This window comes from Somniosus microcephalus, chromosome 26 (assembly GCF_052327205.1).
Source record: "Somniosus microcephalus isolate GS21.2 chromosome 26, FLI_Smic_1.0, whole genome shotgun sequence".
Lineage (NCBI taxonomy): Eukaryota > Metazoa > Chordata > Chondrichthyes > Squaliformes > Somniosidae > Somniosus > Somniosus microcephalus.
Genome location: NC_141012.1, coordinates 32,902,975 through 33,047,153, shown reverse-complemented (window position 1 = coordinate 33,047,153; position 144,179 = coordinate 32,902,975). Strand labels below are relative to the sequence as shown.

Here is a 144,179-nt window from a genome sequence, read left to right as displayed (position 1 = left end):
GGCGGGACATTACGAAAGGAGCTAAATTAGTTGAAAAACTGGAAAATGTCAAGACAGCCAGTTGGTTGTCAAAGTCCGCACTGCTGGTTCAACAGGACGAAAGTTCAAGCCGCTACGTCAAGACAAAGGCTATGGAGGAGTCACGCTAGCCAGGTGAACCGGCTACCCCAAAGAAATGTTGTTCGGAACGAGTCAAGATCAGAGACTGAATCTATGAACTGTTTCCGCAGAGACGGAACCTGTGAACTGTTCCACCGAGATTATAGCTGTAATTTGTTTTATAGGAAGTTGAAGATATGTATGTTTAATGGGGACTCTGTAAGTAATAAGCTAAAAAGGGAGGATTGTAGTGTATGTACCCGTCTACCTTTAAGGGAACTACTTTAGGTGTGGCACTATTTGTTTGGCTTCTGTATACTGTAATACCGATAGTGACCACACCAGTATATAAGTGTTGTGACAGGATAACTGGGGCAGATTCGCCCGGACCTTCGAATAGTAAAGACCTGTTTGTTGTTATTTCTGAAGTCTGTGTATTTATTAACTGCACAACCCACAGACTTTACAAGAATGACAGTGTTCGTCCTCCCACCCTTGCCACTCCGCCAGTGCCCTTGCTGTTGCCTGTCAACCAGCCAGCCCAGACTGCTGCCACCCATGCTGAGATAGTGAAGTCTACAGCCAGGCCTTCTAGGCCCAGAGCTGCTTGAGGTCGTCCTCCAAGGCCATCCACTGAAAGTCAGCAGCCTCCCACCAGCCATACTGCAGCCAGTGGGGTAGTTCTGCATAGGAGTACGAGGACAGGCAAAGGCACACGGAAGACAGGCAGTAAGGGAATTCACAAGGGTGATTCGTTTACATTTGTATGCAATATGGCATGATTTCATTTATACATTTGGTTTGGAATGTTTATTTTGTGGTGGCTTTTATTTTTGCATTGTGGCCAAGTGGACGTTGTGATGGTCATTGACAGAGTGAAGGTAAGATGTGGGACTGTTGGTGAATGGGGAATTGGGGCTGTGGTTACTGGTATTGCACTCAAATTAGTTCTTCATGGATAGCCCGGACAGAAAAGGACTGTCTTGCTTTCCTCCTCCCTTCCTCTTCCTCCACTTGTTCCTCCTCCTGCTCCTGCTCCTCAGCTGGTCACCGTATATCTGGTGGCAGGGCTGTCCCCTCATGATGGCGAGAATGTGCAGCGTGCAGCAGACCACCAGGAATATTGACACCCACTCTGCTGAGTACTGCAGGGCTCCTCCAGAGTGGTCCAGGCAGCAGAAGTGTTGTTTCAGCACGCCAATGGTCTGCTCTATCACATTTCCTGTGGCAGCATGGCTTTCATTGTTTGCATGCTGCTCACGTGTGCATGGGTCGCACACCGGAGTTATGAGACGTGTTGTCAGCCGATAGCCCTTGTTGCCCAGTAGCTACCCTTTGGTTTGCCGTGGTGGCTCAAATGTAGCTGGCAGAGTGGATTGCCGCAGAATGAAGGCATCATGACTGCTGCCAGGATGCCGGGCATTGACCCGCATCATGCGCTGCCTATGCTCACACACCAGCTGGACGTTGAGAGAGTGGAATCACTTTCGGTTCTGGTACATGGCAGAGTTGACATGCGGCCCCCGCAAAGTGATGTGCGCGCAGTCAATGGCACACTACTGTAAGATCTTAATGATCTCTGAGTTCTTGGACAAGACACCAATAGGCAGCAACCAGTAGGTTTGAGCAATAGATCAAGATTTATTAAGCATACAGCATAATATACTTAATATTAGGCGATAGTTTCAACGAGTAGTTCGCAACCCTTGGTCTCTGGAACCTCTCAGACACAGATGACGTCGTCTTAAGTCTGTTCCTTTGTTCTCGCAGTACGTCTGTGTAAAGTTGTTCTTTGAGTATTGAGGTTTTAACCCTTTTCTTATCAAAAGTTGGTTTGGCCAGTGTCTGTATATGGTCTTGAACAAAATCACCTTTTTTAATTGGTTCTAATAGTCAAAATACCATTGTCACTCAGACTAATGTTGCATCCCGCCTTTCCGTAATTTTTCCACCAACTTTGCCATGTTTAGTGTTATCTTGTTTTTCACCCCATTGGAATTTACTTTATCTCTTTCATTTCTAGCTTCCCTGGTACAAGGCCTTTATACCAAGGGCCCATATCATCGCTGTTTCACTAGTCTTGAGGTATCCAAACTATCTCAATTTAACCTACCAGATAAATACCTTATCTCCACGATCTCTCTCATTTTATGTTCTTATACTAATTATTTTTTAAATATCATTGCAATTAGTTTTGGTAAGCGAATTCTAATTTCTACTTAGCGTCATAATATTTTCTTTTTAGCAATTTAACCTTCACTCGTAGTCTGTGGCTGTTTGTTATCAACACTTAATCAAAATTGCTTCTGACTGTCCTTCACAGCTGCATTTTGAACAAGTCTTAGGCCTAGAAATTCAGTAGCGCCCCGTTTGGGGCGCCAGCCTCGCCAGGGCGCCAAAAGTAGCGCCCCGGAAGTAGTCGCGGCCGCCCGCTGGAAATTCACTTTGCGCGTCCCAGAGGGAAGCGCGGCGCTACTGGAGGTGCCCCACATCCCTCTTGGGGCGCTGCAGCTGAATATCACTGCACAACACGCTGCAGCGCCACACGCTGTGGCACGGTGTGCTGTGGTACTGCAGGCCTTCCTCCCCTTCAAAGGGGAGGGGCCTTGTGCAGCGCGATTGAGAATCAAGAGTGCCGGCAAAAGAGCCCAGCACTGAGAAGTGCTGGGCTCTTGGAACACAGTCGGCACTCTGCGGGGGGGTCGGGGGGGGGGGTGCTCAGGAGGCCGGGGACGGCAGGGCGGAGAGGTGCTGGCAGGTGGCCAGCAAAAAAAATGGCCGCCCCGCACCTCTCCTTTAATTAGCGCCTCTACCACCGCAGGTAGGCCCCCCTGAACTGTGCGCAAATAGTGTCCAGCGTTAAAGCAGGGGGCGCAACTAAATATCTCGATCGGGGCGGTAGCGGGGTGCTGCGCACACCGATGACGTCATCGGTAGCGGCGCAGCGCTAACAGCTAGCGCCGCCATTAGCGTCCTGCTAAATTTAGCGGGAGGCGTGGCCAGTGGCTTCCGACCCACTTAGCGCCCTCTTAAGGCGCTAACGGGTGCCGCAGCCCACTGAATTTCTAGGCCTTGGCTTTTTAGTTACCCAGGAGCAATTAAGGGTAATATTATTTGGTCAATGGCTACACTTGAAGTATTACATATATGATTCTCATCTACTAAATATCTCTAAATATCAGCCTTTCGTACACTACAAAGCCACTTGCTCTCTCCGCCTGCTGCTCTCTGGCAAGTGAGAATGAAATGTAATTACTCTCTTTGAATAGAGAACTTCAGTGACCTCCCTTACGCAACAGTGGACAGCAAACTGTGAGATGTTGCAAATATCTCCAGCTCCAGCCTGGAAGGAGCCAGACACATAAAGTTCATCGCCATGGTCACCTTCACAGCCACTGGCAATGTCCTTGCTCTGCTCTGAGGTTGCAGTTGTGGCTGCAGCAGGTGGCAGATTTCAGTGAGGACGTCCTTAATGAAGCGCAGACTCTCACACATTAGAGTCATGGAGTCATCGAGTTATACAACACAGAAAGAGGCCCTTCGGCCCATCGTGTCCGCGCCGGCCATCAAGCCCTGTCTATTCTAATCCCATTTTCCAGCACTTGGTCCGTAGCCTTGTATGCTATGGCGTTTCAAGTGCTCATCCAAATACTTCTTGAATGTTGTGAGGGTTCCTGCCTCTACCACCCTTTCAGGCATTGAGTTCCAGATTCCAACCACCCTCTGGGTGAAAAAGTTTTTCCACAAATCCCCTCTAAACCTCCTGCTCCTTACCTTGAAACTATGCCCCCTGGCTATTGACCCCTCTAAGGGGAAATGTTCCTTTCTATCTACCCTATCTATGCCCCTCATAATTTTGTACACCTCAATCAGGTCCCCCCACCTCAGCCTTCTCTGCTCTAAGGAAAACAACCCCAGCCTCTCCAGTCTCTCTTCATAGCTGAAACACTCCAGCCCAGGTAACATCCTGGTGAATCTCCTCTGCACCCTCGCCAATGCAATCACATCCCTCCTATAGTGTGGCGACCAGAACTGCACACAGTATTCCAGCTGTGGCCTAACTAGCGTTTTGTACAGCTCCATCATAACCCCCCTGCTCTTATATTCTGTGCCTCAGCCAATGAAGACAAATATCCCATATGCCTTTTTAGCCACCTTATCTACCTGTCCTGCTGCCTTCAGGGACCTATGTACATGCACACCAAGGTCCCTCTGATCCTCTGTCCTTCCGAGGGTCCTACCATTCATTGTGTATTCCCTTGCATTGTTAGTCCTCCCAAAATGCATCACCTCACACTTTTCAGGGTTCAATTCCATTTGCCACTGTTCTGCCCATCTGACCAACCCGTCTATATCGTCCTGTAGCCTAAGGCTTCCCTCCTCGCTATTTACCACTCCACCAATTTTTGTGTCATCTGCAAACTTACTGATCATACCTCCTACATTTGTATCTAAATCCTTAATGTACACTACAAACAGCAAGGACCCAGCACCGATCCCTGCGGTACACCGCTGGACACAGGCTTCCAGTCACAAAAACAACCTTCGACCATCACCCTCTGCCTCCTTTGTTCCTCGCTGAAGCTCAGGCAGGAGATTTGCTCCCTGAACACCGTGGGCCTCCTGCTGTGAGCTCCTCTCCCCCTCCTCTTCTAGCAGCTTGTCCTGCTCTGCGTAGCCTCTGCTCATTCTCCAAGTCATGCTGCAATCCAAGGGGAATGCCAATGAGTGCACCCATGTCTGGGATCAACTAGTTTGTGCAGAAGCCTTGAAGTCAACAAAAATTCCTTCAGCACCTGTCACACCACTCCCTGTAGACTTTTGCAACTTGAAACAACTATGGAAAGCACCAAACACTTGTAGAATCATAGCAACAGCCAGAAGAAATCAATCAGAAACTAACCTATAAGTGGTTGATGATCCCTTTAAATAGCACTGGTGGGGTGTCCTTCCTGCTGCTTAATGCGTGTTCAGCTGTGCGAGGTAAAGAGAGGGCGCAGCCTGGAGCGTTGAGCACTAACATGGCAGCGCTGGTGTCAAATCAGCATTGTACGCTGATTGATGTCACGATCTGCCTGGTCTGCATACTTCCACTGGACGTTAGCTGAGCGCGCGCGTACGCCCCCACCAATATGGCATCCAGCGTGATTCATCCAGAAGTGTGCATGCATGCAGCGGACGCCATTTTGGTCCCTGAACGGCACCCGTGGTGCCCAAACAACAGGCGTTACAGAGCCCAATTTTGCACCCAATATCTTTTTACAGCCACTTCCCAAAACAGGATATTTCATCTTTTGACGACGCTGAAGGAGTTTCTTTCATATATACAGATCTTTAGTTGGTCTCCCTCTTCTATCTGTGTCTGATGAGCTGCAGTCCAGTGGTGGGGGGGATGATATTACACATATTATAGAAGACGAAGATTGAGTGGTCGATTCGTCTGTTGTTTACACTGTCTCATTGATCATAATCTTCTTGAAGGGGAAGTTGATGTCAATGCTACATAGTTATTATATCTAAGCCTGTCTGCATTGCTATTATTTCACCAGACCTCAAACTGATTGGAGGAATTGGAGGAAATTGTTGGAAAGCACTCCCATGTTTGCTGGGCAGGGTAGAACAGCACTGGTTCATGTTTACTATAGAGAGTAAAACCAAATTAGCTACACATGATCCAGAAACGGAGTAACGCACCTTGGGACTATCTGCAAAGAGTCCTCTGGGGCCTATGTGAGAACATTGATTGATTTTGTTATGACTGTGCTCTACATTGGGCCTTCGATCATTTTTTAAAGCGGGTTATCTACCAAAGCCTTTGGATCCAGGTGATCCAGGACAGCAAACATACCTGATACCAGAGTGCTGTGATGTTCCTCATGATCATATAGAGATCAATCATATTGCCATTCCTTCATCATCGCTGGGTCAAAATCCTGGAACTCCCTACCTAACAACTCTGTGGGAGTACCTTCACCACGTGGATTGTAGCGGTTCAAGATGACTCACCACCACCTTCCCAAGGGCAACTGTGGATGGGCAATAAATGCTGGCCTTGCTAGAGATGCTCACATCCTAAGAATGAATTAAAAAAAAAAAATCTATAGAGACAAAGGGAAAAAGAACCCTTAGAATGTCTTTGAGGCTTCATGATGATTCATTCATGTCATAACATGCAACACAAAATTTCCACACAGTGCAAATTAGACAAATTAAATCTGCACTCGGCTTTCTGCTGATCATATGTTGACATGTGAACTCTGACAGATGAGTCAACTTCAAGAAACACTAATTCATTTATATGAAGCTAAACTGCCACTTTAATATTTACCTTAAGATCACAAGTTTCCTATTAAGAAGAATCGATCTACATTTAGAACAGAAACTAATAAGATGTACAAGAAAGCTTGAAGTCATCTCTCCTAATCTTGTATCTGTACTTAATTAACAGAATTTCTTGAACATGCAGCTGAAATATTAGTAATAGTTATTAAAGGGTCATTATTGAAAAGTTCCACTTTTGGAGCTTGGCACTTTTGATATCCTAATGGATGATGGATTCTTCCCACTCGGCTTAAGTAACCTTGTAAGACAATCGTCAAATGAGCAGATGGTCCCAGCTCAGCTATTTTTTTTTATTTGTTCCTGGGATGTGGGCATTGCTGACAAGGCCAGCATTTATTGCCCATCCCTAATTGCCCTTGAGAAGGTGGTGGTGAGCCACCTTGTTGAACTGCTGCAGTCTGTATGGTGAAGGTATCCCATAGTGCTGTTAGGGAGGGAGTTCCAGGATTTTGATCCAGCAATGATGAAGGAACGGTGATTTATTTCAAAGTCAGAATGGTGTGTAACTCGGAGGGGAACTTGCAGGCGGTGGTGTTCCCATGCGCCTGCTGCTCTTGTCCTTCTAGGTGGAAGAGGTCGCGGGTTTGGGAGGGGCTGTCGAAGAAGCCTTGGTGAGTTGCAGTGCATCTTGTAGATAGTACACACTGCAGCCATGGTACGCCGGCGGTGGAGGGAGTGAATATTTAAGATGGTTGATAGGGAATTCGGCGATGGTAATGCCGTTGAATGGCAAGGGGCGGTGGTTAGACTCTTGCTTTTTGGAGATAATCATTGCCTGGCACTTGTGTGGTGCAAATGTTACTTGCCACTTATCAGTCCAAGCCTGAATGTTGACCAGGTTTGCTGCATGCGGGCGCAGACTGCTTCATTATCTGAGGAGTTGTGAATGGAACTGAACACTGGGCAATCATCAGCGAACATCCCCATTTCTGACCTGATGACGGAGGGAAGGTCATTGATGAATTAGCTGAAGATGGTTGGGCCTAGGACGCTGTCCTGAAGAACTCCTGCAGTAATGTCCTGGGGCTGAGGTGATTGGCCTCAAACAACCACAACCGTCTTTCTTTGTGCTAGGTATGACTCCAGCCAGTGGAGAGATTTCCCCCGATTCCCATTGACCTTACTAGGGCTCCTTCATGTCACACTCGGTCAAATGGTACCTTGATGTCCACGGCAGTCACTCACCTCACCTTGGAATTCGGCTCTTTTGTCCATGTTTGGACCAAGGCTGTAATGGGGTCTGGAGCCGAGTGGTCCTGGTGGAACCCAAACTGAGCATCAGTGAGCTGGTTATTGGTGAGTAGGTGCCGCTTGAAAGCACTGTCGACGACACCTTCCATCACCTTACTGATGATTGAGAGTAGACTGATGGGGCGGTAATTGGCCGGATTGGATATGTCCTGCTTTTTGTGGACAGGACCTATCTGGGCAGTTTTCCACATTGTCAAGTAGATGCCAGTGTTGTAGCTGTACTGGAACAGCTTGGCTATAGGCACGGCTAGTTCTGGAACACAAATCTTTAGCACAACAGCCGGGATATTGTCGGGGCCCATAACCTTTGCTGTATCCAGTGCGCTCAGCCATTTCTTGATATGAATGGAGTGAATCGAATTGGCTGAAGACTGGATTCTGTCATGCTGGGGGCCTCAGGAGGAGGCCAATATGGATCATCCACTCGGCACTTCTGGCTGAAGATGGTGGCATACACTTCAGTCTTGTCTTTTGCACTCACGTGGTGGGCTCCTCCATCATTGAGAATAAGGATATTCATGGAGCCTCCTCCTCCCGTTAGTTGTTTAATTGTCCAAATGGAAGAAGTCACACAACACCAGGTTATAGTCCAACAGCTTTATTTGAAATCACAAGCTTTCGGAGCACTGCTCCTTCATCAGGTGAAGTGGAGAAATGCATAAAGACACAGCTTATATAGTCAGAGAATAATGTCAGATGTTTACAGGTAATCTTTCTAACTGCCATTTATCACACCTCGGCAGAGAATTGTCCACCACCATTCACGACTGGATGTAGCAGAACTGCAGAGCTTTGATCTGATCCGTTGATTGCGGGTTTTCAATAGGAAGCATTCCTGTCATCCCTACAGGTAAGTTGTTCAGTTGGTATAAATTCCAGTCATACCCCTGAAAGTCAAGAAAGAAAGATTTGCATTTATATAGCTCCTTTCACAATCTCAAGATGTCCCAAAGCGCTTTACAGCCAAAGAAGTACTGCCCACATTTGACGGTTCTTAAGCCTTTGCTCTGCACACTGGGCAGCTGTGTACATTAGTGGACTTTTCAGTAACTTGGTTTGGAGATTCCAAAACAGTGAAGATTTCTGCACATGTCAGATGCCTGGCTGATTTACAAAAATAAAACTGTCTGAATGCTTGTCCAAAAGAGTGTGGATTAAACAAAAATATCAACAGAAATATGCATAAGTGGAAGGAAACATTTGGTGGAAAATCTTCAACCAATTGGGGTCATTTTATTGGGTTTATTGGCACCAAAACCATGCTGTCAAAGTTGTGGTTTGTTTTCAGGTTAACAACTCACATAAATGTCATTTACAGTCTGTCAAACCCAAAATGTGTCGGTGTATCTGTAGCCCCCTGTTTTCAATGATAAGACCAGTAACCAAAATCAAAATGACAGAAAGTGTCACATTACATCAAAAGCACCTTCTAGTTCAGTGTAGAAATGCCAGGGAGGTCTTGCCGTATTGTACGCTTGAGTTCTGCAATCTCTCTATGTATTTATTTCTCTTGTATAATCAAAAGTGCATGTGCATATATTTGCTGTGCATCACACGTTTTGTCATACTTAAGCATAGGTAAATTTAATCAAATTTATTCTAAGTACATTTCTTGCTGCTGATTAACTCTTATGCAAACGTATTTGTAAGAAAGAGAAAAAAAGGCAGTCAATTGGAAAGTATGTACTGAAATTCCCCAACCAACACAAAGCACTTACTGACCCAGGAGTCAGAGGCCTAGAAATTCGATCAAATGGGCACGCAGTGGGCACGTGCCTGTTGGTGTTGTCCCCGACTGTGTGCAATATTTGTGCTGCCTGCTCATTACCAGGACTCAGGCATGCAGCCGGCGTTATCTGCGCTATTCATTGGCTGCACGGCTGTTTGGGGGACGGATATCGGGTGTCTCTGACGCCACTGAAAGGCAGCCAGCGCCTCTTAAAGGGGAGGTACATTTCGAACAGTAAATAAACAGTGCATCCTCGCCTCTGAGTCAGCAGGTTGTGGGTTCAAGTCCCACTCCAGAGACCTGAGCACAAAAATCTAGGCTGACACTCCCAGTGCAGTACCGAGGGGGTGCTGCACTGTCGGAGGTGCCGTCTTTCGGATGAGACGTTAAACCGAGGCCTGGTCTGCTCTCTCAGGTGGATGTAAAAGATCCCATGGCACTATTTCAAAGACGAGCAGGGAAGTTATCCCTGGTGTCCTGGCCAATACTTTTCACTCCACCAACAACACTAAAACCTATTAGCTGGTCATTATAACATTGCTGTTTGTGGGAGCTTGCTGTGCGCAAGTTGGCTGTCACAATTCCTACAACAGTGACTCCACTCTAGAAGTAAAGCACTTTGAGATGTCCAGTGGTCATGAAAGGCGCTATATAAATGCAAGTCTTTCTTTTTTTACAAGGATCGATACATATACCAAGAGATTAAATACATGGCCACAATAGAACTTTCTGTTACTCGGCTTCAATTACTTTTCAGTAAACTTTCAATAAATGTATTGCAAGTACTAATTCTTTGTCATCTACTGCTGATGGCAAAAGCTGAATAAAGTAGCCTTAAAGTTCATGGTATATAATAAAACAGTGATCTCAAGGCAATGGTCTAATCCTGATGTTCAAATCCCTGTTATAAATGACTTGAATTCCTTTCAGAACTTTTACATCTAAAAATCCAATATTTTAATCAGTCCTTTCTATCCATTATTTTCTGTATTAATAATCTTCACTGCTTTGATTGAATCAGAGTATTTTTTCATAGGTTTTACCAAAAAATAAAGAGGGGTGGATTAGGCTGAGGATGCTGGTCTCAGGATCAGTTAGACTCCAGAGTTACATCGACACTTGTAGGGTGTTTTTGCGTGCCCCGTGTTTCTATAACTTTCCCTCGAGTCGACCCGTACCTCAAAAACTCCCCGGTTTGGGTTGTTTCCCTTGGATGGCAGGACCTTTTGCCAAATGTCCCTGCCTAGCCCGTCGATTAGCGGGTAATCCACAGCGCCAGAGACCCGGGTTCGAATCTGACCTCGGGCGACTGTCTGTGTGGAGTTTGCACATTCTCCCCGTGTTTGCGTGGGTTTTCTCCGGGTGCTCCGGTTTCCTCCCACAGTCCAAAGATGTGCGGGTTAGGTTGATTGGCTATGATAAATTGACCCTTAGTGTTAGGGGGATTAAATACATGGGGTTACAGGGATAGGGTGGGATATGTGTTGGTGTGGGGGTTACGGGGATCGGGTGGGATATGTGTCGGTGCAGGCTCGATGGGCCAAAATGGCCTCTATCTGCACTGTGGGGTTTCTGTGATTCTGTGAATCCCACACACAGAGAGAGACCAAGGCCAGATAGGTCTTCTCCTGTGCCCAATGTAATGTATGTACCTTTAAGGGGGAACTACTTTCTACAGCTCATGTATACTGTAGTACCGGCAGTGACCACACCTGCATATAACGCTGAGTAGTAATCTGTTGTTTCAGTTGCAGTTTGAACCACATTGAGTAAAAACCTGTTGTACCGTTCTCTGCAGTCCTTTTCTTATTATTACACGGACATAACAGTGGCGACGAGCAAGTTCGAACCTACCTGCAACTCTGCATCACCTCCCAGGGATTCGCTCCTGGAGAACAGTGGAAGAAGGTCGAGTCCAGAAGCATGGGCATCGACCACGGGCAACCGCCCAGTCATCCAGCGGAGATTTGAGCATCGCAGGGGAGGCTGTTGAGAGCCAGGCTTGGCTTTCCAGTCACGGTGGTCCAGCGAAACGGGCTGGCAACAGGTACTGCGCAGACCCTTCCCGGACAGCGACGGGCTAGAGCCCGACCGAGCGGCACAGAAAAAGGCCGAGCAGCATCGACGGGGGAGAGAGAGAGGGCAGAGCGCACAGGGCGCAGCCAGTGTTCAGGACCGAGCGGAGTCAACGGGGGAGAGAGGCGAGAGAGGGCCGAGCAGCGCCAACGGGGGAGAGAGGCGCGCAGGAAAAGGCGAGGTGCTGCCATTGCCAGGAGGACCACAGAGAGCGGCGTTGGCAGCAGTGCAGGAGCAGCGCGTGAAACCCACAGGGTGCTGCCATTTGCCACGAGGACCGCCGAGAGCGGCGTTGGCAGCAGCACGGGAGATGCCATTTTAAGCCGCAGCGGGGAAGAAAGGAAAGCGCGGGAGACGCCATTTTAAGCCAGTCTAACCACACCCAAAAGTGCCGAAGAGTGGCAGTATCACAGCGTTCGACAATGAAGTCGAAGATTGGACGACATATGTCGAACGCATAGAAGTATACTGCAAGGCGAATGAAGTGCCAGATGACAAGAAAGTGCTGGTATTGTTGAATTCAATGTGTGCAAAAATGTATGGCTTACTACGAAACCTAGTAACCCCAGAGAAGCCAGTAGAAAAGGATTTTGAAAACATAGTGTCAATCCTACAGGACCACTTCTGCCGATAGCAGAAAGATTTAATTTTCCAAAGGGAACCAGCATAAAGATGAAAGTAATGCTGAGTATTTAACAGAACTGCGCAAGCTATCGAAACACTGCCAGTTTGGAACGGGACTAGCAGATACTTTAAGGGACAAGTTTGTGTGTGGGCTTCAAAGTGAAGGAACCCAGAACCCAGAAACGGCTTCTATCAGAAAAGGATCTTACGCTGGACAAGGCTTTCAGCATTGCAGTATCACACGAAGCAGCAGCACAGGGCGCTGCAGAGATACAATGGAGACCGCAAGAATATGGGACAAATGAAATGTCATACGGAACAGTGAAGTGCTATCGCTGCGGCAGAACAACACACGACCATAATGATTGCTGGTTCAAGGACAAAGTGTGCAGACAGTGTGGAAAAGTAGGACACATAGCACGAGTCTGCAGGTCGGGAAAGAAAACCAGCAATAAGAAACCGACCAAAGGGAAGTACAAGAAGGTACATAAGATAATGGAGAATAGTTCAGACGAACAAAAGAGTGTTAACGACTCCGAAAGCAGGGAACTGAGTTGTCTGAAACTACATAATGTGATCACAATGGAGGATCACCGAACCATTTGGGTCACTCTCAAGATAGCAGGAGTCCAGGTAAAGATGGAATTGGACACAGGATCAGCTCTAACAGTCATAAACCGACGGGACTACGAGCGGCTAGTCTCACACATACCCTTGAGAGACACAAAAATTATTTTGAAGACGTACACAGGGCAAAAAGTCTACCCCAAAGGAAAAATAAGGGTGACCGTTATATATAACGGTAAGGAAACACCAAAACTAGACCTGTATGTATTGTAAGATGGAGGACCACCATTACTGGGACGTGAATGGATCCGGAAAATACAACTGGATTGGCATTCCATACAGGCACTGACTGTGGCTGACAAAAACGATGACGATGTCACACCTGGGCGACTGTCAAAGATCCTAACTGACGCGAAAGAAGTGTTCCAGCAAGGACTCGGAACACTAAAAGGCATGACAGCGACGATTAAAATTGAAGAAAACGCAAGCCCAAAATTTTTTAAGGCCAGACCGGTACCTTATGCGAGCCACCCAGCCGTCGAAGCAGAGCTGGAGAGGCTGGAACATTCAGGTGTACTGTCCAAGGTAGACTGGAGCGAGTGGGCTACACTCATCGTCCCTGTGATGAAAAAGTCGTTGAGCAGCACGCCTGGGGAACCAAGGAAGGTTCGCATCTGTGGGGACTTTAAGGTAACAGTGAACCCGGTCCTTCACACCGTACAATATCCACTTCCGCGGATTGAAGATGTTTTCGCCTCGCAATCTGGAGGGAAACGCTTCACTAAGATTGATCTGGCCCAGGCGTATCTGCAAATGGAGGTAGAAGAAGCATCAAAAAAATACCTCACAATCAACACCCATAAAGGTCTCTACCAATACAACTGGCTGGTATTCGGGGTAGCATCAGCTCCGGCTATTTGGCAGAGGGCAATGGAACAAGTCCTGCAAGGGATCCCAGGGACCCAGTGTTATTTGGACGACATCCTGGTCACGGGCGAAAATGACAATGATCACCTTGCCAACCTGAAGCAGGTGCTCACTAGATTGCAGGAATATGGGCTCCGAGCTAACCGCCCCAAATGCGAGTTTTTTAGAAAGCAGATCTCGTATTGTGGCCACGGTATTGATAAAGAGGGGTTACATAAGTCCCCAGAAAAGATTGAGGCAGTAGTCAAGGCTCCAGCAGTGGAAAATGTGTCACAACTGAGGTCGTTCCTCGGGCTGGTAAACTACTACCATAAGTTCTTGCCAAATTTGTCTACAATACTACACCCACTGAACACGCTACTGCAAACTAGGGTGCCATGGAAGTGGAGTGACGAATGTAGACGAGCTTTCCAGAAGAGCAAAACACTAATCACATCGAAAGAGGTATTGGCCCATTTCAACCCAGCGTTACGAATTCGGTTGGCGTGTGATGCGTCACCCTACGGCATTGGAGCGGTGCTGTCGCACAAATGCTCGGACGGCTCAGAGAGGCCAATAGCCTTTGCGTCACGATCACTAACCTCAGCCGAGCGTAACTATGCCCAGATTGACAGGGAGGCACTCAGCCTAGTGCGGGGAGTGAAAAATTTCAATCACTATCTGCACGGACAGAAATTCACCTTGCTGACTGATCACCAGCCTCTTGTCTCCATTTTTAATCTGAAGAAGGGCGTTCCGGTGATGACTGCACAACGACTACAAAGATGGTCACTTTTTCTAGGGGCGCACCACTATGAGATTGAATATAAGGGCACGAAACAGCATGGAAATGCTGATGGGCTATCACGCCTGCCACTGCCTACTGCGGAGGAAGCACCAGCAGTGGATCCTGTCGAAATATTCCATTCGACTATAGTTGAATTCCTACCGGTAACTAACGCTTGTATCCAAAAGGAAACCCGAAATGACCCGACCCTGTCTCGGGTATACGATTTGACAGTGAAGGGATGGTCAGCACACGGTGACTCACTGTTGCCAGCATTCTCGACAAGAAGAGAACAGCTGTCAGTGTGCCGGGGGGACCTTGATGTGTGGATCACGAGTGGAAATTCCACCCAAGTTAAGGGATAGAGTGCTCAATGAGCTTCATGAGGGTCATCTGGGAGGGGTAAAAATGAAAAGCCTAGCCAGGGCGTATGTGTGGTGGCCGGGAATCGATAAAGAAATCGAGGACCTGACCAAGAGCTGCTCAGGATGCCAGAAAGTCCAAAATGCATGACCACAGGCCCCTCTACACCCATGGGAGAGGCCCTCATCTCCATGGCAACGGGTGCATATTGATTTTGCTGGTCCATTCATGGACTCAATGTTTTTAATAGCCGTGGATGCGCACTCGAAATGGCCTGAGGTCATCAAAATGTCCTCCACCACCACGGAGAAAACTATTGCAGTCCTACGGACCATTTTTGCCAGGAATGGCTTGCCAGAACAGATTTGCTCTGACAATGGACCACAGTTTGTGTCCGAAGAGTTCCGGAGGTTCTTGAAAAAGAATGGGGTAAGGCATTACACATCCGCCCCGTATCATCCAGCCACAAATGGATTGGCTGAGAGGTTTGTACAAACCTTTAAGAAGGCAATAAAGGCTATGTACAATGACAACATTCCGCTGCAGCACAAGGTGGACAATTTCCTGTTCGCCTACCGGAATGCGACGCATGCAGTCACCAACCAGGCCCCAGCCATGACGTTCTTTAACCGAAGGTTAAGATCTCGCCTGGATTTGCTCAGACCAAACGTACGAAGAGATGTTGAGAGTAAGCAATTCCAGCACATCCATGAGAAGCCAACAAGGAGCTTCAATGTAGGGCAACCAGTCTTGGCCCGCGACTACCGAACAGAAAAATGGCAGCCAGGAACGATATGCACACGGCAGGGCCCACTAATGTACACAGTGGACGTTGGGGAGGGCATCATGAGACGCCATGCTGACCAGATCCTAGAGTCACAGGAACAAGTCAACCCCATGCCTCGCCCATACGTACCTGGTGATGAACCCGACGTACAGGTAGCATCTACCCCAGAAACAGTAGCATCGGAAGCTGATGAACCAACCGATGACAGGGGGCCAGAATCGCCTCCACGCCAAGAGCAAGACACTCGGGAAAGGCGCTATCCAGAAAGGATCAGGAAGCCTCCCCAAAGACTGAATTTATAAATAGACTATTTTCAGCTGATGTTGCATGTTAAAAGTGTTAATTTTAATTAGTTTGATATTTAATTGTTAAATAAGTGTTATGGTACTGTTAATCTAAAAGGGGAGGAATTGTAATGTATGTACCTTTAAGGGGAGAACTACTTTCTACAGCTCCTGTATACTGTAGTACCGCAGTGACCACACCTGTATATAACGCTGAGTAGTAATCTGTTGTTTCAGTTGCAGTTTGAACCACGTTGAGTAAACACCTGTTGTACCGTTCTCTGCAGTCCTTTTCTTATTATTACACGGACGTAACACCTGATGCGCAGCGTCCCCAGCGGGATTACTGTGTAACCCGGCCATGACCGGATGCCACCCGGTTGGTCTTCCGAATTATACTGCGAACCACAAGCCCCACAACCCCCAAGTTCGGACCCAAGGAGTTACTATGGATAGATTATAAATTGACTCAGACAAAACGAAACGGTTCAGGTTGGTCAAAGATCGATTTCTTTTATTACACTCACACGAAATGACAATCCCTACTCCTCTCGCTTACAGCATAATGAGTAGGTGACCGTGGACACTAGCTTATAACCTTAGACTAAAATACCCACCCTGTTGGTTACGCTGAACCAACCCCTTCCCAGAATCTAAGCCTAGATAATGAAAAAAACCCTTCTAACTAAACCCCTCTCCTGGTTTGGTCAGAACCCACACTTGGAAGCCTCCTCACACACACACGTGCTAGCCTGCGTCTTGGACACTTGCAGTTCTTCAGCAGTCAAACACGTGGGCAGTCCTGCGGATTTCTAGAGGTGTATGCTGGATATAATTACCAGCCCTTGTCGTTGATTCATGCGGTCCCGGCTCCGTTCAACTCCAGAGTCAAAACCGTGCCTAACAGAGGCATGCGGTGAGGCCGAGAGAGTTACATTCAGTTGGTATGGCAAGGCACTCACTTTGGGCGTTCCTGGAGAGTTGACGGACGCGTAGTTACGCGGAGAACCCCATTTCAGATGTTAGAAAAAAGCAAGCACTGAATCCCCAAAGTTCAGCATGTTTATACCCCGTATAATACACAAAACTTGCTGGGTGATTCCTGGTCGCAGAGATGCTAGTTGGCCTTCCTGGTGATGTCTTTGTCCTGGATTGGGCATCTTGAAGAAAACAATGGTAGGCCATTACTGTAGATGAGCAGTTCTCGAATTGCTAACTCTTTGTTAAGTTCTTGACTGCTCCTTCATTGAAAGAGTCCAGAGGTGTTACATTTGGCCTCCAAACCTCATTGTCCATCCAGACATCCTGGCTCCATGGACAAAAGATGGTTTTCCCCAAATCACACAATTTCGAATATGAAAAGGCTCCTGCCTTTCATGACATCAGCGTTGAAACAGGTCCCATGGCAACCCAAAAGACAGACAGTTCCTGCTATCTTCACAGAAACCAACAGGCAGTCCCTTTTAAAGTCCAAACGTCCGAACTCCAAAACGCAGCCCAAGTGCGTCTCCATTTTAAAAGGGTACATATCCATTTTAAAAGTCCAAAAATCCTTGAGGCACATGCACCTACTGATGTTGGCACCGGCCAAACCCTACACACTTTCACATTGATGAGCACCCAAAATCACCAAAGTGAAAGTAAATCTGCAGCCAGACTCACTAGCCCCAAAGTGCATGGTGTCATTTTCTAAATGAAGTGTAGGGAGACAACAGAAATATGATTTTGCTCACTGCACAATCTGATTGTGTTAGTCAGCTGTATCTGTGCTTTTTTTTAATGTATTTCTTACTTCATCTCTTTATGAGTCACTTCAGAGGATATGGACCTCACTAACCTCACTCAATCACCAGCACTGGGTGGTGTGTGAGAGGTGGCCAGATGGCACTTCCTCGAATCTAACATTTCTTCCTGTGACTCTCCCTTTCACTTGGCAGTTCTCCAAGGCAGGGTGAAAAAATCTTCATGTGGTATATTACAGGCACTGACTGACATCAGTAGCACAGAACATTGGAACTCCAACCAGCTGCACCAGCAATCGGCCCTGGCCAATCTTAAACACATCAAGTAAAATACAAAATGCTGAAAATACACAGCGGGGGAAAAAAAAGTACCGTTTAAATACAAGTTGGGCAGAAACTCTTCATCCAAAATGAACAAGCATTGCTTTTCCAACCTTTCTTTTTGGGAGACAGACCCAATATTGCGCTTCCCGGAGGCTTCAGGGTCTGGGGTTGTATGCTTGGTAGGGTTTCCTGAAGCGCGGTACATCCCAGAATGTTTGTGGAGTCTGAAGGTTGTCCTCCTCGCCCTACAAGAATAAGATTTTTTACTTACCTCAGAGGGCCTCTGTTTCTGGTCTGACAGCTTCTACTGAATGGGGTGTTTGTGGCCAGCTCAGTAGGCCGTAAAAATGGCTTTTGGGTCTTTTTTACATCATAGGACCTCAGCTGCCCAGTTTTAAGATGGCCGCAGGGTGGAAAAAGTGGTGAGGGGACCACTTTGATTTTGACTCCCGTATGGCCCAGATTCCGATGGGTGGAGGAACTTAAAATCCCCACTTAGTCTTCCAGGGATGTGATTCCCCAGCTGCCTGTATCCCTCTAGTGCCTAGCCCAACTGGACTTCCTTCCTGAACCTAAATCGTAAATGTAAATCTGCACTCGCAGCAGGGAGCTGTGTGTTGGAGATTCAGAGCTACAACATTATACTCCTACATCTGATCCACACTCTCCATATTAAGTTATGAAGACAGCTATGCATAGACAAGGCTTGTATTCCCTTAAGTATAGAAGATTGAGGGGTGATCTCATTAAGCTGATTAATGGAGTTGATCGGGTAGATAGAGAGAACCTAGTTCCTCTGGTGGGGGAGTTCAGAACAAGGGGGCATAACCTTAAAATTAGAGCTCGGCCATTCAGGAAGCACTTCTTCACACAAAGGGTAGTGGAAATCTGGAACTCTCTCCCCCAAAAGCTGTTGAGGCTGGGGGACAATTGAAAATTTCAAAACTGAGATTGATAGATTTTTTTTAGGTAAGTTTATTAAGTGATATGAAACCGAGGCGGGTAAATGGAGTTACGATACAGATCAGCCACAAACTCATTGAATGGCGGAACAGGCTAGCGGGGCTGAATGGTTTCCTCCTGTTCCTATGTTCCTGTGAGTGGAGGTTCTCCGCTTGGATTGAGAATGACACTTTAGAGTGTTGCTAGGTTACTCAAACATGGGCGGCACCACAGCCAGGCCTGACATTCAGTTCCGCGTACTTTCCATTCATGGGCTTTGAACAATGACCACAGTGAGAACCCTGGCTTATGATTCTCTTCTGTTAGGGCGCTGAGGCCAATTGTAGTGCCTTCGCTGCTGATCAGGCTGAGTGAAACAAACTCACGTCAGGACCATAGATCTGTATAAAGCCAATGACATGTAGCAAACCATATAGCAAGTGATAGCACTCGACTGACAGCTCGGTGGCTTGTGGGTGGATAAATAATGAGTGGAACAACCCAGTCTTTAAAGGACAACACTTATATTTCGAATTTCTTCTTACACTTACGTAATCATTTTGCTATTAAGCACAGCTGGAGTCTGCAAAGATCATCACTTTGGCATGTGTACCAATGGGAGTTTCAGTAAAGGGAATCTTTCAGACATGCTGTTGCTTGATCATGAGTGAAAAAAACTGTACCAAATGCATTTAAAAGAGGAATTGGGTAAAGGAATATTTTGATTCCTTCTCCACTTCTGTTTCTGTAGAGTTACATCCTTTTGTCACACTGCGCCTTACAGCTCAGGAAGATACTGGCTTCATTCCCAGCAGAGGGTGGTGACAGGGATGCTATGATTGACATCGGCACACCTGGCCAGAGAGAATAACAAAAATCAGACGGGATTCCTGCTTCTGATTTTTAGCCAATTAATATTGCTGGAAATTGAATGTGGATGTCAGATAAAGATAGGATCGAGGATAGACTCGGCAGTGATACTCCCAGCTCGAAGAGTCTATGGAACTCATTATCTGGGCTCACACATGATAGAATCGGCACTTGGGCAGGGCAGCATGATGTGTCTCCACGCCTTTGGGATCACGAGTCTGTCCTATTCTGGTGGGGGGCGGGGGCGAAGGAGGGAGGGCAGAAAATAGAGGAAGGGATTTGTGCTTTTCTTGCAAAACAAAATCACAGTGACTATTGACACCGCTGCCAGACCGGGGACACAAATGTGCGAAACGTCGCTCAGTTGCTCAAGCACAGCCCAAATGTAAGTACTGTTCCGTATTGAAGCACTCAGTGACTCCACTTCAAAAGTACTTCATTGGCTGTAAAGCGCTTTGAGACGTGCGGTGGTCGTGAAAGGTGCTATATAAATGCAGGTCTTTCTTTTTTCTTTCTACACTTAGCCATGTAGAGAACCTCACTGGAGAACTTCAATGCAGTACCGTCAGTCTACAGCCTGACTGCTTTAAATTCCACCTCTTCATTAATTGTACCAGCGGTGTAACTGAACACAGCTGTTAATATCCCACAGAATTGTAATGGAAGAGCACCAGAGTTGGGCCCCTTGTAAATTCCCACTCGGTAGTGTAGACTCAAATTATACATTCCAGACAAAGCGTTGGGTGATTATTGTCCTCCCACTTCCTGGCGGTGCAATTTTTAACTCCTCCATCACCAGCCCTGGGTATGTCCTGTCCCACCGGCAGGACAGACACACTAAGGGTGGCGGCACAGTGGTATACAGTTGGGAAGGAGTGGCCCTGGGAGTCCTCAACATTGACTCCTGACATCAGGAAGTCTCATGGCTTCAGGTCAAGCATGGGCAAGGAAACCTCCTACTGATTACCACCTACCACTCTCCCTCAGCTGATGAACTCCTCCATGTTGAACACCACTTGGAAGAAGTACTGAGAATAGCAAGGGCACAGATTGTACTCTGGGTGGGGAACTTCAATGTCTATCACCAAGAGTGGCTCGGTAGCACCACTACTAACCGAGCTGGCTAAGTCCTGAAGGACATAACTGCCAGTCTGGGCCTGCGACAGGTGGTGAGACAACCAACACGAGGGAAAAACCTACTTGACCTCGTCCTCAATCTACCTGTCGCAGATGCATCTGTCCATGACAGTATTGGTAGCAGTGCTGAAAACTTGTGCTCCAGAACTAGCTGTGCCTCTAGCCAAGCTGTTCCAGTGCAGCTACAACACTGGCATCTGTCCGACAATGTGGAAAACTGCCCAGGTATGTCCTGTCCACAAAAAGCAGGGCAAATCCAATCCAGTCAATTAACACCCCATCAGTCTACTCTCAATCATCAGCAAAGTGATAGATGTCATCGCCAGTGAGGTCAAGTGGCAGTTACTCACCAATAACCTGCTCACTGATGGCCAATTTGGGTTCCGCCAAGACCAGTTGGCTTCTGACCTCATCACAGCCTTGGTCCTAACATGGACAAAAGAACTGAATTCCAGAGGTGAGGTGAGAGTGACTGTCCTTGACACCAAGGCAGCATTTGACCGAGTGTGTCATCAAGGAGCCCTAGTAAAACTGAAGACAATGGGAATCGGGGGGGAAACTCTCCACTGGTTGAAGTCATATACATAGATACATAGATACATAGAAGATAGGAGCAGGAGTAGGCCATTCGGCCCTTCTTGCCTGCTCCGCCATTTAATGAGATCATGGCTGATCCTTTAATTCAGTATCCCGTCCCCGCCTTCTCTCCGTAACCCTTAACCCCTTTTGCCCGTAGAAATATATCTAATTCCCTCTTAAATATATTTAATGAGCTGGCGTACACTGCCCTCTGTGGCAATGAGTTCCACAAGTTCACCACTCTCTGAGTGAAGAAATTCCCCCTCATCTCTGTCCTAAATGGTTTAGCCCTTATCCTTAAATTATGTCCTCTAGTTCTGTTCTCACCCGCCAAGGGAAACATTCCTTCTGCATCCAGTCTGTCTAGACCTGTCAGAATTTTATACACTTCTATGAGGTCCCCTCTCAATCTTCTAAACTCCAGTGTGTACATCCCTAAACTACATAGTCTCTCCTCATAGGTCATTCCCGCCATTCCTGGTATCAGCCTGGTGAATCGCCGCTGCACCCCCTCCATGGCAAGAACATCCTTCCTCAGATGAGGCGACCAAAACTGTACACAGTACTCGAGGTGTGGTCTCACCAGTGCCCTGTACAGCTGCAGCAAGGTATCCCTGTTCCTGTATTCTAACCCTTTTGCTATGAAGGCCAGCATACCGTTTGCCTTCTTGACCGCCTGTTGCACCTGCATGCTCGCCTTCAGTGACTGGTGTACAAGAACACCCAGGTCTCTCTGTACTTCCCCCTCTCCCAATCTATTGCCATTTAAATAATAATTTGCCCTCCCGTTCCTGCACCCAAGGTGGATAACTTCGCACTTGTCCACATTATAGTGCATCTGCCATTTATCCGCCCAATCGCCCAGTCTGTCCAAATCGCTCTGGAGCTTCCTGGTCTCTTCCTCTGAGCCCACCCCACCTCCTAGTTTAGTGTCTTCTGCAAATTTGGAAATGCTGCATCCGACTCCCTGATCCAGGTCATTAATGTAAATTGTGAACAGCTGGGGGCCCAGGACAGATCCCTGTGGTACCCCACTTGTTACTGCCTGCCATTCAGAAAATGAGCCGTTTATTCCAACTCTCTGTTTTCTATCTGACAGCCAGTTCCCTATCCACGCCAAAACTTTCCCCTTTATCCCATGAGCCTCAATTTTCCATGCTAATCTTTTATGTGGGACCTTATCGAAGGCCTTTTGGAAGTCCAGGTACACCACATCTACTGGCTCTCCCCCATCTATTCTACCAGTTACTCCCTCAAAAAATTCCAATAGATTAGTCAAGCACGATTTACCCTTTGTAAATCCATGTTGACTCTGTCCTATCCTGTCCCCATTTGCTAAGTGCTCCGCTATTTCATCCTTAATGATGGACTCCAGCATTTTGCCCACAACTGATGTAAGGCTTACAGGTCTGTAATTACCTGCTTTTTCCCTACCCCCCTTTTTGAATAGTGGGGTAACGTTAGCTACCCTCCAATCCATCGGCACTGTTCCCGAGTCTAATGAATTCTGAAAAATCATCCTTAGTGCATCCGCTATCTCTAGGGCCACCTCCTTCAGTACCCTAGGATGCATGTTATCAGGCCCTGGGGATTTGTCCACCTTCAATCCCTTTAGCTTCCTTAACACCATATCCTTAGAGATATTGATTTGCGTCAGTTCCTCCTTTGCCAATGTCCCTATTTTTCCCGATATCCCAGGGAGGTTTTTTGTGTCTTCCTTCGTAAAGACTGACCCAAAGTATGCATTTAGTTGATCTGCCATTTCCTTATTTCCCATTATATATTCCCCCGTATCTGACTGCAATGGACCAACTTTGGTTTTCACCAGTCTTTTCCTTTTGATATATTTATAAAAGCTTTTGGAGTTAGTTTTTATATTTTCCGCCAGCTTGTTTTCGTAAGCTATTTTGCCCCTCTTGATCATGCCCTTTGCCCTCCTTTGCTCTATCTTAAACTGTTCCCAATCTTCCGCTCTGGCGCTTTTTTTGGCTATTTTATACGCCCTATCTTTGGATTTTATGCTGTCTCTAATTTCCCCTGTTATCCACGGTTGAGTCACCTTTTTAGATTTCCTTTTATGCCAGATTGGTATAAACAATTTTTGCAATTTTGTCATTCTATCTTTAAATGTTTGCCATTGTTTATCTACCTCCAGTCCTCTCAGGAACGTTGTCCAATCAGACCTACTCAGTTCCCGTCTCATGGCATCATAATTCCCCTTGTTTAAATTCAGGACCTTAGTCTCTGAGTCAATTTCTTCGCTCTCCATTTCGAGTGAGAAATCGATCATGTTATGATCGCTCTGACCCAAGGGTCCCCGTACAACAAGATTACTGATTAGTCCCTTCTCATTGCACAGTACCCAGTCCAATATAGCCTGTTCCCGAGTTGGTTCCTCGACATATTGATCCAGATAACCATCCCTTAAACACTCAAGGAATTCCTCCTCCTCATTATTTTTACTGATTAGGCTAGTCCAATCTATATGTAAGTTAAAGTCACCTGTGATGACAGCTGTGCTCTTATTGCACGCTTCTCTAATTTCCCTCGTGATGCCCTCCCTAACCTCTATTTTACTATTTGGAGGCCTATATACCACTCCTATTAATGTTTTTCGCCCCTCGCTATTTCTTAGCTCCACCCATATAGATTCTGTATTAACTGAGTTAATATCCTTCCTTTCAATTGCATTTATCCCCTCTTTTACTAGCAATGCTACCCCTCCTCCCTTTCTTTTTTGTCGATCCTTCCTAAATACTGAATACCCCTGTATGTTAAGCTCCCAGCCCTGCTCACCCTGCAACCATGTTTCCGTAATCCCAATTAGATCATAATTATTAACCTCTATTTCCACAGCTAATTCATCTACCTTGTTCCTGATGCTTCTCGCATTAAGGTATAAAACCCTCAGGCTTTTTTTATGCTCACATTTTTTATGAATTAGTTTGGCCCTTTGTTTTTTGTTCCTCACCCTTTTACCATTTATTTCTGTCTGCCTTTCACTTTCCTCTATTTCACTACATAGGTTTCTAGCCCCCTGCCATACTAGTTTAAATGCTCCCGAACTGCTTTATCAAAAATTACCCCGAGAACATCAGTTCCATCTCTGCACAGGTGTAGACCGTCCCTTTTGTATAGGTCACACCTACCACAAAACTGGTTCCAATGCCTCAAAAATTTAAAACCCTCCCTCTTACACCACTGCTCAAGCCACGTATTTAGCCTAACTATCCTGTTCTCTGTACTCTTACTAGCACGTGGCACTGGTAGTAATCCAGAGATTACTACCTTCGAGGTCCTACTTTTTAGCTTGGCTCCTAACTCCCTAAATTCTACTTGTAGGACCTCTTCCCTTTTTTTAGCTACGTCGTTGGTACCAACATGTATCACGACAACTGGCTGTTCCCCCTCCCCCTCCAGAATGTTCTGCACCCGCGCCGAGACATCTAGCACAAAGGAAGATGGTTGTGGTGGTTGAAGTTCAATCTTCACAGCCCCAAGACATCGCTGCTGGAGTTCCTCAGGGCAGGGTCCTAGGCCCAACCATCTTCAGCTGCTTCATCAATGACCTTCCCTCCAACATAAGGTCAGAAATGGGGATGTTTGCTGATGACTGCACAGTGTTCAGTGCCATTCACAACTCCTCAGATAATGAGGCAGTCCATGCCCGCATGCAACAAGATCTGGATGACGTTCAGGCTTGGGCTGATAAGTGGCAGGTAACATTCACGCCACACAAGTGCCAGGCAATGACTATCTCCAACAAGCGAGAGTCTAACCACCGCCCCATGACTTTCAACTGCATTGGACAGGTTGGGCGATTGGGCAGATGCATGGCAGATGCAGTATAATGTGGATAAATGCGAGGTTATCCACTTTGGTGGCAAAAACAGGAAGGCAGATTATTATCTGAACGGCAATAGATTGGGAAAAGGGGAAGTGCAACGAGACCTGGGTGTCCTTGTGCACCAGTCGCTGAAGGTAAGCATGCAGGTGCAGCAGGCGGTTAAGAAGGCAAATGGTATGTTGGCCTTCATAGCGAGAGGATTCGAGTACAGGATTAAGGATGTCTTGCTGCAGTTGTACAGGGCCTTGGTGAGACCACACCTTGAGTATTGTGTGCAGTTTTGGTCACCTTATCTGAGGAAGGATGTTCTTGCCATGGAGGGAGTGCAGCGAAGATTCACCAGACTGATACCTGGGATAGCAGGAATGACATATGAAGAGAGATTGGGTCGATTAGGCTTATATTCGCTAGAGTTTAGAAGAATGAGAGGGGATCTCATTGAAACTTATAAAATTCTAACAGGACTAGACAGTCTAGATGCAGGAAGGCTGTTCCCGATGGCGGGGGAGTCCAGAACCAGGGCTCACAGTCTAAGGATAAGGGGTAAGCCATTTAGGACTGAGATGAGGAGGAATTTCTTCACCCAGAGAGTGGTGAACCTTTGGAATTCTCTACCACAGAAGACAGTTGAGGCCAATTCATTAAATATATTCAAGAAGGAGTTAGATATATTTCTTAAGGCTAAGGGGATCAAGGGATATGGGGAGAAAGCAGGGACAGGGTACTGAATTTGGATGATCAGCCATGATCTCATTGAATGGCGGAGCAGGCTCGAGGGGCCGAATGGCCTATTCCTGCTCCTATCTTCTATGTTTCCCACTAACGTTTTCTGCCCCTTGGTATTTCTCAACTCTACCCATACAGATTCCACATCATCAGAGCTAATATCCTTCCTTACTATTGTGTTAATCTCCTCTTTAACCAGCAATGCTACCCCACCTCTATTAGCATCGGCAAATCCCCCACCGTCAATATCCTGGAGGTCACCACTGATCAGAAACTTAACTGAACCAGCCAAAAAATATTGTGGCAACAAGAGCAGGTCAGAGGCTAGGTATTCTGCAGCGAGTGTCTCACCTCCTGACTCCCCAAAGCCTTTCCACCATCTATAAGGCACAAGTAAGGACTGCGATGGAATACTCTCCGCTTGCCTGGATGAGTGCAGCTCCAACAACACTCAAGAAGTTTGATGCCATCCAGCACAAAGCAGCCTGTTTGATTGGCACCCCATCCACCACCTTAAACATTCACTGCCTCCACCACCCGCGTATCGTGGCTGCAGTGTGTACCATCTACAAGATGCACTGTAGCAACTCGCCAAGGCTTTTTCGGCAGCACCTCCCAAACCCGTGACCTCTTCCACCTAGAAGGACAAGGGCAGCAGGTGCATGGGAACACCATCAGCTATAAGTTCCCCTCCAAGTCACAAACCATCTTGATTTAGAAGTAATAACAACAGAAAATGCTGGAAAAACTCAGCAGGTCAGGCAACATCCGTGGAGAGAAATTTGAGTTGACATTTCGGGTCGAACCCTTCTTCAAAACTGGAAATAAAATAAAATAGATCGAAGGCAGGGCTGCGTTCGGACAAAAGAAGTGAAAGAGACAAAAGTGGTAGAAGAGACAATAAAAGGTATACGAAGCCAGACAAGATGGTAATAGGCTGAGATTAGGTGTGAAGTGTACTGGCAGGGCAAGAGATAGCTGCCAGGTGGGAGAGTCATCGTCGTACGTGACTTCACACTGTTCCCTTTGGGGAACTGTATGAAGTGGTGGAAGGATTTCTGGCCGCGATTAACGCTCTTTCTGTGACCGTAACCATCTTCATACCAGCCATTAGGGTGGTTAGTCCTATGGTGGGAGGGTTTTACGGGCTCCCACAACCCATACGAGGGGGGGGGGGCCACCCACACCCACGGACGCAAGTATCCCGCTGGATGTCAACCCAGAATTTAGAGCCGGAGCTCCGACTCCACTTGCCGGGACTGTCTGGAGCGGGGTTCGAAACCCTACGCCTTCTGGCCCAGCGGCGGGGATGCTACCGCTACGCCAAAGGCCCACTGGTGGGAGTGTGAAACAAAAGGAAAGGGCGGGGGGGGGGGGGAAAGGAGTGGAAAAATTACAAGTAAAAAAGTGATTGGGGCCGAGGTTATGATCTGAAATTGTTAAACTCGATATTGAGTCCGGAAGACTGCAAAGTGCCTAATCGGAAGATGAGGTGCTGTTCCTCGAGTTTACGTTGAGCTTCCATGGAACAATACAAGAGGCCAAGGACGGTGAGGTCCGAGTGGGAATGGAGCGGTGAATTAAAATGACAGGCGACCGGAAGCTCGGGGTCACCCTTACGGACTGAACGGAGGTGTTCCGCAAAGCGGTCACCCAATCTGTGTTTGGTCTCCCCACTGTAGAGGAGACCGCATCGTGAGCAGCGAATACAGTATACTAGATTGTGAGAAGTAAAAGTAAATCGCTGTTTCACCTGGAAGGGGTGTTTGGGGCCCTGGACAGTGGGAAGGGAGGAGGTATAGGGGCAGGTGTTACATCTCCGCTTGCATGGGAAGGTGCCAGGCGAAGGGGAAGGGCTGTTTGGGGTGATGGAGGAGTGGACTAGGGTGTCTCGGAGGGAGCGATCCCTACGGAATGCTGAAAGGGGAGGGGAGGGGAAGATACGTTTGGTGGTGGGATCACTTTGGAGGTAGCGGAAATGCCGGAGGATGATCCGTTGAATGTGGAGGCTGGTGGGGTGAAAGGCACCTTCACCACACGGACTGCAGCGGATCAAGAAGGTGGCTCACCACCACATTCTCAAGGGCAATTAGAGATGGGCAATAAATCCTGGCTTTACCAGCGACACTCACATCCCATGAACTAATAAAAAAAATCTTGTTAATTACACTGGGTGGTGTCACTAAACGCAGCCAAAAATATACTATCAGTCTGTGAGTGTTAATTTCAAGTGCCTGTGGGTGTTCCTTCATCTCAATTAAGTAATATAAGTTTTGGTAAAACGGCTCCAGTCTTTGCCACAATCTGCACTCTCCCCTGTTACACTGTGAGAACAGTAAAGTATTTGCAGACAGATCACACTTAAGCACAGGACTGCAGAATATACACTTAATGGCACAGTTTTAAAGAGTGTGCAGGGACAGAGGGACCTGGGAGTTAATGTCCCTGAAGGTGGCAGGACCTATTGAGAAAGTGGTTAGCAAAGCATATGGGATCTTGGGCTTCATAAATAGGGGTATTGAGTACAATAGTAGAGGAGTTATTAAACGTTATTCTGAACCTTTATAAAGCACTGGCTAGGCCACATCTGGAATATTGCATCCAGTTCTGGTCACCACACTTTAGGAAGAAGGTGAAAGCCCTTGAGAGGGTGCAGAGGAGATTTACCAGAATGGTTCTGGGGATGGAGGATCTTAGTTACAAGGACAGGTTGGAGAAGCAGGATTTATTTTCTTTAGAGCAAAGAAGGTTGAGGGGAGATTTGATAGAGGTGTACAAGATTATGACGGGTTTGGATAGGCTAGACGGGGAAAAGTACAAGGACTAGGGGACACAGATTTAAGGTTTTGGGCAAGAGAAACAGGGGGGACATGAGGAAAAACTTTTTAATGCAGCGAGTGGTGAGGACCTGGAATTTGCTGCTGACGGAAGTGGTGGAAGCGGAGACACTCAGGGCTGGATTTTCATTGAGGAGGCGGGACTACAACTTTCGGGGTTGTAGTCCCGCCTCCATCGAGTTCTAGCCAACCCACACGATTTTGACTTGATTGACCTTGTTAAGCCCGCCCAGCGGGCTCAGCAGGCCAATTAAGGGCCACCCGGCAACAGTGACGTCACAGATTGATATGTCATCTGTCAAGACCTTTTGACAGATGAAATATCAGCGTTTGACGGCTGTTTGAAGCTGTCAAACACTGACAATCTGTACTCCAGGTTAATTCCTTCCTCTCAGGATGATTTAGAGATCGTCCCGGACAGAAAGCTGAATGCTGGAACTTTTGACAGCTCGTGGCCATTCTGTTTTCTGCGCCGGTGAGATGAGGGATTCCCGAGACCTGAAGGAAGGAAGTCTGTAAAGGTAAGTGCATGCAAGTACAACTTCTTTAAACACTTTACACACACCAAACACACTTACCTCTGCACTCATGCACCCATCACTCACCTGAACACTGGACATCTCGACCCCTCCAAGCCCTTCATCTCGACGGCCCGCCTCGCTAACTTGGCGTGGTTTGGAGCCGTCGGGAATCCCACATTTCACCAATGAAAATAGGGATTAAGCTAAATACTGCCTGTTAACCGCCTGTAAACAGGCAGTTAACTGGCACTAATCCCCTTCCCGCCTCGGTCCCAGTGCGGGTCGGGTACCCGCCTCCTTTGAAACTGGCATGGAGGTGGGTTGGGGGCGGGATGGGTTCGTGCCCCCCAATTTCATAGAAACATAGAAGATAGGAGCAGGAGTAGGCCATTTGGCCCTTCGAGCCTGCTCCGCTATTCAATGAAATCATGGCTGATCATCCAAATTCAGTACCCTGTCCCTGCCTTCTCCCCATATCCCTTGATCCCTTTAGCCTCAAGAAATATATCCAACTCTTTCTTGAATATATTTAATGAACTGGCCTCCACTGCCCTCTGTGGCAGAGAATTCCACAGGTTCACCACTCTCTGGGTGAAGAAATTCCTCCTCATTTCAGTCCTAAATGGCTTACCCCTATCCTTAGACTTTGACCCCTGGTTCTGGATGCCCCGGCCATCAGAAACATCCTTTCTGCATTTAGTCTGTCCAGACCTGACAGAATTTTATAGGTTTCGATGAGATCCCCTCTCAATCTTCTAAACTCCAGTGAGTATAAGCCCAATCGACACAATTTCTCCTTGTACGTCATTCCTGCCATCCCAGGTATCAGCCTGGTGAATCTTCGCTGCACTCCCTCCATGGCAAGAATGTCCTTCCTCAGGTAAGGTGACCAAAACTGTACACAATACTCAAGGTGCGGTCTCACCAAGGCCCTGTACAACTGCAGCAAGACATCCTTGTTCTTGTACTCGAACCCTCTTGCTACGAAGGCCAACATACCATTTGCCTTCTTAACCGCCTGCTGCACCTGCATGCTTACCTTCAGCGACTGGTGCACAATAACACCCAGGTCTCTTTGCACTTCCCCTTCTCCCAATCTATTGGCATTCAAATAACAATCTGCCATCCTGTTTTTGCCACCAAAGTGGATAACCTCACATTTATCCACATTATAGTGCAGTTGCCATGTTTCTGCCCAATCACCCAACCTGTCCAAATCGTACTGGAGTTTCACGACATCCTCCTCACAGCTTACCCTCCCACCCAGCTTTGTGTCGTCTGCAAATTTGGAGATATTACATCCAATTCCCTCATCCAGATCATTAATATATATTGTGAACAGCTGGGGTCCTAGGACCGATCCTTGCGGTACCCCACTAGTCACTGTCTGCCACTCGGAAAATGACCCGTTTATTCCAACTCTTTGCTTTCTGTCCGCCAACCAGTTCTCTATCCAAGTCAATACTTGGGCCCCAATCCCATGTGCCTTGATTTTGCACGCTAATCTCTTATGTGGGACCTTATCGAAAGCCTTCTGAAAGTCCAAATACACCACATCCACTGGTTCTCCCTTATCTATTTTACCAGTTACATCCTCAAAAAATTCCAGTAGATTAATCAAGCATGATTTACCTTTTGTAAATCCATGTTGACTTTATCCGATCCTGTCACTGCTTTCCAAGTGCTCTGCTATTACATCTTTTATAATAGACTCTATCATTTTCCCCACTACTGATGTCAGGCTTACCGGTCTATAATTCCCCTTTTTCTCTACCACCTTTTTTGAATAGTGGGGTAACATTAGCTAACGTCCAATCCATGGGTACTGTTCCAGAGTCTATCGAGTTCGGGAAGATGACCAGCAATGCATCTACTATCTCTAGGGCCACTTCCTTAAGTACCCTGGGATGTAGACCATCAGGCCCTGGGGATTTATCAGCCTTCAGTCCCATCAATTTTCCTAACACCATTTCCCTACAAATACTGATTTCTTTCAGTTCCTCCCTCTCATTAGACCCTATGTTCCCCGGCATCTCTGGGAGGTTATTTGTGTCCTCCTTTGTGAAGACAGAACCAAAGTATGTATTTAGTTGGACTGCCATTTCCTTGTTTCACATTATAAATTCCCCTGATTCTGACTATAAGGGACCCACGCTTGACTTCACCAATCTTTTTCTCTTCACATATCTAAAAAAACTTTTACAGTCAGTTTATATGTTCCCTGATAGCTTACTCTCATATTCTATTTTCCCTTTCTTAATCAATCCCTTTGTCCTCCTTTGTTGACTCCTAAACTGCTCCCAATCCTCAGGATTATTGCTTTTTCTAGCCAATTTATATGTCCTCTCCTTGGATCTTATGCTATCCCTAATTTCCCTTGTTAGCCACGGTTGAGTCACCTTTTTTGTTTTATTTTTATGCCAAACTGGGATGAACAAATTCTGTAGCTCATCCATTCGGTCTTTGAATGTTTGCCATTGCCTATCCACCGTCAACCCTTTGAGTGCCATTCCCCAATCAATCCTACCCAACTCGCTCCTCAGACCATCGTAGTTTCCTTTATTTAAATTGAGGACCCTTGTCTCTGAGTCAACTACTTCATTCTCCATCTTAATGAAGAATTCGATCATATTATGATCGCTCCGACCCAAGGGGCCTCATACAACAAGATTGCTAATGAATCCTTTCTCGTTACATAATACCCAGTCTAAGATGGCCTGATCTCTGGTTGGTTCCTCGACATATTGGTCCAGGAAACTATCCCGTAAACACTCCAGGAATTCCTCCTCCACAGTATTGTTACTAATTTGGTTGGCCCAATCTATATGTAGATTAAAGTCACCCATGATGACTGCTGTGCCCTTATTGCACGCTTCTTTAATTTCCCTTTTAATGCCATCCCCAACCTCCGCCTTACTGTTTGGAGGTCTATATACCACTCTCACTAATGCTTTTTTCTCCTTAGTATTTCTCAATTCTACCCATACAGATTCCACATCATCAGAGCTAATATCCTTCATTACAATTGTATTAATTAATCCCTTCTTTAACCAGTAATGCTACCCCACCTCCCTTTCCCTTTTGCCTATCTTTCCTGAATATCGAATACCCCTGGATGTTGAGTTCCTAGTCTTGGCCATCCTTGAGCCACGTTTCCGTAATCCCAACCAAATCATATTCGTTTAACTCTATTTGCGCAGCCAATTCATCCACCTTATTACAAATGCTCCTCGCATTAAGACACAAATCCTTCAGGCTTGTTTTTTTAATGCTCTTAGAACTATTAGAATTATTATTTACTGTGGCCACGTTTGATTTAAACCGTTGATTTCTCTGACTGCCACTTTTGTTTTTCTCCTTCCTATCTTTTGCTTTTATCCCTGTTTTCCTTTCCTCTGTCTCCCTGCTCAGGTTCCCAACCCCCTGCCATTTTAGTTTAAACCCCACTGAACAGTGCTAGCAAACCTCCCCGCAAGGATATTGATGCGCTATCAATAACTCGAAAGACTGAGATTAAGCGAGTAGCTAACAGGCTTTTATTAACAAGAGAATGAAGGTGTGCCTCGAGTGGTCGACCGGTCCAGAATACAGAGGGACTGTGGAGCAGTCACCTTTATACCTGGACTCGTGGGAGGAGTCAGCTGAGACATGTACAGGCATGTACACAGTGGAATACAAACAGTGGTTTACCACAGATATTTGTCCCGCTCTGGTTCAGGTGCAACCCATCCAACTTGTACAAGTCCCACCTTCCCCAGAAGCAGGCCCAGTGATCCAGGAAACTAAAGCCCTCCCTCCTGCACCAACTCATTAGCCACGCATTCATCTGCTCTATCCTCCTATTCCTATACTCACTAGCACGTGGCACCGGGAGCAATCCAGAGATTACAACCTTTGAGGTCCTACTCTTTAATCTGCTACCTAGCTCCGTAAATTCTTGCTGCAGGACCTCATCCCTCTTCCTACCTATGTCGTTGGTCCCAATGTGAACCACGACCTCTGCCTGTTCACCCTCCCCCTTCAGAATGCCCTGCAGCCATTCAGTGACATCCTTGACCCTGGCACCAGGGAGGCAACAAACCACCCTGGAGTCACGTCTATGGCCACAGAAATGCCTATCTGTTCCCCTTACGATAGAATCCCCTACCACTATTGCTCTCCCACTCTTTTTCCTCCCTTCCTGAGCAGCAGAAGCGCCCCTGGTGCCAGGAAGTTGGCTGCTGCTGCCTTCCCCTGGTGAGTCATCCCCCTCAACAGTATCCAAACTGGTATACCTGTTTGAAAGGGGAATGGCCACAGGGGTCCCCTGCACTACCTGCCTGCTTCTATTGCTCCGCCTGTTGGTCACCCATTTCCCTTCTGCCTGTGCAGCCCTACCCTGCGGCGTGACCAACTCATCAAACGTGTAATCCACGACCATCTCAGCATCGTGAATGCTCCACAACCCATCCATCCGCAGCTCCAGCGCCTCCATACGGCCCGTTAGTAGCTGCAGCTGGATGCATTTCTGGCACACGTGGTCGTCAGGGACACTGGCAGCATCCCTGAATTCCCACATAGAGCAAGAGGAGCATAACACCCTGGCATGACTTACCCCTTTAATTAATTTAAATTAATTCAATACCACCAGTTAAAGATATACTCTAGGGCGCTTATTTACCAACTGTCCCCACTACACCACAGAGACCCAAGAAAATATAAACCGCAGAATTTAAGCTTGTAATGAAAAGGAGAAAGACTCACCAACCAATCACTTACCTTCTTCCTGGTGACGTCACACTTGGATTACTTTTTACCTCTCTCCCCTGCTGTTGAATTGGTCGGGCCTCGCCTCGCTCCTCTTTTTAAATGTTGCCGCCTCGTACCTCATGCAGGTCCGCTCTCGCTTCTCATTGCACTCCCACATGCCTCCAATCCCGCCTCCACGGCCCAATGAAAATCCTGCCCTCAATGTTTTCAAGGGGAGATTGGATAGGCCTTGAGGGAAATAAACTTGCAGGGCTACGGCGATAAAGCGGGGGAATGGGACTGACTGGATTGTTGTAGAGAGCTGGCACGGACTCGATGGGCCAAATGGCCTCCTTCTGTGCCATATGACTCTATGGGAAAAAATTCAGTATCACCCTGTTTGGGGCGCCATTGTCGGCTATGCGCAAAGTTTAGCGCCTGGCACTAATTATCGCCTCCGACATCAAACTTGGCTTTTATCGCCCCTGGAGGTGATTGGAACGCTAAATCAGGCGCTTCACACCTGTCTTAAGGCGCAATGGCCGAGGAGCGAGGCGCTACCTCAGAGCGCTGGCGAAGCTCATGTGATGTCAGTCAGCAATGGAACACAGACACACTGGCACTGGACAGTTCTTAAAGGGGAGGGTTGATCTTGCTCTCCATCCACATCCTGCTCATTGCAGCCTTGAATCTCAGCCTGGAGAGACCTGTACATCAAATCTGCTGGAAAGAACAATGGAGAGGCCCAGGGAAAGAGCTCAGAGTGCAGCCCCCACAGTCTCTTCTAAATCGATACAAGGAAGGTCAAATCAAAATGAACCTGCAAAGTGCTGCTCAGTACCCAAAACTCCTTCACACAGCGTTGAATCTCTCCAGAAGTCTCTCTCTCTCAGAATGCGTGGTGCAAAAATGTCACCAACAATAAAAGGCAGGAAGCGATCGCCTTTAAATAGCGCCCCCCCAGTCCCTTCCTGACTGCAAATCGCTCCCCTCAGCCTGTCATTGCTAGCAGCAGGCGGTAAGGCAGGGGGCGCCACTCAATATCCGGTCCGGGGTGCTACCGGGATGTTGCGCACTCGACTGACATCACGATCTGCCAGCGCAGGAGGTTTTGGCGGTAGTGTTTAGCGCCGCCGTAAAATGTCTAGTTAATTTCGCGAGCGGCGCAAACATCGCCACACCCGGGCGTTAGTTGCTTTTCGCCCCATTAGCGCCCTCTTAAGGCACTAACGGGAGGCGCAAACCAACTGAATTTTTCCCCCTATGACTCTAGAAGAGTTTTGTGGCCGATATTTTTAGTGAAGCAATGCTTTGTGGAATTTCTCTTTCAAAATAAACACTTTCATTTCCCCATAGATTATCCGATAGAGAGGAATGTTTATGAGCTAATACAAATGCTGCAATAATCTTCATTTAACTTTTTTTCCTTGTCTTGTTATCTCTCCGTTTCGCTTCCCAAACCAATTTCACACAATCCTTCTCAAACAGAAGCCCGGGATGGTCCGGTACCCAACAATGGAATGTGATCGGTGCCACTCTTTGGCCAGTGTGAGCTGAGCAGCGAAGGAACCTGAGGCTAGGCTTCTCGCCCTCTTCAAGACACCAAGCTGTGTTAGGGGGAAATTGCGTCCTGGGAAAGGTTCTAGTGCAAATGTCATTCCTTGAGTTGGCATTGTTGTCAAAGTTAAATAACCTGTTTTTCTCGAACTTTATCTTCAACATTTTAAAGGACGAGGATTGCCACTTTCAATCGCCTCTTACGCAACGAAAACAGTGCAGCTCTGCGAGTGTCTCTTTGTAATTAGATCCCTCAGCACCAGAATCATCATTGCTGCGCTTTGCCAAATTCTATTCAATGCATCAATGTCCTTTTGAAAATAGAATCTCTCAAAGTGAGTGACATATTCTAAATCCGACTTTGACCGACCAAGTCAGTTGGTCACATCTGCAGGAGTGAATGTGGTCTAGGGTTTCCCTACTGCTGCTCCCGCTCAAGTTAACTCGCCACTGACCTCTGATTCAACATTGGACCTTCCCAGTGTGAATGGGTCAGCTACTGACAGGGTAAACCCACTGAGCTGTCAGAGGATCGCATCTTAGATTTTAAAAAATCACAAATTGGAAAGTTTCAGCATTCATTGCAGTGAATGTATATTTGTATAGAAAATTGACCTTGGATTGATTTCCATGCAGTTACCTGGAATATTTCATCATTGCTTTGTTGCCTGTTCTAAGTAACTGCTATGTCAATTTGCTCTGGCACACAGTTGAACAGGATTCAGGATGTGCAGGCTCTGTCAGGTTTCTATATATATGTTACAGTTGATTTCCCACAGCATTGCATAAAGCGAGTCAAAATCAAGTAGAGTATTCAGGTCAAGTGGAGTTAGTGGGTAGGGCGATAAATGGGCTAAGGATGGAGATGAGGGAGGCGGAGGAGAGGGCAACAGAAGTGGCAAGAGGGGGAGGGAGAGAGAGATAATGGGAGAGAAAGACAGAGGAGACAGGGAGAGAGGAGGCGGAAGGAAAAGGGCGAAAAGGGAAGGCGAGAAGGAAGAAGAGCAGGAGGGCCAGGGATGGAGGGAGTAATGGGGTAGGGACAAGCTAAAGGGATACAAGGAGAGAGGAGGGTGAGAAGGGGAAAGAGAGGTGGGAGAGAGGGAGGTGAACAGAACGAGGCAAGACAGGAGCAGTGGGATTGTTGACTGGGCTTTTCAATGGAAAGGACACATTAATTTTAATATATAGATAGAAATGACAGTTCAAATACTGAAATATGTATGTTTGTACGAAGACAAACCACCTCCATTTATATATCGATGAAAATTGCTTAAAGTTTTCAACTTTCGACAATTAAGAGGGCAGTGGTACTGTATAGTTTTATTTTAAAGTTCTTTGAATGAAAATAAAACAATTTACTACCCAAATAAAAAGAGTTTAGGAAAAGCTTTTGACACTAGATACGTTATTCGGTTAACCTTGGAAATTTTGCATGTCTTGAGATGCTAATCTCTAGTTATGATCTGTTAAAATGCAATACTTTCTGCAAAACAGGCTGTAGAAAAGATGTTTTATCACCCGTACAGAAAGAGTAACTGATGAACTGGGTTTGCTGTGCTTGCTTGCACTGCTGAACTTTGCATTAGGATCACTTTCCATTTGAATGAATAGAACACAACACAACACAAACTGATATCTTGGTATATAAGTATAATATTCTTGTACATTCTGCCATACAAAACTAGATTTATTCCTTTAACATTTGCATTTAAATATTCTTGCTAAGTGCAGATTTGACATCATGTATTGCAAACCTTGAATATAATGTCTGTTTTGTGTTGAGTTTTGTAGGTGTCACCCTCAAACAAGCTGTAACCTGTAAACCCACACTACCTGTCTCTCTGGTTTCCCTGCCTGAGTGTCTAAATGAAGGTAGTGTTGTCCATTACTGGTTTTTTTTGACAACTGTTATACACTTAACTGGATCCAATGTTTTTTCAGGTTTTTCTCTCCTGAAGACGTTGATTCCTGTTGGGGTATGATTCCTTGGAGCTTGCAGGCTTCCTTTACCTCACCCAAGTCATCATTCTTCATATGTGAGTCTAGACAGTGAGTGTCAGTAGTCTGTTTGGTCATGTGCCTGGCCAGCTCCTTGATCAATAGCCACACATACGTAAACAAGGGCACTATTTCAGGTTCAATCTCACATTGCTTTTGTTGTTGAAAGATATTGGAACACATAAGGGATCGCGCCAGTTATCTTCTGAATCTATTTAATCAAGGTCACACCTAGCCATTGAACCAACCAGCAAAAGCTGGATAGCAATCAGGAATAGGAAGCCTGACTGATTTTGCTTTAATTTCCCTAGTCCAGAGGTGCAGGAGACAATTGTGACACCCACACACTACTGCCTCAGAACAGCCCAAGGATCAAACAAAGACTTTCTTGGCCTGCCAACCTCAATAACATAAGAAATGATAGATTTCTCACAAAGGGAGGGGGCAGGGGAGGGGGGTGCGGAGAGAAATACACAGCTTTATTTTAATGAATGTTTAGAAGTATTTTTTTTTGGCTTATCAAGATGCTAAGAGTTAACATCAAACACTTCCGTGGCCAGTATAGTATGGCCAGAAGTGCCGAGTGGATGATCCATATCGGCCTCCTCCTGAGGCACCCACCATCATGGAAGTCAGTCTTCAGCCAATTCGATTCACTTCACGTGATATCAAGAAACGGCTGAGCGCACTGGATACAGCAAAGGTTATGGGCCCTGAAACATCCCGGCTGTCGTGCTGAAGACTTGTGTTTCAGAACTAGCCGTGCCTCTAACCAAGCTGTTCCAATACAGCTACAACACTGGTATCTATCCAACAATGTGGAAAACTGCCCAGGTATGTCCGTCCACAAAAAGGACAAATCCAACCCGGCCAATTACCGCTTTATCAGTCTACTCTAAATCATCAGCAAAGTGATGGAAGGTGTCATCGACAGTGCTATCAAGCGGCACATACTCACCAATAACCTGCTCACTGATGCCCAGTTTGGGTCCGCCAAGGCCACTCAGCTCTCGACCTCATTACATCCTTGGTCCAAATATGGACAAAGGAGCTGAATTGCAGAGGTGAGGTGAGAGTGACTACCTTTGACATCAAGGCAGCATTTGACCAAGTGTGGCATCAAGGAGTCCCAGTAAAACTGAAGTCAATGGGAATCGGGGGAAAACTCTCTACTGGCTGAAGTCATACCTAGCACAAAGGAAGGTGGTTGAAGGTCAAACATCACAGCTCCAGGGCATCGCTGCAGGAGTTCCTCAGGGCAGTGTCCTAGGTCCAACCATCTTCAGCTGCTCCATCAATAACCTTCCTTCCAAAATAAGGTCAGAAATGGGGATGTTCGCTGATGACTGCACAGTGTTCAGTGTCATTCACAACTCCTCAGATAATGAAGCAGTCCATGCCCACATGCAACAAGACCTGGACGACGTTCAGGCTTGGGCTCATAAGTGGCAGGTAATATTTGCGCTACAGAAGTGCCAGGCAATGACTATCTCCAACAAGCGAGAGTCTAATCACCGCCCCTGGACATTCAATGGCATTACCATCGCCGAATCCCCCACCATCAACATCCTGGGGGTCACCATTGACCAGAAACCTAACTGGACCAGCCACATAAATATTATGGCAACAAGAGCAGGTCAGAGGCTAGGTATTCTGTGGCGAGTGTCTCACCTCCTGACTCCCCAAAGGCTTTTTACCATCTACAGGGCACAAGTAAGGAGTGTGATGGAATACTCTCCACTTGCCTGGATGAGTGCAGCTGCAACAACACTCAAGAAGCTCGACACCATCCAGGACAAAGCAGCCCGCTTGATTGGCATCCTCTCTACCACCTTAAACATTTACTCCCTCTACCACCGGCATACCATGGCTGCAGTGTGTACCATCTGCAAGATGCACTGCAGCAACTCGCCAAGGCTTCTTCGGCAGCACCTCCAAAACTCACAACCCCTACCAACTAAAAGGACAAGGGCAGCAGGCGCATGGGAACACCACCACCTCCAGTTTCCCCTCCAAGTCACACATCATCCTGACTTAGAAGTATATCGCCGATCCTTCATCGTTGCTGGGTCAAAATCCTGGAACTCCCTCCCGAACAGCACTGTGGGAGTAACTTCACCACATGGATTGTAGCGGTTCAAGAAGGCGGCTCATCACCACCTTCTCAAGGGCAATTAGGGATGGGCAATAAATGCTGGCTTTGCCAGCGACGCCCACATCCCATAAAAATTAATTTAAAAAAAATTCAGGGGACATCTTCCATTACTCAGTCGAAACAAGTGCTGGGAATTTCCTGATCCACCAGGATTCAGCAGAAACCCCGAGTAAATTCCTGGCGAATATTTCTAAACCCCAATCTTGTCATTGCACCAACATACATTTTACCATTTCCCACACCGCTCACCCTTGCGTCCTCTCTGAGTGAGATTGCCAACTTGTGTTGAATTGTGGGCAGTATTGTGCTTCAGCCCATGCTCCACTCCTGGGTGTCTCTCAGACCTAAGCCATTGGATGGAAACTGAGCCTAGTTTTGGAGCCCAGCCACATCATGGATGGCCTCCAACCCCACCTCATTGATCCCTGGGATGGGAGGGTTGTCCTATGAGGAGCGATTGAGTAGATTGGGCCTGGACTCTGTGGAGTTTAAAAGAATGAGAGGTGATCTCATTGAAATATACGAGATTCTGAGGGAAATTGACAGGGTAGATGCTGAGAGGTTGCTTCCCTTGGCTACAGAGTCTAGAACTAGGGGGCATAGTCTCAGGATAAGGGGTCGGCCATTTAAGACTGAGATGATGAGGAATTTCTTCACTCAGATGGTTGTGAATCTTTGGAATTCTCTACCCCAAAGGGCTGTGGATGCTGAGTCGTTGAGTATATTCAAGGCTGAGATAGATATATTTTTGGACTCTAGGTGAATCAAGGGATATGGGGATCGGGCAGGAAAGTGGAGTTGAGGTCGAAGATCAGCCATGATCTTATTGAAGGCAGAGCAGGCTCGAAGGGCCACATGGACTACTCCTGCTCCTAATTCTTATGGTCTTATCTTCCATCTAAGTGTTTCCAGGCCTCAGCTGTCTCCTTAGTACTCCTCACTCTCCCCTCATGTTTGCAGAGCATATCTTCTCCCCTAAGTGCTCCAAATCCCTCTAATACTTCCAGTTCCCATTTATGCCTCTAGTGTACCTTGTTCTGTACTTCCATAACCCAGCCCACTTCCATTCACTCTCTAGTCTCCATCAGTGCTGTACGCTACTAACCCACCTACTGACTCCAACCTGCCGCAGTTGACAACAGACCTAGGTGCCCCAACTTTGTTGTTGCAGACCTCCTGCACCTTTCCAGTTTTCAAACTGCCCCTTGATTGCTCCCACTTGATTGCTCCCACCAAACTCCTGAGTATTCTCCTGCCCCAGCCATCCTGCCATGATTGCTGCCAAAGCCCAGTCACATTTGAAGTTCTCCCAGGCCACAGACTGCCATCCCACCAATTGTTCCAGATCTCCGTTCTCTGATATCCATCTCCCACGATTACTCCCCGGTCAAATCCTCCCCCATTCCATCCCAAGCCATGGCTGCTTCAGCCAACTCCCTCCCATGTAACAACCATAAGCCTCTGCTCCCACCTAGATGCAGCCTCCAGCCTATCTCAGCCTGATCCTGAGTTTCCTCTTCTCTCTCAACCTCCCATGTCGCAGCACCTCTCTTGAGAGCCGCTCCTGTTCCTGTTACTATAAAATAGCAAATGGTCCAACTCACTGTGAAAAAGGAGCCCAACTACTTAATTTTAAAATATTCTGTCTGCATATTAAATTTGTCCATGTTTTAAATACTTGGCAAGTTAGAATGCTTTTTAACAATTAATTTCCAAATTTTTCCTCAATTATCATAAATTATGTATAAATTTCCAATTCAACCTACTGAGTGACAATGCTGCAGGGGTTAAGGGTTCTATGGTTGCGAATCATATTGCTGGGTATTTGAATCATAGAAGAGCATGTTCTTCTAATTGTGTATCTACTTAAACTGGTGAAGCGGATTACACATATGTAAATATGTTAGGGGTTATTCATAATTTTCAGAATACTTCTACATATCGTTTCCTTTGTAAAAGCACACATTGTGAAAAAAACAAATTGGTCAATATCAATATTTAGTTAATACAATTTGTAGATGGGTTATTAATTCTCTCTCACACACAATACTCTTGTGAACGATAGGGGTGAGCATTTAATATCACTGAAATTAATAAGAACAGTAACTACACTGTAACTTTTAAGGGTAGGATAGTATAGTGATTATGTTCTGGACTAGTAATCCAGAGCCTTAGACTAATAATCCATAATATTACAAATAATGCGCCTTACTGGGAAGACCAAAGCCATTGTTTTCGGTCCCTTCCACGAACTCCGTTCCCTAGCCACTGACTCCATCCCTCTCCTTAACATCTGTCTGAGGCTGAACCTCACTGTTCGCAACCTTGGTGTCATATTTGACCCTGAAATGAGCTTCCGACCACATACCCGCAGCATAACTAAGACCGCCTATTTCCACCTCCGTAACATCGCCCGTCTCCGCCCTTGCCTCAGCTCATTCACTGCTGAAACCCTCATCCATGCCTTTGTTACCTCTAGACTTGACTATTCCAACACACTCCTGGCTGGCCTCCCACATTCTACCCTACGTAAACTTGAGTTCATCCAAAACTCGGCTGTCCGTGTCCTGACTTGCACAAAGTCCCATTCACCCATCACCCCTGTGCCCGCTGACCTACATTGGTTCCCAGTTAAGCCATGCATCGATTTCAAAATTCTCCTCCTGGTTTTCAAATCCCTCCATGGCCTCGCCCCTCCCTATCTCTGTAATCTCCTTCAGCCCCACAACTCCCCCGAGTTATCTACACTCCTCTAATTCTGCCCTCTTGAGGATCCCTGATTATAATCGCTCAACCATTGGTGGCCGTGCCTTCTGTTGCCTAGGCCCTTTGGAATTTCCTACCTAAACCTCTCCACCTCTCTTCCCCTCTCTTCCCTCCTTTAAGATGCTCCTTAAAACCTACCTCTTTGACCAATCTTTTGGTCACCTGCCCTAATTTTCCCTTATGTGGCTCGGTGTCAAAGTTTTTGTCTTATAATACTCCTGTGAAGTGCCTTGGGGTGTTTTACTACGTTAAAGGCGCTATATAAATACAAGTTGTTGTTGCTGTTACCTCACAATTACATTTATCCTGTTATACCAATTTAAAAATGATGACGAGATGTGTACATATCAAATTTTAATGCGAACTACTAGACTTCACTGCTCAACACCACACATTGGTGGACACTTAGGCCAAGACTGGTTGCCTTGAGATTGAAAAAGGTGTGTGATACCCCTTATCAGTTCAGGACCTCCCCTGATTACACACCTTATTCTATTCCCTGAAAGTGTGCAGTCACGCTCCCTCTTGGTCGAGGGTGTGGACAACTCTCTACAATAATTATAAGTACCAGATGTGGTTCAGCCTATTTTCTTCTATGCCATAATCCCATCATTGGGGATTGTACCTCTGGCAAGGGACTGATGCTTTGAGAATGGAAGATAGGTCAGAGGGGGAATTCCAAGACTCAAAAGACCTAATTATTAACTCAGAATGAGTTGCCTGCAAAATGGAAAAACACAAAGAGCTGTGCTGTAACATTTAAAACTCGTTTTCAGAGTGGCATTACCTTATGGATGGGAATAACACATACAAATAAATTTGTTCCTTAACATTAACAAAACAGCAAAGGAGCAAACTAAAATCTTTAATACACCGATACCTGCCGTGTATGTGTGATAACATTGTTATTGTTCCCGATAACTCAGCGGATTTGATGTTTCACAGGATAGAATCTGACAATGGCCCATATTTTCCGATCGCAGGCCTCCCGCGGACAGAGGCCTGCGATCTGGAGAAACCTGCGCCCTTACCTGAGGGCTCCCGGGACGCACACGCTTCCGATCCTGGGCCTCTCCAAACTCCAAGTGCGCAGGGCCCACGTATCCCAGAGGCGCGTGTAGTTCACAGCGTCCCTGGGATCACGTGGGCCATGGGGAGCCAATCAGAGAAGTGAATCTCCCTTCATATACTTGACAGGAAGACCTGTCAAATATATGAATGGAGATCACCCCAAAAACATAGTAAAACTTGAAATACTTTTTTTTTTAAATCACATTTTTAAAATGACTTGAAATTACAATAAATTAAGTATTTTAAACAAAAATGTAATTTTTTGAAAAAAATTCAAGTTTTTTACGGGGCTAAAAATAAACTTACCTTTTTTTAAAGTATTTTTAAATGATAAATCAGTGAAAAATTTTTGTTTTACTTTTTTCAACTCTTATCCTGGAACCAGGGGTAAGAATTGTAATGGTTTTCTGCGGGCGGAGAATCTCCAAAAAGCGGAACTATTCACCCGCAGAGGCCCTTCTCTGGGGCAGGCGGAGGATCTGTCAAGACCATTCTTGACAGATCAGAAATGCTGGTTTTCAGCGCATGTGCTGTGCATGCCTGAAACCGGCATTTCCGATGTCCCTGCAGGTGTGTTCACAGCGCGTACCCACCCGTAGGGATCAGAATACCTGGGCCAATATTTTCATACATATGACATTCAACAGACATAGAGGGCGATATTGTGAAAGATCCTGTCGGATCTGTAAGTCTCCTGTTGAATTGGACATTCTCCAGGATTGTGGCCATTTCATGTGGCAGTGTCCCTGGATATGTCGGCTTCTGGGAAATTGTTGTCCTAGAATTTAAAGTAGTTTGACAAATGCAAATTCTCTGTTCAGGTGCAGAACTGCAGCTTAAATTTGCTTTCAGGACCAGTGAATTGAGTCAAAAGCAAAATACTGTGGATGCTGGAAATCTGAAATAAAAACAGAAAATGCTGGAAATACTCAGCAGGTCAAGCAGCATCTGTGGAGCGAGAAACAGAGTTAACGGGCTCGATTTTGCCAGGCCTGAGGAGGCGGGATTGGAGGCATGTGAGGTGTTAAAATCGCAAAAACTGGTGGGCAGGCCCGATCCAGCCTCCATCCCGCCTCCGAGCAATTTTCCCACATGCGAGTTTTCTGACGCCGTCTCCATCCCGCCTCCAAGAGGTGGGATAGGCCTTTAAGGCTCTTCACAACCAGTTAAGTGCCTCGATAGTCCCATTTGGAGAGGCCTTTCTGATTTTAACAGTTTTCCCACGTGCTGGACGCCTCCTCTGAAACACGCCAGTGAAACCTGGCGGCCTCACAAGTGGATTGCTTACTAACAGCTGCAGCTCCACCATTAAAAAGGAGTTTTCACCAATCATCATTTGCAGGTGGCAGAACTTTGTTGTCTCAGGTCTGGGGGAGCTTTTAACAGGCCTACTCATTGTTGTGGAAGTTTGGAGCCTGACACCCATCTCCAGTGTGATCTCCTGGGAAACCCCTCTCCCCACCTTGAATGAGCGCTTCCTCAACTGAGGTATTTAACAGAAGAATGGGAACCATTTATTTCCTTTCCTCCTGGACATCAGATTCGGATGAAGACCAGCCACGGCAGCAGCAGAATCCTGAACAACAGCAGCACCAACTGCAGGAGCAGCAGCAGGAGCTCCAAGCTGCTGCTCACCCACCTGAAGCTACACAGGCCAGAAGGCGCCAGCGCATGGAAGCCCGTTGGCGCAGGAGATACCACCCAAACAGGGTCTACAGACAGAGGATCAGCTACCTCAACATGACTGAGCAGCAGTGCCAAAGGAGGCTCAGACTTTCGCGAGAGGTAGTGGGTGACATCTGCGCAATGCTGCAGCAAGACCTGGAGCCCAGAGGAACAGGTGGACACCCCTCATCAGTGGCCATCAAAGTCACCACCGCACTCAACTTTTTTGCTTCAGGCTTATTCCAGGGATCAGCAGCAGACATCAGCGGCGTCTCCCAGGCGGCCGCATACACTTGCATCACGCAGGTAACCGATGCCCTCTTTGCCATCGCGCACAATCACAGCTATTTCTCCAAGGATCAAGCCAGTGTAACTGCGCGTTCGGTTGGGTTTGACAATCTGGTAGGCTTTCCAAGGGTGCAGGGCGTCGTTGACTGCACACGTGGCCCTTAAGGCACCCCATCACAATCCAGGTATTTTTGTCAACCGCAAGGGCTTCCACTCCCTCAACGTACAGCTGGTATGTGACCACAAGAAGGACATTTTGCATGTTTGTGCCAAGTACCCTGGCAGTTGCCATGACTCCTTCATCCTCCGCCAGTCTAGTGTGCCTCCGCTCTTCAGTCCGCCAGGCCAACTTAACGGATGGCTACTTGGAGACAAGGGCTATCCCCTGAGGACGTGTCTAATGACGCCGTTGAGGAGCCCATCCAATGAAGCAGAGGAGAGCTACAACTCCAGCCACATTTCCACCAGATCCATAATCGAGCAAACCATCGGTTTACTGAAGATGCGCTTCAGATGCCTGGATAGATCAGGTGGAGCCCTGCAGTACTCAGCAGCCAGGGTCTCCAGAATCATCGTGGTTTGCTGTGCACTTCACAACATGGCATAGCATCGTGGCTTGTAGATGCCTGAGGAACAAGTGGCTCATCACATAACCTCCTCAGATGAGGAGGAGGAGAGTGACAATGACCAGCTTGCAGAGGTGCACCAACCAGCGCCAGCAGCATGCGAGCACATTGCTGGCCGGGATGCAAGGCAAGCACTCATCTTGGCCAGATTTGCCTAACCTAGCCAATCAAGCACTTTTGCCTCGCAGCTTCTTACCAGAGCATCGACAATGGCTAAGAACCTGCAGTTCCTACCACTCTGACCACCATACTGACAATTTCAAGTCATCCTAAGCCCTCAATGTGGAAGCCCCATTAGCAATATGACACATGCCACAACTGCAACAGTTGACATCAGAATTTTTAATGACAATAACCAACTGATGGCTTTTCAACATTAAACATAACATTTCACCCAAGTGACTACCCTTATGACTACTTGTGCATTATCTTCCTCTTACGCGTGCTCCTACGTGGTGCTTCCCCTGTGGCTTCAGCAGATGTGGAGGCCCCTTGCTCACTTTCTTGCTGCTCCTGTCTCGACACCTTTGGCGGGCGTCCTCTGGGGTTGCGAACCTGTGAGGGCTCGGCAACAGTCTGCTGCTCCTGTGGCTATGCAGGGGTTGAGACGCTGATCTCAGTTGGGTGGGGACTCTGGTGGGGCTCTGACCGAGGGCTCTGCAGTGGCATGGTTGTGATAAAAATGATAACTTCCGGGAAGTTATGTCATCACTTCCTGTGAACTATGAACTGTGTACATACCTCACTTCCTGTCATATGTCACTTCCTGTTGGACTGGTATAAATACTGGTCTGTTCAGTATTGTAAGAGGCTTCTACCAGAGGCATGGTAAAGACCTCTCTTGTGTATATAGTGTGTTTATAAGTTACTTAAAGCTTACTTTAAAGTTACTTGATGGTAAGTCTCCTTTTTCTTACATCAATTTAAGTAACTTAATATTTACACTGACAAATACTAGACCTTCAGACAAACTCGGAAGTTAAGGATCCAGGGAACCACCCATCATGGAGAAAATCCTTAGACCTATTCGTCTGGACTTGGACCCGAATACACCAGCAGCTGGCAGGGTATGGAAGCATTGGTATCGTACTTTTGAGAATTTTCTGGATGAATGTAAAGCGGATGCTCCTGCTAAATTGAAGATACTTGTCAATTATGTGACCCCAAAAGTGTTCGAATATGTTGATGAATGGGATAATTACGAAGAGGTGATTCGGGCACTTAAGAAACTGTATGCGAAGACCCCAAATGAGGTCTATGCTAGACATCTACTGGCCACAGCCCGACAAGGGCCAGGGGAATCAATTGACTAATTCCTGCAAGAACTTCGCAGGCTCAGCGTAGATTGTAACTTTCAGGCAGCCTCAGCTGAGCTGTACCGCCAAGAAATGATTCGTGATGCTTTCATCTGCGGGATTGCCTCTCCATTTATACACCAGCGTCTACTAGAAAGTAAAACACTTGAGCTACAAAAAGCTTTTGACCTAGCTTGTTCACTGGATTTGGCAAAGAGAAATGCAGACCTCTATCAGCTGCCCAGATCTCGATCTGCTGCTGTAGCTGCAACCAGACAATTCAAGCGGTCTCAGGTGAACCCTATCATGGGGGAATCTAATTCTGATAAAGAAGAGGAGGATGACCCCACTTTAGCAGCCTCTTGGCAATCTAGGAAGGAATGCTTCTTTTGTGGAGATGCTTTTCACCCTAGGAAAACCTGCCCTGCTCGCAATGCAATCTGCAGTTATTGCGGGAAAAAAGGACACTTTGCTAAAGTTTGCCTATCAAGGGCCTCTACGAGGGCCAATCCAGCTAAGGCCTACCGAACTGCCCCAATTAGGGCCTATCAAGATGCTCCAGCTAGGACCTATCAAGCTTCCTCTCGAGCTCTCTCCCGAAGAAGCACACCGAGAGTTTTAGCCACTCTCTGTGCAACGACACCAATTACAGCTGCTTGCCCACAGAACCTGTCTCATGCAGCCACAAAAATTTCAATTAAAGGGCATACCTTAGATGCCTTAATTGACTCAGGAAGTACTGATAGTTTCATTAAGGAACAGATTGTTGCGAAATTGAAACTACATGTCTTCCCATCGGACCAGGCAATTGCGATGGCCCAGTCATCACTTAATACCAGAATCTCCGGCTTTTGTGTTGTTGATATGACACTTCATGGTCGTATGTATCCCTCCACCCGACTTTCGGTGCTCAAGGACTTATGTAGTGATCTCCTCTTAGGGCTGGACTTCCAAAAACAGCATAAGAAACTCACCATTGAGTTTGGTGGATCCAAACCCGGACTTACTATTTCTAATATACCGTCTAAATTACCATTTTGTGCATTATCAGCAGCTTCACTTGATGAACCCTCATTATTTGCCAGTATTCCGCCTCAATGCAAACCGATAATAACGAAATCGCGGCGCTTTAATCAGGAAGACCAATCTTTTATTGCGGCTGAAATCTCTCGACTTCTAGCAGAGGATATCATTGAACCATGTTCGTCGCCCTGGCGGGCTCAAGTCGTCATTGTCAAGAACCCTCTAAAACCTCACAAACAGCGACTATGCATCGATTATTCGCAAACCATCAATCAATATACCGACTTGGACGCCTACCCATTGCCACGCATTGATGATATGGTTAATAAACTGGCCGAATACAAAGTGTTCTCAACTTACGATTTAAAAAGTGCCTATCATCAGTTACCCTTGAAGGTCTCAGATAAGCAGTACACAGCCTTTGAGGCTAATGGACGGCTGTACCAATTTCGTCGCCTCCCATTCGGGGTTACTAATGGAGTGGCTGTCTTTCAACGGGCAATGGATGGCCTGGTAAAGCAGGAAAACCTAAGGGACACTTTTCCCTATCTTGATAACATTACCATTGCAGGTCACGATCAACAGGAACACGACTCCAACCTCCAAAAATTTCGGGATGCCCTCCATCGCCGTAATTTGACCCTGAATGAATCCAAATCTGTTGAGTCGCAACCGACCATCAACATCCTTGGCTACTGCGTAGGCAATGGTATCATTAAGCCAGACCCAGAAAGACTTCGCCCGCTCCAAGAGCTCCCGTCACCTAAGAATCCGGCTTCTTTACGTCGGGCTCTCGGTCTGTTTGCATACTACGCTAAATGGATTCCTCATTTTGCAGACAAAATCCAACCCTTGCTGCATGCTAGATCATTTCCACTGGGAACAGCGGCTGTTGCAGCCTTTAACCTTCTCAAAAAACAGTTGGAGAAAGCGGCTCTTCACTCCATTGATGAGAATCTCCCTTTCGTGGTTGAATGTGATGCCTCGGAGGTGGCGATCTCGGCTACTCTGAATCAGGAAGGTCGTCCTGTAGCATTTATGTCCAGGACCTTACAAGGTGCCGAGCTACATTATCCTCCGGTTGAGAAAGAAGCCACAGCCATCATAGAGGCAGTACGGAAGTGGAACCATTTTCTAGCTCGCCAGCACTTTACATTGATCACGGACCAACGATCAGTCGCCTTCATGCTCGATAATCGAAAACGAACCAAAATTAAGAATAATAAAATGCAACTTTGGAGGATGGAACTGGCCTCTTTTGGTTATACCATTCTCTATCGGCCTGGCAAGGAGAATGTGGCCCCGGACACCCTCACACGGGCATTCTGCTCCACTATGTCATCCTCCACTCTCATGGATGTCCACAATGGTTTGTGTCATCCTGGCGTTACGCGCATGCTACATTTCGTACGATCACGGAATCTCCCTTTTTCCACTGGAGATGTAAAGAAAATATGCTCAGAATGCCGGCTTTGTGCGGAATTAAAACCTCAGTTCTTCCGCCCCTCAGATGGTATACTCATACATGCAGCCCAACCGATGCAACGACTTAGCATCGATTTTAAGGGCCCAGTGCCCTCTTCAACTCGGAACACATATTTGCTCACCATGATCGACGAATATTCACGTTTTCCGTTTGCCTTCCCCTGCTCCAATATGCTGGCGTCCACAGTAATCTGCTGCCTTGAGCAGGTATTTTCTCTCTGTGGCATGCCGGCTTATATTCACTCAGATCGGGGTCCATCCTTTATGTCAAGGGAACTCAAGGACTACCTCTCAGAACGGGGAATTGCTACAAGCAAAACAACACCATACCATCCCATCGGAAATGGGCAGGTAGAGAGGTATAACGGTATCATCTGGAATTCCGTACGTCTCGCTTTAAGATCTCGGGGCCTACCAGACCAGCAATGGGAAACAGTGCTTCCGGATGCATTGCACTCTATACGGTCCCTGCTTTCTACAGCCACAAATACTACACCTCATGAGCGGTTCTTTGGATTCCAGCGTCGCTCATCTCATGGGACATCACTCCCGTCATGGCTAACTACTCCTGGACCTGTATTACTCCGAAGATATGTTCGGACGTCTAAAAATGACCCTCTTGTAGACGAGGTCGAACTAACCGATGCCAACCCCACCTATGCAAACATACGATATTCCGACGGCCGAGAATCTACCGTATCATTACGGGATCTGGCTCCCTGCCCACCAGGACCTAGTGGGACATCGGGTGATGGCATTTCACCAGGAAACTCTTGGGACCTATCGGGTACCCCTCTCCAGGATCCTGATCGGACACCAACTAGCTTGGTGCTGGTAGAACCCCGTGCTCAAGGTTGCGACCCTCCCAGTACCGCGCATGAAAGTACTGATCCACCACAGACCAGCTCTGCACCTCCCTCTGAACAGAGGCAGTCCGACTTTGAACCTATTGGGGCTCGTACTCGAAGCCATGATCTCCCCGACCCTTCACAGGGCAATCCAGGCCACACAGACTCTGACCAATGGCCAACCGCATGTAAGCGGACCAGCGACCCTCTACGACGGGAATCCAAACGGGTGCGACTCTTCCTTATTCGGCGGCTGCGGACCAAAAGGTAGACCACAGCCTCCTAATCCTGCAGGAGGGAAGAATGTGATAAAAATGATAACTTCCGGGAAGTTATGTCATCACTTCCTGTGAACTATGAACTGTGTACATACCTCACTTCCTGTCATATGCCACTTCCTGTTGGACTGGTATAAATACTGGTCTGTTCAGTATTGTAAGAGGCTTCTACCAGAGGCATGGTAAAGACCTCTCTTGTGTATATAATGTGTTTATAAGTTACTTAAAGCTTACTTTAAAGTTACTTGATGGTAAGTCTCCTTTTTCTTACATCAATGGTCATGTGAGCGTTTGGAGAGGAGCCCCCACTTCCTTGTTGTATGCCACCAACATCCCTCTCATGGGTCAGCCCCACTTCAGAGCTAGCAAGTGGCTTGACAGCACCTTGCTGCAATTCAGGGGGGTCATGAGGACCCGTTTCTATACTGGAAGTCCTAATCCCGAGGACTTGTCTGAAGGTCTGGTTTGTTTGCTTGAGCTGACCATTGCTCCTCAAGAGATGTCAGTCTATTCTGAACAAATACCATATTTTCCATACCCTGGTGACTAAGCTCCTCCATGGGCGTAGCCATCCTCTCCTCTACCGTAGCCATCCTCTCCTCTACGGTAGCCAGCCTTACCATGGAGGTAGCCATACTTTCCACGGAGGTTGCCATCCTTTCCATGGTGATGCATTCATGCACCAATGCCTCCACAAAGGCTCTGCTCATGTTAGCGATGGACTCCTCCATTCGACCCTGGAGACAAAACCGGCCAGAGACTCCTGCACCTCTTCCTGGAGTTCCAGCACCACTTTTCTTCTGGATGGACCCGGAGGCAGAAGGCCGACATGCAGCTGAGCCGAGCTGGCAGAGTCCTGTGCCCTCCAACTAGGACTCTCCACTGCTGTCCCTGTCTCAACCATTTGCTGATGCTCACTTGTGAGCTGTGATACACCAGGTGACAACACTGCACTATCTCGCAAAGGTACCACCGAGGTGTGAGTGTCTGCGCTGGTGCTGGGTGCGCTGAATTCTGCTGACGCTGCGCCCTCAGAGGTTGGAGCTTCCTCTGAGGAGTCTGGAGGCTCAGGCTGTTCCTCCTGGATAGTGGGGATGAGGGCTTTCAATGGTCCTGTGGGGGAGTAAAGGAAAGAGTCAGAGATGTGATGCCAAGGTTACATGCACATTGAATATTGCAGATGATCAAAAGTCAATCTGTTAGAGCATCAGAATCATTATCAGTGACTCATGCAATGTCAGTGAGAGAGATGATAAACTATTCTGTCACCAGCTTGTTCTGATGCACCCGTCTGTCCATCCCCCACTTGCGCATACTCCTCCACTCCCACGATCTCCAGGGCCGCCTCCTCCCAGGGGGTGAGCTGGGCTACTGAGGGTGGCCCGCCTCCTGTCCTCGCTCTTTCCCTCTTATTGTGAGCTCTCTTTTCCTGCAATGAGGGAGACAAGTGGAGTTTGAGTGAGAATGAAGGAGTGTAGAGAGTCCATATCATTGGTTAGACGGAGACAAAGATGGAGTGAGGTGGCAAGACCAAGGGCCCTCCCTGTGTGTTGTAAGTTGTTTTCATAGCATCACAGCGATAGGGAGTGTGAGGGCTGCATAGTCGAATAGTTAGATGAATGTGACCATAGAGAAAGAGGGAATGGGTAAGGGTGCAGGGATGTCAGTGTCAAGTGGGATGTGGAGGAAGAGGTTGTCAAAGCTGAGTGCTGGTGAGGAGAGGCAATACATACCAAACATGTCTGCCAAATGTGTCCATGGTGGAAGGGGTACGTGTGGACATTGGGAGGGGGCAGTTTGAGACTGGACCTCCGATTGAGGGTGATGGGAAAGTCATACTCACTTTTCCAGTGCGCAGGTCATGAAACCTCTTCCTGCACTGCAGCCAGGTTTTGCGGCATAGAAACATAGACATAGAAACTAGGAGCAGGAGTAGGCCATTCGGCCCTTCAACGAGATCATGGCTGATCATCCAAACCCTAGCACCCGGTCCCTACACCGACAGCCATCCCACCCAAGCCCTATCCCCGTAACCCCGCGTATTTAATCCCCCCTAACACTAAGGGTCAATTTTTTTATCATGGCCAATCAACCTATCCCGCACATCTTTGGACTGTGGGAGGAAACCGGAGCACCTGGAGAAAACCCACGCAAACACGGGGAGAATGTGCAAACTCCACACAGACAGTCACCCGAGGCCAGATTTGAACCTGGGTCCCTGGCGCTGTGAGGCAACAGTGCTAACCACTATGCCACCGTGCTGCATAGACAAAGAGTTGACCTCCTGGGCCACTTGCATCCACACAGCTTTCGTCTGCTAGGGAGGCTTCTTCCTCCCTGAGGAAGGGAAGAGCACCTCTTTATTTCCTCTTGCTCCCTCCACCGGAGCTTGCAGGGCAGCGTCATCGAACCTTGGTGCAGACTTTGGCCTACTGCTGGACATATTGGCTGGAGGAATCTATCACAACAAAGGGCATAAGGTTTGCAGTCTGCAGAAGAAGCAAGGCTGCTTGCAGGCCTTAAATCCAGCAGCACTGATTGATGTGCCAAATAACTGGCCGAATCCGTGAAGTTAAAGCTTAAGACAGAAGCCTTTTATTAAATAAGAATCATGGCAGAGTTAACAGAGTACATCATCGACCGAGCCCTTGGTAGAACATACCAGAAGAGGGGCGGGGCCAGGGAGGAGCATTAGTGGTTCCCCCCCCCCCCCCCGGTGGAACATTCCAGACATTACAGTACAAGTACAAATATCAGAACACAGTTATTTCATCACACTGATGACATCATCGGAGGCGATTTTCAGGATGGAAAGACTAAGTGGGCCAGGGGTTCCCACACGCTGGAAATCAACTGCCCAATTAGGGGAAAATCGCATATTTTTCCCACATCAAATTGGAGTCGGGTGGCTAACATGAAAAGCGGCTGACAGGCCCCCAGCCCGCCCCAATGGCAAAATCCAGCCCAACCTTTCAGATTAACTCTGTTTCTCTCTACAGTGAATTGAGTGTCTGGTTGACAAAGACAATTCCTTACTGATTCAAATCAGAATTTGAGTTTAAATTATTCTATTCGTTGTGCCTCTTCATTTGCAGATCTGTTTTTTCTGTCGATGACACTGGAGCAACCCAGTATCACCTTAGGCCATCAAGGGTTGTTACACTTTCCACTCACTGATAGCTATTTTTAAAAGAAACCTCCTCCATCGACGGGCGGTTGCGAGATAAGGTGCCCTGAGAGAACACAAACAGTTCTGTTGATAGAAACATTGCGGGATGTCTCAAGCACAGAAAAAAATGTTTAGTTTACAACTGGCATTGAGAGAAACAAAGCGCCTTTTCTTGACAATTATCTTCACTGGGAATCACTGTGAGCTGCTACGAACACCATTTCTAATCCACGAAACATAAATGATTTCCTCACTATGGTTATTCTCAGTTATATAGGTGTTTGCTCGCAGCCAGCCGTGGGGCGGCAGCAGGAAGGAGATTATGTGATACACGAGCAGCTTTAGATCTACTTGATTTAAAAAACAGTCAAATACATACCAAACACGTCTGCCAAATGTGCCCATGGTGGAAGGGGTACGTGTGGACATTGGGAGGGGCCAGTTTGAGACTGGACCTCCGATGTCTCGTTGGCCAACGACAGACATTGTTCGGGCCAATAGATTGAGTGCGGCCAGTTGGAGGTCACTTCCAGTCAGAAGCAGCGGAATCGAAATACAAAGAGGAAATCAAAATATGCAGTTTCTGAATAAGCGCCTGCGCAGTGATGGGCAAACCCTCCCAATTGCTGTAGTTTTGAATCGGAACATGAAGCTGCTGCTGGCTCACCTTGCAATCGCTGCTCGGTAAGTTTCTCTCCTCTTTTCATACTTTAGGTTAGATTATGAATGCATCCCTGCAGCTTCTTTTCTTGTGGTTGTCTCCTTGATTTGGACGCGACTGTAGAACAAAAAGTTGCAGAGTGGGGTGTGTGAAACTGACAGCAACTTCCCACTGGGACCCCCGGGACCAGGAGCCTCACTCCCTCTCTAGTCTCTGCTGAAATTCAATGGTAATGTTAGCAGCACGGGTAACCATACTCTATCTCCACCCACATACTCTATCTCTCCCCACTCTATCTCCCCTCACACGATATCTCCCCCTCCCACATACTCTTTCTCCCTCCCCCCATGCTTTCTCTCTCCTTCCCCCTCCCCCCATACTTTCTCTCCCTCCCCCCATACTTTCCCTCCCTCCCCCCCATACTTTCTCTCCCTCCCCCCATACTTTCTCTCCCTCCCCCCATACTTTCTCTCCCTCCCCCCCATACTTTCTCTCCCTCCCCCCCATACTTTCTCTCCCTCCCCCCCATACTTTCTCTCCCTCCCCCCCATACTTTCTCTCCCTCCCCCCCATACTTTCTCTCCCTCCCCCCCATACTTTCTCTCCCTCCCCCCCATACTTTCTCTCCCTCCCCCCCATACTTTCTCTCCCTCCCCCCCATACTTTCTCTCCCTCCCCCCCATACTTTCTCTCCCTCCCCCCCATACTTTCTCTCCCTCCCCCCCATACTTTCTCTCCCTCCCCCCCATACTTTCTCTCCCTCCCCCCCATACTTTCTCTCCCTCCCCCCATACTTTCTCTCCCTCCCCCCATACTTTCTCTCCCTCCCCCCCCATACTTTCTCTCCCTCCCCCCCATACTTTCTCTCCCTCCCCCCCATACTTTCTCTCCCTCCCCCCCATACTTTCTCTCCCTCCCCCCCATACTTTCTCTCCCTCCCCCCCATACTTTCTCTCCCTCCCCCCCATACTTTATCTCCCTCCCCCCCATACTTTATCTCCCTCCCCCCCATACTTTCCCTCCCTCCCCCCATACTTTATCTCCCTCCCCCCCATACTTTCTCTCCCTCCCCCCCATACTTTCTCTCCCTCCCCCCCATACTTTCTCTCCCTCCCCCCCATACTTTCTCTCCCTCCCCCCCATACTTTCTCTCCCTCCCCCCCATACTTTCCCTCCCTCCCCCCCATACTTTCCCTCCCTCCCCCCCATACTTTATCTCCCTCCCCCCCATACTTTATCTCCCCCCCCCATACTTTCTCTCCCTCCCCCCCACCCCATACTTTCCCTCCCTCCCCCCCCCATACTTTATCTCCCTCCCCCCATACTTTATCTCCCCCCCCATACTTTCTCTCCCTCCCCCCCACCCCATACTTTCTCTCCCTCCCCCCCACCCCATACTTTCTCTCCCTCCCCCCCACCCCATACTTTCTCTCCCTCCCCCCCACCCCATACTTTCTCTCCCTCCCCCCCACCCCATACTTTCTCTCCCTCCCCCCACCCCATACTTTCTCTCCCTCCCCCCCACCCCATACTTTCTCTCCCTCCCCCCCACCCCATACTTTCTCTCCCTCCCCCCCACCCCATACTTTATCTCCCTCCCCCCCATACTTTATCTCCCTCCCCCCCATACTTTATCTCCCTCCCCCCCATACTTTATCTCCCCCCCCATACTTTCTCTCCCTCCCCCCCACCCCATACTTTCTCTCCCTCCCCCCCACCCCATACTTTCTCTCCCTCCCCCCCACCCCATACTTTCTCTCTCTCCCCCCCACCCCATACTTTCTCTCTCCAATCCCCCCTTCTCTTACTCTCCCCCCCCCCCCCTCCGCATTGCCTTTCCTCTTCACATCTCTGTCTCATAATCAGCCTGGGTCTTCATCACTGGCTGTTCATCGTCGGCCTTTGTCTCTGAATTTTTCATTTTTAACGCGCTGACTGTTGTTGATAATCCTGAACTCCCTTCTGCAGTGTCGGGATTCTTGATGCTAAGACAAGAGCCTTTGGTTGTTTTTTTTGGCTGTATCAGTATCCTTTCCGTGCTAACAGTCAGTGGCGAATGTCCCGTGTTAATATAAACTTGCTGTGCAGCTTCCTGCTAAATTGTGTATTTGTAAATTTCGGTCAAGTATCGAAAAAAAGGACTGTTTCCCGATTGCAAATGCGCACTTTGGGTTCTGGTAATGGGTGTTCCTCTTTAATGTTTTCTGTCTCTACTTAATTACTCCACAAACAACACCTTTAGAAAGGCGTATTGCCAAATCCTTAATGCCTCTCAGATTATTGGCTCCAGTACAGCGAACACATCATTTTCTTTCTGCCTTGACTTGTAAATAGATCTTTCGTGCATACAACCATATAAAGCTGCATGACCTGGGAGCTTCATCTTGCAGTTAAGTTGAAAACACCAAAGCCTGTGGTTGAGACAAAGGGCCTTGACAATAACCGACCCAAATGTGTTCAATTTTTAAGTTATTCTTGAAATGTGAGGTAATTAAGAGTCAACCACGCGGTGTGGGACAGGGGTCACTTGTAGGTCACACTGGGCAGGGGTGGCAGGTCCCTGGAAGGGACATTAGGGAGGAGTGGGTTTTTTAAAAATGACAATCCAGCAGCTTTCCTGGTCATTTTTCTAGGGCCGGTCCACAAATGACCAGATTTATGGAATTCTGTTTCACAAGTTACTGTGGTGAAGGGATTTGAAGCTCCCGACAGTGATTTCAAATTAACCCTTCCACCTGGGAAAGACCATCTCAAAATACCTACTTTGTTTTATTAATCAAGTCAATATGTTAACCAGACAATTGTGTAGTTAGTAATATGCGATTAAACTTAGAAACATATAATCAATAAGGTAGTTTGAATATGCTTTTAGTTTGGTAACATAATATGTTATTAAATTCTGGTGCCTGAGAAAAGGACAGGGGAAGAAGGCAGATTATAAACACGAAAGCATATCCTTGGCGAAGACAATGCATCACAGAAACTCACATCTGGGATCAGAGATGGGGATGTGACTAACAGTTTGTCGTAAAGAGCAGAGGGGATTGGCAACGGAGCTGAAAAAAGACCTACAACTCGGACTGAAGTAACCTTTGGGCATATGAACTTCACATGCCCTAGGACCCACCATTGGTAGTCTTCTATTGGTCCCTTCTAATTAAGAGATATGGGGAAGCAAAACCTAGTCCACTCCTCTATCACCCCCAGCACCCCTTCCCCTTCACCCGGCACCTTCCCGTGCAAGCGCAGGAGTTGCAACACCTGCCCTTATACCTCCTCCCTTCCCACTGTCCAGGGCCCCAAACACCGCTTCCAGGTGAAACAGCAATTTACTTGTACTTCTTGCAATTTAGTATACTGTATTCGCTGCTCACGATGCGGTCTCCTCTACATTGGGGAGACCAAACGCAGATTGGGTGACCGCTTTGCGGAACACCTCCATTCAGTCCGTAAGGGTGACCCCGAGCTTCCGGTCGCCTGTCATTTTAATTCACCGCCCCATTCCCACTCAGACCTCACCGTACTCGGGCTCTTGCATTGTTCCATGGAAGCTCAGCGAAAGCTCGAGGAACAGCACCTCATCTTCCGATTAGGCACTTTACAGCCTTCCGGACTCAATATCGAGTTCAACAATTTCAGATCATGACCTCGGCCCCTATTACATTTTTACTTATTTTTTATCCACACCTTTGTTTTGGCCCTTTCCCCCCCCCCGCCTTTTTTTTCTCTCCCACATGTCAGCTGTCTCCCATTCTGCCAGCGCATTTCACACTTAACCTAGAGCCATCTTTTGTCTCTCCACTAGTCCTATCACCATCTCATCTGGTTTTGAATACCTCTTAATGTCTCTTCACTTCTCTTTTGTTCTTTTATCCCCATTTCCCAGCCCCCAAACTGGCCTTTTAATCTGTTTGATTTCCTGTGCTTTTTCAGTCCTGACGAAGGGTTTCGACCTGAAACGTTGACTCTATTTCTCTCTCCACGGATGTTGCCTGGCCTGCTGAGTTTTTCCAGCATTTTCTGTTGTTATTCCGTATGGGTTAATGCTTATCGATCATCAGGCATCGTTTTCTATTATAAAATGAGCCCAAATCTCCAGTTCAGCGGTAGAGAAATAGCTGTAACCAAGGCACAACAGCCTATAATAACTGTGCAGATGCCAGAATACGACTCTACCCCGAACACTTGAGCCTTGTCTTTGTTTCTTAGTATTCGATTGCTGTTTAGTGTACTGTACATGCCTCTGTTTTGTTCCAAATAAAGCACTCCACTGTTACCAAGTGGTTCATGTCAGACTTTCCCAGATCTTTGTGCAAGGAGGCCCACAAGCCTTCTGGGGTCATTTAAATATAAGAGACACCGACAATCTGCCACAGGCGCTCACCCGCCACCTCCTGACTGACACCTCCGCTCAATCTGGCCCGTGACTGACATGCTGCAGATCAATCAAACAATCGGGGGCGGGGGGCCGAGCAATTGCGAAATGTCAGCCAATCGGAGCGCCGGGGCAGTGCCTCGTTGCCGCTGTCAGTCCCTTTTTACCCTCTGTGCAGCAGGGCCAGCTCAGTGCCACCATCATTGGTCCAATTAAAACAGTCCCTCTGTGCCACCATCATTGGTCCAATTAAAACATTCCCTCTGTGCAGCAGGCAGTCTTTTAGAAGGAAGAGCAGAAGGAAGCACTGGCTGTACCGGTTCCCATGGACCCCATGTTGCTGAATTCTAGGTCATGCTGTTTTCGTGGCCTCCGAAGGGGAACTTGTAATAGTGTATTCGAGTCACTGGGTTGCTTGTCCAGTGGGTACCACACCCTTTCAAGTCCTTAATATACAATTTCTTTGCCTGCTATTTTAATATTAACCAATGTTAAAAATAAATGAGGTATGCTGGTGTTGAAATAGTCAATGGTCAGTGTCCTTCAATCCAACCAAATGTGTAGTCATGAGGATCTCCAAGAAGACACAGCCACATGATATGAATTGCACCTTTTGTGGCCATCCCCTGCAGGAAGTATCCTCATATACATATGAGGATACTTCTGGGAATCCCTGACCCAAGACCGCATAAAGTGGAGGAGAAGCATCTGGGAAGGCGCCAAACACCTCGAGTCTCTTCGCCGGGAGCAAGCGGAAGCCAAGCGCAGGCAGCGCAAGGAGCGCACGTCAACCCAAGCACCCCACCCACCCGTCCCTTCAACCACCGTCTGCCCCACCCGTGACAGAGACTGTAGGTCCTACATTGGATTAATCAGTCACCTGGGAACTCATTTTTAATGTGGAAGCAAGTCATCCTCGGTTCCGAGGGACTGCCTAAGAAGTAAGAACTTGGGAGTGGAAATAGACAACAAACTAAGATGGGATGCACAACTCATATCCAAAGCCAGTAAGGTACAGGGATTCTTGAAATGGAACCTTTCGTTAACCCTAAGGAAAGTGAAAGAGCAAGCCTACACAACGCTAGTTAGACCAATTCTGGAGTATGCTAGCCCTGCGTGGGACCCGTACCACAAGGGAGACATCCAGAAGCTTGAGGCTATCCAGAGGAAAGCTGCTCGACTCTGTATGAACGACTACAAACAGACCAGTAGCGTTACTGCAATGCTGAAAGCCCTTGAGTAGGAAAACCTTGAGAGGAGGAGGAGGAGGTTCTCTAGGTTTCACTTGAGGTATCGATTTATCAATGGACAAACTGGAATTAGATTGGAAAGTGTGATGCAACCTGCATGGAACAACAGATCAACAAGAGGGAATAGTCAGAAACTAACGAGATGGCGGGTCAAGAAAGACGTACACAGGTTCAGCTTTTTCCCACAAACACTTGTCGACTGGAACCAGTTAGATAATGAAATAGTAACAACAAGCTCACTAGACACATTTAAATATAAACTGAAGAATTTGAATTAGTGATTTCACTGTTGTGCTTGCCTAGTGACCTCACCCCTTACAAAGTTGGCAGAGTGCAGCTAGACTGCATATGCTGACTCAACCAAGACCAGGCAAGACAAATAAGGATAAAAGGAAATCAAATGAATGCATCGTGTTTATATGCTAATATTTATGCAACATGAATTCAGGGGAATAGCACCCAACCTATAACACATACTGTGCAGAAGGACCTAGAGCTGAGCTGTTACTGGCAAGAGTGGGGCTGCCATTGTTCAGCACCCCCTCACCAGCACAGTGCCAATGTCATTTAGCTTTTTAAAAAAATAAATAAAACCGTCAGTTTGCTTGATAGCGCTCTAATGGCCTAGCAATCTTGGAAGATAGTTTCTTACTTGATTATAGCTAGAATTTTTTATTTCAGGCAGGCGGTAACCAGTTCAAGTGCCTGAAGAACAGAGTGAAACTGCTCCCTTTGATTCGTCAAGGGTGGCTGGGCCATCATCAGCTCTGCTCCCACTCTCTGGAATGCTCTTCCTAAACCTCTTTCTCTCTCCCACTCCCTCTCCTTAAGACTCTCCCCAAAACCCACTTCTTTCACCAAGATTTTAGTGATTCCTCCTAAAGTCTGCCACTTTGACTCCGAGTCTATTTTCCTCGTGCCTCTATAAAGCATCTTGGGACGTTTCCTCAGGTACAGGTGCTATCTAAGTGCAAGTTGTCGTTGCAGCAGTAGAAGAAGTAAGAATCTGTTAACTGTTTGATGTGATATTCTATGTTACAAACCAAGAAGGTGCTAGTCTTGATTGAGTTGAGTTGCGCACTGTGATTGGTCTTAACATTCTTGGAGCCTGGGCTGGGGTTGGGTGGTGTGGGAATCAGCCAGAGTCCCAATCCTGGTCACTGTCCAGTGAGCCCTGATTGGAAGTGTGCATGTGTGGATAATTGGTGATAACGGGATCGGGCTCAGCTGTGATGTCCGATGGTTGTACAGCACACCAGTATTTGCTGTTGAGGTTTATATGTGCAGAATGGCTATTTTGGATGAGGTAACTGGGGAACCGTATTTCCCAAAGTGATTTTCTGCTTTCAAAAGGGGAGAAAATTGGGTTTGACAAGTCAAATGGAATAGGAACCAGCACTTGTATAAACAGGACAGAACCGAGCAAACATGGGAGAGATGGCTTATGACCATTTACTGCTTGTAACATCCTGTTCTTCTCAATCTTAAAGATGCTGAAGACATTCAGGGGGAGAAATTCAGTTGGTTGCGCCACCCGTTAGCGCCTTAAGAGGGCGATAAGTGGGGCGCGAGCCAGCTTGCGCCCGGGCGCGGCGAGACCTGCACCTCTTGCGAAATTGAGCGGACATTTAGCGGCGGCGCTAAACCGCAATGCCCGCTCAGCTGCGCACGCAGATCCTAACGTCATTTCATGGTGCAACGCCCTTGGGGCGCCCCGAACTGGAAATTCAGTGGCGCCCCCCTTCCTTTCCGCCTGGCGCTCCCAGCGACTGGTTGACTGGAACGGTTCCCAGTCGCTGTGGGGCTGGGGGGGCGCTATTTAAAGGGGGCTCTTCCTGGCTTCTTTGTGGTAGCCATTTTTGGACCACTCCTTCTGAGAGAGAGAGTCAGGGAGTGGTGGAGACAGAGATGCACTTCCTCACAGCTTGTGGAAAATATCAGGGCATCAGGGAGAATTTCTACCCAAAATTCACAAAAATATGCCCTGAATTCAGAAATTTGAATGACGACCAAAAACTCCCATACCTACTAGGGGAACAGAGAAATTGTGTAACCTTAGCGGAACACTATGTTACAGCTTGCCATAAACAGAGGGACAACCATTAAATCTAAGAAAAGAGTATATACAAATTATACGAATGTATATTTATACACTCAGGGATATATCTGTTTAGACACTGTATGGATAGATCTGCGTTTATGTGTTCAACCATAAATGTTTTTCGATGCTTTGGCAACATAAGATGTACCTTGTCATCATGCCAATAAAGCGATTTGAATTTGAATTTGAATTTGATTTGCAGAGAGACAAAGGGAGAGAGCTTTCTGCATTGAGTCAGCGCTCGCTGAGGTACTTTTGGCTTCTGACCAGAACTTTGTAGTTGGTTTGCTTATTCACCGGCATAACCTTCAGTGGCCACATACTATGGGGGCTGCAATGGGTGGGAACGTTGGGCTTCTCCATTACATTGAGAGGGTACAGAGACGCAGAGAGAGAGTGCCAATCATGGCCAGATGGAGGAGGGCCAACAGACGTCGGCACACGAGACCTTACCGTCCCAGGGTTTTCCGCCAACAGTTCTCATACCTCAACGTGTCTGAGGAGCAGTGTTTTCGGAGGCTGCGATTCAGCAAGGAGGTGGTCACTGAGCTCTGCCACCTGCTTCAGCCAGATCTGCAGCCTCAACTGAGGAGCAGGACGTCTCTGTCGGTGGCAGTGAAGGTCACAGTGGCTCTCAACTTCTATGCTATCGGCTCCTTTCAATCCGCTACTGGGGACATTGCCAATATCTCCCAGTTCGCAGTGCATTGCTACATCCGTCAAGTCACGAATGCCCTCTTTAAAAGGAGACGTCAGTACATCTCCTTCCCCATGACCCCGGACAAGCAGCAAGAGCGCGCAATGTGATTTGCAAGAATAGCGGGCTTCCCCATGGTCCAGGGTGCCAATGACTGCACGCATGTGGCTTTGTGGGCGCCGCAAGAGAATGCCGAGGATTACCGCAACCGGAAGGGGTTCCATTCGTTGAACGTCCAGTTGGTCTGTGACAACAGACAGCTGATATTTGCTGTCAATGCCTGCTTTCCAGGCAGCAGCCACGACGCCTTCATCCTGCGCCAGACCTTTTTGAGGCCCTGGCTCACCCAGGAGGCTGGCTTCTCAGGGACAAGGGCTATCCTCTGTGCACCTGGCTGATGACACCAATCCGTGCACCCCTGCTGAAGAACGATACAATGAGAGCCATCAAGCTACCAGGAACATCGTTGAGCACACAATCGGCGTGCTCAAGCAACGGTTCCGCTGTCTGGACCATTCCGGAGGAGCCCTTCAGTACTCACCTGAGCGAGTCTCCCATTTTGTTGTTGTGTGCTGCATGCTGCATAACCTGGCAATCCTCAGGACTCAGCCACTGCCACCAGCGGAGGAGGAGGAAGAGGAGGAGCAGCAGCAGCACCAAGACGGGAGGGAGGCACAAAGTGCAAGGGCCGTCCGTCAGCGGCTTATAGCAAGTCGGTTCTAGGCCCCCTCTGAGGGAATGGCTTCTGCCATTCAAAGAACATGAATGGAACCGTGCCGCAACCCCTAAGCCGGTCAAGGCAACAAATAGTTCAAAGAGCAAACATGCACATTCTGAATAAAGACACTTCTTTATTTAACAAACTGCGTGCCCTTCCCACATGACAAAGTAATAGAGAGAAACCCCCAAAAAAGCAGTCAGTTACATAACTGGCTCTCACAACCTGGAGTCAATGAACAAAACAGTAACCAAAGCATGACCACGGTCCTTGGCCTTCAATAAAACATTTAACAGCATTTTGCCGCACCTCCTACTTTTTGCCCTTCGAGGGTGATCTGCTTTGCTTGCGAGATTCACCCCTTCCCACCCTGCAGCTCCTCCGCAATGGGACCCCAGTGGCTGCAGCAAGGCTGGGGGAAGGCTGCTGAATGTCAGAAACTGAGACTGCAGATGCCCTTGAGGGACGGCCTGGACCAGCTCTGGGCCTGGAGGGACGGCCTGGACCAGCTCTGGGCCTGGAGGGACGGCCTGGACCAGCTCTGGGCCTGGAGGGCCCGGCTGCTGACTGCTCCAACTCTGCATGGGCGGCAGCAGTCTGTCCTACAGGTGGTGGCAGCTGCAGTGGAGAAGTGACAGTGCTGGCAGCAGGAATGTTGTCATCCTGAGAGGACAGCAACTCCCTGTTCGGATGACACACTGGCACTCCCACTGGGCAGCACTGCAGCATGCGGAGCAATCTGCTGAAGCACAGACTGCTGGCCTGCTGCGGCGCGGCGAGGGCCCCGGCGATTCGTGCCCGATCCAGCGAGGGTGGCAGCAGTCAGTGCTCGTGTGGCCTCAATCTGCATCTGCATGAGACCAGTCACTGACTGCATTGCAGCACTAAGCATGGCAGCCGCCTGTGCTGCGCCAAAGTCCTGGAGATTCCTTGCCTGTGCTGCCCCGACGTCCTGGACAATCCTTGCCTGTGCTGCGCCGAAGTCCTGGAGACTCCTTGCCAGTGACTCAATGGATTCGGGCATCCTTGCCACTGCAGCCATGAGCTCAGTGTGCCTGTGCTCCGCCTGGGTGCTCATTTCAGCGAGGAGCCACACCTCTTCTGCGCTCACTGTAGCAGGACTCGAGGCCAGACTCTCCCTCTGGGGAGAAGACTGCCGAGCTTCCCTACCCCACCCGCGTTGCTGCAGCCCGCTGGGCCCCGGAGCTTCACCCTCCTCAGACCATTCCCCCCTGCTCCCCTCCAGGGAAGACGTGTCCCCATTATGGCCATGGGCTGCCTCGGCTGAGGGTGGCACTGATGGTCCAGCTTCCTCCTCGTCATCGCCTTCAGAATCACTCACAGTGGCAGCTTGAAGGCCCGCCTCCTCACCTGGCGAATCAGCATCTGAAAGCAGGGAGGTACAAGAGTTGCTTTAGCGTGAGGACAGGGTGGCAGTGAGGGAGGCATGAGTGCTGCAATGTACTGTATTTGTTCGATAGTGGCAAAGGATGCTGGTGTGAGGCTCAAGTGGCAGGAGAGAGGTCAAAAAGGTGATGACTTTACCATTGCTGTCCATAATGGGGTCGGCATCTCCAGTGGCGACGGGGCCAATCATCCGGCCTGCCATAATCCACTGGACTCGCTGCTCCAGATCGCTGAGGGCTTGAAGGTGAGGCCGGCCTCCCCCGGTCCGTTGCTGCTGCCTCCTGTTATGCGCCAGCTTGCCCTGCAAGAGAAAGGACGGGCTCTGAGTACAGTGTGAAGCCCTGATCTTGGCTGCACTGCCTCCCATGGTGGAATAGCCCTTACAGTGTGAAGCCCTGATCTTGGCTGCACTGCCTCCCATGGTCGATTAGCCCTTACAGTGTGTAAAGTGCTGAATGTGCGTGTGAGTTTCCTGAAAGGGCCATAGGTGTTGGATGAGGGCTGGGCATTGGGGCTTTCAGGATCCTTTGGCCATAAAGTGAGGTCGACATGCAGGAATAAAGAGGATTCTGAAAAGGGCACTCACACTGACGACCCGAGTGAGGTCGTTGAACTTCTTCCTGCATTGCACAGGGGTCCTAGGCACCATGCTGCTGGAGGTCACTCTGTGAGCCACCTCCCTCCAAGCTTTGCGATAGTCGTTGGGCAACGGCCTCCTGCCACTGTTCGGGAACAGGATAGATCGCCTGCGCTCCACCGTGCCAACCAGAACCTGCAAGGCCCCCTCGCTGAACCACTGCGCTCGCTCCCTGGCCCTCTCCATGGTCCTAGGCTTAAGAATGTGGCAGCAGGTCTGTCCAGGCCGAGAATCAGGGCTCCGATGCGCAGGGTGTGGCTGCAATCCAAGATCGAACCTCCCCTTTAAGAGCTGACCGGCGCCAGCGTGTCAGCGTGCAATCGCTAACGGGCCGCACCTGCGCTGCGCCCGCCCTCGGTGGTAGCGCCTCGCTTCTCCGGCTTAGCGCCTTAAGACAGTCGTGCAGCGCCTGTTTTAGCGCTCCAAGCACCTCCTGGGGCAAAGCAGGCCAATTTACCAGTAGGTGGCGATAATTTGCGGTGGGCACAAAATTTCGTGCCCACCCGATACTTACGCCCCTTACGCCCCTAACGGGGCGATACTGAATTTCTCCCCCTTACTGTTTTGGTGGTGACCCTCAAGTTGAAGAACTAAATTTCTTGTGCCCGCCACAAACTCCGTTCCCTAGCCACCGATTCCATCCCTCTCCCTAGCATCTGTCTGAGGCTGAACCAGACTGTTTGCAACCTTGGTGTCATACTTGACCCTCAAATGAGCTTCTGACCTGTACCCTTATCCGTGGCATAACTAAGACCACCTATTTCCACCTCCGTAACATTGCCCATCTTGACCCCGCCTCAGCTCATCTGCTACTGAAACCCTCATCCATGTCTTTGTTCCCTCTAGACTTGACTATTCCAATGCCCTTCTGGCCGGCCTCCCACATTCTACCCTACGTAAACTTGAGGTCATCCAAAACTCGGCTGCCAGTGTCCTAACTCGCACCAAGTCCCGTTCAACCATCACCCCTGTGCTCGCTGACCTACATTGGCTCCCGGTTAAGCAATGCCTTGTTTTCAAAATTCTCATCCTTGTTTTCAAATCTCTCCATGGTCTCGCCCCTCCTTATCTCTGTAATTTTCTTCAGTCCCACAAACCCCCGAGAGACATGCGCTCCTCAAATTCTGCTCTCTTGAGCATCCCCGATTATCATCGCTCAACCATTGGTGGCCGTGCCTTCAGCTGCCTAGGCCCTAAGCTCTGGAATTCCCTGCCTCTACCTCTCTTTCCTCCTTTAAGATGCTCCTGAAAACCTACCTCTTTGACCAAGTTTTTGGTCATCTGCCCTAACTTCTTATGTGGCTTGGCTTCAATTTTTTGTCTTATAATACTTCTGTGAAGCGCCTTGGGATGTTTTACTACAGTAAAGGCACTATATAAATACAAGTTGTTGTTGTTGATTCACAAAATTTATAATAATGCAACATATTTCAGTGTCGTGCACTTGGACTTTCAAAAGTACTTGAACAGGTCACTTGTGAGATGTTTAGAAAATGTGACAGCTAATGGCTGGTACAAACTTGTTTCAAAAGGAAGGATGTTCATTTTTGTGTGTCCTGTGGAGCAGTAGCCTGTCCAATTCTATAGCGATCTATCCTACTTCTCGCCTTCTCTCCATTCTAAAGCAATCCATCAAGACGTATTTCATACAAATTTTATGGCCTAAATTTGCTGGAGATGTATAGGAATTTCTGCTGAGTTATTCATCAGCGTCTAAGAAACAGTATTTGGACTGATCATAAGCTGGAACGTATTACACATTCCTGGGTTGAAATGACATTGATAAACCACTGAAGCTTTACTCTTGTTGCTTGATTTCCTCAAAACTCCTCTGTTAGTATCTCCAGACTACATGTTATATATTCTTGTGTAAATTTAAAGACAAGGGACTAGAAATTCGTCTCGGGCTGTGGTACAAAATGGGCAGTATTGGATCGTTTACCCATTGTACACAGCCCCTGATACTCCGCTCCACTGCAGTGAATGGAACTGAATATCAGGCACTGCGTTTAAAGGGCGGCCGATCCGACACCGCCCATATTGAGCCACCACCATCCAAGACGAATTTCTACCCCAGATCTTTTATTTAACTCCCTCGTAAACCGATGTCAATTGGTAAAAGAATTGACACACACAAGCAAATATGCCCCTGCTTGTCCCTCTGTGTAAGGCTGTATGTTTTCTATGCAGTGCAATTTTTTTCTGCGTGGTCCCTGAAGCTATGCAAGGTGAGTGGGCCCCATCGCTTTGCATTTGGGTTTTGCATAGATTTTTGGGGACATCTGTCCAAAGCATCAGGTTCCATTGATTGTGTGAAGTTTCAGTAACCACTTTGGAAAAAAAATGCACCCATGGAAAAATGTAGCAGCGATACCTACGCAAGTCGTTCCAAGCCATCTGTTTTATCGGTGATGCGTGTGTAGGCTAAACTTTATGCACTGCCTCCAGTTCAGTGATCACTCTTGTGAAAAAAAAGTGATAAAGAAAGGTCACAGGGAGTCTCCTGGTCATGCGTTAGGAAATCCAAAATTATATGCTGGCCTCTGCAGTGGTTGAAGGGGATCATGTGAAGGGGATCATGTGAAGGGAATTTCCAGATCATGGTACAACTGTTTTCACTTAGCTCAACTGCCTTCCTGTTTTAAACTATCCCTTCAACTTTCAAGATGCATATTTTGTTTTCCAAAAGGAAGTTTGGAAAAGTTACGATTTTTACTTTGTAAATTCCAAATTAGTGTAATTGAGTCCACACCCCAAAAAATGGTATGTGCAAGACATGATGAGTGGGAACAATTCACCAGGAGGAGGAAGAAGGAGAACCCACAACAACAACAACAACAACTGCAACAACTTGTATTTATATAGCACCTTTAACGTAGTAAAACGTCCCAAAGCGCTGCACAGGAGTATTATAAGACAAAAAATTTGACACCGAGCCACATAAAAATAAATTAGTACAGGTGACCAAAAGCTTGGTCAAAGAGGTAGGTTTTAAGGAGCGTCTTAAAGATGGAAAGAGAGGTAGTGAGGCGGAGAGGTTTAGGCAGGGAAATCCAGAGCTTAGGCAACAGAAGGCATGGCCACCAATAGTTGAGCGATTATAATCAGGGATGCTTAAGAGGGCAGAATTAGAGGAGCGCAGATATCTCGGCCGGGGGGTGGGGGGTTGTGGGGCTGAACGAGATTACAGAGATAGGGAGGGGCGAGGCCATGGAGGGATTTGAAAACAAGGATGAGAATTTTGAAATTGAGGCATTGCTTAACCGGGAGCCCATGTAGGTCAGCGAGCACAGGGGTGATGGGTGAACGGGACTTGGTGTGAGTTAGGACACGGGCAGCCGAGTTTTGGATGACCTCAAGTTTACATAGGGTAGAATGTGGGAGGCCAGCCAGGAGTGCATTGGAATAGTCCTGTCTAGAGGTAACAAAGTCATGAATGAGGGTTTCAGCAGTGGGTGAGCTGAAGCAAGTGCAGAGACAGGCGATGTTACGGAGGTGGAAATAGGTGGCCTTTGTTATGCTACAGATATGTGGTCGGAAGCTCGTTTCAGGGTCAAATATGACACCAAGGTTACAAACAGTGTGGTTCAGCCTCAGACAGATGTTAGGGAGAGGGATGGAGTCAGTGGCTAGGGAATGGAGTTTATGGCGGGGACCGAAAACAATGGCTTCGGTCTTCCCAATATTTAATTGGAGAAAATTCCTGCTCATCCAGAACTGTATGTCGAACAAGCAATCTGACAATGTATAGACCCTGGAGGGGTTGAGAGAAGAGGTAGTGAGGTAGAGCTGGGTGTCATCAGCGTACATGTGGAAACTGACGCTGTGTTTTCGGATGATATCGCCAAGGGGCAACATGTAGATGAGAAGTAGGAGGGGGCCAAGGATAGATCCTTGGGGCACACCAGAGGTAACGATGCGGGAGTGGGAAGAGAAGCCGTTGCAGGTGATTCTCTGGCTATGATTAGATAGATATGAATGGAACCAGGCAAGTGCAGTCCCACCCAGCTGGACGACGGTGGAGAGGCGTTGAAGGATGGAGTGGTCAACCGTGTCAAAGGCTGCAGACAAGTCAAGAAGGACGAGGAGGGATAGTTTACCTTTGTCGCAGTCACAAAGGATGTAATTTCTGACTTTGAGAGCCGTTTCGGTACTGTGGCAAGGACGGAATCCTGATTAGAGGGATTCAAACATGGAATTGCGGGAAAGATGGGCATGGGTTTGGGAGGCGACAACACGTTCAAGGACATTGGAGAGGAAAGGGAGGTTGGATATGGGGCAGTAGTTTGCAAGGATGGAGGGATCAAGGGTTGGTTTTTTGAGGAAAGGTTGATGAAGGCAGATTTGAGGGAGAGGGGGAAAGTGCCTGAGGAGAGAGAACCATTAACAATGTCCGCTAACAGGGGAGCCAGAAAAGGAAATTGTTTTTTTTTTGATGTGGGTGTTGCTGAGAAGGCGAGCATTTATTGCCCATCCCTAGGTGCCCTTGAGAAGTTGGTGGTGAGCCACCTTCTTGAACCGCTGCAGTCCGTGTGGTGAAGGTACTCCCACAGTGCTGTTAGGTAGGGAGTTCCAGGATTTTGACCCAGCAACAATGAAGGATTGGCGATATACTTCTAAGTCAGGATGTTGTGTGACTTGGAGTGGAACTTGGAGGTGGTGGTATTCCCATGTGCCTGCTGCCCTTGTCGTTCTAGGTGGAAGTGGTCGCGGGTTTGGGAGGTGCTGACAAAGAAGCCTTGGCGAGTTGCTGCAGTGCATCTTGTAGATGGTACACACTGCAGCCACGGTATGCCAGTGGTGGAGGGAGTGAATGTTTAAGGTGGTGGATGGGGTGCCAATCAAGCGGGCTGCTTTGTCTTGGATGGTGTCGAGCTTCTTGAGTGTTGTTGGAGCTGCACTCATCCAGGCAAGTGGAGAGTATTCCATCACACTCCTGCCTTGTAGATGGTGGAAAGGCTTTGGGGAGTCAGGAAGTGAGACACTCGCCTCTGATCTGCTCTTGTTGCCACAGTATTTATGTGGCTGGTCCAGTTAAGTTTCTGGTCAATGGTGACCCCAAGGATGTTGATGGTGGGGGATTCTGCGATGGTACTGCCATTGAATATCAAGGGGAGGTGGTTAGACTCTCGCTTGTTGGAGATAGTCATTGCCTGGCACTCCTGTGGCGTGAATATTACCTGCCACTTATCAGCCCAAGCCTGAATGTTGTCTCGGTTCTGTTGCAGGCGGGCATGGACTGCTTCATTATCTAAGTAGTTGTGAATGGCTCTAAACACAGTGCAGTCATCAGCAAACATCCCCATTTCTGACCTTATGTTGGAGGGAAGATCATTGATGAAGCAGCTGAAGATGGTTGGGCCTAGGACACTGCCCTGAGGAACTCCTGCAGCTATGTCCTGGGACTGTGATGATTGACCTTCAACCACCACAACCATCTTCCTTTGTGCTAGGTATGACTCCAGCCAGTGGAGAGTTTCCTCCCTGGTTCACATTGACTTCAGTTTTACTAGGGCTCCTTGATGCCACACTCGGTCAAAAGCTACCTTGATGTCAAGGGCAGTCACTCTCACCTCAGCTCTGGAAAGCTCCTTTGTCCATGTTTGAACCCAAACTGGGCATCAGTGAGCAGGTATTTGGTGAGTAAGTGCCACGTGATAGCACTGTCAATGACACCTTCCATCACTTTGCCTGATGCGACGGTAATTGGCCGGGTTGGATTTGTCCTGTTTTTTGTGGACAGGACATATCTGGGCAGTTTTCCACATTGTCGGATAGATGCCAGTGTTGTAGCTGTACTGGAACAGCTTGGCTAGAGGCGCAGCTATTTCTGGAGCACAAGTCTTCAGCACGATAGCCGGGATGTTGTCAGGGCCCATAGCCTTTGCTGTATCCAATGTGCTCAGCCGTTGCTTGATATCACGTGAAGTGAATTGAATTGGCTGAAGACTGGTTACTGTGTTGGTGGGGACCTCAGGAATAGGCCGATATGGATCATCCACTCAGCACTTCTGGCTGAAGATGGTTGCAAAGGCTTCAGCTTTGTCTTTTGCACTCACGTGCTGGGCTCCACCATCATTGATGATGGGGACATTCATGGAGCCTCCTTCTCCCATTAGTTGTTTAATGGTCCACCACCATTCATGACTGGATGTGGCAGGACTGCAGAGCTTTGATCTGATCCGTTGATTGTGGGATCGCTTAGCCCTGTCTATAGTATGCTGCTTCTGCTTTTTAGCATGAATGAAGTCCTGTGTTGCAGCTTCCCCAGGTTGGCACCTCATTTTTAGGTACGCCTGGTGCTGCTCCTGGCATGCTCTTCTACACTCCTTATTGAACCAAGATTGGTCCCCTGGCTTGGTGGTAATGGTGAGAGATATGCCGGGTCATGAGGTTACAGATTGTGGTGGAATACAATTCTGCTGATGGCCCACAGCGCCTCATGGATGCCCAGTTTTGAACTATTAGTTCTGTTTTGATTCTATCCCATTTAGCACGGTGGTAGTGCCACACAACACGATGGAGGGTGTCCTCAGTGTGAAGATGGGACTTCATCTCCACAATGACTGTATGGTGGTCAGTGCTACCAATACTGTCATGGACAGATGCCTCTGTGACAGGTAGATTGGTGAGGACGAGGTCAAGTAAGTTTTTCCCTCGTGTTGATTCTCTCGCCACCGAGACTGGCAGTTATGTCCTTCAGGACTCGGCCAGCTCAGTCAGTGGTGGTGCTACCGAGCCACTCTTGGTGATGGACATTGAAGTCCCCCACCCAGAGTACATTCTGTGCCCTTACTACTCTCAGTGCTTCTTCCAAGTGGTGTTCAACGTGGAGGAGTACTGATTCAGCAACTGAGGGAGGGTGGTAGGTGGTAATCATTAGGAGGTTACCTTGCCCATGCTTGACTTGTGTGGTCAGCACCCTCCAACACCAATCTGGTTTTATGAATGCACCGTTAGAAAACTGCATTGTTCATTCCATAAAATCATACAGCTTCTCCAGTCTCTCCGTGAAGTCCCTCATCCCTGGTACCATTCTAGTAAATCTCCTCTGCACCCTCTCTGAGGCCTTGACCTCCTTCCTAAAGTGTGGTGCCCAGCAGTGGGCAAAATACTTCAGCTGAGGCCTGGCCAGTGAGTTATAAAGGTTTAGTATAACTTCCTTGCTTTTGTACACCATGATTCTATTCATAAAGCCCAGGATCTCGCTTCAAAAGCTTGCTTAAAATCTACCTCTTTGATAGCCTTCAGTCATGACCCCTAACTTTTTTCCACTGTGTTCACTTTGTTTTTTTTGTCTTTCTGCAGTGTTTGGAAATGCATTATTACATTAGCATGGCTAGGAAAGTGTAGGATGTCGAGAGGAGGCATGTATATTTCTTAAGTCAAGGACGGAAGGTCTGCGATAAGTAATTTCTATTTTCTTTTGTAGTTTCTTTCCTTTTTCTATATATAGTTTACTTTCTGCAAACTGCTGACCACCCAACCTCCCTTCCTGGCCCCCATGTTAGCTGATATTGTTAACAGTGTTCTCCCCTCAGGCACTGTCCCCCCTCCCATTCAAATCCGCCGTCATCACCCCTCTCCTCAAAAAACCCACCCTTGACCCCTCTGTCCTTGCAAATTACCGCCCCATCTCTAACCTCCCACTCCTCTCCAGGCCTTCAATGTGCTGTCGCCTCCCAAATCCGTGCCCATCTTTCCCAGAAATCCATGTTTGTATTTGTCCAATCAGGTCTCTGCCCCTGCCACAGCACTGAAACAGCTCTTATCAAACTCACAAATGACATCCTCTGTGACTGTGGTAAACTATCCATCCTCATCCTTCTTCACCTGTCTGCAGCCTTTGACATGGTTGACTACACCAACCTCCTCCAACGCCTCTCTTCTGTTGTCCAACTGGGTGGGACTGCACTCGCCTGGTTCCATTCTCATCTATCCAGTCGTACACACAGAAACACCTGCAATGGTTTCTCTTCCTGCTCCTGCACCATTACCTCTGGGGTTCCCCAAGGATCTATCCTCGAGCCCCTCCTATTTCTCATCTACATGCTGCCCCTCTGCGACATCATCCAAGAACACGTCATGTTCCACATGTATGCTGACGACACCCAGCTCTACCTCACCAGCATCTCTCTCAAACCCTCCACTGTCTCTAAATTGTCAGAGTGCTTGTTCGACATCCAGTACTGGATGCAGAAATTTCTTCCAACTAAGTTATGGGAAGACCGAAGCTATTGTCTTCAGTCCCCACCACAAACTCCGTTCTCCAGCCACTGACTCCATCCCACTCCCTGGCAACTGTCTGAAGCTGAACCACACTGTTTGCAACCTTGGTGTCATAGTTGACCCCGAGATGAGCTTCCGACCATATATCCGCACCGACTGTCTATTTCCACTTTGCCCTCCTCCGCCCCTGCCTCCGCTCTTCTGCTGCTGAAACCCTCATCCATGCCTTTGTTACCTCTAGACTTGACTATTCCAATGTGCTCCTGCCGGCCTCCCATCTTCCACCCGACATAAACTTAAGGTCATCCAAAACTCGGCTGCCCGTATCCCATTCACACGTCACCCCTGTGCTCGCTGACCTACATTGGCTCCTATTCCAGCAACTCCTCAATTTTAAAATTCTCATCCTTGTTTTCAAATCCCTCCATAGCCTTGCCCCTCCCTACCTCTGTAACCTCCTCCAGCCCTCCAACCCTCAGGGGTCTCTGCGCTCCTCCAATTCCAGTCTCTTGCCCATCCTCTATTTTAATTGCTCCACCTTTGGCAACTGTGCTTCCAGCTGCCTAGGCCCTAAACGCTAGAATTCCCGCCCTAAACCTCTCTGCATCTCTACCCGTCTCCTCCTTTAAGAACTCCTTAAAATCTATCTCTTTGACCAAGCTTTTGGTAATCTATCCCAATATCTCCTTATGTGGCTCGGTGTCAAATTTGGTTTGATAATCCCTCCTGTGAAGAGCCTTGGGGTGTTTTACTACATTAAAGGTGCTATATAAATGAAAGTTGTTGTTACTTTATAGATTAATGCTGCTCAATCTTGATCTCATAATAGTTAGGCAAAACTAACCCCAACAGTTTGGCCAGTCTGTATATACGCAGGTTCATTGGGCTTCGAAGAAAATGTTCTCATGTTTTTTGAGTATCGGAAATGTTGTCTGTTGCCGAACGTGACAGCAATCCCTGTTTGAAATACCAGCTATGTGGGCTGATATTACGAGCAGCCCTACTGCAGTTCCATCTGTTCCATCTATGGCTGTGGGCTGGCGACGTAAGCAACTTGTCTTTGTTTTCAATCAAGTTCATTCAACAGGAAATCAACTGCGAGAATAAAATGCTGGTGCAAATAAGGTTTTCAGCCTCAAGTTTAGGTTCGGTAGATTGAAGTAGGTTTACTGCCGCTTTAAAATTGAAAATTACAGAAAAGATCTCGACTACGTGATTTTTATTAAACGATTGATTTTTTTAAAAGAGAGCTATTTTTTGAAAAACTGCATTGATATTTGTTGCTGAGCAATTGTTTCCACATCCCACTGTGCATGTGTGTGTGTGGGTTTCTGTGACAGTAACATGTTGTCGCTGCTCTGACTGAGGTATAACCACTGGGATGGCAACACGTTGCCAGTGGCAGTATCAAGTTCTCTAGATTAGGTTGTAGCATAACTGAATTATAATAGATTCTCCGTCTGATGTATTCACAGGTCTGTCCCACCTATAAAAGTATAGTAATGCCCTCCTGCTTGATTCGGTTTGTTTAAAAACTGCAAAGGATTAAACAATATTGACCAGAAGGTCCCAAATTCAATTCCTGGTCTTTAGCTCATTGGGGGATCTCAACTGAGGTGGTAGTATAAGGGTGTGATCAGTCCGGGTTCTCACTCCTGGTTGCTGTCAAATGACCCTGCTGGCGGTATGTGCCTCTGGATGTGTGGTGAGTAATAGATAAGACAAGATAGGCTATTTGTCCGTTCAGTGCACCGCAGCCATTCATTGCATCACAGCCAATCAACATCATATAGGAAGTAAATGTCTTTCTAGATAACACTTGCTTCATGTGATCTCCTGGGCTGATCGCCCGAGGGGGTCGGAGTGAATTTTCCAGAGTATATTTTCCTTTATTGGCCCTGGGCATTTTCTGTTCCTGTTGTCTCCCCCAGGCGATTACATGGTGGCGGGGGTGGGTGTGGGGAGGGGGTGGTGGTGGGTAAGGAAGTGTCTAGTCAGGATGCTCCATCCATTATGGTGTGGGGCAGGCCTGATGGACCAGCTGGTCTTTTCCTGCCTGTCAATTTTGTATGTAACATTCGCTGTCTACCTCACACGTGGCATGGCGATGGGAGCAGTTGAGGTACTGGAAGGCAGCTAGTACATGAGGGCAGCTGGTGCACGGGAAACCAGATTCCACCAGAAGTCAACTCCTTCTGGCACGGAGAGAAAAGGGAAGAAAATAAACAATTCAAAAGATTACCTGATGTGCCACAGTTCTGTATACACGGTCATTGTGCGTGCAACTACTGGAGGGATGAGGGGAACGTTCCCTTCGAATCTTTTAGTCATGGGTTAAGTCCTCCACTTCCCCATCCCACTCCAAATCCCAGATTTAGCCCTGATGTTTCCCCACCAGGGAATGTGGCTACACTTGTGACCTTTCTACATGCCAGTACTCAAACCAACTCTCTTCGTGGAGCGGTGTGAATGACTTTCTGAGGGCCTGTCCGAAGTAAACTGGGAGCGAGATGGCAATATGTGATCAAATCTGGATTTTTTTTTAGTTAGTTTTTTTGGTTACGATCTAAATCTATTGATTTGTAAGTTACAGGCCTATGGTGAAAGTAGGAATGTTCAGAGGCCTGCCGGGGCAGTTATTAAGTCGATGTCACTTTAGATTCTTCCCAAACCACTAACAAACCAGAATTTTCTGTACATTTTTTCTCACCTGTATGGTAAATAAAGCCAATTGTTATTTTAGAAAACTCTGTCCATTTTGCACAGGTGATGGTTCTATAATTTGGGACCAGAAATTATCCTGCCATCATGCAGCAGTGAGAAATTTCCATTTGCGGGATTATGCAAGATATTGCCTCCTTGTGCAATATGACAGGGTTGATGTCATTGGTTCACCTTCACTAAGAACTGATTAACAATGCTACTGTTTTAGTTTCAATCGTTCATGATCTGAAATGGTTGTGTGCCAGATCCTCCTCCACAACAACAACAACTTGCATTTATACAGCGCCTTTAATGCAGTAAAACATTCTGAGGGTCTGTCCGAAACATAGTCAGGTTTGAGCTGTATCAAAATGAAATAACACATTCCAAGCTGCTCAGCACATGGTGGTACAGTATAAGCTGCTCAGCACATGGAGGTACAGTATAAGCTGCTCAGCACATGGAGGTACAGTATAAGCTGCTCAGCACATGAAGGTGCAGTATAAGCTGCTCAGCACATGGCGGTACAGCATAAGCTGCTCAGCACATGAAGGTGCAGTATAAGCTGCTCAGCACATGAAGGTGCAGTATAAGCTGCTCAGCACATGGCGGTACAGTATAAGCTGCTCAGCACATGGAGGTACAGTATAAGCTGCTCAGCACATGGAGGTACAGTATAAGCTGCTCAGCACACAAAGGTACAGTATTAAATTACATGACGATTGATGCCTGAGGGCTAGTGAGCTGTTCTTGTAATACAGAGCGGTTTAGCCCAATCTGATTCAAATCTTCACTTCGAGAGGAGTCAATTTAGAGGTCGAGACGAGATCTTGGACTTCACAGTATCGTTGGGGTAAATAACTTTGCAACATGTGTTTAACAGTATGCCAGAATTAATTAAGATATTCAGTTGTAACATGAATGAAGCATAATAAGCAAGCGAAGAGCACAGTGCCTTAAATTTGTAGGTGGCAGTTTTTATAATGTGTATCTCTGGAAATTCTTTTCCACCAGTGAACCCAATGTGAGTCGAGCGAGACTTGATCCAGAAATGAAGATAAGTTAGGAAAATTTGAGCTGTTGCTTGTGAGTCATGACTTTTTAAAACCATCGCTGATTTTAATAATTTCTTTGTTGAAACCCTATATTCCACAGTTATTTCAGTCTCTTTTAAAAAAGAAATTTGCTAACTTGGCATCGATGTATGTTTTTTTTTGTCAAAGTACGTGTTCTTCATGCAATGCTTAGTGGGACATGTTGCTGCACGGAATTGTTGAATCAGCTTGATGTAGTTGAGCAGTTCAGGGGATTGGAGCAGTGTGGTTGTACTTCAAGGGACGGTTGGATGTGAGGGAGCGATGCATGGAAGTGGTTGATTCCTATGTTTTTGTGGTGCAGCAATAGGTTGGTTTGGTCAAGGTTTGGTTTGGGGATGCTGATGCCTTCAATCTTGATTTTTGTGCTGGTCTTTTTCTTCCTTTTTAAATGTAATATGTTGGGTTATTGTTCATGGAGGAGAGGGGGTCGGTTCTTGTGGGCCACTAGGAAGATTCCTCTGATTATCTATTAATTTTCTGACTCTGTGGAGGCTGGAGCACACATTCAAATTGATGCATTTCTTACAGGTGTCTTCACCACATAATTTAGTGTGATTTCTACTGACATGTAGAAAAAAAAGATATCAATTGTATCTGCAGTTTTATGTAAACATATTGTTTATATGCACATAACAGTCCACTGTTTATAGAAAACATCCTATGATGTGACAGCTGGTAAAGCTTGCGGATGACCTTCCCACCTTGTTTGCTCTGGAGGTGGATTTCTCTTTCCCTTGATGAAGAGCCAATATATGGGTTGACTAACTCTTCCTGCTAAACTCCTACAGTTCTTTGATAATTGGGTGGATTGCATTAGTATTTATATAAGTGAAGGCTGATTGCGTTAGTATTTATATAAGTGAAGAGGGCAAGGAATGGGGACCAAGTCTGGAAGCTTAAAGGATTGCACCATACTTTAGTATGGAGTGTTTTCCAAAGTGATTCCATATTGAGGTGGCAGGAAGTCAACCACTTCAGTGGCACATTTCTTTTTGGTTCATTCATGGGATGTGTGCGTCGCTGGCAAGGCCACCATTTATTGCCCTTCCATAATTGCCCTTGAGAAGGTGGTGGTGAGCCGTCTTCTTGAACCGCTGCCGTCGATGTGGTGAAGGTACTCCCACAGTGCTGTTAGGTAGGGAGTTCCAGGATTTTGACCCAGCGATGATGAAGGATCGGCGATATACTTCTAAGTCAGGATGGTGTGTGACTTGGAGGGGAACTTGGAGGTGCTGGTGTTCCCATGCGCCTGCAGCCCTTGTCCTTCTAGATGGAAGAGGTTTCGGGTTTGGGAGGTGCTGCCGAAGAAGCCATGGCGAGTTGCTGCAGTGTATCTTATAGATGGTACACACTGCAGTCACAGTACGCCGGTGGTGGAGGGAGTGAATGTTTAAGGTGGTGGTTGGGCTGCCAATCAAACGGGCTGCTTTGTCCTGGATGGTGTCGAGCTTCTTGAGTGATGTTGGAGCTGCACTCATCCAGGCAATTGGAGAGTATTTCATCACACACCTTACTTGTGCCTTGTAGATGGTGGAAAGGCTTTGGGGAGTCAGGAGGTGAGACACTCGCTGCAGAATACTTAGCCTCTGACCTGCTCTTGTTGCCACAGTATTTACGTGGCTGGTCCAGTTAAGTTTCTGGTCAATGGTGACCCCCAGGATGTTGATGGTGGGCGAGTTGCGAATGGCGCTGAACACTGTGCAGTCATCAGCGAACATCCCCATTTCTGACCTTATGTTGGAGGGAAGGTCATTGATGAAAAAGCTGGAGATTGTTGGGCCTAGGACACTGCCCTGAGGAACTCCTGCAGCGATGTCCTGGGGCTGTGATGATTGACCTTCAACCACCACAACCATCATCCTCTGTGCTAGGTATGACTCCAGCGAGTGGAGCGTTTTCCCCCTGATTTCCATTGACTTCAGTTTTACGAGGGCTCCTTCATGCCACACTTGGTCAAATGCTGCCTTGATGTCAAGGGCAGTCACTCTCACCTCACCTCTGGAATTCAGCTCCTTTGTCCATATTTGGACTAAGGCTGTAATGTGATCGGGAGCCGCGTGGTCTTGTCAGAGCCCAAACTGGGCATCAGTGAGCAGGTTGTTGGTGAGTTAGTGCCGCTTGATTGCACTGTCAATGACACCTCCCATCACTTTGCTGATGATTGAGTTGTAGTTGTACTGGAACAGCTTGGCTAGAAGCGCGGCTAGTTCTGGAACACAAGTGTTCAGCACGATATCCGGGATGTTGTCGGGGCCCATAGCCTTTGCTGTACCAATGCGCTCAGCCGTTTCTTGATATTACGTGGATTGAATCGAATTGGCTGAAGACCGGCTTCTGTGATGGTGGGGACCTTGGGAGAAGGTCGATATGGATCATCCACTCGGCACTTCTGGCTGAAGATGGTTGCAAACGCGTCAGCCTTGTCTTTTGCACTCACGTGCTGGGCTCCACCATCATTGAGGATGGGGATATTCATGGAGCCTCCTCCTCCCCCATTAGTTGTTTAATGATCCACCACCATTCACGACTGGATGTGACCAGACTGCAGAGCTTTGACCTGATCCGTTGATTGTGGGATCGCTCCGTTGATTGTGGAATCGCTCCGTTGATTGTGGGATCACTTAGCCATTTCTATTGCATGCTGCTTCCGCTTTTTAGCATGCATGTAGTCCTGTGTTGCAGCTTCCCCAGGTTGGCACCTGGGTACGCCTGGTGCTGCTCCTGGCATGCTCTTCCACACTCCTTATTGAACCAGGGTTGGTCCCCTGGCTTAATGGTAATGGTAGAGTGAGGGATATGCCAGGCCATGAGGTTACAGGTTGTGGTGGAATACAACTTTGCTGCTGCTGATGGCCCACAGCACCTCATGGATGCCCAGTTTTGAGCTGCTAGATCTGTTCTGAATCTATCCCATTTAGCATGGTGGTAGTGCTACACAACATGATGGAGGGTGTCCTCAGTGTGAAGACGGGTCTCCATCTCCACAATGATTGTGCGGTGGTCACTGCTACCAATACTGTCATGGATAGATGCATCTGCGACAGGTAGATTGGTGCGGACGAGGTCGAGTAGGTTTTTCCCTCGTGTTGGTTGCCTCACCACCTGTCGCAGGCCCAGACTGGCAGTTATGTCCTTCAGGACTCGGCCAGCTCGATCAGTAGTGGTGCTACCGAGCCACTCTTGGTGATGGACATTGAAGTCCCCCACCCAGAGTACATTCTGTGCCCTTGCTACTCTCAGAGCTTCTTCCAAGTGGAGTTCAACATGGAGTACTGATTCATCAGTTGAGGGAAGGCAGTAGGTGGTAATCAACAGGAGGTTTCCTTGCCCAAGCTTGACCTGAAGCCATAAGACTTCATGGGGTCCAGAGTCAATGTTGAGGACTCCCAGGGCCACTCCTTCCCATCTGTATACCACGGTGCCTCCACCTCTGGTGGGTCTGTCCTGCCGGTGGGACAGGACATACCCAGGGATGGTGATGGAGGAGCTTGGGACATTGGCTGAGAGGTATGATTCTGTGAGTATGACTCTCAGGCTGTTGGTTGACTAGTCTGTGGGACAGCTCTCCCAATTTTGGCACAAATCCCCAGATGTTGGTGAGGAGGACTTTGCAGGGTCGACTGGGCTGGGTGTGCTGTTACCATATTCGTAGCCGGTGCCAAGGTCGATGCCGGGTGGTGCGTTCGGTTTCATTCTTATTATGTTTCGTAGCAGTTTGTTACAACTGAGTGGCTTGCTAAGCCATTTCAGAGGGCAGTTCAGACTTAAGCACCTTGCTGTGGGTCTGGAGTCACATATAGGCCAGACCGAATAAGGACGACAGATTTCCTTCCCTAAAGGACATTAGTGAACCAGATGGGTTATTACGACAATCCGGTAGTTTCATGGTTGCCATTACTCATACTAGCTTTTTTGTTCCAGATTTATTTAATTAACTTATTTAATTTAAAGGAGCAGTAGAGATAAACCTAGCATAAGGTGAATACTTCCAAATACAAAATACTGAATGGCTGTTGGCTACAGACAGCACTGTTCAGAACTCAAGAGCATATGGGTCGACTGTTGTTTCAATTATTACTGAAATTCGCGAACCTCATTTGTAATGGAGTATTTTACATTAATATGGCATTTGCCAAAGCTTTCTTGTTTGGAAGTGCTTTATTTTATTGGAACTGCTTCAGAAAAGGCAACCGAAGATCAGGGGGATTCGGCAAACATTCCAAAGCTTTGGAGTTGAATGTTTCTGAGCTGGCAGGCTGCTGCCTTGCACATGCTCTTTGATCTCATTCAGCAAAACTATACAAGGGAAAATGCTGAAAAGCTGGCTCCAAGTTTATACTGTCTGTTTGTGTTCAGTGGATAGAAAATAAGGAGCGTTCAATTAATCTTTCCATGTGTCAGCAATGAGAGTGAACCAAAACCTGCACGCAATGATTCAGCGCCATATTTTAGCATCTTCCTAACTTATGGCAGGAATTGAGGTTAAAATAGTTGGTGTGGAATTTTATCCTTTGGTAATGCGGTGTCCTTCACTTTTTTTTAGCAGAAGTCCTTTGTACTACTCCGTGCTTCTTTTAGAAATCCACTCAGCTATTTGCAGCTTGTGGTTGCATTGTTTGGATTTTTATACTGAACTTCTACCCACCTGGTACGACTCATAGTATGACTTCCAATTAAACCTCCTGTCCATTTACCAGTATATGTCCTAACCCCACCCCCTGTCCCAACCTGGAAGGGGCATACTTATCAGAAGATGGTGAGATGAAATGGGCTGCATACATTGAGTACTCCATTTTCTTCCATTTACATGTCATTGTATGTGTTGGTAGCACAGGGTCAGTTCTCCACTCCTGCACTGCCACTAATGGTGGGATGAAGGAGATGCACAAAAAGCAGGAGTCAGAGGACTGAAATGTGCAGGAGGGATATAAGGCCAGAGGAGATGGGGTTAAGCAAGGCCATGGGGAATTTTGAAAGCTGGTTTTTAAATTGAGTTCAGTAGGAAGTCGATGTAGGTCATCAAGGTCAGAAGTGATAGGTGAGTGAGACTTAGTGTGGCTCAGGCAATGGGCACCTGAGTTTTGAACAAGTTGAAGTTTATGGAAACTGAAGGCTAGGAAACTAGTAAGGAGGACCTTAGACAAACCGAGGCTAGAGGTGACAAAATGGTGGATAAAGGTTTCTGCAGTTGTCGGGCTGAGCTGGGGTGTGTTGAAACGGATTTTTTGGTCCTCAATCTGGTTCAGTACAAACACTGAGTCGAATACTGGTTTAGTTCAACAGTTGTTTTATTCTGTCGTCCCGGGAGACTTACTCTGATACAGCACAGTTCTGACTCCAGCAGAGTCTCGACAGGTTCCACCAGAGCAAGCAATCTTTCATACTGTGGGTCACATTATTATACTTTACTTTTGAAAAGACATTAACACATCTTACAGTCTGCACCAATCCCGAGCTGGGCACGTACACATTTAAATTGATTTCCTGGCCTGGCAGTTTGAAATAAAGAAGTCACATTTCATTGAATGGTTTATAGTTTAGGAAATATGCGGGTAATGGTTTCACGATCACCTAATCAGTATGGTAATGCGTTTTCAATAATGGTAATGTGTTTTCTGATCGCCTATTGTCTGTATATCCTCTGCACTCCGCCCTACACTGTTTCCACCAGCAAGGTGTGACATCGTGGGTGCCAGCCATATTAGCAGCCACAGATCAGTTTAGCTTTTCCCGAGTTAACATGATCATCTCTTACAATATGCAAGTGACTCAGCGATGTCGACATTGCACCACCATTTTAGGCTAACAGGGTCCTCCATTTTAGGTTGGCAGGGTCCTTGGCCATGCGGAGCGAGTTGTTACCTTATTTTTGCATTCTATATTCTCAGGTGGAGGCAGGCAATGCTGCAGAGGTGGGAGTAAGCAATTTTTGTGATAAGCTTTATTTGAAGCTTAGCTCTGGGTCAAGCAGGCTGCCAAGTTTCACACCATCAGGTTCAGCCTAAGCAAATGGTTGTAGAGCGAGATGGAGTCCATGGCTACATATAGACTGGGCTAACCATATTAGTAACAATACTGTGGAGGAGGAATTCCTGGAGTGTATACGGGATGGTTTCCTGGACCAATATGTCGAGGAAGCAACTAGAGATCAGGCCATCTTAGACTGGGTATTATGTAATGAGAAATGATTAATTAGCAATCTTGTTGTGCGAGGCCCCTTGGGTCGGAGTGATCATAATATGATAGAATTCTTCATTAAGATGGAGAGTGAAGTAGTTGACTCAGAGACTAGGGTCCTGAATTTAAATAAAGGAAACTACGATGGTATGAGGCGTGAGTTGGGTAGGATTGATTGGGGAATGTCACTCAAAGGGTTGACGGTGGATAGGCAATGGCAAACATTCAAAGATCGCATGGATGAACTACAGAATTTGTTCATCCCAGTTTGGCATAAAAATAAAACAAAAAATGTGACTCAACCGTGGCCAACAAGGGAAATTAGGGATAGCATAAGATCCAAGGAGAGGACATATAAATTGGCCAGAAAAAGCAGTAAACCTGAGGATTGGGAGCAGTTTAGGATTCAACAAAGGAGGACAAAGGGATTAATTAAGAGGGAGAAAATAGAGTATGAGAGTAAGCTTGCAGGGAACATAAAAACTGACTGTAAAAGCTTTTATAGATATGTGAAGAGAAAAAGATTGGTGAAGTCAAGCGTGGGTCCCTTGCAGTCAGAATCAGGGGAATTTATAATGGGGAACAAAGAAATGGCAGACCAATTAAATACATACTTTGGTTCTGTCTTCACAAAGGAGGACACAAATAACCTCCCAGAGATGTCAGGGAACATAGGGTCTAATGAAACGGAGGAACTGATAGAAATCAGTATTTGTAGGGAAATGGTGTTAGGGAAATTGACGGGATTGAAGGCTGATAAATCCCCAGGGCCTGATAATCTACATCCTAGGGTACTTAAGGAAGTGGCCCTAGAAATAGTAGATGCATTGCTGGTCATCTTCCAAAATTCGATGGACTCTGGAGCAGTACCCATGGATTGGCGGGTAGCTAATGTTACCCCACTGTTCAAAAAGGGTGGTAGAGAGAAAACGGGGAATTACAGACCGGTAAGCCTGACATCGGTAGTGGGGAAAATGCTAGAGTCCATTATAAAAGATGTAATAGCAGAGCACTTGGAAAACAGTGACCGGATCGGACAAAGTCAACAAGGATTTACAAAAGGTAAATCATGCTTGACTAATCTACTGGAATTTTTTGAGGATGTAACTGGTAAAATAGATAAGGGAGAACCAGTGGATGTGGTGTATTTGGACTTTCAGAAGGCTTTCGATAAGGTCCCGCATAAGAGATTAGCGTGTTAAGTTAAGGCACATGGGATTGGGGGCAATGTATTGACTTGGATAGAGAACTGGTTGGCAGACAGAAAGCAAAGAGTTGGAATAAATGGCTCTTTTTCCGAGTGGCAGGCAGTCACTAGTGGGGTACCGCAGGGATCGGTCCTTGGACCCCAGCTATTCACAATATATATTAATGATCTAGATGAGGGAACTAGATGTAATATCTCCAAGTTTCCAGACGACACAAAGCTGGGTGGGCGTGTGTGCTGTGAGGAGGATGCAGAGAAACTCCAGTATGATTTGGACAGGTTGGGTGATTGGCCAGAAGCATGGCAGATGCAATATAATGTGGATAAATGCGAGGTTATCCACTTTGGTGTCAAAAACAGGAAGGCAGATTATAATCTGAATGGCAATAGATTGGGAGAAGGGGAAGTGCAACAAGACCCGGGCATCCTTGTGCACCAGTCGCTGAAGGTAAGCATGCAGGTGCAGCAGGTGGTTAAGAAGGCAAATGATATGTTGGCCTTCGTAGCGAGAGGGTTTGAGTACAGGAACAAGGATGTCTTGCTGCAGTTGTGCAGGGCCTTAGTGAGACCACATCTTGAGTATTGTGTGCAGTTTTGGTCGCCTTATCTGAGGAAGGATGTTCTTGCCATGGAAGGAGTGCAGCGAAGATTCACCAGGCTGACACCTGGGATGGCAGGAATGACGTATGAGGAGCGATTGGGTCGATTGGGCTTATACTCGCTGGAGTTTAGAAGAATGAGAGGGGATCTCATTGAAACTTATAAAATTCTAACAGGACTAGACAGACTAGATGCAGGAAGGATGTTCCCGATGGTCGGGGAGTCCAGAACCAGGGGTCACAGTCTAAGGATAAGGCGTAAGCCATTTAGGACAGAGATGAGGAGGAATTTCTTCACCCAGAGAGTGATGAACCTGTGGAATTCTCTACCACAGAAGGCAGTAGAGGCCAATTCATTAAATATATTCAAGAAGGAGTTGGATATATTTCTTAAGGCTAAAGGGATCAAGGGATATGGAGAGAAGGCAGGAACAGGGTACTGAATTTGGATGATCAGCCATGATCTCATTGAATGGCGGCGCAGTCTTGATGGGCCGAATGGCCTACTCCTGCTCCTACCTTCTATGTTTCTATGGCAAAGGAGAGGAGAAAAGTTTAGGTGGGGGCTGAAAATGATGATGGTTCAGTTGGAAGACATTTTGATATCAGATTGGCAATGTGACAGCACAGCAATGGTGGTGGGATCAAGGGAAATAGTGGAGAGCTGGGTTTCCTCTACATATAATAAATATGATGTGGGCCAATATATTAGGTGACCATGGGGGTGTTGGGAGAAGCATATAGATGAAGAAAATGAGGTGCGAAAGACAAATCTTTGGGGAACTCCAGAAATGATGGTGTGGGGCGGAAGGACTTGCCAGCACTGGAGATGCACTGGCTTTATGGAAAAATTGTATGCTAACGATCCCATTTACCGTTTTGAACAGCTTTATCTTGAGAGAATTGTATATACATGTTTGCAGCTGAATATAATGAATGATCTGTAATAACAGCAGAGCAACACCTGCCAGTGACGCAGATAAGCCAACAAAGCTTCAGGTATAATAACAACAGAAAATGCTGGAAACACTCGGCAGGTCAGGCAGCATCGAGGAGAGAGAAACAGAGTCAATGTTTCGGGTCGAGGACCCTTCGTCAGACCCTCAGAAAGCTTCTGGTGACGGGGCTTTGTTGAATGCCTGATGGGCAAGTCTCGTGTTTTATCAGAGGAGATTTACCCCAAAATTGGATTACAGAAATGAAATGTAAGAATATGATAGTGAGTTTTGCAGCAGTTACGGATTTGGAAATTTTGGAAGGAGAATTCAAGCATTAAAGGCTATAAATGATCTAGGATGGTCGGACATTCTTCATCCATTCACCCCTGCCCTGGGAAATTTAGATTTTTGAAACTTCACATTGTATTTTTATAAGAACATAAGAAATAGGAGCAGGAGTAGGCAATTTGGCCCCTCGAGCCTGCTCCACCATTCAATAAGATCATGGCTGATTTCTACCTCAACTCCACCTTCCTGCACTATCCCCATATCCCTTGGTTCACTTAGTATCCAAAACTCTATCGATCTCTATCATGAATATACTCAACGACTGAGCCTCCACAGCCCTCTGGGGTAGAGAATTCCAAAGATTCACAACCCTTGAGTGAAGAAGTTTCTCCTCACCTCAGTCCTAAATGGCTCACCCCTTATCCTGAGACTGTGACCCCTAGTTCTAGACTCCCCAGTCAGGGGAAACATGCTGCCAGCATCTACCCTGTCAAGCCCCTTAAGAATTTTATATGTTTCAATGAGATCACCTCTCATTCTTCTAAACTCTACAGAATATAGGCCGAGTCTACTCAGTGTCTCCTTACAGGACAACCCTCCCATCCCAGGGATCAGTCTAGTTGAACCTTCATTGCACACCCTCTATGGCAAGTATATCCTTCCTTAGGTAAGGAGACCAAAACTGTATACAGTACTCCAGGTGTGGTCTCACCAAAGCCCTTTTATAATCTTGTACTCCAATCCTTTGTAACAAAGGCTAACATACCATTTGCTTTCCTAATTGCCTGCTGTACCTGCATGTTAACTTTCAGTGATTTGTGTACAAGGACACCCAGGCCCCTTTGATTACCAACATTTCCCAATCTCTCACCATTTAAAAAATATTCTGCTTTTCCATTTTTCCTACCAAAGTGGATAACTTCACGTTTCTCCATATTATATATCATCTGCCATGTTCTTGCCCACTCACTTAACCTGTCTATATCCCTTTGCAGCCTCACAACTTACTTTCCCACCTAGCTGTGTATTGTCAGCAAACTTGGATACATTACACTCGGTCCCCTTATCTAAGTCATTGATATAGATTTTAAATAGTTGAGTCCCAAGCACTGATCATTGCAGTACCCCACTAGTTACAGACTGCCAACCCGAAAATGACCCATTTGTTCCTACTCTCTTCTGTCCGTTAACCAATCCTCAATCCATGCTACTATATTACCCCCAATCCAATGAGCACTAATTTTGTGTAATAACCTCTTGCCGTACCTTATCGAATGCTTTTTGAAAATCCAAATACACTACATCCACTGGTTTCCCCCTTATCTACCTTTATTAGTTGCAACCTCAAAAAACTCTTAGATTTGTCAAACATGATTTCTCTTTTATAAATCCGTGTTGACTCTGCCCATCATATTATGATTTTCTAAGTCCCCTGCTCCAGGTCCCTAATAATAGATTCTAACATTCTCCCTACTGGCTAACAAGTCTATAGTTCCTATTTTCACCCTTCCTCCTTTCTTGAATAGCAGGGTTACATTTGCTACCTTCCAAACCGCGAGGACCGTTCTAGAATCTAGGAAATTCTGGAAGATCAAAACCAATACATCCGCTAACTCTGTAACCACTTCTTTTAAAACCCTAAGATTTGTTGGCTTTTAGTCCCATTAATTTCTCCAGTACTATTTCTTTACTAATACTAATCTCTTTAACTTCCTCATTCTCACTAGATCCTTGGTTCTCCACTATTTCTGGAATGTTTTTTGTGTCTTCTTCTGTGAAGACAGATACATTTTTTTTTTAGTTTAATGTCTCTGCCATGTCCTTATTCCCCATAATAGTTTCTCCTGTCTTTGCCTGTAAGGGACCCACGTTTACTTTCGCTAATCTTTTTACATACCTGTAGACGCTTTTACAATCTGTTTATGTCTCTTGCTAGTTTACTCTCATTCTATTTCTCTCTCTATCAATTTCTTAGTCATCCTTTGCTGAAATCTAAAATCCTCCCAATCCTCAGGCTTACTATTTTTGGCAACATTATAAGCCACATCCTTTAATCTAATACTATCTTTAACCTCTCTTGTTAGCCACTGTTGGACCACTTTTCCCATGGGGTTTTTAAATTCCTGAAGGGCATCTGTATTTGTTGCAAATTATGAATTATTTCTTTAAATGTTTGCCATTTTTGAGTATATCCTTGCCAGTTTGGCTTAGTTGGTTGCACTTTCACCTCAGAGTGAGCAAGTTGTGAGTTTAAGTGCCATTCTACGACTTGATTTCTCAGTTTATGCACTGAGGGAATGTTGCCTTGCTGGAGCTGATGTCCATCAGATGCGGCATTAAAGTGAGGTCTGGTCTACTTGTTCAGGTGGATGTTAAAAATCCCATGTTACTGATCAAAGAGCGGCGAGTCCTGTTGTCTTGGCCAACATTGCCCCCTCAACCAGTACCACCAACATCTAGTTAACTGATTGTGCATCCATGTTAACGTGGAAATCTCAATTATATCGTATGGAATGTTATTTTAGAAACAGCAAGTAGAGCAAATTATATTAAGTCAAAGCACCACAAAAGTGAACAGTCGGGTGAATAAAGTGCAAAATGTATTTTTTTTTCTTGTCTTCGTCTGAATGATAAAAACTGTTGAACCTGGCTCACGACCAGTTCAAGTGTGTACATCCAGCCTCAGGAGCTGATGGTAATTTAGAGATTGTATGCTCCCAAGAGTAAACTACTGAAATGATTTGTGCAAAATGTATATTGCCAGGAAATTGCTTTGTCAGACAGACCAATTTGAAGTTGAAAAATTTTGTTCAAATTCCCATGGTAAGTGCAGCTATTTATGTAAATCCAGAGTTATTGCATTCATCAATACAAGAAAATGGTTTTGTGATAGTTATAAATGTTCCTACTGATGTGCAGTTCATTTTTAAACAAAATCCCTTAGACAGAATTGAATAGAAATCCAAATATATTGCGAATAAGCCAACACAGCTTCTGATTTGACCCTTCACAATGGATCTCTCGCAACTAGTAGTTTGTGTGATGTTTGTTAGAAAGTTCAGTTAATAAGTTAAAGACTGCAGTGTGTCAAAATGTGTGGCTTGTATTCATCAGTCGTTTTTAGTCTGCAGCTGTCAATCATACAAATATTGCCAGGTCAGAAAGAAACAGTCAGGGAAATTGCAATATTTAATTATGGATGCACCAATATTGATACAGTAAGGATCAGTCTTTGACTTGAGTGCTCCTGGTGCAGAGTTTTCACGTTCCCGGATTGCATTGGTGCCTGAAGAAGGAAGTGCTGTGATTAGACCACACTGAACTGGTAGTGCAGGAAACTCTTTATTATCCGGCACCAATGGGACCGGCGTGGTGCCGGTTTATCAAAAAGTCCGGATTACAGAGAAGTATAGTTTAAAAGATACGAGAGCTCCGTACACAGCAACAAATCCAGGCTTCCCTGTTGCTTAGCAACATGTGCAGGAACTCCAGCCACAGACCAAGCATACCTACCTGTTGCTTAGCAACAAGTGCAGGAACCCCAGTTACACAGCCACAGATCCAGGAACTGCCACTAATATGAAGTAAAACTTACCTGAACCTACTCCTGCATTTTGCCGGTTAACAGAGATTTCCGGTTATTTAGGTGCCGGTTAAATGAGAGTTTCCTAACTGAGATTGTGTTCACAGTCTGCAGTTCCTGTGTGCGAAGCTCTGATTGCTAAAGATGAAAGTTTATCTCAGTCATTTCGTCATTACAATGAAATGAATAAGAAAGGTCAGAGACATTTATTAAAGGTGAGTCTCTTAGTCATCTATGTTCTTTTTGAGTTCTGTTCCCTGAGGTCTATTGCTCCCTTTGTGGCTCTTATTCTAGAATGCAACTGGCATTTGCATGAGTTTCAAATTAAAAGTAACAATCAAAGTTCCCGCAATCTACTGGGCAAGTCTTGCTAAGCTAAAGTGCAGGCTGTTGAGTTGTCCTTTTTCTCTGCCACTCCTTCCTTTCACTTGGGTCACTCTGCCCGGTTACGTATTCCGTCTTGTTTCTTTCTCTAACTGCAGCAACGTGACTGCAGTGCTCTCTATTGAATTGCCTTTCTCCCAGCCATGACTCCTCATGTCATGCCGATTGCAGGAATCGTGAGATGCACCAGTGCGCACACTGTGCATTAAAAGCTGAGGTGTGCAGGAACTTGTGAGCTTGGATTGGTGCAGTATTGCAACCCAACTGCCTCATCCTCCTCCCCCAGTGTGCATGCTGTTCTCTGGAGGTGGGGAGGGAGGGGGCATAAACTCCCCAAACCACATTCCAACCCCTGCCCCCTCCACTGAACCTCTTGCTGGCTGTCCCACTGCACAGACACGATGAGCCAAATGGCCACCTGTGCCATAATTTTCTATGATTCTATGCTGCCAACCACATCAGCTGACAAAATGTCTGCTCCCTTGCAAATAGGGATCTTGCTATATGCAACTTCATCCTGGAAGCGTCTGTAGACTGTGATAAACCCATGTAGTGAGACAAGGAACTCGAAGAGGCGAGGCGTTAGGATTAATACGAGTACTTTATTAAACGACTGCGAAACAACCAGGCCAACCTGCATCCAGGCATTGCACCTTTGCTGACCTTAACAGGAAGCAACCCCTGACATTAACAGGAAGCATACCCCTGACCTTAGCAGCAGCATTGGCTACAGCACCACCTGGTGGATAACCTTGATCATAACATCCCAGATTACTATATAGACATTCTGTGGGTGGCTAGAAACTGGGTCACCGGTGTTAAGTCTGTGTGTTCTAGTTGTAATTACTAACACAGACTACAAGATTAAAGTTCAACAGGTCTTTACTGGTTGGAGGTCAGGACTATACTAAAATACAATATTACTACACAGTGCTTATATACCGGTGGTCACCACCGGTATTACGTATACAGCAGCCAGAGAAAGTAGTACATCTCTTAAGGTGGAACAGGCTTAAGTTCTCTTAAGGTGGAACAGGTTACATACACCACAATCCTCCCTTTTTAGCTTAACAGTCATATCCCCATTTAACATAACATAATAACATATATAACTTCAGGTATAAACAGTTCAAAGGTTCAGTCTCTCAGGAGGCCTTCTGATTCGGTTTGGATAACGCCTTTCAGTGGTCTCTGATTCCTGTTGCTGAGGTGACTCCTCTAGTTGGCCTCCCATGCATTGGGTGTTATCATCATCAGGTACATTCCCTGCCGAGGTAGATGCTTCAGGTTCATTAACGTCTTCCACAGTTGTCTCTGTCGCAACCATGGGTTCGACCCTTGCTCTCGATTCTACCAGTTGATCCACATGACGCCTTATCACATTGTTACCAATATCTACTGTGTACATCAGAGGTCCTTGTCTGGCCCGAATTGTTCCGGACTGCCATTTTTCGTTTCCATAGCCCCTTGCCAACACTGGTTGTCCTACGTCGAAACTTCGAGTGGTCTTGTTATTAATATGCCGGAACTGTTTGTTTTCCACTTCCCTCCGCACATTTGGTTTTAACAAGTCCAACCTGGACCGCAACCTCCTGTTATAAAACATCATGGCAGGACTTTGGTTAGTCACTGCATGAGCGGCGTTTCGATATGCCATTAAGAAATTGTCCACTTTGTGCTGTAGCGGAATCTGATCATCGTTCATGGCCTTTATTGCCTTTTTGAATGTTTGGACAAATCTCTCTGCCAACCCGTTTGTCGCCGGATGATATGGGGCAGAGGTATAATGTTTCACCCCATTCTTCTTTAAGAATTTTTGGAATTCTTCCGACACGAACTGTGGTCCGTTGTCCGAACAGATCTGTTCTGGCAATCCGTTCCTTGTGAATATTGTTCTTAACACCGCAATTGTCTTTTCTGAAGTAGTGGTATTCATCTTGATCACTTCTGGCCATTTGGAATGTGCGTCCACCGCAATTAGGAACATGGAGTCCATGAATGGACCAGCAAAGTCAATATGTACGCGTTGCCATGGGGCTGAAGGCCATTCCCATGGGTGTAGTGGTGCGATCGGAGGTGCATTTTGCACTTTTTGGCACCCAGCGCAGCTTTTCGTCAACTCCTCTATCAGTTGGTCAATACCCGGCCACCATGCATAAGCCCTAGCAAGACTTTTCATCTTAACTCCCCCCAGGTGACCTTCATGCAGTTCTTTTAGAACTCTTTCCCTTAACTTGGGAGGAATAATCACTCTTGTCCCGTACATCAAAGTACCATGGCAGACGGACAGCTGGTCTCGCCTTGCCGAGAATGCCGGTAACAGAGGATCACCACGTGTTGGCCATCCTTTCACTGTCACCTCGTAGACTCTGGACAGTGTCGGGTCGTTCTTGGTTTCTCTTTCAATACTTGCATTGGTGACTGGTAAACACTTGATGATGGTCGAATGAAATAACTCAACAGGGTCAACTTTCGTCGTTTCTTCTTCTTCAGGTAGTGGCAGGTGCGACAGCCCATCAGCATTGCCATGCTGCTTCGTACCTTTGAATTCTATTTGATATTGATGTGCCCCTAGGAAAAGGGACCATCTCTGGAGACGCTGTGCTGTCATCACTGAAACACCCTTCTTAGGGTTAAAAATGGATACCAACGGCTGATGGTCTGTCAGAAGTGTGAATTTTTGGCCCTGCAGGTAATGATTAAACTTCTTCACTCCCCATACAAGGCTGAGAGCCTCCCTATCGATCTGCGCATAGTTGCGCTCAGCGGAGGTCAATGATCTGGATGCAAACGCGACTGGCCTTTCCATGCCATTTGGCAACTTGTGTGAGAGTACTGCCCCAATACCATATGGAGAAGCATCACAAGCCAACCGAATAGGCAGTGTCGGGTTGAAGTGAGCCAACACTTCCTCTGAGGTGATCAATTCTTTGCTTTTGCGAAATGCCTTCTTACAGTTTTCGCTCCATTCCCATGGTACCCCCTTCTGTAAAAGAGCGTTTAGCGGGTGCAGTACCGTGGATAGATTTGGTAGAAATTTATGGTAATAGTTAATCAATCCTAGAAACGACCTCAACTGAGAGACATTATCCGGAGCGGGAGCCTTTACAACTGCCTCTATCTTGTCAGGAGACTTATGAAGCCCCTCCCGGTCAATGACATGACCACAGTACGAGATCCGCTTCTGGAAGAACTCACATTTCTGCCGATTAACTCTAAGTCCATACTCTTTCAGTCTGTTGAGCACCAGTTCCAAGTTTGCGAGGTGTTCTTCATCACCATCACCTGTAATCAGAATATCGTCCAGGTAACATTGTGTGCCTGGAATTCCCTGTAATACCTGCTCCATGGCCCTCTGCCAAATTGCTGGAGCCGATGCCACTCCAAAAACCAGCCTATTGTACCGGTACAAACCTCGATGTATGTTGATCGTGAGGTATTGGCGTGACTCTTCTTCAACCTCCATCTGCAAGTATGCCTGCGCCAGGTCTATCTTGGTGAAGTGTTTCCCGCCAGACAATGAAGCAAAAATATCCTCAATCCGCGGAAGCGGATACTGCACCGTGTGAAGCACCGGATTAACGGTGATTTTGAAATCTCCACAGATGCGAACCTTCCCTGGTTCTCCTGGCTTGTTGCTCGAAGGACGTTTCATAACGGGAACAATGGGCGTAGCCCACTCACTCCAATCTACCTTAGACAGTACACCTGAACGTTCTAGCGCTTCCAGTTCCGCTTCTACAGTAGGTCGTATTGCATAGGGTACCGGTTTGGCTTTAAAAAATTTTGGGTGTGCATGTTCATCAATCTTGATGTTTGTCGTAATTCCTCTCAGTGTTCCCAGTCCCTGCTGGAACACCTCTTTAGCATCATCCAATATTTTGGACAATCGTTTAGGTTTGACACCTGTTTCCCCGGAATCTACCGTTAGTGCCTTCAAGGAGTGCCAGTCCATATTCATTTTCCTAATCCACTCCCGTCCCAGTAGTGGTGGACCTCCTTCAGGTAGCACATATAAGTCCATTACTTGGCTTTCTTCGCCCTTGTGGACCACTTTTACCTCTATCTTTCCGATGGGGTACACTCTTTGCCCCGTGTATGTTTTCAATATAATCTCCGTATCCCGTAGGGGAATATGTTGGAATAACCTTTTGTAATCTTTCTTATTCATGACCGTCAATGCCGATCCAGTGTCCAATTCCATCTTTACTTGGACTCCTGCTATCTGAAGGGTGACCCAAATTGTCTGGAGATCTGCATCCTTACCAACGTTGTGTACTCTTAAGCTACCCAGTTCATTACTGCTAGCGTCTGAATCTGACTTCTGTTCGGTCGAACTGTTCTTTGTCACCTTGTGTACCTTTATGTATTTTCCTTGCGGTGACTTTTTGTTGCTGGCCTTCTTTCCTGACCGGCATACTTTAGCTATGTGGCCAAGCCTGCCACCCGTTCTGCATTCTTGGTTTTTAAACCAACACTGGTTCTGATCGTGCGTTGTCTTTCCACAACGATAACATTTTACAGTACTCAAACCCAATTTATTTGTACTGAGTTCCGGTGACCGTAGCTGCATTACTGCCGTGCCTCTCGCTGTGGCTTCGTGTGCTGCTGCCATAGTGACCGCTTTCTCAAGCGTCAGCTCATTCTCCTCGAACAGTCGCTTTTGTGTATCTTCTTTTAACAAACCACACACAAATTTATCTCGTAGCGCCTCTGTCAGTCTCGTTCCAAACTGACAGTACTTTGCTAGCTTACGCAATTCCATTAAATATTCAGCATTGCTTTCATCCTTCAGCTGCCTTCTGCTGTAAAATTTAAATCGTTCCGCTAGCATCAGCGGCGTGGGGTTTAGATGATTTTTCAGGACAGTAACAATCTCCTCGAACGTCTTATCCGCCGGTTCATCTGGTGATAAAAGGTGTTTCAATTGCCCGTATGTCTTTGCACCCATTAAGTTTAATAATGTTAGTGCTTTCTCTTCATCTGGGATTTTATTTGCTTTACAATAATTTTGTATGCGTTCTACATACATGGCCCAATCTTCGATGTCGCTATCAAAGGTATTAATGTTCCCATGTTTAGGCATCGTTGCAATTTAATTAATTTTAATTTTTATCCAAGATGGCGGCTTCCCGCTCTTGTCTTCGTCCTCCGCCTACAAAATGGCGGTTTTCCCACGCTTGGCGGTCTTCACCCGTCCCCCGACGCTGTCTCCGCTTCACCGCGGCTCTCGCGCCTTCAGTTGCCCCAGACGCTGCGCCTTTTTAGCCCGAATGTGGCCCGGCCCTTATCACCAGCCGCGATCGATGTCCCCGCGCTGCGCCTTTCGGCCCGAATGCGGCCCGGCCCTTATCTCCGGTCGCGATCGATCTCACCGCCCTTATTCCTCCGTCTTCCCTCCCCGTCTGTACAGCCAACGCGGCCGACCTTCTGGTCGCGTCGCTGCCCGGCTTACCCACCACCGAGGTAGAAAGAAGATAGTTGACAGCCGCTGATGGAGGCTTCGAGTTCAGGATGTCTTCTGCACTCTGGTTTCTCGATGTCTGCCGCGCGACGTGTCTTCCAGCAGGGTGATGAGGGTGGAAGCCTCTCTTCGACGTCCGTTCTGTGGACGAAACAGCCGTGGATATAAACTGCCGCAGGGTAAGAATCGGACTCGTCGCCACTGTTAAGTCTGTGTGTTGTAGTCTGTGTTAGTAATTACAACTAGAAGATTAAAGTTCAACAGGTCTTTACCGGTTGGAGGTCAGGACTATACTAAAATACAATATTACTACACAGTGCTTATATACCGGTGGTCACCACCGGTATTACGTATACAGCAGCCAGAGAAAGTAGTACATCTCTTAAGGCGGAACAGGCTTAAGTTCTCTTAAGGTGGAACAGGTTACATACACCACAACCGGTGGCTCAAACCAGCTGTTTGTTCCATGGTGTTCCTTGCCCTGATCATGCAACATGTTCATTTCATGGTCCTACCTCAGTCTCTCTCCTTCCCCCTCTGACTTCTCAGTAAAGATTTCACGTTTTATGACATCCACCTTGGTGCCCTTAAACCTTTTTTTAAGTAATTGGTCAGAGGTTTAGAGGGGATTTGAGGAGAAATTTTTTCACCCAGAGGGTGGTGGGGGTCTGGAACTCACTGTCTGAAAGGGTGGTAGAGGCAGAAACCCTCATCACATTTAAAAAGTACTTGGATATGCACTTGAAGTGCCGTAACCTACAAGGCTACGGACCAAGTGCTGGAAAGTGGGATTAGGGTGGATAGCTCTTCTGGCCTCCTTCTGTGCTGTAAATCTTATGATTCTATGAAATCGGTGGGCTTCACGCATGCGAGCATATAGAGTGTGAGTGGCCTGGTCATCTGCAACCATATCTGGCTTGATCACCATGAACAATATTGCCTCCTTTTCTGAGGCCAAATCCTGTTGTTTTAGGATCACTCTGGATGGTAAAGGCAAACACTCCTTTACTCCTTTCAGCGCTCTCTATTCTTACCTCTGACACTGGTTTCAAAGAGCTTACAATTTTTTCTGTCATATAAGTTGAGGTTATTCACTTGGCTGCCCCAGGCTCCTCCTGCCCTGACCCCACCATGATTTGTAGCTCCTTTTCCCCCATCTCCACGCCAGCTCATTCAGACCTGTCTCCTCTGTGCAGTGACTCATCATCAACTCCCCAGTTCCTAACCACTCAAATACCTCTCCTCGGCCTAATGCTCACCTACATTATTAACCATTCCCTTTCCTGTATTTTCCCTTTTCCCTGCCTTTTCGCCTCACTCCTTAAAAAGCCCACCCTTGACTCCTCCACCGTCTTCAATCTCCTCTTCCTCCAAGAATCTCAAAACTATTGTTGTCACCGAACTCAAACCCACCTCTTTCACACATTCCTATTGAAATACCTTCAGTTGGGTTTCTGTACTGTATTGTTGCACATTACCATCCAGCTGACCCCTTAGTTATGAATAAAAAACTCAATTTTATTCTTATCTATAACAGCAGATTTAAAGAAAATCCCATAGATGTACAAATATCATGTTACTTAGGGCTAAATCATGTGCTAGGGTAGGTTATGAAAATCATTGGTTTTGTTTGTTGACACTGTGGTTTAATGAATTACTGCAAGTTCATCATTACTTGCAGTTGACTACAATCAAAAATATCCACTTAGTTTATAGGTAGCATAAACAAAAATGTTTCTCCACCCCCGTCCCACCCCCAGCCCTAGTAGCCAAGCCTAGATACCATGACACAAAAAGAAAATACTGCAGATGCTGGAAATCTGAAATACAAACAGAAAATGTTGGCGATACTCAGCATGTCAGGCAGCATCTGTGAAGAGAGAAACAGAATTAACATTTCAAGTCTGACGAAAGGTCACAGACCTGAAATGTTAACTCTGTTTCTCTCTTCACAGATGCTGCCTGAGCTGCTGAGTATCTCCAGCATTTTCTGATTTTATCCTAGATACCATGATATCGTATTTGACTCCAGTTGGGTAGATTGACACTTGTGAACCTGGATAGCTAAGTCGGGAGAGCGCAAGGATCTTGGGAGTCACATCCCTGTTCAAACATTTAATTTTAAAACAGCTGGCAAATTGTAGCTGTCCAGCAGAGCCAAAAACTGCAGGGAAGAGGAGGCCTGCAATGTGTTAGCATTATGTTAAATTTTGAGCATGCTCGGAAAAGGGCGCCCCCGATGGCTCAGTTGGTAAATGCGGCATGTAACTGAGCCATACAGGGCGGAAGGTTCCCAGGCTTGATCCACAGTCTGCTGAGTTAGCTGGTCTCGTCCAGGGTAGCACTGGGCATTCTCCAGTTAGCTTCTGCGATTGCAGCATTCGAGGAGAAAATCAGCCAGGGCTCCTGCTCCTGAATGTTATCCAGTGTGTGTGTGGACATAGGGTGAGAACAGGATTCAGTGGTTGAAGAGCCTGCTGAAACTTGCCATCTAGGTTGCAACTAGAACTGCTGCAATCAATGATTTGGAAGACATGGGGCAAATGCTATCAGACGTTAACACAGATCTGCACTATGCCTATTAATGACACGCTATATCTGAAACTGTACGCTTCGGAACCGATAGTCAATATGGTGCTGTTTCAGCACAGAACTCTTGAAAATGTGTACATTTTATGGACAAGCAAAACAAACTGTGCATGACTTATCTTCCCTGATGCGAGGTTTTGTACAAACATATAACGATCAGCCAGTTGTGTGTCATTGTCATTTATTGACATTCTGCAGAATATTATGCTTTTGGTTGCTCTGCCTGGGTTGTATACTATTGTAAACTTGTTGGCCTGGAGTTTCCTCCACATTTACACCCAGTTACATCTGTTACCTGGGCGCAAACCAATTGGGTGCCTTAAAAGAACGTGGATTTTGGGCGTAACTGAGTTGCGCTCATGACTGCAATACGCCCAAGTCGTCTCAAGCCTTTACGGCTGTCCGTCAAACCATCTGCCTGAATGAATCTTCGCCCACAGAATTGGCCACGCCACCAACTCTCAAATGCGAGTATCTTCCAATTTTACTTGTTTGGATGGTCTCTTCTCATTGTGACCAGATATTCAGGTGCAGGAAAGAAAGTAGTTCTTGTTCTTAATTGCAATTTTTGAGTGTTTGTTTATTTATCCTCTTCTTTTCAAATTGTCTGCAGCCTTTGACACGGTTGACCACTCCATCCTCCTCCAACGCCTCTCCACCATTGTCCTGCTGGGTGGGACTGCACTCGCCTGGATCCATTCTTAACTATCGAGTCGTAGCCAGAGACTCACCTGCAATGTCTCCTCCCGCTCCCACACCGTTACCTCTAGTGTCTCCCAAGGATCTATCCTTGGCCCCCTCCTATTTCTCATCTTCAGGCTGCCTCTCGATGACATCATCCGAAAAAAAAGCTCGCTGACCTACATTGGCTCCTGGTTAAGCAGCGCCTCAATTTTAAAATTCTCATCCTTGTTTTCAAATCCCTCCATGGCCTTGCCCCTCCCTATCTCTGTAATCTCCTCCAGCCCCAGAACCCACCGAGATATCTGCGCTCCTCTTATTCTGGCCTGTTGAGCATCCCTGATTTTAATCGCTCAACCATTGGCGGCCGTGCCTTCAGCTGCCTAGGCCCTAAGCTCTGGAATCCCCCCCCCCAAACCTCTCCGCCTCTCTACCTCTCTTTTCTCCTTTAAGACGCTCCTTAAAACCTACCGCTTTGAACAAGCTTATGGTTATCTGCCCTAATTTCTCCTTATGTTGCTCAGTGTCAAATTTTGTTTTATAACACTTCTGTGAAGTGCCTTGGGATGTTTTACTATGTTAAAGGCGCTATACAAATACAAGTTGTTGTTGTTGAGATCTGCCCTGAATACAGTTCAATAGATAAGTATAAGTCTCATTAAAAATTGAAAAGCTTCCCCGATTGCAGGTTCCTAAACATGCTGTGCCTGATGTTCATGAATGATTGTTAAATGCGTTGAAACTTAAATTTTCATACTTTAAGAAGAACTATGTGGTGTGGGTTCAGTGCTTTCCATGGGTTCTGATTGTTTATGCTGAATTATGCCCATTTTAAGTCTGTGCGTAATCTAATGAGATTGCGAGGATACTTGGGTGTAACTTGACATTGACAAACTGGGCGCAACATCGGGCACATTTTGGGTCGAACATTCGGGTTGCGCCCACAGGCAAAACTCCAGGCCATTGTATTTAACACTTCGGAGACTGCAACACAGTTTTTGCACCAAAGAAGAAATTTGTTAGGTCAAGGGATACTGTGGATTAAGAAACCATCCATCTTTCTTTCTGTAGATGTTCCTGATATCAACTGGAGCCCTCTGGTGAACTGACGGGAATGAGGCACGTCTCTTGGAAACAGAACGTCGGTCATGATCTGGACCAATGTGGCCCAATATAACTCAGGCTGGACCTCGTGCTGAATAATACTACTGGACTCCACACCACCTTTTCTATTTACATTGCCTGCCAATTTATTCCTGCCATAAAATCCAGTGTAAAATTGCTCCTGTGAGTAAGTAGCTTCCTTAGTACATCATTGTTTTGGTTAAACATCAGTACAAGTTTTATTTACAGCACATTTAAAAAAAAATAAGCATGGTGATGTGACTTGCATAAAAAATGCAGCAGTGTCTGGACAATACAGTCTCGGGAATCCCCCTCCCCCTTATTTAACTGCAAGGGAATAATCCTTCTTTGTAAATAGCTTTTCTTTTAAACAATGAAAAACAGTCTTCAACTAGGAGAACATTTTTGTTTTCTCCAGTTCTACCTTATAGGTTTGTTTTTTAGTTACTGAGTGACTATTAGTTTGTTGTACTTAAATTGAGAGAATTTTGTGCTACAAGTTGTCTGTCTTCTCGTGAACAGAATTGCCTGTTGATCAAATATTAAGTTTCTTCACTCTTTTGAACCTAAATTGGTGCTTTCTTCTCTGCTGAGCAGGACTAAGGATCCGGTTTCACACTCTCGTGCTTTGTTCTGCCCCCCATACCTTCAACCTCAACTGTACTTTTCACAGATTATGACTTAATGATCTTATATTCCTGAACATGATTAGGGATCCAGTAACCTTTCCTGAGCTTTTTTATCCCCACAGACTCGAACTCTTTGTCTCCCTGTACTAGCTGAAATGAAGAACCTTGTAATGTGCACATAGTTGCCTCAGGCCAGAATTGTTTACCTGAAAAGTTGCTCCTCCTACATCTGGTTTCTGGTGCCTTTGACGAGTTTTCCATTATCCATGTCCCTTTTTATGTAGTGTGTGTGTGTGTGTGTGTGTATTGTATGTATGTATGTATGTATATATATATATATATATATGGTTGAGTTCCAGGTCTGTACGGTTTCCCTTGTTGGTATTTGACTCGCGTCGTGAATTTCATCACTGGTGGCCATTGAACCAGCTGAGCACTTTTAAAATGTAATTTTGGATGTTTATAGGGTCCACACTCCCACCTGCCTCCAAACATTAAGGTGGCAGCAACTGCATTGTTCCCTTTCCCTAAAGAACAGATGGTGGGTGGAGAAAGCGCAGGAGATCCAGCAACTAGCCGACAACCATGACGTGTGTGGATTCTTTAGCGCAGTCAAGACCACCTACGGCCCAAGCACCCAAGGTCCTACCCCACTGTGGGCCAAGAATGGAGAGGTACTCATCAAGGGCAGAGAGGCAGTCAGTGCCCGCTGGAAGGAGCACTGTGAAGATCTCCTTAACCGAGACTCTTGTCTTCAATGCGAGTGTCCTCAACTCCATCCCGCAGCATGCTACCTGCCACCACCTCAGCACAACCCCAGCCCGTCATGAGTTTGAAAAGGCCATCTGACAACTGAAGAACAACAAGGCCTCAGGAGCAGACGGAATCCCCGCCAAGGCACTAAAGCATGGTGGAGAAGCACTATTGGCGCGAATACATGAACTCATTTCTCTTATCTGGAAGGAGGAGAGCATGCCAGGAGATTTCAGAGATGCCGTAATTGTGACCATCTTCAAGAAAGGTGACCAGTCCGATTGTGGTAATTCCAGAGGAGTTTCCCTGCTGTCTGCCACAGGGAAAGTCATCGCAAGAATCCTCCTCAATTGCCTTCTCCCAGTGGCTGAAAAGCTCCTCCCAGAGTCGCAATGCGGATTCCGCCCACTAAGGAGCACAATGGACATGATCTTCACCGCCCGTCAATTACAAGAAAAATGCAGGGAACAGCACCAACCGCTGTACAGGGCCTTCTTTGACCTCACAAAGGCCTTCGACACTGCCAACCATGAGGGATTATGGAGTGTCCGCCTCAAATTCAGCTGCCCTCAAAAGTTTTGTCACCATCCTCCGCCTGCTTCACGATGACATGCAAGCCATGATCCTGACCAACGGATCCAGCTCAGACCCAATTCACATACGGACCGTGGTCAAGCAAGGCTGTGTCATCGCACCAACGCTCTTCTCGATCTTCCTTGCTGTAGTGCTCCATCTCACCCTCAGTAAGCTCCCTACTGGAGTGGAGCTAATCTACAGAACAAATGGGAATCTGTTCAATCTCCATTGCCTCCAGTCCAGATCCAAGGTCATCCCATCCTCTTGTCATTGAATTACAGTATGCAGAGGACGCTTGCATTTGTGCACACTCGGAGGTCGAAATCCAAACCATCGTCAGCACCTTCACTGAAGCGTATGAGAGCATGGGCTTTACACAAAACATCCGTAAGACAAAGGTTCTCTACCAACCGCTCAGACCAACATCCCCAGCATTGAAGCTCTGACCACGCGCGATCAGCTCTGATGGACAGGCCACATCGTCCGCTTGCCCGATACGAGACTCCCAAAACAAGTGCTTTACTCGGAGCTCTGACACGACAAGAGAGCCCCAGGTGGGCAGAGAAAATGCTTCAAGGACACCCTCAAATCCTCCTTGAAAAAGTGCAACAACCCCACCGACACCTGGGAATCCCTAGCCCAAGACCGCACAAAGTGGAGGAGAAGCATCCGGGAAGGCGCTGAACACCTCGAGTCTCTTCGCCAGGAGCGAGCGGAATGAAGCACAAACAGCAGAAGGAGCGGACGTCAACCCAAGAACCCCATCCACCTGCCCCTTCAACCACCGTCTGCCCCACCTTTGACAGAGACTGTAGGTCCTGCATTGGACTTATCAGTCACCTGAGAACTCATTTTTAATGTGGAAGCAAGTCATCCTCGGTTCCGAGGAACTGCCTAAGAAGAAGGAAGGGTTCTCTTAGTCCCTGGGCAAAGTGTGAAGCTCAGCTAGTAGAATGATTCTGGCCTGTCTGTTGTCCATTGAGCTTTGCAGGTACCCAAGTATATGGGGCCTGAATGTGCGGTTGGAGGCTTCCCGTGGGCGGATGCCTCTGACCGCCAAAAAACCTACAAACTTACCTTCTGCCTCGGGATCCACGGAGACTCGCGCTCCTGGGCCTCTATGTGTAGACATGAGTAGAGGCCCACGTATCCCAGGAGCGCAGGTGGTTCGCAAGCGCCCCTGTGATCACGTGGGCCAGGCCAACAAGTGACAGAAGGGGGATCCCCATTCATTCTTATCGGGATTCTGTATGTACGGAATTCCCATACGTATAAATGGGAATACCTCTCAAAAAGTTACCTCTACACTTCAAATAAATAAATAAATCACATATTTAAAATTAATTAGAATGGCATTTAATTAAATATTTAAAAGAAAAATTGAATTTAAAAAAATATATATTTACATGTTTTAAAGGGGCTAAAATAAACTTCCCTTATTTCACAGGTTTTTAAATGGTATAAGTTATTGATAACATTTAATTTTTCTGTTTTTTAAAACTCTTACACTGGTAAAAGCAGGCCTTACGACTAATTTTACCAGGCGTAAGAATTTCACGGGCATTCGCTGGGCAGAACTCTCTGCCCGTGGATGCCCTTTTCCCGGGGATGCGGATCATCAGTTCTGGATTTTAGCGCATGCGCAGCACATGCTTACCTGTACTCGGTAGCCAGTTATGGACTTTATTGTACTACCACTGCTCTGTTAATGTGCGCCCAGCTCTAAATGATCGAATTAGCAAAGATCAAAACGGTAGATTTTGAGGAGGCTTTTAAAGGTGGGCAGAGGGGTAGCAAAGCGGAAGGGTTTAGGGAGACGGTTCCAGAATGTGCAGACAAGATGTCTGAAGGCAGCGCCAGCAAAACTGGAATGAAAGGAGGTGGGATAGAAGAGGGCTAGAGTCAGTAGGACAGAAAGAAACCTCTAACACGCGGAGGAGATTGGAGATAATTTTAGGGTTAAACCTGATATTCCTGAGAGATGAATTCCAAACTTGGGTTCAGTCGGATGAAGTAGGTGTAATTCTGGTGAGATGCTTCTACGCACAACTGAATGAAGTTCCCTGGTGGAGGAGGCACTTGGGATGATGCTAATGATGCACACCAACTCCTTTTTAGACATGAGAAAATAATTGTGTTTCCCTCAGGTCCTGCCGAATTTAACCAGCAATTTTTGTCTCTATTTCCCAGCCGCAGCCAGCTGGCTGGCTGTTGGGCGGGTAGGCCTTCAGCACTGGGCCGCAGCCAGGGAGCGGAGAAGAGGGAGGGAGGGATCAGAAAGGCTGGGGGGTGGGGGGGGGAGGATTGGAGGTCAGAGCGGTGATCAGGGGTCAGGTGAAGATCGGAGTCTGGAGTAGAGGGGAGATCGGAGGCCAGGTTCGGGGGAAGATCGGGGTCTGGACTAGAGATCCGGGGTTGGGGGAAGATTGGAGGCCAGAGGGGAGATCAGAAGGGTCGGAGGATGGGGGAGATGGGAAGGGTCGGGGGTTGTCTGATCGCGGGGCGAGTGGGTGAAACAGATATACTGGATCCAACGGGTAAATGGAAAGAATCTTACCTCCTGGATCTAGCAGTCCTCGCCTCCCTTTAGCTGTTGGGTTTCAGCTGGCCAGAGTTAAATTTAAAATGGTTGTTAATTCTGAGGCATGCAGCCTCATTATAATATTTAAATGACCAACCCGCCTCCATTAAAACCGGAAGTGGGCGAGTCGTGTTTCAGATTTTTAACATTTTTATATCCCACCCAATCCAAACCCACTCATTTTTGGAGGTTAATACTCCTCCCAATGTATTTATATAGCACCTTGAAATGGCACCTTGGCAGCCTTGAAATGCTTTAGACATTTTAATATAATCCTAACATAAACTTAAAATTATTTTCTCCTTCATTGTAGATCTTTACCATGGACCCACTTTTAGAATAGTGAAAACTCGTTTCCATTCACAGACCTACTACAAGGGTGAAAAGAGGTTGCTCTGATTGAATGTTGCAAGTGCAAAAATAATGCACTTTTGCACAACTACCTTGATTTTTTAAATTGCACCATCCCCAAGCTGATCATTTTTAACTTGCTATTCTTCTTTGCTCTAATTTGATGCAACTATAGAAGCCATGTCCTGTATTCCATATTAATAAGGCTATGTCTTATTAGGAGTGTTGCTAACTTTAGTCAAGAAATCAGAAATTGGCCTGGATTTTGGATTAATAATAATAGTGAGGCTGTCAGTGCTCACCATTATTATGGAGTAAATTGGACAGCAACCTCCAGAGTGTGCACATGTGCAGTTAAACGTGTAAATCTGGAAGTTGCGGTCCGAGTAACCCTGCTCCTCCACAGGCTGCGCTATAACAGAACCTCGCCGATAGATTCAGCATTGAAAGACGTGCAACAGCGTGAAGTTGGGGCACTTACCCACTAGCTACCCACTAAATACACCAGCAAAAGTTAGGGCTGGTGCTTTCGATGTAAGTGAATTTTTAACAACGTTATGATTACTGCCAAACAACCTCTCTGCCCCAGAAAATTTAATTTTGTAAGTACGGAGTATCATTCCTTCAGAACTTAATTAGATTTTTAAAAAAGTTTTTCTGTCTGTCTGTCTCTTTTATTTCTCTCTCTCTCAATCCATCTTTCTTTCCCAATATTTATTTTGCTTTTTGTACATGATTTAAATCTAATTTAAACTTCCTGCTTTATACTTCTTGGTTTGGACTCTGCATGTCTCAGTGAGGATTCATCAATATGCTCACAGATGTCATAGATCCCCTGTAGCGGGCTCGCACAGGATCAGACACCGGATTAGAGAAAGTCAGCGCTCTAAAGCCAGAGAAAACTTTGTGGGCAGCTGTCAGCGAGGTGAATGGTGAGCGCCGTTCCTTCACTGCTAACGGCAAAATCCGGGCTATTGTGTTAAAAAATATAGGATGGAAATCTAAAACTGTTCATCATTTAAATATGCCCTTACTTTACAGCTTTAACCACCTGATCTGCAGCCATGGTTACAATTGCTGGCATCATCTGCACCGTGATTTGCTCAACATTTGTACTGAAAGAAAATGCTGCGAGTAAGTATTGAAATGATGCAACTGAATGTCAGCTGTGGCTCAGTGGATAGCGCTCTCACCTCTGAGCCAGACGGTTGTGGGTTCAAATCCCACTCCCGAGCACAAAATTCTAAGCTGTACCCTCAGTACTGAGGGAGTGCTGCACTGGTGGAGGTGCCGTCTTTCAGATAAGGTGTTAAACCAAGGCCCTCTCGGGTGGATGTAAAAGATCTCATGGCACTAATTTGAAGAAGAGCAGGTTATCCCTGGTGTACTGGTCATTATTTATCCCTCAATCAACATACCAAAAACAGATTATCTGGTCATTATCGAACTTGCTGTGCGCAATTGGCTGCTGCGTTTCATACATTACAACAGTGACAACACTCAAAAGTTGGCTGTAAAGCGCTTTGGGACGTCCTGAGGTTGTGAACGGTGCTGTATAATTGTAAGTCTTTTTCTGTTTCAATCAAGATGCTTAGGAACAGTGACTGAAAAGAACAATTAATTGGCTTTGAGGTGTTTTGGGATGCCCTGAGGAGGTCAAAGCTGTTCTATAAATGCAAGAAATTTTCAGTAACATTCTTTTAAAAACCCTTTTGCACCTGTTGTGGTTGCAGTGCAGCCAGTACAAAGGCAAAGGGGCAGGACTACATCCTCACGCCCATTTCACGCAGTTTATCTGACATCAATGAGCTGTCACATTAGCTACTTCACTCCCAAAATATATAGCAGTGTCGGTGCAAGCCAGATTTTTTTTTAGTGTTCTGAAAATGATCTTGTGCATCAGTTGAATTCAGGGCAGAATTGGTTTTCTCTTCCCTTTATTTGTTCTTAATTTCCAAGAATTGTATGTAGGATAACTATCATTAATTGCTTGGTTTAGTGCAAGTGATTAAATCCAGCAAAAGGTATAATTTGCTGATCTTTAAATGTTTAGTATTCTTGACTGTTTGATACTTCTTACTAATGGAGGACGTTTGTGATGAAAACAAAATGAATTCTTCTTTGGGGAATAGCTAACTTTAAAAAGGCATCTTGAACTTTTTTCGGGGGAGGTTTACAAGGGATGCTTTTATTAAGTTTGGTGGGCTCCAGCAAGTTTTAAAGAATCGCTGAGAAGCAGGAAGCTACTCAGCTTCAAAATTCACAGGCCTTTCTAAAGAATGAGAATTGGATTCAACTTATTACCATTGGTTCATTTATTCGATTTGCAATTTGATAAAGTCAGATGGAAGTTAAGAATATTGGAAAATGTTTAAACATAATCTCACTGAATTGAGGAAATGCAATCTTTTGTGATTTTTTTTGAAGTCCATATTACACTTGGCTAAGTGAGGGAAGATGCTACTGGGGAATGGATCATTTCCAATTTTGGATTTCAAGTAATCACAAGTCAGTTTGTAGCATCGTTCAATGCAGAGTGAAGCCCCAACAAAGTGACTCAGCCCCAAACTCAGAGAGCGCTAGCTATTGTATTGTGGGCTGTTTCCAAGCGTGCCCAGCAAAGAGGAGGGGAGGGGAGGGGAGGAGAGGGGGGGAGGAAATAGCCGAAGCTGCACCTTGAGATATCAGGTCAGGCCGGGGCTGGGCAGGTACCAGTCCCAGCTGATTCGTGCATTAGGCCAAGGTCAGACAGAGTCACTGGGTGGGGATTGCAGGGGGGGGGATTGGGGGAGAGGAAGAGAGGGGGGGATTGGGGGAGAGGAAGAGGGGAGGGGAGGAGCTAGAATGGGTGCCCAGGAGCTCAGCGTCACAATTATTGCTGAATTTTAAGATGAAATGAAATAAAAATTAAAATGTAGGTGACCTGAGTGGGACTATTTGCTAATATATTAAGAGAAAACTTGAAGTTTTAAATGCAGCCAATTCTGGCGGAGGCTGCCTAGAGGTCCCGAATGTAAAAACATGACATAGTATTTGATTTTGCAGGTGAGAAGGGATGCAGGAGGCTGAAAGACTGCAAAATTTAAAAAAATTACGTGTTTTAAAAAAAAGTTGAAATACATGTATGTTCCCTGAAGTAAAACCAAGATGGCTGACAGTCTCTGACAATTTCCAGAAACCTAGGGAACTAGAGCTTGTGATGTTCCATCTGGGAACTTTGGGACATTGGGCCATTGGGACGTCCTGAGGTCATGAAAGGCGCTGTATAAATGCAAGTCTTTCTTTTCTTTCTAATGATGTAAGTGTGCAGCAGGTGTGACGGCTAGGAGCTTCTAAATTAGTAATGGGAAATCCATTAGCAGTGAGGCAAAACAAGAATTGGGCTGAGGAACTAAGTTCATTAGGGGGATGTTAAATTACCTTTTTAGAGAGTGTGAGAGTGTTATTGTAGAGAGAGCCTCCCAACTGGTTTACCTGTTATGGTATTAAAAGTAGGGAGAATATATTTTCCCTCAGTTGTAATTTGTTCCTCACATAAATGTGTAATTTGGGTAAATCTATGGCCTAGAAATTCACTGGCCTTCGCGCCGCTTTTGAGGCGCTAGAGGGCCTAGCGCCGAAGTTATGGCCAGTTTAGAAATTGACAGGGGCCCTAAATCGGCGTTAGGCCGGTAGCGCTGCGCCGGCACCGATGACGTCATCGGTGTGCGCAGCGTCCCGGTTGCCATGGTAACCCGCCCGAACTCAGAAATTGAGTTGCGGCCGCCTCGCCCGTGGCAGCCGCAAGCAACGTTCTGGCAGAGGTGCCTTACAGAACTTTGCGCCGGCGCATTAAAGGCCCCGCGGCGGCCGGCCGCTTTCCCGCCGGCCGTCTGGCCGCAGCTCCCTCCCCGGACTTCCCCCCCCCCCCCCCCCCCCCCCCCCCGCCCCGGAACAGAAGCAAGCCCGGCACTTGTCCGAGGTGCCGGGCTCATTTTTAAAAAGATTATCGCGGGCCGTGGCCGGGTGCAGGCAGCTCCTCCTTAACGGAAGGAGGAGGCCTGCACTTCCCGAGCCTGCCGCACCGCAGCGGGCGCCGCAGCGCCGGAATAGCGCCACAATGCGGCGCGTGGCGCCAGTTTTGAGGCGCTGAGACCCCTCAGTAGCGCCGGCAGCCGTTTGGGCGCGGCGCTACTGAATTTTTGGCGCGCGCAGGGGGACTTAGCGCCGGCACTAACTTCCGGCGCTAAAGCCCTCGCTGCGCCAAAACCGAATTTCTAGGCCTATGTGTTTTAGTATTTCAGTAATTTTATGATATAAGCATAAGCCCACGACTTGCTATCACCTACATTATTTAAATGTTGTTCGCTGTCTGCTAAAATCAGGTCTGATAATGTAATTGTAATTGTCCCGGATTGGCAACCTAAAGGTCATGAGTTCAAATCCCATTATGTCAAGTCATGAAATTGAATTGAATAAATTTGGTCATTTGTGGCTGGTCACCCATGCTGAACATGAGTCACCCTAGTCACTCGTGTTCAGCACCTTCTGTGAGTCTTCTAGGTTGGCCCAGGTTTTAAAGTGTATCATTCCAAACCTATCTGATGACTTCCCTAATGTAACATACCCTGTGAGTAGTAATAACTGAAGAAAAGTGAAATTCTGATGCCCTGAGTTTTGCACATAACTTGGTAAAATCAAGACAACCTGAATGAAGTGATATTGTTTTCAAATACTGAATATGCTCTTTATCCATTTTTTTTAAAACAGCGAGTCATCATAATGAACAGATTGCTACATCTGGCGAACAGGGGGTGCTGACGTGTGTCGCCCCTTTCACGGCTGATGATGAGGAAACTATTGTGTACTGGAAAAATAACTCTGCAGTTATTTGCTATGTAAAACACAACATTGCAACCAAATGTGATGGATTGCAGCATCATTCAGCTGAAGGAAAAATGACTTTAACTATCCCAGAATTAAGTTTATCGGATACTGGAAAATATACCTGCAGCATCTTCACTAAAAAGAATACCCATGAATGCAACATTGATCTGGTTGTAAAAGTTGGTAAGTTATTTTTTCATAAATATTTGGTGATAGTTTAAGGTTTATATTTCAGGAGGTGTTAGCCCGTTAGAAATCAGGGGTGTTCAAAATGTATATGGTTTTGCGGATAAAACTGTGACATGGGTAATGCTATATTTACATGATTGTATTTGAACGAGAGACAGAGGGTAGGATTTTCATTGGGCCGTGGAGGCGGGATTGGAGGTGTGTGGGGGGTTAAAATCTCGAAATCGGGGGGCACGAACCCATCCAATAATAATAATTCAACTTTATTGTCATTGCACAAGTACATGAACAACGAAATGTGATCTTGCAAGCTCCCATGACTGGGAGAAGCAAAGCCGCTGCGTCGATGCGCGCCGCCATTCCATTTCCACCATTCCTCCTGTCCAACAATCTTCAGCCCACCGCCTGGGCCTGCTCACCAGCCGCTCCTCCCGTGACCTTCTCACCAGCCGCCCCTCCTCGGGGCTCCTTCCGTGACCTTCTGCACCTGGTCTTCCCTGATGGTCACCCCTCCAGGTACTAACCAGGCCTGGCTCTGCTTAGCTTCCAAGCCTTGACCAGTGACCCTGTCCCGCCCCCAACCCGCCTCCATGCCAGTTTCAAAGGAGATGGATACCTGACCTGTGCTGGGAGCCACCTCCCCGAGGTGGGAAGGGGATTAGTGCCAATTAACTGCCTGTTAACAGGTAGTTAACAGGCAGTTTTTAGCCTAATCCCTTTTTATTGCTGAAGTGTGGGATTCCCGACGGCTCCAAACCACGCCAAGTTAGCGAGGCGGACCGTCAGGCTGAAGGGCTTGGAGGGTTTGAGATGTCCAGTGTTCAGGTGAGTGATGGGTGCATGAGTTCAGAGGTAAGTGTGTTTGGTGTGTGTAAAGTGTTTAAAGAAGTTTTACTTACATTTACTTACTTTTACAACCTTCCTTCCTTCAGTTCTCGGGAGTCCCTCATCTCACCGGCACAGAAAGCAGAATGGCCGTGAGCTGTCAAAAGTTGCAGCATTCAGCTTTCTGTTCTGGAGAGATCGCTAAATCAGCCTGAGAGGAAGGAATTAACTTGGAGTACAGATTGTCAGTGTTTGACAGCTTCAAACAACTGTCAAACGCTGATATTTCACCTGTCAAAAGCTTTTGACAGATCAAATGTCAATCTGCGATGTCACCTGTTGCCGGGTGGCCCTTAATTGGCCTGCTGAGCCCGCTGGGTAGGCTCAACAAGGTCAATCAAGTGAAAATCACGTGGGTTGGCCACAACTCGATGGAGGCGGGACTACAACCCCGAAAGTTGTAGTCCCGCCTCCTCAAACAAAATCCAGCCCAGAAAGTCTCTCAGACGAGTCTTAGAATAATTAGCTAGATGCATAGAATCTGGCTATGTTTTGGTTCCCTGCGGATGTTATAGCATTCTGCAGTGTGACAGTCATAAATAATCTTGTTTTCAAGTTAGGATTTCAACCTTGTTTATGTTTCTCTAATTTTACCAACCAAGGCCTAACATTCTATTTCTTCCATTACTGCTAATAACCATATTATAATGCTAAGTTAGGATTTTGACTTTGTTTAACAAAACTGCTTTAAAATTCATAAGTTAACCAGTGTATGAGAATAGAATAGAAGATATCTTTGGGAATTTAATGATTCATTCCATGGTACAATAGTCTGATAATGAAATAGTTTTGCATAGCTAAAGCTGCATGAACAGCATGAACAGAAATAACTGATAACAAGCTGTTACGAACATCTGATGGCAAAGAATGGCATGTCCCACTTCAAACTAGGGAGGATACAGACAAGAGAGATAAGACACGAATTCCAAAGGAACAGCCATCAGAAAGATTAAGCAAGAAGACAAATTGAATGAGGTAATGAGACCCCTTTTGGGGAGAGCATTCATCCAAGACCCAAGACAAAGAACTTCAGCTGTCATTGGGTGATGAGGTTTTAGAGGAACCTCTATAGATTAAATGGTCTTGTCAATAACTTGGCCTCAGGCCCACCCCTAAAAAGAGAATAAAAGTGACACCCCAAGGGCTTGCCCACACAGACAGTGGCGGGGAGAGCCAAAGAGAAGTTGGGCTGGGCGAACTCTCTCTTTTGAGAGTGATCCCATGCTCACCATCGAAGGCCCTAGAGAGAGAGAGAGGCCGAAAGCCAGAGAACTGTTCACGCCCGTCAGCCGTCTGTCCGATTGGGACCGGTACCTGCAGCTTGTCACGGTCATATGCTTTTGCAGTATTACTAGTGTGTTATATTTTGTCTTAATTCTGATTAAACATAATGGGGGAGAAATTGGGTGAGTAGCGCCACCTGTTAGCGCCTAAAGAGGCAGTCAGTGGCTGTAGCGCCACTGGCTGCGTCTCCCGCGATATTCAGTAGGGGCGCTAATGGTGGCGTTAGGCTTTTGCGCTGCGCCGCCACCGATGACATCATCGGTGTGCGCAGCACCCCATTCGTGCCCCGTTCGCGATATTTGGTAGCGAACGGCGCAGTTGCGCCGTTCGCTACCCGCGCCCGGTTCACGGGGCCTTACTGTGCCGGCAGCGGCGCAAGTTAAGGTGGAGGTGCGGGACGGCCGCTTTTTCGGCGGCCGCCTGCCAGCACCTCCGTCCCCGGCCTCCTAACCCCCCCCCCCCGCCCCCGCGGCATTGCCGGCTGTTTCCCGAGAGCCCGGCACTTCTCCTTGGTGCCGGGCTCATTTGCCGGCACTCGCGAGCGGGGATCGCGCTGTTGCAGGCACCTCCCCCTTAACAGTGGGAGGAAGGCCTGCAGTACCGCAGCGTGCCGTGCCGCAGCGTGTGGCGCTGCGGCACGTTGCGCTGCGATAATCAGTTTCAGCGCCCTAAGAGGGACGCGGAGCGCCTCGAGCCTCGCCCCGTGTCCCTCGAGCGGCACTGAAACTGAATTTCTGGCGATCGGTATTACTCCGATCGCTGCGCTAAATCCTGCGCTCAGGCGACTTTTGCGCCACTTGGGCGCCCCAACCCAATTCCTAGGCCAATATACCCACCATATTGGTTTGCAGTCAATCCTGATTATTTGAAAGACTAGAAATAAGCTACTAATTGGCCAAAATCTCTACACCGTGTGGTGGCTTAATTCAAACCAGGTCTCCAATAAGTGGGTTAGTGAATATTGGGCAAGTGTCCTGGGATGCTAAAGTAGTTAATAGATTTGGCGACTTTCAAATAACCTCGTTCTAGGATCTTTCTGACTGACTTGGATTGTGACTTTTTAATATTTGGCAAACATTTTCTTTTGGTGAATGAAAATTCATCCCTTTACTTATCGTCTGGAGATTGACTTATGATGGGATCCAGTTGCACAAGTCAGGTACTGCACTGTATTTACCCATTGAAATGCTGGGAGAGTCTCAAACAAGGAAACTACTAATTCTTTTTAGCCAGACAGCAGCTGTTGGTACTGATTCTGGAATTCTCATATACGCCTCCTCTAGACCGTCTTATGTAAATGTACATATGATACCTCCTAAACCAGAGCATGTGGAATAAGAGAAGGCCATTTCAATCAACCAAGCATATTCCTTCCATGAATTGTATAAATCTCCTCTTTCTTGGATTATACTGACCGTTTTCATCTGCTGCGCAAAGGGTCTGCAAATTCATCCCTGCACGTACCCTCACCCCACTGGTAAATTGAGCAGAACTAGAGAATGGTAGTTTAGATCCTACAATTAGCATTTATAGTCCACTGTTCTCTTGGAATGACATTCCTGAACTGCCTGTTTTTCAGAAACCTTCCATTATGCTCCATGTAGCATTTGACCATTGATGTTTGGACTTTTTTATTATGACTCAGTCCCATTTTCCAATTGGTGTTCAACAGATTCCCTTCTGAGAAATTTAAACTGGAACTTCCTGCTGCATCTGAGAGCCTGCTCCACGTATCTACTATTGAGAACTCTATACTGGTGTCCTTAGTTCTTTGCTCGCAGTCTAAGTTAAATAATTTGCATTATCCACTCCCCTCACGGTTTATTTATTATTTGAACTTGAATCATGTCTGCTCTGAATCTTCTTTTCTGCAGTGCAGATCACTTCAGTTTTATAAATCTCTCCTCATAATGTTGGAGCCTTAATATTGGCTGCGATTTAGCCGACCGGGGCGGCTGGGTTTGGTGTCGCGGTCCCAGCCCGCTGCCTGCTCCATCCTGCACTCTCCGAGTGATTTTACATTAATAGGGTTTGTTAACCCCGCCCTGTGAGGTTCCTGGCCAATTAAACGGAAGCGGATCTGATGACGTCACTTGGTGATGCATCATCAGCCGGTTTCCTTAAAGGGGCCATGTCCACATTCATTTTGACAGTTGTCCTGTCAGTATTCTACAGCATTGAGGTGCTGCAAACACTGACAAGCACTGCACAGAGGTGGACGGTTGCACCCAGGCTCACGCATGACCCCCTCCATATGCTTATGGAGGGAGTCACAGCCGCAGGGAGATTCTCTTCCCTTCCAATGGGCGGAAGAGACCTCCCCAGGAGAGCAACGCAGCCTGGTTGCACATTGCACAGGAGGACACAAGCAGGGATGTCGTCAGGAGTACCTGGCTGCAGTGGTGCAAACCTGTCAATGATGTCAGTAGATCACGAAACGTTACTGCAAAGCCACACTCAACCTCATCCTGCTGTGCCACTCATCACATCCCCATCACTCTGCCTTCTCTACCCTACTCCTGCACATCCTTACTCACACCAACTTACCTTGCACCTCCACCTCCACCTTGCACCTCTCTATCTACATTATCACATCCCCATCTCACTAGCCACCTCTCATGCTCACCCTCATCCTAGCCCAATCATACCAACTAACAACACACACGGGTAGGCACTTGGGTGTTTTATGCAATGTTCATGTAAATTTTCTGTTAATCTGTTGTCAAACATTGAAATCTTTATTTTCAACACTTTGCCGTATTGGGCAGATCTGTGCCAATATATCCTTCCTGAGGTGCGGTGTCCAAAACTGAATGCTGTACTCCACATGGAGCCTGATCAAGGCTCTGCACAACTGAAACATCACTTCCTCACTTTTGAATTCCAATCCCTTGAAATAAACGCTGACATTCCATTTGCCTTTTTGTACCTGAGCACTACACTAGCTCTTCGTGATTTTTGAACATGGACACCTAAATCCCTTTGCTCCTCCACAGCTCATAGGGGAAGAAATTCGGTATCGCCCCGTTTGGGGTGCAATTATCGGCCGAGCGCATAGTTTATCGCCTCCGACTGCAAACTTGGCTTCCATCGCCCCTGGAGGTGATTGGAGCGCTAAATCAGGCGCTAAACATCTCTTTTAAGGCGCTACCGCCGAGGAGCGAGGCGCTACCTCAGCGCGCTGGTGAAGCTCATGTGATGTCAGTCAGCAATTGAACACAGACACACTGGCGTGGCCATTCCTTAAAGGGGAGGGTTGATCTTGCTCTCCATCCACAGCCTGCTCATTGCAGCCTTGAATCTCGGCCTGGAGAGACCTGTACATCAATTCTGCTGGAAAGAACAATGGAGAGGCCCAGGGAAAGAGCTCAGAGTGCAGCCCCCATAGTCTCTTCTAAATCGATGCAAGGAAGGTCAAATCAAAATGAGCCTGCAACACACTGCTCAGTACCCAAAACTCATTCATACAGCGTTGAATCTCTCCAGAAGTCTCTCTCTCTCTCTCTCTCTTTCTCTCTCTCGCTCAGAATGTGTGGTGCAAAAATGTCGCCGACAAAAAAAGGCAGGAAGCGGTCGCCTTTAAATAGCGCTCCCCTGTCCCTTCCCGACTGCAAAACGTTCCCCTCAACCTGTCATTGCTAGTGGCAGGCACTAAGGCAGGGGGCGCCACTCAATATCTGGTCCGTTGCGCTACCGAGACGTTGCACGCTGGACTGACATCATGATCTGCGGGCACAGGAGAGCGTGGCAATAGTGTTTAGCGCTGCCGCAAATTGTCTGGTCAATTTCACGAGCGGCGCAAACATCGCCGCGCCTGGGCGCTAGTTGCTTTGCACCCCATTAGCGCCCTAAGGGAGGCATAAAGCAACCAAATTTTTCGCCCTTAGTCTCACCATTAAGAAAATAGTCCAATTTGTCTTTCTTTAATCGACATGGACGACCTCACAATTCCTTCCATCGAATTCCATCTGCCATAACTTTGCCCACTCACTTAGTCTGCCTGTGTCAAATTGTAGCTTCCTGCTCCCATCGACACAACGTACTGTGCCTCCTAACTTAGTTTGATCTGCAGACTTGGATATAGAACTCTCTCTTCCTTTATATAATTTAATGACTTGAATAATGAAAAGCTGAGGTCCCAGTACAGATCCCAGGGGAACACCACTTGTCACATCCCACCGATCAGAGAACATTCCCTTTATTCCTGCGTTGTCTCCTACAACCCAACCAGTTATCAACCCATGTCACAAGGTTACCTCCAAGTCCGGTGCTTTTATTTTTGCCAATAATCTCTTGTGCAGAACCTTATCAAATGACTTCTGGAAGGGCATATAGACAACATCCATAAACATTCCCCTAACCACCACACTAGTGGCCTCCTCAAAAACTTCACTAGATTGATCAGACGTGGGCTGCCCTTCACAACTCCATACTGACTCTCTTTGATCAGCTCATAATTGTCCAAGTGAGGGAAGTTTATTCTTTCTTCTCGATATTCAAAAGCTAATGTATCTATATATATAAATCGGTACTTCTGTCATTCTGTCTTTCTGTCTTTCTGTCTATCTGTCTTTCTGTCTTTCTGTCTTTCTGTCTATCTGTCTATCTGTCTGTCATCGCGTGTGCGTTGCGGGTATGCACTCGAAAGTTACAGGGCGTACCTACGCGCGCGTTACCTCCAAAGAAAGCTTACGCTTCCGAGACGGTTTTAAGCGTATTTACGTTTCGGCCGGGCTAAAATTGCGCCCGCGGTATCCCAAAAACCTTCAACATTCCGCTCATTAGCATCTCATTATCCGCTCATTAGCGACAGAGTGACCGACAGAGTGACCTCGAGCTTGACCAATCGTATGCCGGGTTGCTGGCGTGTGCCGCCGGGCCAATCGGTGCGTGTGTGGCCGGGCTTTATCGTTCTGAACCGAGGTGAGTCGCCGCCATCTTGATTCCAAACTTTTCCTTTCTTTTTCCCGCTTTCTACGTCTTAAAAAAAAAACGTTGCTTTTAAAACACATATTGTTTTTTAAAAAAATGATTTAGAAAGTAATTAACTTATCTAATCTCATTAATTTTCCTACCTTTCCCCGTTTTTCCAGGTAGGCCTAGAAGCCTCGGCGTCTCCTCCGCACCCACGCCCGAGCTAGGCACCTCCCGGCCCCACTCGAAGGCTGGAGGGCCAGCCTCAGCCCAGCGCCGCTAGGGTGCGCGCGCAGCAGGAGCTGAGACCCGCTGTCTCTCTCTGGCTGGCCGGGGGGCGGGGCTTGCTGAGCGTCCAGCGTTACCCTGGCAACCGGGCCCGCCGGACGTCTCACGCAGCCGCAATCGGCGGTCTTCACCTCGGGGGGTCGGGGGGGGGGCCGCGACCCTCGGGCGGGGGGGTGGGGGGCCGCGCGCGCAGCAGGAGTAGCTGAGACGCGGCGTCTCTCTCTCTGGCTTGGTCAGCGTCACGGTTACCCTGGCAACCGGGCCCGCCGGCCGACAGTCTCAGCTCCTGCTGCGCGCGCAATCGGCGGTCTTCACCTCGGGGGGGGGGCCACCTCCCCCCTTCCCCCCCTGCCCTCCCTTCCCCCTCCTCCCTACCTTCCTCCCCCCCGCCCTCCCCCCCCCTTCCTCCCCCCTCCCCGCCCTCCCCGCCCTCCCCCTCCCCACCCTCCCCCTCCCTCCCTCCCCCTCCCCCTCCCCCCTCCTCCGTCCCCCCCTCCCTCCCTCCCGCCCTCTCCCTCCCTCCCCCTCCTCCCTCCCCCTCCCCCCTCCTCCGTCCCCCCCCTCCCTCCCTCCCCCCTCCTCCCTCCCGCCCTCCCTTCCCCTCCCCCTTCCCCTCCCCCCCTTCCCCGCCCCTCTTTCCCCTCCTCCTCCCCCCCTTCCCCTCCCCCTCCCCCCCTCCCCTCCCTTTCTTCCCCCCAGTCGCTCTCTCTCTTCCCCCCAGTCGCTCTCTCTCTTCCCCCCAGTCGCGCTCTCTCTTCCCCCCAGTCGCTCTCTCTCTTCCCCCCAGTCGCTCTCTCTTCACCCCAGTCGCTCTCTCTCTCTCTTCCAACAACAACATTCCCTCGAAAAAGCCTCGGCACCGCCGGGCACTTCAGCTAGTGGAATATAAAATGGTATTTTGCTGTTCATGCCATACAAATGTAAATATCAATCTATCTGATGTCTAGCTATAGTTTGTAGGAAGAGGCTTTTGAACTTGTGTGATGTCAGCACACTGATGGGGCAGCACGGTGGCATAGTGGTTAGCACTGTTGCCTCACAGCGCCAGGGACCCGGGTTCGAATCCGGCCTCGGGCGACTGTCTGTGTGGAGTTTGCACATTCTCCCCGTGTTTGCGTGGGTTTCCTCCGGGTGCTCCGGTTTCCTCCCACAGTCCAAAGATGTGCGGGTTAGGTTGACTGGCTATGATAAATTGACCCTTAGTGTTAGGGGGATTAAATACGTGGGGTTACGGGGATAGGGTGGGATATGTGTTGGTGTAGGGGTTACGGGGATCGGGTGGGATATGTGTCAGTGCAGGCTCGATGGGCCGAAATGGCCTCTATCTGCACTGTGGGGTTTCTGTGATTTCTGTGATTTCTGTGATTGCTCAAATGCTCCAATCAAAAACCATGTTGCATTCTTAAAAAGAAATAGGACCAACCAATCAAAAAGGGCTATCTGTAACAGAACATTTGCTACTTTAGCCATCACGGGTGAGGGGGAGGGACTGCCATGTGAATATAGTGCTTTTAGCACAGTGAAAAATCCCAAGGTGCTTTATAAAAGGCGGAATAGGGGAGGTGGGCGGAGAACAGGCAGCAAGAGTTGGAAAAGTTACAGGAGGTGATATGACTTGGTTGAAGAGTGGCTTTGAGGAGGCTATTGAATTTGGAGAGAGATGTTGCAAGGTGGAGGGGTTTGGGGAGAGAGTGCCAGAGTGCAGGACTGAGGTAGTTGAAGGTTAAATAAGCCAGGGTTGGAGGAGTGGAGATTGCAGACTAGACTTGGGGCAAGACAAGCTTTGAGAGAGTCACTAGTGAAAGATTATTTGCATTGGTTGGTTTAACAGTAACAATGAAGCATAAATTTAGCATTGTACTCAAAAATATAAAGGTGACCATGATATTTTTTCACACAAAGATTATTAGGATATGGAATGCATTACTGAAAGTATATGTTAAAGTCGAGTCAATTGTGCCATTTAAGGGGAATCAGGTAAGCACTGAAAAAACAAAAATATGAATGGGGGCTAGAATAGGTAGATTTGTCATTAATGCTGTCTATACTGAAGTTTTTATGATTCTAGTACTCATGGTATACTTCAAGTGCAGTCAGAAAACTCCAAACTGCCGCTTAAATTGTCTTTAACCACATGGATTCTAACTTCTTTGTTCCTCAGAAAATTGAAGTCCTGTGGTCCTCGAAGGGTAAAATGTGACTAATAGAGCTTTATTTTACATCAGGATGTCTCACATGAAACTCAGCAATTTCTTCATATGCAAGTCATCTGATGTTCATGTGCACCTGTATGACTAATTATTCCATATTAGTATTTCTATTTATAGTTTATTTCCATGATGTGCTTTGTGCCAGAAGTTAGCTCCTTAAGCAGATATAAAGAGGCCAGTTCCCACTATGGTTTATCCCCTCCCCACATGCCCAGTTAAAAACAGTTTGAGGTAGTCCTTGCACCTCAGCAGTGTTTAAAGCAGAAACCATCAATCCAACATGGATATTTTTTTTCTTTCAGATTTCAGTGTGCAAATCCCTCATTTTGTTTTAAACTTCTGACACCTCCAGCACCAAGTTTGACAGTTGCAAATAAGCTTCTAAAATGAAAACTGAAAATAATGAAAATGCTCAGCAGGTCAGGCAGCATATCTGGAGTGAGAAACAAAGTTAACGTTTCAGGTTGATGACCTTTCATCAGAACTGGAAAAAGACTGGTTTTAAGCAAGTACAGAGTTAGAGAAAGGGGAGAGGGGGATGAAAGAACAGAAGGGAAAGTCTGCAATCAGGTGGAAGGCAGGAGCGATGAAATGACAAAAGGGATGGTGCAAGGCAAAAGGGGACGGTAATGGGACAAGTAAAGAAACAAAAGATGGGTCTAGAGGAGGTGTATTTGAGAATTCCAGAATCACTGCCAACAGCTGCTGTCTGGAAAAAATGGGAGCAGTAGTTATGATCTGAAATTGTTGAACTCAGTGATGAGTCTGGAAGGCTGTAAAAGGCCTAATGGAAAGATGAGGTGCTGTTCCTCAAGCTTCCATTGAGTTCATTAGAACAGTGTAGGAGGCCAAGGACAGAGAGGTCAGAGTTGGAGTGGGATGGACAATTAAAATGACATGTGACCGGAAGCTCAGGGTCACGCTTGTGGACTGAAAGGAGATCTGCATTTCACTCAAGCTGCATTTGGTCCCCCCCACCACCCCCACTGTAGAGCAGACCGCATCGGGAGCAGCAAATACAGTACTCATTTGAAAGAAGTGAAAGTAAATTGGTGCTTCACCTGGAAGGAGTGTTTGGGGCCCTGGGCGGTGGGAAGGGAGGAGGTAAAAGGGCAGGTGTTGCATCTCCAGCGCTTGCACGGGTAGGTGCCGTGGGAAGGGGAGGGGGTGTTGGGGGTGATTGAAGCGTGGGCCAGGGTGTCGCGGAGGGAATGGTCCCTTTGGAATGCTGAAAGAGAGGAAGATGTGTGTGGTGGTAGCATCACGCTGGAGGTGGCGGAGGATGATGCATTGAATGTGGAGGCTGGTGGGGTGGAAGGTGTTAGATCCGTGATTCTGAGAGTATGATGTTTTTAAATAACTACACGGATGCTGTAACTTAACAATCAACAGGTGTTTACTGGAGTAGGGTAGTCTCAAGACTGGGCGTACAGAGGCATGCTCCAGGCTTATATACAGGTGTGGTCACTGCCGGTACTACAGTATACAGGAGCTGTAAAAGTAGTTCTCTCTTAAAGGTACATACACTACAATTCCTCCCCTTTTAGATTAGCACTACCCATAATATTCAAATAACAATTAACACTTTAACATGCACATTAAACAAAAATAGTCCATTTATAGATTCAGTCTTTGGGGCGGCTTCCTGATCCTTTCTGGATAGCGCCTTTCCTGAGGTTCTTGTTCTTGGTGCGGAGGCGATTCTGGCCCCTTTTCGTCGGTTAGTTCATCAGTTTCCACTGCTACTGGTTCTGAGGTAGATGCTACCGGTATGTCGGGTTCATCCCCAGGTACTCGAGACATGGGGTTGACTCGTTCCTGTGACGCTAAGATCTGATCGACGTGGCTTCTCACAATGTTCTCCCCAACATCCACTGTGTACATTAATGGCCCCTGCCTTGTGCATATCGTTCTGGGTTGCCATTTCTCTGTTCGGTAGTCACGGGCCAAGACTGGTTGTCCTACATTGAAGCTCCTTGTCGGCTTCTCATTGATGTGCTGGAATTGTTTATCCTCAACATTTCTTCGCACATTTGGTCTGAGCAAATCCAGACGAGATCTCAACCTTCGGTTAAAGAACATCATGGCCGGGGTCTGGTTGGTAACTGCATGTGTCGCATTTCTGTAGGCTAATAGGAAATTGTCCACCTTATGCTGCAGTGGAATTTCATCATCGCACATGGCCTTTATCGCCTTTTTAAAGGTTTGTACGAACCTCTCAGCCAATCCATTTGTGGCTGGATGATACGGGGCAGATGTGTAATGCCTTACCCCATTCCTTCTCATAAATTTCCGAAACTCTTCGGACACAAACTGTGGTCCATTATCAGAGCAAATCTGCTCAGGCAAGCCGTTCCTGGCAAATATGGTCCGTAGGACTGCAGTCGTTTTCTCTGTAGTGGTTGAGGACATTTTTATCACCTCAGGCCATTTCGAGTGAGCATCCACTGCTATTAAGAACATTGAGTCCATGAATGGACCAGCAAAATCAATATGCACCTGTTGCCATGGAGAGGAGGGCCACTCCCTTGGGTGTAGAGGGGCATGTGGTGGTGCATTTTGGACCTTCTGGCATCCTGAGCAGCTCTTGGTTAGGTCCTCGATTTGTTGATCGATCCCCGGCCACCACACCTAAGCCCGAGCAAGGCTTTTCATTTTCACCCCTCCCAGATGACCTTCATGAAGCTCATTTAGCACTCTCTCCCTTAACTTGGGTGGAATCACCACTCGGGGTCCACACATCACTGTCCCCTGGCATACTGACAGCTGTTCTCTTCTGGATGAGAATGCTGGCAACAGTGAGTCGCCATGTGTTGGCCATCCCCTCACCGTCAAATCATATACCCGAGACAGTGTCGGATCATTGCGGGTCTCCTTCTCTATATCCGTGTTAGTTACTGGCAATCGTTCAATTATTGACGAATAAAATATCTCGATAGGGTCCACTGCTGGTGCTTCCTCCACAGTAGGCAGTGGCAAGTATAAAGTATGTGTCTATACTTAATGCAATAATGACGAGACAGCTTGGAAGATTCAACGTAGGTCTTTACTTAATACCAACAGGCGGGAAACTGAGGGGAGATCAGTACCCACAGTACTATACCCCTATGGCCAGGAGTGGTACTACGGTATCACTACGCCCTACAAAGTAGTGCTGCCCTGGCCATAGGTTTAAAGTAACATACCTATTACATACACAACAGCAAGCATGATAGCCCATCAGCGTTTCCATGCTGTTTCGTGCCTTTATATTCTATTTCATATTGGTTCGCCCCTAGAAAAAGGGACCATCTTTGGAACTGTTGTGCAGTCATCACCGGAACGCCCTTCTTTGGATTAAAGATGGAGACAAGTGGTTGGTGGTCAGTCAGCAAGGTGAACTTCTGCCCATGCAGAGAGTGGTTGAATTTTTTTACTCCCCATACTAGGCTGAGGGCCTCCCTGTCAATCTGGGTGTAGTTGCGCTTGGCTGAGGTTAGTGACCAAGACGCAAAGGCCACTGGCCTCTCCAACCCGTCTGGGAATTTGTGCGACAGCACCGCTCCAATACCGTAGGGTGACGCATCACATGCCAAACGAATTGGTAGTGCTGGGTTGAAATGGACCAACACCTCTTTTGATGTGATCAATCCTTTGCACTTCTGGAAAGCTTCTTTACATTCGTCATTCCACTTCCATGGTACCCCTGTTTGCAGTAGGGTGTTCAGTGGGTGTAATACCGTAGACAAATTTGGCAAGAACTTATGGTAGTAGTTTACCAGCCCGAGGAACGACCTCAGTTGTGACACATTTTCTGGTGCTGGAGCCTTGACTACTGCCTCAATCTTTTCAGGGGACTTATGTAACCCCTCTTCATCGATAACGTGGCCACAATACGAGATCTGCTTCTGGAAAAACTCGCACTTGTGGCGATTAGCTCGTAGCCCATATTCCTTTAATCCAGTGAGCACCTTCTCCAGGTTGGGGAGGTGATCACTGTCATTTTCGCCCGTGACCAGGATGTCGTCCAAATAACACTGGGTCCCTGGAATCCCTTGCAGGACTTGATCCATCGCCCTTTGCCAAATAGCCGGAGCCGATGCTACCCCGAACACCAGCCGGTTGTATTGGTAGAGACCTTTATGAGTGTTCATTGTGAGGTATTGTTTCGAGGCTTCTTCTACCTCCATTTGCAAGTACGCCTGGGCTAGATCAATTTTGGTGAAGCGTTTACCTCCAGATAGCGAGGCGAAAATATCCTCAATTCGTGGAAGCGGATATTGTGCCGTGTGAAGGACTGGGTTCACTGTCACCTTAAAATCCCCACAGATGCAGACCTTCTTTGGTTCCCCAGGCGTATTACTCAACGACCTCTTCATTACAGGAACGATGGGTGTAGCCCACTCGCTCCAGTCTACTTTGGACAGTACTCCTGAATGTTCCAACCCTTCCAGCTCTGCTTCGACGGCTGGTCTGATCGCATAGGGCACTGGTCTGGCCTTAAGAAACTTTGGGCTTCCATTTTCCTCTATTTTAATCGTTGCTGTTATGCCTTTTAGTGTTCCGAGTCCCTCCTGGAACACTTCTTTTGCGTCAGTTAGCATTTTTGACAGTCGTCCAGGTGTGACATCATCATCCTTTTTGGCCTCAACCTTCAGTGCCTGTATGGAATGCCAATCTAATTGTATCTTCCGGATCCATTCACATCCTAGTAGTGGTGGTCCTCCATCTGGCAATACATATAAGTCCATTTTAGGTATTTCCTGGCCTTTGTCTATCACTTTCACCCTTATTTTTCCTTTGGGGTAGACTTTTTGCATCGTGTACGTCTTCAAGACAATCTCTGTAGCTTTCAAGGGTATGTGTGAAAATAGCCACTTGTAGTCCCTTTGGTTTATGGCTGTTAGGGCTGATCCTGTGTCCAATTCCATTTTCACTTGGACTCCGTCTATCTTGAGTGTGACCCAGATAGTCTGGTGATCCTCCATTTTGGTTACCTTATGTAGTTTCGGACAACCCAGCTCCTTGCTTCCGGAGTCTGTATCACTTTTCTGTTCGTCTGAACTACTGTCCATCACCTTATGTACATTTTTGTACTTCTGCTGTGGAGATTTCTTGCTGTTGGTTTTCTTCCCTGACCTGCAGACTCTTGCTATGTGTCCTGCTTTTCCACACTGTCTGCATACTTGGTCCTTGAACCAACAATCCTTCTGGTCGTGTGTTGTTCTGCCGCAGCGATAACACTTCCCTGTTCCATATGACATTTCATTGGTGCCCTATTCTTGTGGACTCCGTTGTATCTCTGCAGCGCCCCTTGCGGCTGCTTCGTGTGATACTGCCATGCTGAAAGCCTTGTCCAGCGTAAGATCCTTTTCTGATAGAAGCCGTTTCTGGGTTCCTTCACTTTGAAGCCCACACACAAACTTGTCCCTTAACGTATCTGCTAGTCCCACTCTAAACTGGCAGTGTTTTGATAGCTTGCGCTGTTCCGTTAAGTACTCAGCATTACTTTCGTCTTTATGCTGGTTCCTTTTGTGGAACTTAAATCTTTCTGCTATCAGCAGCGGTGTGGGGTTTAAGTGGTCCTGTAGGATTTCTACTATGCTTTCGAAACTCTTATTCACGGGCTCCTCTGGGGTTATTAGGTTTCGCCGTAAGCCATAAGTTTTTGCACCCATGGAATTTAACAAAACCAGTGCTTTCCTAGCATCTGGCACTTCATTCGCCCTGCAGTACACCTCAATACATTCCACATATGTCGCCCAATCTTCGACTTCATTGTCGAACGTAGAGATACTGCCACTCTTCGGCATCCCTGGGTGTGATTTAACTGTCAACAATGGCGTCTCCCGCGCTCTCCCTTCTTCTCCGCTGGCACAAAATGGCGTCTCCCGCGCTTCCCTTTCTTCCCGCGCTCGCCCTTCTTCTCCGCTGCGGCTTCTAAAAATGGCGTCTCCCGCGCTCTTCCTTCTCCGCGGCTCAATGGCGTCTCCCGCGCTCTCCCTTCTTCTCCCCGCGGACACTGTTCAGCCCTTGAGCCCTGGCTGTGCTCTGCACATTTTTTTTTTTTTCCTGTGCGCCTTCCCCGTTTCCGCCGCTCGGTCCTGAACCCGGCTGCTGCTTTACCCTCTTTATCTCCGTTTTGTTTTTTCTCGACGCCGCTCGGCTTTCAACCCCCGGCTGCGCCCTGTGTGCTTCACCCTCTCTCTTACCCCGTCGACGATGCTCAGCTTTTTTTCTCTGCCGTCGGTCGGCTCCAGCCGCCGCTGTCCAGGAAGGGTCTGCGCTGTACCTGTTGTCAGTCTGTTGCTGGATCGTCATGGCTGGGGAACCAAGCCCGGCTCTCAACAGCCTCCCCTGCGATGTTCACTCTCTGCTGGACGACTGGGCGGTTGCTCGTGGTCGACGCCCGTGCTTCTGGCCTCGACTTTCTTCCACCGCCCTCCCGGAGCGAATCCTTGAAGGGAAATGCAGAGTTGCAGGTAGATTCGAATCGACACTCGTCGCCACTGTTAGATCCGTGATTCTGAGAGTATGATGTTTTTAAATAACTACACGGATGCTGTAACTTAACAATCAACAGGTGTTTACTGGAGTAGGGTAGTCTCAAGACTGGGGGTACAGAGGCATGCTCAAGGCTTATATACAGGTGTGGTCACTGCCGGTACTACAGTATACAGGAGCTGTAAAAGTAGTTCTCTCTTACACTACAGAAGGTGAAGACAAGGGGACCAGTTTCTAAAATGAATGTTTTGAGTTGTTTAAAATTTGCAACTGTTAACAGAATGTATTTTTTGTTTGCAGTATGTGCAGGTGCCTCACTTCACCTCGGGTCTAGTAAACTGTACAAGACCAGGGGATCAAATGAGGTGTACGATGAAACCTCATTGTATCTAACTAGTGAAACAAAATCTGTTCTGAGAGCTGATATTTCTGCTGCTCCTGGGAAAAATTCAGTTTAGCTTGGTGGACTTGTGCAGCCTGACAAGAGGGACCTTCAAATAACTGGACCTGATGTTAGGATTTAACCTGATAATTACCCCTGAAAGATGAATTCCAAAATGTGGATTAATCTTCATAAAATTTTAAAACACAGACATCAATAACTCCCTTCTTTGCTGTAAATGAGTCGGGTCATATGACACAGGAATTGTGCTGTTCATTGAGTTTATCATGCATTGCCAAAGTGAGCTCTTCTTTTCAACACAAAAAAGCTTGCTAATGATTTCCCGATTAGACCCAAAGAGATTATTTTTGGCATATTTGCTTGCAGCTGACCGAGATATTTTGTAAATCCAACATTGAGGAAAGAAAGAATTCCCAAAGGTCAGAAGGCCTGATTGCAGTTGAACACCTATCGGCATCATTCTTAATCAAAACCGACCCAAGCTGCAACAAGATAAACCCCAGGCAAAAACTGCTGTGTCAATGGCTTTTAGTTTGTAATGAAGTGGTTTAACTGGCTTTCGTTTGTCGATTTGAAAAAATTGAACTGAGGAAGCTTATGGAAACTAAAACTGCTTTTCCTTCCCCTTTTTTTTTTGCTTAAGCTAGTTTATTTATAGTTTTAGTTTCAGAAAGTGTTTGGTAGGGTAATATGTTTTTTCAAACTTTCATTATGAAATCAAAGTTGTAAAGCATTATTTATATTTAACCTATTTTCCTTTTACTGCTGAAGATTGATGTGGGTGGAAATGGGCACTGACTCCCTGAGCAGATCAGTGCTGGGGGACTAGCTGGGAGGAATTACTGGGGCCGATTAGCGGAAGTAGCTCAAGTAATGCACACTGTTCCAAGTGCTGTGATCACCGAAATGCAATGGGTGCTTGAGATTGCATTTCTGATACTAAAGTAGTTCCTCCCTAAGGCAAGGGTCAGTAGTTCTCCCACGAGTTTCTGCAGCTTTATCTTCGATGCTTGTTGGTGCTTTGGGCAAGAACATTGCAAATTCCGACATACACTGGGCGTTTTCCACTCCTTCTACCGGTGACTCAGCCGTTGGAGAAAATCATTCATGTTACTGGGGGAAGAAGAGAAGCGGTCTCTGTACACTCTGTAGATATACATGTCGGCCTGGAGTTTCTGCTAGGTCACACTTAATTTTTTCAGTGCAATTCACCCAAAATAAGCCAAACCAGCACAAAAGATCAGAATGTCAAGTGCAAATTGAGTTTCCGCGATCTTTGCGCTAGTTTATAAAACATTGCACTAGAAGCCAGTCCCACCCACCAAACTGACCATGCCCCCAGAATGAATTAATCACCATTGCGGGTTTCCAGTGACGGCACCTGTTTTCAGGCCTTCGAGGAGGTTCTTAAAATTAAGCTGATTCTTTTGGGCACAAGTTCACTAATAGGCACGTTTTAAAAGCTTTTCAATTTTTTTTTAATTTACTAATACACCAATATCACTAACAAATGGTTCTGTATAGTTTTTTTTAAGTCATTTTCAGTTATTTAAAATGGAATTACTTACAGTTGGTGGACTAGACACTCATTAAAAATGTTTGTTTTTTGTGATAACCCGATTTTAGTTGAATTAATCAAACTGCTCCAAGTTACCACTCTTAGATATATGAAGAAATACTTTTTAAAACAATTAAATAAAAATTGTCTTCTGAAACGTTGGTTCAGGGCAGATTTTGTGTTCGGTGATGTGCAAATGAATTAGAGCAGAAACTTAAGGGGGGAAAAAAACGCTTCTCACAATTTGCACAATTTTGGGTGCAATCGCCAGATCGCTGATTGCGCCCAAAGCGGAAACTCTATCCCTCAGAAATGTCTGGTCCTTGGCTGGTTGGACTAGCCACCTGTGGAATGCTATTAGCCAGAGTTATAAATGTGGGTTGTGAGGTTGGATTAACGTTCAGAATTGTCTAGGATTCTCTAGAGTTACTTAATTTGCCTCTGAGTGGGGGAGGAAACTTCACAAAGTTTATTTTTTCGAGCGTTCACCGTGAGCGATATTTCTTCCAGAGAGTGAATGGGTTAAATAGAGTACATGTTGGAACAGTTTGTACATGGGCTGCGTAGAGAGGGACTCAATGGATTTTTCTCCTTCCATACTTTTATTGTGCTTCGTTTTAAGTATTCCTTTATAAAGCCTGAACTGCTATTTTAGCAATTCAAATGAATTGTTGCAGGTAATCCTGTCTCAAAAGTGTCCATCCTCTTTTTATTATAGACTCAAGAAAAGACAGGCGTGGATCCAATGGAATTTGTATAAAAGCAGGTGAGAACATCAGCCTGACTGGGCTTGGCTCATTTTTTAACACAAACAAAAATGTGCTGTTGAGCCAGTGGATAACTATTCAATTCTAGGATAAAGTCAAAACCTGAGAAAGTAAAGGATATATAACCAGACAATAGTCTTACAAGGATGGGGGTGGGGTGGGGATGTTCAGATTATGTAAACTGATAGGCTGAAGCTTGGGTAGAACAGAAGTCTCTCATGACTCCCAACTATTGCCCTCATGATCACACTAATTAAAGTATCTTTTCACATGTTCTGCTCTGGACCTCGTGGCTGTACCTTTCCTCTGTTTTGTCATTAGTGGATGCTGATAATTGATTTCTGATGTAAGCCCCCAAAGTGCGGACCAAGTGATATACATGGTCGACGTCACTGGCTTGTTGTAAGAAAGACAGACCCAATAATTGAAGTCAAAACGGTTTGTTCAGGCCTGGGGAGATAATGCTCTTGCGTCCCCACACAAGGCTCCAACTCCACTGAACCTCTTGAGATTCTCACAGTTATACACATTTTCCAAGACCTCCTACTCCAGAGGTCCAATCGATTTAAAAGTCTATACATTAATCACTAACTAGGTGTGTCTAACTTATACAAAATAGCCTATAACATAAGTTTCACTTTTCACTGAAAGGGCCTGTGGACCCTCTGATTTCTTGGAAATGAGTCATCCAGGACATGTGATTTCTGAGAAACAAGTCATTCTCTCTCTTGACCACTACTAAGTTTTGTTTTTCCAGAAAAGGGTTATGTCAGTATCTCTTTTTGTAAGTTTCATCTCTCTAAACTGGTATGATCATTTCTGCAATTAAACATACGAATAATTAGTACATTTCATCTTTAAACATTCCGTGGCCACAATTGCGTTCTACTAAACGTGCCCTGTTATGCTCAATTTTAATATCTTACTTCAATTTCCATATTGTTGATTTGCAATTAGATCCACATTGAAGAATCTGAAATTATAACGTGATCAGTGTTTGATTTCCACAAAGTAATGCACTGATTACTCAAGTTCAAAATGTCTATGTAAATCAAATTATGGCCAAATTTCACAATTACTCCAGAATTACACTTTTGCTGCATTGAAGAATCATAGAATTTTACAGTTCAGAAGGATATCTTTCAGCCCAACACAGTTTTGATAACTCTAGAATCCGAGAGTGAGCTCCTCACTGTTGCATAGCAACAGAATGCAGAACCTTGGGTTGGAAAGTTCACATTTGAACTGCAGTCCTGTAAATGACATCAAACCAAAATGGTTATTTGTTAAATTGTACACTTAATATGTTAACTTATTTTTTCACTTTTTATTGAATTTTAACCTTTTTCGGGTGATCCTTCCCCCACCTGCACCATTCCCTTACTGAGACCCCTCTTTGCTTATTGAACAGTGCCACTCTTGACCTGTGTAAGAGCTTCCCAGATTGATTCATCAACCCAATCTCTGGAAATACCCTCACTACACCTGATCTGACATTCCAGTTGAGACTAGGGTGGGATTATAAAGAATTGTAGCATCAATCATCAGTTCTATTGGTAATTGCTTACACGATTTAGATATAAAAATAACCTGCATTTTTAATTTTCATGTTTTTTTTTTTAGGTCCGATGTTTCTGTTACTTCCGCTTGCTGTGGTCATTTGGAGTTTTCCATTCATTTCATTGTAGGACAGCAAGGCAGAGATGTGACAACATGCAATTCACCAAGAAATTGTGTGCTTCAATCAATGTTCGGAGTGCAATACAAGAAATCAGAGAATGTGTATTTGCAAAGCATTCTACAACTTAATCTAAATTAAAGTAACCTAAAAAACAATGTAAACAGTGACATTTATTTCTGTTATCTGTTACCTGCTTTATACGCCATATGCTAAACATTGAAAGCCTGATACATTAGAGCATATAATGGACTTTGGGAATTATCCCATCCATTTAACCCATTGTAGTTTTGTGTATCCCCACAATATTGTGAATTGAGATGCGTAATGGTTCTGTGCATTTCCCTAACTTAAACACCATGACTAGAGACTTTACTCAGCTTTTTATATTCGATTACGCTCCTGTGAAGTGGGACATCCTGAAGTTGTGAAAGGCGCTATATAAATGCACGTCTTTCTTTATATAAGGCGCAATAAGGCATAAAGTGATTTTGGATACCGAAAAGGCCTTTCAAGGTTTCTGCATTGTCTGAGGAGGAAATGAAAGTGTTTTTGGTTCATTGGAATTCAATGTGTAATTCTTCCTTTTATTTCCCCTTAAGGCCAACTTCTGATTTTTTTGTAGTCAGCTCCTTAAAATGCAAAAGGTTTATTTTACCACTGCGACCATAAAGTAGTACAAAGCTGAGCTGAAAGATGTTGTTTCGTAGCTCCTTTTTTCAGCTTTGAAATATTTGAGGCGTACAAAACCAAAAGCATGGAGAAGTCACTGTGCATTGACAACATTAGTAGTTTGGTTTGTAAGGGATCGGACCTGCATTCTGACAGTAGTTAACATCAGACTTCAGAATTAGAGTTTGTATTGGCAGAAAAGTAAATTGGGCCCATTAATGAGGGCATGAATCTGATCTCACAACCCAATAGATAAAGAGAACTGGAGAAAGTGAGTAAATTCAATAGTTATATTGGGATAGGAGAGAGGAACTAGAAAACAAGATGGATGAGATTATTAGTTTCTCGCTGATTATTTAATGGATGGTGCAGATAAAAACTAAACAAAATGGCATTGTGCATAAGTTTTCTTTACCCAGTTTCCTGTCTGATTAAATGTTACTGGGCTTAGGCATCTGAATACATAAATACCTTGAACTGTATAAAACACTAGTTAGGCCGCAGCTAGAATACTGCATGTAGTTCTGGTCACCACATTCCAGGAAGGATGTGATTGCACTAGAGGGGATACAGAGGAGATTTACGAGGATGTTGCCTGGGCTGGGGAATTTTAGCTATGAGGAAAGATTGGATAGGCTGGGGTTATTTTCTTTGGAACAGAGGAGGCTGAGGGGGGTCCTAATTGAGGTGTATAAAATTATCAGGGGCCTAGATAGAGTGGATAAGAAGGACCTATTTCCCTTAGCAGAAGGGTCAATAGCCAGGGGGCATAGATTTAAAGTAATTGGTCGGAAGTGTAGAGGGGATTTGAAGAGAATTTCTTTCACCCAGAGGGTGGTGGGAGTCTGGAACTCACTGCCTGAAAGGGTGGTAGAGGTAGAGACCCTCATCACCTTTAAAAAGTACTTAGATATTCACTTGAAGTGCCGTAACCTACAAGGCTACGGATTAAGCGCTGGAAAGTGGGATTAGGGTGGATAGCTCTTTGTCAGCCGGCGCGGACAAGATGGGCCGAATGGCCTCCTTCTGTGCCGTAAATTTCTATGATTCTATGAAATTGTTTTCATAAACTGGACGTCATAATTTCTACTCTTTGCTATTGTGCATCTGTAAAGACTATACAAGGGACCAGCGTAACTGGCAGTCACGTCTGGTGTCTGTGACACAAGGTGTGATGTTACTTAGCTACTGTAGAAGTTGCTAGGTTATTCACGTCCACCAACTCTCAGTGGTTTACTGATCAGCAAATCAAATTATAATATTAAAGTACAGATCTGACTGCTGGTTATAATTAAAAGCTCATATGAGTGTGCCTGCTACACATTCTAGGATACAAATAGTCATTAGTGTTAATTTCTAACCATACTATTGAACTGTGGCATTTGAACTTTTAAGAATCTGCATTTGACGTATTGTTTAATGATCACTCTCTTTTTGCCCAGTTGGATTGCTTTTTTACTATATTCTATCCGACGATAAATGACTTTTAGTGACAGCCTATTTATACACACTACATTTTAACTGAAAATAAGCATGAAATAGACAGCCTCATCTAGCCAAAGATTGGGTGATGTGAGTGGAGAAGGAAGAGTCGTCCCTGTGGGTTAATCCCACCCGATCAAGCTTCAGTGCCTTATGCCAGAGGTTCTGGTGTTCTAATCTAAAGTGCTTCTTAAAACAATCCTAAAGAAATTAGTGCCTCTTACATTTTTGAATTATTTTGTATGTCTGCCTAATTTCTGTTAATTGTGGACTGTACATTTGAAAGTGGTGAATCTAAGGATGGGATTCCAATGTGTCAATGCATGTAGAATTCCCTGTGTAAAATGTTTAATTGTCTAGATTTCTACATGTAATAAAATTGTTTTCTGTATCGCTCAGATTGAGTTGCTGAATTAATGATGTTTCAAATGAGACGATGTTTTCTAATTCATTAATTTTGTCCAGGCTATTTAATTGTTTGAATAAAGTTTCAAGTCAAAATAGTTGTTTAAAAGTGATTCAACTGTGTGCTACAAAATGTGTTTTTTTTTTCATTGGAGGAGTGCAGAAGATGGAGTGTGTGTAGTCCTCTGGAGGAGTGAAGAAGATGGCGTGTGTGTAGTCCTCTGGAGGAGTGAAGAAGATGGCGTGTGTGTAGTCCTCTGTAGGAGTGAAGAAGATGGCTTGTGTGTTTACTCCTCTGGAGGAGTGCAGAAGATGGCGTGTGTGTAGTCCTCTGGAGGAGTGCAGAAGATGGCTTGTGTTTACTCCTCTGAAGGAGTGCAGAATATGGCGTGTGTTTACTCCTCTGGAGGAGTGAACAAGATGGCATGTGTGTAGTCCTCTGGAGGAGTGCAGAAGATGGTGTGTGTGTCGTCCTCTGGAAGAGAGCAGAAGATGGCGTGTGTAGTCCTTGGGAGGAGTGAAGAAGATGGCGTGTGTGTGTAGTCCTCTGGAGGAGTGAAGAAGATGGCGTGTGTAGTCCTCTGGAGGAGTGAAGAGTATGGCGTGTGATGTAACAAAAGAGTCTCACACATCAAGGAACTTTAAAGTAAGCTTTAAGCAACTTATAATTAAACTATATACAAGAGCGGTCTTCACCATGCCTCTAGGTGAAGCCCTTTTACCATACTGAGCAGTTCAGTATTTATACTAGTCCAAACACAGGAAGTGACGTATGCACAGAGTTCACAGGAAGTGATGTGCACATAACTTCCCGGAAGTTATTATTATCACATTCTTCCCTCCTGCGAGATTAGAAGGCTGTGGTCTTCCTTTAATTCCGCAGCCGCCGAACAAGGAAGAGTCGCACCCGTTTGGGTTCCCGTCGTAGAGGGTCGCTGGTCCGCTTACATGCTGTTGGCCATTGGTCAGAGTCTGTGTGGCCTGGATTACCCTGTGAAGGGTCGGGGAGATCATGGCTTCATGTACGAGTCCCAATAGGTGCAGAGTTGGTCTGTCTCTGTTCAGAGGGAGGTGCAGAGCTGGTCTGTGGCGGATCAGTACTTTGGTGCGCGGTACTGGGAGGGTCGCAACTTTGAGTACGGGGTTCTACCGGCACCAAGCTAGTTGGTGTCAGATCAGGATCCTGGAGAGGGGTACCCGGTAGGTTCCAAGAGGCTCCTGGTAAAATACCATCACTCGATGTCCCACTAGGTCCTGGTGGGCAGGGAGCCAGATCCCGTAATGATACGGTAGATTCTCGGCCGTTGGGATATCGTATGTATGCATAGGTGGGGTTGGCATCGGTTAGTTCGACCTCGTCTATGAGAGGGTCATTTTTAGACGTCCGAACGTATCATCGGAGTAGTACAGGTCCAGGAGTAGTTAGCCATGACGGGAGGGATGTCCCATAAGATGAGCGACGCTGGAATCCAAAGAACCGCTCATGAGGTGTAGTATTTGTGGCTGTAGAAAGAAGGGACCGTATAGAGTGCAATGCATCCGGAAGCACTGTTTCCCATTGCTGGTTTGGTAGGCCCCGAGATCTTAAAGCAAGATGTACGGAATTCCAGATGATACCATTATACCTCTCTACCTGCCCATTTCCGATGGGATGATATGGCGTCGTTTTGCTTGTAGCAATTCCCCGTTCTGAGAGGTAGTCCTTGAGTTCCCTTGACATAAAGGATGGACCCCGATCTGAGTGAATGTAAGCCGGCATGCCACAGAGAGAAAATACCTGCTCAAGGCAGCAGATTACTGTGGATGCCAGCATATTGGAGCAGGGGAAGGCAAACGGAAAATGTGAATATTCATCAATCATGGTGAGCAAATATGTGTTCCGAGTTGAAGAGGGTACTGGGCCTTTAAAATCGATGCTAAGTCGTTGCATCGGTTGGGTTGCGTGTATGAGCATACCATCTGAGGGGCGGAAGAACTGAGGTTTTAATTCTGCACAAAGCCGGCATTCTGAGCACATTTTCTTTGCATCTCCAGTAGAAAAAGGGAGATTCCGTGATCGTACGAAATGTAGCATGCGCGTAACGCCAGGATGACACAATCCATTATGGACATCTATGAGAGTAGAGGATGACATAGTGGAGCAGAATGCTCGTGTGAGGGTATCCGGGGCCACATTCTCCTTGCCAGGTCGATAGTGAATGGTGTAACCAAAAGAGGCCAGTTCCATCCTCCAAAGCTGTATTTTATTCTTAATTTTGGTTCGTTTTCGATTATCGAGCATGAAGGCGACTGATCACTGGTCCGTGATTAATGTAAAGTGCTGGCGAGCTAGGAAATGGTTCCACTTCCGTACCACCTCTATGATGGCTGTGGCTTCCTTCTCAACCGGAGGATAATGTAGCTTGGCACCTTGCAAGGTCCTGGACATAAATGCTACAGGACGACCTTCCTGATTTAGAGTAGCCGAGATCGCCACCTCCGAGGCATCACATTCGACTATGAAAGGGAAATTCTCATCGATGGAGTGAAGAGCCACTTTCTCCAACTTTTTTGAGAAGGTTAAAGGCTGCAACAGCCGCTGTTTCCAATGGAAATGATCGAGCATGCAGCAAGGGTTGGATTTCGTCTGAAAAATGAGGAATCCATTTAGCGTAGTATGCAAACAGACCGAGAGCCCAACGTAAAGAAGCCGGATTCTTAGGTGACGGGAGCTCTTGGAGCGGGCGAAGTCTTTCTGGGTCTGGCTTAATGATACCATTGCCTACGCAGTAGCCAAGGATGTTGATGGTCGGTTGCGACTCAACAGATTTAGATTCATTCAAAGTTAAGTTACAGTGATGGAGGGCATCCCGAAATTTTTGGAGGTTGGCGTCGTGTTCCTGTTGATCGTGACCTGCAATAGTAATGTTATCAAGATAGGGAAAAGTGTCCCTTAAGCTTTCCTGCTTAACCAGGCCATCCATTGCCCATTGGAAGACAGCCACTCCATTAGTAACCCCGAATGGGAGGCGACGAAATTGGTACAGCCGTCCATTAGCCTCAAAGGCCGTGTACTGCTTATCTGAGACCTTCAAGGGTACCTGATGATGGGCACTTTTTAAATCGTAAGTTGAGAACACTTTGTATTCGGCCAGTTTATTAACCATATCATCAATGCGTGGCAATGGGTAGGCGTCCAAGTCAGTATATTGATTGATGGTTTGTGAATAATCAATGCATAGTCGTTGTTTGCGAGGTTTTAGAGGGTTCTTGACGATGACGATTTGAGTCCGCCAGGGCGACGAACATGGTTCGATGATATCCTCTGCTAAAAGTCGAGAGATTTCAGCCTCAATAAAAGATTGGTCTTCCTGACTAAAGCGCTGCGATTTCGTTATTATTGGTTTGCATCGAGGAGGAATACTGGCAAATAATGAGGGATCATCAAGTGAAGCTGCTGATAATGCACAAAATGGTAATTTAGACAGTATATTAGAAATAGTAAGTCCAGGTTTGGATCCGCCAAACTCAATGGTGAGTTTCTTATGCTGTTTTTGAAAATCCAACCCTAAGATGAGATCGCTACATAAGTCCTTGAGCACCGAAAGTCAGGTGGAGGGATACAAGCGACCATTAACGGTGGCATAGTGGTTAGCACTGTTGCCTCACAGCGCCAGGGACCCGGGTTCGAATCCGGCCTCGGGTGACTGTCTGTGTGGAGTTTGCACATTCTCCCCGTGTTTGCATGGGTTTCCTCCGGGTGCTCCGGTTTCCTCCCACAGTCCAAAGATGTGCGGGTTAGGTTGATTGGCTATGATAAATTGACCCTTAGTGTTAGTGGGGATTAAATACGTGGGGTTACGGGGATCGGGTGGGATATGTGTCGGTGCAGGCTCGATGGGCCGAAATGGCCTCTATCTGCACTGTGGGGTTTCTGTGATTCTGTGATTAAGTGTCATATCAATAATACAAAAGCCGGAGATTCTGGTATTAAGTGATGACTGAGCCATCGCAATTGCCTGGTCCGATGGGAAGATATGTAGTTTCAATTTCGCAACAATCTGTTCTCTAATGAAACTATCAGTACTTCCTGAGTCAATTAAGGCATCTAAGGTATGCCCATTAATTGAAACTTTTGTAGCTGCATGAAACAGGTTCTGTGGGCAAGCAGCTGTAATTGGTGTGGCTGCACAGAGAGTGGCTGAAACTCTAGGTGTGCTTCTTCGGGAGCGAGCTCGAGAGGAAGCTTGATAGGTCCTAGCCGGAGCATCTTGATAGGCCCTAATTGGGGCAGTTCAGTAGGCCTTAGCTGGATAGGCCCTCGTAGAGGCTCTTGATTGGCAAACTTTTGCAAAGTGTCCCTTTTTATCGCAATGACTGCAGATCGCATTGCGAGCAGGGCAGAATTTCCTAGGGTGAAAAGAATCTCCACAAAAGAAGCATTCCTTCCTAGATTGCCAAGAGGCTGCTAAAGTGGGGTCATACTCCTCTTCTTCATCAGAAGTATCATCAGGATTAGATTCCTCCATGATAGGGTTCACCTGAGGCCACTTGAATCGTCTGGTTGCAGTTACAGCAGCAGATCAAGATCTGGGCAGCTGATAGAGGTCTGCATTTTTCTTTGCCAAATCCAGAGAACAAGCCAGGTCAAAAGCCTTTTGTAGCTGAAGTGTTTTACTTTCCAGTAGACGCTGGCGTATAAATGGAGAGGCAATCCCGCAGATGAAAGCATCACGAATCATTTCTTCGCGGTACAGCTCAGCTGAGGCTGCCTGAAAGTTACAATCTACGCTGAGCCTGCGAAGTTCTTGAAGGAATTCGTTAATCGATTCCCCTGGCCCTTGTCGGGCTGTGGCCAGTAGATGTCTAGCATAGACCTCATTTGCGGTCTTGGCATATAGTTTTTTAAGTGCCCGGATCACCTCATCGTAATTATCCCATTCATCAACATATTCAAACACTGTTGGGGTCACATAGTTGATAAGTATCCTCAGTTTAGTAGAAGCATTCGCTTTACATTCATCAAGAAAATTCTCAAAAGTACGGTACCAATGCTTCCATACCCTGCCAGCTGCTGGTGCGTTTGGGTCCAAGTCCAGACGAGTAGGTTTAAGGATGTTTTCCATGATGGGTGGTTCCCTGGATCCTTAACTCCGAGTTTGTCCGAAGGTCTAGTATTTGTGAGTGTAAATACTAAGGCCTAGAAATTGGGTTCTGGCGTAGGCAGGGCTTTAGCGCCGGAAGTTAGTGCCGGCGCTAAGTCCCCCTGCGCGCGGCAAAAATTCAGTAGTGCCGCGCCCAAACGGCTGCCGACGCTACTGAAGGGTCTTTGCGGCGGTACATCGGCGCTAACTGCCGTTTCGCGCCGCAATTCTGGCGCTGCGGCACCCGATGCGGTGCGGCAGGCTGGGGACGTGCAGGCCTCCTCCTCCCGTTAAGGAGGAGCTGCCTGCACCCGGCCGTGGCCCGCGCAAATCAGCTTAAAAATGAGCCCGGCACCTCGGACAAGTGCCGGGCTTGCATCTGTTCCGGGGTGGGGTGGGGGGGGAGGAGAAGTCCGGGGAGGGAGCTGCGGGCAGGCGGCCGGCGGGAAAGTGGCCGGCTGCCGCGGGGCCTTTAATGCGCCGGCGCAAACTGGAGTAAGGTACCTCTGACAGAACGTTGCTTGCGGCTGCCACGGGCGAGGCGGCCGCAACTCAATTTCGGAGTTCGGGCGGGTTACCACGGCAACCGGGACGCTGCGCACACCGATGACGTCATCGGTGCCGGCGCAGCGCTACCGGTGCAACGCCGATTTAGGGCCCCAGGGAATTTTTAAACTGGCCATAACTCTGGCGCTAGTCCCTCTAGCGCCTCAAAAGCGGCGCTAAAGCAACTGAATTTCTAGGCCTATGTTGCTTAAATTGATGTAACAAAAGAGTCTCACACATCAAGGAACTTTAAAGTAAGCTTTAAGCAACTTATAATTAAACTATATACAAGAGCGGTCTTCACCATGCCTCTAGGTGAAGCCCTTTTACCATACTGAGCAGTTCAGTATTTATACTAGTCCAAACACAGGAAGTGACGTATGCACAGGAAGTGATGTATGCACAGAGTTCACAGTTCACAGTTCACAGGAAGTGATGTGCACATAACTTCCCGGAAGTTATTATTATTATCACAGCGTGTGTGTGTAGTCCTCTGGAGGAATGAAGAATATGGCGTGTGTGTAGTCCTCTGGAGGAGTACAGAAGCTGGCATGTGTGTAGTCCTTTGGAGGAGTGAAGAAGATGGTGTGTGTGTAGTCCTCTGGAGGAGTGAAGAAGATGGTGTGTGTTTAGTCCTCTGGAGGAGTGCAGAAGATGGTGTGTGTGTAGTCCTCTGGAGGAGTGAAGAAGATGGTGTGTGTAGTCCTCTGGAGGAGTGCAGAGGATGGTGTGTGTGTTGTCTGTAGAATTTGCAAAATTGAACATTGTCCTATAAGGGTCTATTGGCAGAAAAGGTCTTAATTTTTAAAAGACTGTTTTAAAAGAAGCCCAGAAAAAGAGGCACACAAAATGGCTACCAGACCCCGTGACCAGCTTTTTGGGACATTTTAAAATGGTTCCTGCAGTCCCAAGAGAGCTTTTGTGGATTCAGCCCACAGTGAGTTCTGGAAGGCAGTTTCAGAGAAAACGAAACCAGACAGAGCCCCATACATCTAGATTGGATGCAGATCCGATCAGATCGGCCTGTAGATAAAGGCCATCTAAATGTTTACCCAGACAAAGGGGAACAGATTCAAGTTCAAAGGGGGACATTAAAGACAATACAAGGTCATTCCAGACCAGAGATGGCAGTTACCGGCCATCCCGAAGATACTTTAAACGCAAAGACTACCCCGCTGTGCTACAAGCCCGCCAAAAGTTAAACAAAGACTAACCTTGATTTGGCGGGAGATAAGGGCCTCCATGGAAAAGTATAACTGGAGTCCTGAGGTAGCGTTGATAAAATGTTGGGATCGGAGACCATCGGGTTTTCGGTAGCCATTGAGGAACATCAGCTTCATTGGTGCAGAGTTCGAGTGGAGACAATCGAGGAAAGGATTGGGTTCGGAGGATCGAGATCCAAGTTCAGAGAGAAGCTCGAGAGGGAGAGAGAGGTTCGAGAGGGGAGATCAAGTCAGCATCCAGCCCCGGGGTAACTGTCAGGAGATCATCGACCAACCCCGGGACATTGACGAGACAAGAAGAAACCTATATGAAAATGGTCAAACAGTTGGTCTCTCTCCACGCCGACATCCAGGCCTGCTAACATCCAGCCTGTCTGAGTCTATTACCTCGAGGGAGAGAAGAGTGTGTCGCAGCCCGCTGTGTTCCACTGACCACGTGGAGACAGGACGCCTGAGAGGACCAAAACGCAGATTTCAAAACCTCTGTTTTTCTAACTGGGATTGGTGAGCATGATTCTGGCCCCTCATAATCTAATCTAGCTAGGTTTAGGGGGGTGGACATTTTAGGGGATAATTAACAATGAGTTGTTGTCCCTCAATGTTCTGTGTGCTTCCCTATTTCATGATGAACCTTGTAAAGCATAATATGCCTGTAGATATGTTGGTTAGTACTGTATTATGATTTGTTTTTCCCTCCCATGTACCTTATTTTGACTTACATTCAATTTTTCCTTCATGCAATAAAATTTCATTTCGTTTCATTAAACTTGGTCCATAGAGTATTCTCTGCATTGCAGTTCCTGCCTCAAAGTCCAGTGTACAGAACCTAAGGGGTGAGTGAGTCGAACCACTCGGTAAATTACTGTGCAAGAGAGAGAGGCCTCTAGAGCAAGAGAGAGACCTCGTCGATCGAAAACCCCTTACAGAAAATGGCGACCACGGCAGGACATTGGCAGCAGGATTGCAATGTATTAGACCCAGGTTTAAATGGACGAAATGTTATGGATGAGAGGATAGCGGATTATGTTTTTGGTAAGGTAAATCTCACTAAGCAGTGGATTTCCGATCTCTTACTGGATGGGCGTCCGGTAGATGCAGCCGTCAGGTGGACAGAGAGTAAAGAACATAAAAAGTCAGTAGAGAAGGCAGTATGGCTGATGTGCTACAAAAGACAAGTCCAGATTTTGGACAGAGTCGTTGCAGCGCAGGCAGCCAAGATCAAAACCCAGGCAGCAGAAATAGAGGAAAAGGCCATGGGTGGGGAAAAGCTGATTGCAGCGCTTCACGCGCTGAATCAGGAACGCCAAACTATAGCCAGCCAACATCAGGCTAAAATAGAGTACCTGTAATGTCAGGTCACTGAGGCAAAGTTTCATGAAGCGAGAGTACGGGAGAAAAACGCCCGCCTCGCACAACAGCTAAGAGTGCAGGAGGAGAGAATAGTAGAGGTTAAGGCAGCTTACAAGGTGGCCATCGAGCACAGGTTTGAAAGCACAGACCACGGCCCCTGCCAGAAGGCTGTAGAAGACCTAAGAATGGCCCTGGCAAAGGCAAAAGGCATGGTATGCTTCATAAGCCCTAAAGCAAGTCACATAGACTTCCTGAAGGAATCCAAAAGACCGATTCCACGCGAAGTAGTTGTGGCACCAGCCACTGAACCCTCAGCACCGCCAAGCTATAGTGAGGTTTGGCCTGAAGTGGGGGTGGTAGAAGGGGAGGAAGCCGAGGTAGAACCAGAGGAAGAACAAACCCCGGTAGTGAAGCCGGAGCCGGCACCAATGTGTCCTACTCGGTGTTGTGTATGTAGCTTTCAGAGAATAACTGGTCTCAGACTGCAGTACCGGCAGTGACCACCACTGTATAAAAGGCGCTAGAGAGCCTCTGTTTGTTAGTTTTTCACTATTGACTTCCACCAGTAAAGACTTGTTTGTTTTCACTCCTGCTGGTCCGTGTCTCAATCATTCACGAACTTAACACTCGGCACCAGAGGTACGGTCCCGTCGACGCAAATGGTGCTGACGGACCCCTCCTGAACCAGATCGTGTTGCCCCACGGTGCCTAACAACTCAGAGCAATGGTGAGCCACCTTCCAAAACTCTCAGTCCATTTCAGGGAGATAGAGCAGACAGCCGCCGTCAATGACTGTGACGGTCCGGAACAGGCTAAGATGTTGCTATTTTCCCTGGATAGCACAATCCTTCAGTGCCTCTCAGACGGGAGTAAGAGGGGGCAGAGAGGGTATGAGGAACTCCGGGACGAGGTCCTGGAGGTTATGGGAGTGGACGACAGCAACCCGTTCCTCCGTGTGGAAGGGACTATGCAGCTAACTGGAGAACCCCCACGGGTTTTCGCAGAAAGGCTGTGGCCAGTGTATCGGCGCAGCTGTCCGGGCATGCCTGAACGGGCCGCAATGAACAATGTCCAGCGGGTTCATTGGCTCCGCTGCCTGGTTGCCAACAGCTTACCGCAGATACAGGCCCAAGCCAAATCTTGGTTTGACCCCCAAGGTCCCGGGATCACGGAGGAGACAGTGCTCCGACAGCTCACCATTGCATATAAGAATTGCAGGAGTCAGGAGACACCTCCCTCTAAGGGAAAAGTGCATGAGGCAAAACCCGCAGCCCCAAGTAAAAAGGAGTGGCATCAGGAGGGGAATCGCCCTCCCCAGGCCAAGCTCAATTGCTACGGGTGTGGGAAGGATGGACATTGGCGCAGTGACTGTAAAAATCCATGGAAGGTTAATAAGGGAAGATCTCCCGCAGCCCAAGCCCAAGCCCAGACCGCCGCCCCAGCACGAGTCCAGGTCCAAGCCACAGCCCCTGTCCCAGAAAAGGGAACTGGTGCAGCTATGGATCCCGCTGCGATAAAGTCAATTTTAGAGACAATGCGGTCTCTTATGATCTCGCAGGGGAGGGTAGCAGCCACCACCGGTCCTGTCGTTCTCGCAACCCCGACCGTTTCACCCCAATGACTAGAGCCAGTGCAGCCCGTTTACCTGTGTTCGTTGCGATATGATTTATGGAGGTGACCCCTCGTGGAGATGGAGGTAGTGCAGGAAAAGGGGACCTATCTGTTGGATACGGGGGCATCGTGCACTGTGATCCACAC

The 144,179-nt window shown here is 46.9% G+C and overlaps 1 protein-coding gene across 5 annotated transcripts; it reads left to right on the top strand.

Annotated features, from left to right (window-relative positions):
• Positions 1-54,841: 54,841 nt before the first annotated feature.
• Positions 54,842-134,170, top strand: LOC147100390 (uncharacterized). Of its 5 annotated transcripts, none has more exons than XM_085968050.1 (6): positions 54,842-54,979; positions 101,152-101,367; positions 107,137-107,229; positions 110,845-111,144; positions 129,894-129,941; positions 131,566-134,170. In XM_085968050.1, the coding sequence occupies exons 3-6, from the start codon at positions 107,160-107,162 to the stop codon at positions 131,628-131,630; spliced, it is 483 nt and encodes a 160-aa protein (XP_085824176.1). In that variant the 5' UTR covers positions 54,842-54,979; positions 101,152-101,367; positions 107,137-107,159; the 3' UTR covers positions 131,631-134,170. The 5 variants fall into 5 exon arrangements, with proteins under 5 accessions (XP_085824176.1, XP_085824175.1, XP_085824179.1 ...); XM_085968049.1 differs by having other exon boundaries at positions 101,152-101,371; XM_085968053.1 differs by lacking the exon at positions 101,152-101,367 and having other exon boundaries at positions 54,904-54,979.
• The last annotated feature ends 10,009 nt before the right edge of the window (positions 134,171-144,179 follow it).

Excerpts from the sequence above, each read along its gene's own strand:
- LOC147100390 (XM_085968050.1), top strand. The coding sequence starts at position 107,160 with ATGGTTACAATTGCTGGCATCATCTGCACCGTGATTTGCTCAACATTT. Across the intron at positions 111,145-129,893 it reads TGATCTGGTTGTAAAAGTTG|ACTCAAGAAAAGACAGGCGT; the intron begins GTAAGTTATTTT and ends TTTTTATTATAG. Across the intron at positions 129,942-131,565 it reads TGGAATTTGTATAAAAGCAG|GTCCGATGTTTCTGTTACTT; the intron begins GTGAGAACATCA and ends TTTTTTTTTTAG.